This window comes from Gymnoscopelus braueri, assembly GCF_963280865.1.
Source record: "Gymnoscopelus braueri genome assembly, chromosome: 1".
NCBI classification, from domain to species: domain Eukaryota; kingdom Metazoa; phylum Chordata; class Actinopteri; order Myctophiformes; family Myctophidae; genus Gymnoscopelus; species Gymnoscopelus braueri.
In genome coordinates this window covers 26,982,531-27,126,709 of record NC_137603.1, presented here as the reverse complement: position 1 = coordinate 27,126,709, position 144,179 = coordinate 26,982,531, and the positions used below count along the sequence as shown (strand labels likewise).

Sequence of the window (144,179 nt, the reverse complement as noted above, 5' to 3'; positions counted from 1 at the left end):
CCGTGGTAATTACCTTCCGTGACACTACTGCGCCTATCCTGACCCCTTCGGACAGGAAGGTCACTTGTGACCACGGTCGGAGTGACACCACACATCGTGGTGACACTACCACCTTCCGAGAACCCATGGTGTGCGGGATCCTCAGAGCCCGCATCCACCTCTGAAAAGGTCTCATGTGGAATCTGCCCAACCGGAACAGGTGTATGGCCGAAGCCATGATACCCGCTGCTTGCATGCATGTTCTGTACGTGACTCGATGCCCAAAGCGCAGAGAACGTACACATGCCAGAAAGCCGGCTATCCTGTCCTGAGACAGGCGTGCCACCAGCATGGTCGAGTGCAGTGAGATTCCCACGAAAGTGGCTTGTTGGGATGGGATCAACACGCTCTTCTGAGCGTTGATCGTGAGCCCCAGGGATGTTAGATGCGCAATGGCCAACTCCGTGTGCCGCGCTACCTCCTCCCTCGATCCTGCTGCCAGCAGCCAGTCGTCTAAGTACGTCGCCAGACGGAGACCCTGCTGCCTCAGTGGAGCTATGGCCGCATCCGTGCATTTCACGAAGACCCGTGGGCTCAGTGACATGCCAAAAGGGAGCACCGTGTATTCGTACACTTTGCCTTCGTAGCCAAAGTGCGCAGCACCCAAGGGTTCGGTTTGCAAGCTTTCCATTGATCTAGGCACAGAGCGAGAGGATTGGGGTTGGTGGGGGCTGCTGACGTCACCTGCTCCATGGAGCGCGTGCCCTTCCCAAGGGAACCAGTGACGCCTCCGGTCTGATCGCAGTGATCATCGAGGAGGCGTCCACGAGGGGCAGCAGTGATAGCGTCGGTCCGTTCGATGGACGCGGGGAAGTCACGTGACTGGACACTGAGGCCTTCCCCAATGCCAACATCCGCCCTGCAGCTCTGCCTGTTAGCGATAGCTGGGCTTGTGGGGCGGAGGGGGTTACTGACGTCACTGTCTTGGAGCAGGCGCCCGTTTCCATGGGAACCGGAGACGCTGTCGCTCTGAGTGACGTGGCAGCGGAACCCTTCAGCGGTGTAGTTGTTAACCGGAACGAAACTCTCGCCCCACATGGGGAGTGTCGACGGTGTAACACCGGGGCCCTCAGACATGTAAACGTCCGCCATCTTGGGGAGGTTGATGGGGGCGGCCATCTTGTGCGGTGTCGTTGTTACCCGGAACGAAACTTTCGCCCCACAAGGGGAGTCTCGACGGTGTAACACCGGGGCCCTCTGATATGTAAACTTCCGCCTCGCCTCGTCCGCCATCTTGGGGAGGTTGAGGGAGGCGGACATCTTGTCTTTCCACCGTCCTACAGTGGCGCTTTGATGCCATCTGCCGGACGGAAGAAAGAACTGGCGTGATCCATGTAGGATTTTTGCGTTTACACCTTGAAAGCAATACGTTTGAGACATTTGATTCATTGCAATTGGTTTCACTACCTGCATTTGATTCATCATGTTCATTGCATGCACAGGGACTGTCCCAGCAGTGTTCGGAATGTCGTCCAAGTGACATACCAAGCACTGTGGGCTCATTAAAGAATGGTGAGGACGGGGCTCCCCATTCGATTCGGGGAGCAATCCGCCTTGTTCTTTGACAGGAGAAAAAATGAGCGTTTGTGTAATTGGCAATACTTTTATTCCACACACAGGTCGCACATTTATTACACACATTGGTGGGACCACATGACGGCAAGACAACAACTGAACCCTGTCCATTGTGTATAGCGTCTCTGTTAGTCTCTTTGCACCCGAGGAGCCGCCCTTGGCTCTGTCCATCGGGGCCAGATGAGCGCCAGTTCTTTTCCCCAAGTGGGGAGCTGACCCCGCATAATGCCGGCCTAGTGGCCGTGACGGGGCCAGCTGAAAGCCCGGTGGAACCGCGAAAGGACTGTCACATACCCCTCCCCTTTCGGTTAGCCCCGCTTTCCTTGCGTAGGGACTTAGGCGAAGGGGGGGGGGGGGGGTGGAGGAGGGCGCTTTTCGACCAAAACCGGGTCGTTCCCAGAAGCTGGCTCTGTTCGAAGAAGATCGGGACGTACCTCGCTTGCGAGTTGGGGCTCGTGCTCCACCCGTAGGTCTCTGCTGGCGCGGCCTAGCCACAGCAGGCACGGACGGGGTTAGGAGGCCCGAAGCCGCCTCCTTTCTCTGTTTCTCCTCCACCTTCGTCTTGATTATCAACTCGGCGGCGGTGTCAAACAGATTGTCTGCCTTGAGTGGAAGCCCTAGCAGCCCGGTGGCCAAGGTCGCCTTACTCTCAGCGGCGAGGTCGAGCCACTTTGCTCTCTCCAGGTCTGCACAGAGAGCCATGGCCCGGCCCGTCTACATTACCCCGTTGCAGGTGCAGAGGATGGAGATTTGCGTCAGTCTTTCGAGCTCCTTCGAATCCTCAACCCATTCGGTGTGGATCACCTCCGCAGACTTGTTCCCCAAGGGTTTGGCCACCAGCTCTTTAAGTCTTGCGGCGGCCGAACCTTGGAGGAGTGACACAGTGTTGAACGCTTTAGCTGCTGAGCCCGAGGCCTTGTAAAGCGTGTTTAGCGCCGCAGTGTTGGTCCTCTTGGTGCGGTCAGCGAACACTGGCTTATCCTCTGCTGCCAGCACGGAGCCAGTCTTCACCTCCTCGATGCCGCTGGCCAAGGTCGGGTCCATTGGGGGAGGTTAGCGACCCCCAGTGCCGCCCCGGACGAAATATCAACCACGAAGCCCAGCTTCTCCGGTTCCTTCTTTCCTTTCTGCCACGAGTACTGCAGGGCCCTTCTGATGCCGCTGGCCTCGGGGAGCAGTTTTGACTCGGTTTTCCAGGGGGGAGGGGTGCCAGTCCCTGGAACCCTTCGATGGGGACCCCGATGGACACCTTCATGGCCTCCATGGGCTGCTCCAGGCCGCACCTGGCGATGGCCCGTTTGGAGACGGCTGAGACGGGTTCGGAGGGCTCCTTGTCCGAGACAGAGGCCTCCGCCGCTGGCCTAGGAGGATCCGGGCTGGACATCGTTACCTCCTGGACCTCTTGGTAGGAGGTGATTTCCCCCTCATCCTCCTCTTCCCCACCTTCGTCCATGACGTCGTCGTCGAGCTCTTCGCCGTCGGAGTAGACGCTACCGTCCGGAGTCGGCGTGTCGCCCCAGGCGGTGAGGGAGACGGGTGGGGAGAGAGGAGCGCCGCTGTCGTGGTGCGGCCCTCTGGCCTCGACAGCAGTGGCGAGGACCGGCGACGAGGTTAATGCCCCGGTGGCAACATCGCGCCGGACCTTCCTGATAGCACCGCTGGACTTCGGTCCATGGCCCCAAGGCCTGCGCTCTCCGCCGACGCTCTGAGTCCCATGGCGAGGGGAGCATCGGGGAAAGCGCCGCTGCTCGACTCGGCTGCCAGGTCGGTGGCCCTCTTGAGCCGATGCTCCAGCTGGTGCACCGTGAAGTCCTCGCAGGGCCTGCACGCATCTTCATCCCCGGAGAAGTGGCGTGCGAGGAATGCGTGGTGGGACCCCAGGCAGGAGATGCATAGACGGTGTCGGTCCTCTGCTGCGGTGAGGAGGCTGCAGCCTTGTCGGCTGCAGGCCCGAGGCGCCTCCATTCCTGCTCCTCCGACACGTGGCGAGAGGCTAGGTAGCTACCTAGCCTAGCCGTAGCTGTTAGCTTTTACGGCCTAGCCAGCTAACAGCTTCTAAGCTAGCTCGAGCCTCGTGCTGTTTTCAGAAAACTGAGAGGACAGGAAAGAAAGTAAAATAACGTCGAAAACACGGGAGTGTTTCGAAAATGCCCGTAGAGAAGCACAAGTACCCTCGCTGTGGGATCAGCTGGATTTTCGATGTTTCTCCGTAGATTGTTGCTTGTGACTCGTGCGCATTTGCTGGGCAGAGTGAAGGAAGAGGGCGTACCCCAATGACGCAGGGGGTTTATACCCCGTCCGATAAACCGGATTTGCGTCACAGGACCCTATCCAATAAGATTGCAACGGGAGTCCATGTATTGTGCTCTGTGCATCGCCAGGGGGCGATGATATCCCATATGTAAGTACATTACGAAGGAAAGACATAAAACTTTAGTTACTAGTTACTTTGTAGATTTAGATATAGTATTGCAAAACTAATCTAACCCACTTCAGCTCTATATACATTTCGGCCATTTGAAAATAGCCGATCTACAAGCCCACTATGCATGGCGATGCGATGCATTGTGAGCTTGTAGATCTGCTATTTTCTAAAGATTTGTACACATTTTAAAATTTGTGAAGCGGGACATTCTGCATAATAAGTACTTTTTACTTTTGGTACTTTAAGTACATTTTGATACTGCTGTACTTTAACTCAAGTAAATTTTGAATTCATGACTTTTACTTGTAACAGAGTATTTCTACATTGCAGTATTGGTACTGGATAGTACTTTTTCCACCACTGCTCATAGTACAAGTACTTCGTTACTGTAGAACTCATGCATACATTCGCTGGTGCAACGTCAGTTACGCGCTCTGGTCAGAGACACACACCTACTTCCTGTAAATAGACTAAAAGATAAAACTAGTGTTCACTAATCATATACATATATTAGGCCTACAAGATGATCTTATTTTTAAATCGTTTTTCCTAGTTTTTAGAGGAAGTGTGTTGTGTTGATTCCACAGGTCTGTAAACTAACCTCACGTCACCAGCACCACGGACGGAGGAAATGTAAACAAGAACACGTGGATTATAAACGCAAGACTTTGGCCAAAGTTCATATTTACGATATATGAAACCATGCTCCTTGACTTAAACCAGTGGTTCTCTAACTTTTCCGTGTCAAGGACCCCCAAAATGAATTTTGGCTGCGGATCCACATCTCAAAACATTTTGTGTTTACAAACAATAGCAGATCTACAAGCTCATATCAGAGAACATTTAAAACAAAACTAATATATACTAATGAATTTGTATTGGGCGGTATTAGTAGATAGAAAGATGTTTTATTATCTCCTGGCATGGAGAGAGAGAGAGAGAAAAGAAATGTATCAAAGAAATGTAACTTAACGTCGTAGCATGTGCATTGTGCACGCATGTTCGCGTCATGTTCTACTTTGCTTTACCATGAAACTAATAAACCGGTTTCTGCACATACCTAGGGATGAATGCAGCACTTAAATTATCTGGAATGCATCCTTCTAACAATACAGGTCGAGTTATTTGCATATTGAAACAGATTTGAAATGTCAAACATGTCAAGCCTCTGATGTTTTTACATACAGTATAGTTCATCATGCAACGTGCGTGTTCCGCCCTCAGATTCATTTTATGGAGGCCATCACCCCTGGAGGCAATAGCTCCCTTGTGCCTCCGCGGCGGAGGTCTGTCGGTCGTAGGCAGGCCGGGAAGCAACGCACCGACTCCTGGCCAGGCAGCGTTGTATGCGGTGCAAGCCCGGGTTCCTTTGTTATCACCGTTTTAATGCGAAAGTAGCAGATCTACATGTTCAGACCAGTTTCCTTTTTGTATTGGTACAGTACCAGACACAGTAAAACTTAGGCTAGCCTATACTACTTGTAACATTTCTCATATAGGCTACCTTACTTTTATAACAAAAAACGTTTCATCTGACTGAATAGATTCTTTTGATTATAAGTTCCCGTTTCATGTCAAGGACAGGTAAAGATTGTTCCTCCATCACAGGCTCAGATCCTCGGAGCGTCCGTTCTCCTGGACAAGTCTGGGCTTAACCATTACAGGCTTATTAAATTACGCTATAGAATAGAATCATTCATTTTATCCCGCAGGAGCGAGCGCTTCTCAGCACCAACCATGGCCGAATTAGAGATTTGATAGGTCATTTTTGGCCAATTCTGACAGCACTACTAAGCACGTACTGTATCAATCACATTATCAAACATATTCACTATAAGTCTTATTCCTTATGACTAATGTTTTTTAATAATATATATATATATTTTTTAAACATTTTTAAATGGTGAAAATAGCCGATCTACAAGCTGCTGTAGATCGGCTATTTTCACTATTTTAAAATGTTTTTCAAAATAATAAAAGAATCCTAATAAGATTAGTCATAACTCATAAGGCATAAGACGCCACGCAAAATAGGGCCCATTGCATTATGTTATAAATATGGATCAATGGCAGACTGTTTCACTGTCACATTATAAACATTTAACATTTGAGAATATGCGGATGTAATATTCTCAAATGGTACATATGTATTAATTACTAATGATGAATTGGAGTCGAGTAAAATTAATTTCCCTAAAAATCATTAACATAATGCTGCCTTTTAAGATGTAGATTATTGGGGGGTCATTTTGTTTTTCTTTGAGCTAGGAGTGAGTTCCACCGAGAAGGCCCTGTCACCCCAGGTTCGCTTATTTGTCCTGAGGGTGTCCAGGAGGTTGGCATCACCCGACCTGAGGGAGCAGGAGGGGACGTGGCATTGGATGAGTTCAGAGAGGTAGCGGGTGGCCAGGTGGATTAGTATTTTGAACACCTTCCAATCTCAGGGCGCACACTCTAACCTCAAGGTCACTGAGCTGGTGGGCTTATCTTTAGGCTAATTGTATTATATCAATCAATGTCACAAATGGAGAGTGAACCACCAAACTTAACTCTTGAGGAGAACACTCTGTCGACAATACCAGTGTGCTGCAGATTGCAACAAATGAAATACAGAGCCTGGTCTTATTGATGACTCCCAGGTTAACATCTTGCACTGAAGTCTGCAAATCTCCCATCCCATCATCCTTTTACACAAAAAAAGCATTTTAAGTTACTTCAGTTAGTAAATGATAACGGTCCTTGTAAATATAAAATATTTCTCCCAATTTCTAATTATCTGGATTGACAACACAAAGACAGCTGGCTGAGGTGACTGTCCAATAATGCCTGAAGAAATCATTGAGGTACTTATATTTGAATGATTACGCTTCCTTTTTGTCTCCGCCAGGCCGAAAGGCATGGCGAGAGAGTATGTTTTGCACCCTGTCCGTCCGGCCGTGTGTCTGTCCGTCCGTGTGTCTGTCTGTGAACAGCTAATCTCCGGCACTTTTGGCCCGATCGCTACGAAACTGTGCACACACACTCCCTGGATGCCAAAGCCGAATCAGATTGGCGTGTTATAGCGCCACCAGGAGGCCGATTTTTGCAAAACATTTTTTTTATATCGCAAATCGGTACAGTATCTCTATAGTCATGTGATCAAGACTGTTATGTCCGATATTTCATATTACATCCTAATTGGCTAACATTGGCTTCCAAAGTTCGCAGGAGCGGCGTGCGATTTCCGTGCCATTTTGCACACACATTCCCACTAGGCCGAGGGCCCTTTTCACATTGGCCTGTTATAGCGCCACCGGCAGGTCTAATTTAGCAAAACACATTTTTGGAACAAAATGCCTCAAATCATGAATGCAGTGTCCGATTGCCGTGAAAGGCCTAAGAAGAAATGGCACCCTTTTCACATTGGCCTAATATAGCGCCACAATAACCTACCTGACCTGGCGGAGACCTATGCTCCGAGGAGCACTTTTTCTAGTTTGTTATGGTGTTTTTAGGGTCTGGGAAGCTCTGCTGCTGGTGCCTCTTGTATTTCAGATTTTTGTCTCCGCCAGGCCGAAAGGCAAACGTCACGCAAATAGGTACACAGTATCTCTATAGTCATTAAACAAAATGGGTCTTTCAGATTTTTCATATTCCATCCTGATTGGCTAAGAATGGCTTCCAAAGTTTGCAGGAGTGCTCCGTTTTGAACAAAATGCCTCAAATCATGAACACAGTGTGCAATTTCCGTGAAATTTTGCACTTTGCACAAGAAACGACACTTGAAAATTTCAAATCAGCCTCATAGTGGCGCTATAACAGGCCGATTTGTGTTTACCTATAATTGTCGCAAATCATGAACGCAGCGTCCGATTGCGGTGAAACTTTGCACACACATTCGCACTACATTGAGGAAGAAATGCCACCCTTTCCACATTACCCTATTATAGCCCCGCCAGCAGGTCTAATTTAGCGAAACACATTTTTGGAACAATATACTTCAAATCATGAATGCAGTGTCCGATTGCCATCAAAGGCCTAAGAAGAAATGGCACCCTTTTCACATTGGCATATTATAGCGCCACCAGGAGGCCACGACAACCTACCTGACCTGGCGGAGACCTGTGCTCCGAGGAGCACTTTTTCTAGTTTTGTCTAATTCTGACCAATAAAGAAATCTGCCTTCCTAATATGGCAATAAAAACATAATTTGGCACAAGGTCTAGTCCTATGCCAAACTTCCTCAACTGGTATTATGGGCCAATTGTCATGATGGTGGAGTTTAATGGGCCAGCACCCATATTACCTGTAATGCGATATGACAATAAGGTTTGATTTTGATTCTAATGTAACGGTCTAAAAATGAATACTTTGAAAATGCATAAACATTTATTGTGCAGTATCACTTTGCAACTTTCACCAAAATGTAGGGGCAAGTGAGTAGAAATATCCTATACTTTGAGCTGGTAGGAATTAGGAAGTCCATCACTCTGTAACACTAAATAAACTCCAAAAATCTCCAGTGGTGGACAAAGTATATACTCAAGAAAATACTCAAGTATTCAAAATTCAAAATGACCAAGTACATTTTCTTTTTAAAATCAATCCTTTGCTGTATTGAAATGTAGAAAATGTCTTAAAAAAAACAAAAAACTCAAGAGTGAAAATAGCTGATTGTGAGCTTTTTCAATATAAAAAAAGGGCTTAAGTGGTTAATTCGACATATATGTTTGTAAGTTTGGGTCCCAAGAGTCCCTTCCAAGAAAAGTACAAAAGCACAATATTTCTATTTGAAATTAATGAATGAAAGTCAATGGAATGAAAAGTCAGTTAAGTACAACTTCAAGTACTTTTGTAAATGTACTTAGTTAATGTCCACTACTGCCTATCTTCTCCCACATGTTTTGCTCAATTGACATCAAACTTGCTACACAGCATCTTCAGACTGTCCACCACAAACTATCCAGACAGATTTTTTGAAATATCAAAAAAGTGTTTGAGTGTTTCACTGCAACACTACTGTAAACATCTAAATCAAAACTGAACTCCAATGCTCATGAAAAAACATTACAAAATGTCCATGACATGGTAGATGCAATGCAGTGTGGTGAATTTCAGAACTGCATCTCCAAAATGATTGACAATATTTTGTATTATATTCTCATGTATCCAGTTGCAGTCAGTACAAATAGAACATATTTAAACATCAGTTTTCTCACTTATGGAGCAATCAATCTTTGGAAAAACAAAAAAAAGACCTCCATCTTGTGTAGATGAAATATGAAAAATAAATTGTCTAACTGAATTTGACATTAGTTTGAAATCTACCATTATATGCAAAGTACAGTACAGTACCCACAATCCCTCAACATTGTACCCAATTCTAGTTTCCAATAGTCATTTGCTTGATCACATGGACTTCTCTCACGTCAGAGACTATGGCAGCTATAATTTCCTTGAGACTGTGTTTTGACCCTTAACCTGTGCACCAACCAACCACACATGAGGTGCAGTGATTGACATAATAAGCTACCATTGTTCCTGCAGTGTAGACATGACATCTTCTTTCATCACATAATGATTCCTAATTGAAATTTATAATAATTTAATTGCTTGTGCTTTGCATGTGTGGCTCTCCAAAACAACACAAAAATGTATTGCTAAATACTATACAGTTGATAAGAATCAAGCAGTGGTCAGCACAACACTGTCTCTTAATATACATCTAGTTTGAAAATCATTCTGTTTTGACAGAGTTCTTCCAAGATGAAATTCATTTTAATAAATCCTCATTGAGAATTATCCAATTGAATCAAAACAATGAAGAGATGGAAGATAGAATACACAATAGTCAAGGAAATGTGTTTTCTACTTATATTACATGTACATGTACTAATCACATGTACTAATCACAGCCACGAAACTAGAGGGAGCGTAAACAACAATCTGGTACCACCCTCCCATAAAACAAACATGGGCAAATTCTCCTTCTATAGCACAGCCACCAAGGAATGGAATAGTCTAACCCCATCCCTCAAAAAATGCAGTTCCCTGGGCTCATTCAAAACAGCCCTAAAAACCCATCTTTCTGGAGGCCGAAAGAGGAGCTAGTACCAGTTTCCCTGTAGACAGACGACCCCCCCCCCCTCCTCTTTTTGTACATATTTTGTATTTCCTCATGCTTTTTTTGTATATAATTTTTATTTTTCCATGCTTCCCCCCCCCCCCTTTTCTTGTACATATATTTTTTAAATGCTTTTTTTGTACATAGTGGTATTTTTTCTGTATTATCTGTATTTTCATGTTGATTTTTGAACTGTTTGGTTGCTACTATATATGACTATGAAATTAACTCAAGGACCCCAACGGAAACAAGTCCGCAAGGACTTTTTTGGCCGGACCTTTTAGACAAAAGCATTATAAATGTAACTGTGTTGTTTTACATTCTTTTGCCTAATAAAAATTTCAATCAATCAAAAACATGCATCTGTTGAATGACCTTTAATTAACCTGGGTATCTCCATACCTTCACCATACAGCCATTTTGGTATTTTTCTTGGTATACTGTAATGTTATTACAGTAATAATTCACCATTGTGGGGGGTTATTATAGAGCTACAGCATACATTCATAATAAGCATGTATTGCTTATGTCTGTCGTATTTCTCAATGAACAGGAATCAGTTAGATTATTTCAGATCATTCCCCCAAAGCTATTAATTGAAACAGCAGTGGTTTAAACATTAAAGTAATTGGCAATTTGTTAGGTGCTTATTCCATCAGTTCCCCCATAAGTGCACAATTAAAAGGCTCTTTTGTCTAATTACATTGAAACAAGAGGATTATAACGAGGGCTTGGCTTTGTTGTTGAGCTCACTGATGTTAATGTCATGCCTTCACATGATAAAAGTTCCATTACTGTAGATGTAAATCAAACGCTCCCCCAGTCTGTAGCACCAAGTGATTATAACAATGCGGCTAACCCTTTTTTTAACCACCCTTGTTTACCAATGAGCAATGTGCCACTTATACAGAGTACGCCCCTATAACCCTAGCCAAGTAAAAACTGGAAATTCTTTATTTGTCTTAAATAATTTATGATCCACAGCATCCCAAGAGATTCTTCTCCAAATGAGTAAATAAATACCATTGTAATAGTGTACAGCCCTGCCCCTGAGTTGAGGCAAATTTAATCCCCTATTAGGAGTCTAAGTCTGCAAGGCTTTGTGGGTAATTAGTGAACATGTTCGGGATTGGGGAATGTTGGCGGGGCTTGGCAGGTGCGTTTGATCAGTGGCATGAGGCTAGATCAGTGTTGACAGACTGGGATGGTAGGAGGATCGAGGTAGGAAGGAAAGGGGGTGGAGGAGTGAAACTGTAAGGGCTGAGGGGCAGGTTTTGTCTAATCTACTATTTTTTTCATATTTTAACACACATAATGCACAGAGAAGAGGGGGTGCTGCATTGGGAGACTGATTATCTACAGGACATCTGAAAGCCAGCAGGCTAATTGGCTATCTACTGAGAATTACTACATAGTATGATTTATAATGCTGATTTATGATGGATTATATCAGAGATTTAAAATAGATTGTTGATGGTTGTATTATTTTTTACACTTCAAATTCATATTAAAACAAGCTATATTTAGGGTGTAATACATGGTTTTCAGCTAATATACATGTACAATTGCATAAGCCACATATTAGTGATTTATTAAAACATCCCAATTATTGTTTTTGATAGATTCACACACATCTATATATATATATATATATATATATATATATATATATATATATATATATATACTTTTATAATATATAAATAATATAATAATATATAATATGAAGGCACAATATATTATTTCAATAAACAATCTAATGAGTACTCTTAAGTATATTTTAATGCTGCTGAATTATTAATATTATTGTGTGTGGATTACCATGGGTTCACAAGAGCACAATGAGGCCTAATTAGGGGACCTATGCCAGAAGCATAGTTTATATATAAATGCTAATATTTGAAAGTCAAATTAAAGTTGAAAAAGCTTGTAATAACTGTTAATTAACTCTTGTTTTTTCCCCCTCTGACAAACTTGAATCTAGTGCAATATTCACAGGGCTACTGCTTAACATTTCGGACCACAAAGATACATTTCAAAGCTTTGAATTATTCCTTTGATGTGGGTATTCTCTGTAGATTAGATATTATTTTAAGATCCCTTTGTTCAAAAATTCATTTTTATTATCCCTGCATGAAATGCATGGCAATTCCCCACATAACTAACCATCGGTGCAATTAACATCTTCGATCGAGCTCATATTCCTGATAATTAATACAGACTCTGTGCCTCCCCTGTGACCGCTGTCAGGGATGGACTCCTCCACAGCACCCTTGCATTTACCAAATCAGTTTCATCCTGCAATGAAAATGGAATGTGAAACTTTAATGAACAAGACTTGACTGTCTTGGAAATTAAAAATAAATTAAAAACTTTGAAACAACACCAAGACCAGCTCAACAAGCAAGCCGACAGCAGCACCAGTGTAGCGACATCAAACCAATTAAGACCGACGATAAATATTAACAGCAGTGGATATTAACAGAACATCACTGGAAAGCTGAGCTGTAAACAAGTGTTGCTGGATTGGCTGATCATTAAAACTGTGTCGTACTGCACAGCAACGATAGAAATTTCAACACTAGGATTGGTCTTATCCTCCTGTAATTCTACAAAACTCTGTCCTTCTGTCTTACCACGTTTTTCTCCTCAGCGCATTGAGCAATTGATCTTAACTTATTAAGTGCTACTGGACGTCTAAGACGTCCGTTAATATAAGCCCTGAGTGCCACTGGACGTCTAAGACGTCCAAAAAAATTATAAATAAATAAATAAATAATCAAAAAAATATATAATCTTTTTTTGAAAAATCTTTTCAGAACCCAAGATATGATTTGAAAATATTCTGCTCCATTCACTAATTTTTTAACTTCTTACTGAAAAAGGCTGTATCTCGGCTCCTAAGCACTTTTTTTTAACAATGAATTTTGGCTGTGGCACTCAGAGCCAAACTGCCATAAATAAGCCGGGCACTGAATGTGTTAAGTTGCACACTGGCAATAATCATTACCAGACAATATTTTTCACTGCTCATAAGATGTGTGTGGACACGGGCCGTAAATGAAAGTCCTTTATAAGTTTGCAGCATGTGTGTGTTGTGGAGTTATCTGCGTGGCAGTGACCGGCACTCGGCAGCAGTAACTCCACGAATGCGCAGTTTAGCCCATAGCTGTAACCATGGCGACGACAGATCCCATATCCCGAATCGCCGGTGTTTACCATAGACTGTAGGTGTTACACAAAAACACTAATAAACAGCTTCCATTTTGGGAAAGTGAAAAACAGGCGTCGCGGTTGTGTGCATATGCTAATGGTCAATGCTCAAGGCACTGAGGAGAACCCTACTGAACAGACAGGTTTTGATGACAGCTGAGGTTTCCTTGATGACAGAGGTTTCCTTAATTACAGTAGGATTACACATGTCTACATCACAGTGTGCCCATCAAGATTGAAAGAGGGGTTCATAGGTTTGGTGTGTGTGTAGTGCGCCCCCCCCCCCCCTATCCAGTTATTACACTGTTCCGAAGAAAGAGAAAAACATAGGACAAGACACAGAAGACTAGACTAGGACAATAAGAACGCAGTCACACTGTCAGTCAGTCACAAGTTCACAACAGGAGGGAGTAGAGGCTAAACACTCCAGGTGCAAGACCGTTACGGGCTTTGAACATAAACAAAATCATCTTAAATTTCACTCTACGCTTCACTGGGAATCAGTGGAGAGAGACGAGGACCGGTGAGCTGTGCTCTCTTAGCTTGGTGTGTGTCTCAAACCTGGCATTTTGGATCTAACTAGTGTAGGTGCAGAGTTCTGATGTGTCATGTACTTCCAATTTAGTCCATCTACTTCCTGTAAATTGACTTAAAAATAAAACCAGTTGACTAATCATATTACAGGAGAAATCCGCCGTTTTGAGAGGAAATACTTCTTATGTTGCTGCTAAGCTACTATGGCGCTTTACATATGTAAACAATAAATCACGTGGATTAAAAACGCAAGATTCTGGCTAAAGTTCATATTTATGATATGAAAACCATGCTCCTGTGACTTAAACAACGTACACCGTTTGGAAGTGGGTTAAACTCCTTGAACCTCCGCAGCATTAGGTGAGTGGACTGGTTAATTATCTCATGCTGGCTAAAGTATCTGCGGGTGAAGAGACATCCACACAGCTGTAGCTCTGATAAAAAGTTGACATTTCGGTCTTTTCTCTTTACTGTTATTTATTGTGTCTTGCAGCAGCGACTACTGCATCTGCAACATAGCTCTTTGATACAGTAGCGCTGTGTATGTAGTCATTGATTTGTCGACGAGTCGCAGTAACCTCCCGACTCTGATTCAACTAGATAAATACTGAGTCGGGGACAGCCCTAGTTGAAGCGCAATTGATAGAAGCAGGACTGTACCACTGATATCACTTTTCTGTAGAATTTGAGCTCTGAATCGAAAATGTGTTTTTGATGTGGGGTTTGACCAAGGGGGGCATATTTCCCATGTCACTGGTGATCCGGCAAACTATGTTGGTGGACCCACAGAGGACAATCTCACTCTTGCTATCATTCAGCTGGAGGAAGTCCTGAGCCATCACCTCCTTGATGTCATGAAGGCAGTCTCTAAGAAGTCCAACCCAGTAAGGTCATTGGCCTTCAGTGGGAGATACAGTTGTGTGTCATCCGCGTAGCTGTGGAACTAGATGCCATGGCGTGAAATCACCTGACCGAGGGGGAGCATGTATAGGGAAAACAGTATGGGCCCCAGTATCAAACCCTGGGGGACCCCACAGGTGATATTGACTTGAGGGTTAGGGTTAGGGTTAGGGAGAACAACTGCAGCACTTTTTCCAGAGTCTGCAATGTGGAGTAGGTCATTAGTTACTTTCAAAAGGGCCGATTCCGTACTGTGGCCAGCCCTAAAACCAGATTGGAACTGTCCCAGGATCTCGTTTTGATGGAGATAGGGCAGCAGCTGAATGAGAACTACCCTTTCCAGTAACTTAGACAGGAGAGGGAGTTTGGAAATGGGTCGATAATTACTGAGGATGGTGGGGTCTAGATTTGGCTTCTTTAAAATGGTCTGGACTACTGCTTGTTTAAGGCAAGATGGAACAGTGCCAGTAGCCAGGGAACTGTTTATAACAGCTAGGATGCTCGGCCCTACTGTGTCAAAAACCTCCTTAAGGAGGAGATGAGACGGGCCTCAATGAAGATGCCATTTCAGAGAGAGAGGAGAGAGTGATGGGCTCAAAGGTGGATAAGGAGGATCAGGGACATGGCTAAGTCCTGGGTGGAATGTGGGATATTTTGTCTGATTGAGGAGACTGTCATAAAAATAGGATAGAAACTCTTCACACTTCCTAGGGGATGTATCCTGAACGACAGGGGGAGGGGGACGAACATCAGAGTTTATTGTCCTAAAAAGGGTTCTGGGATTGTGAGAGTTCTTAGCAATGATATTGGCGAAGTACTTCATTCTTTCGGCTTTGAGCAGTTTGTCAGGATCTGGAGTGAGATCTGGAGCCTGTCCTTTTGCTACTTTCGCTCAGCTTGCCTCCAAGCCTTTCTCTCTGCTCTGAAGGTCTAGTTGAGCCAGGGAGTAGCCTTAGGTTTAGGGTTCCTCCGGGTAAGAGGAGCCTAAAATTAAGCTGCCAGTGGAATTGAATTTGATGGTAAGTTCCTCTGGGTTTGATGCTAATGCCTCACCTGTGTTGTTATGCTGAGCTGAGGTGAACGCAGAGGATGACTTTGTGGCTGTTTGGGAATTAATGAGCCGAGAGAGGCGTACAGGGGGTTGGGTGTTAATAGGAGGGCAGGAGAGAGATGACTTGAACACTGCAGCTACTGTATGATCACAGTCAATGTGTGCAAACATGATCTCAACATCAAGATCACAGATAATCTTGCATACTACTGGATCGATCATCAAATTATTTCTTGTGCAGGCTGCCTGCGTGCCGAGGACCTTATTTCCCAAATATGTTTCTTAACAGTCAAATAGAACTATTATATTTGTCAAAATAAATAATTGCAGCGCAATTGTCCCTCCAGGCTATGGGATATGCATTCTGCGAGGCTATGGGCCTGATTTAGCCAGTCGGGCACCTGTCCACCAGTTTATGGGGTCTACACTACAAATTATAACACTCTTGTCCCTCCGATTTATGGGATGTACCAGTACTAGCCATCTATGCCTGTAAAAATATGTATTTTTTTGTGAATCTATCATTTACTGGTGAAGATTATGAACATCACTATTTCGTTAGAGATATGCCTAACGAAAAACTCATACTGTGAATGTGGGACAGTGAAAACCTGGCACTTGCATTTGTAATTGCAACCTTTGACTGGTAATACAAACATAATTGACACAAGAAATTAACAATCAGAAATGTGAATGACAGAAATCTGAGCAAAAGATAGAGTAAGGTAGACCATGAATGTGTATGAGAGAGACAGGGAGGTAGACAGTGGTGACCATGTACAACTGGTAATTATATACCAAACTACGTTGAACATGTAGATTTCATTGCATGCAATGATATTATCAATAAGGCATGCCAACTGGCAGATATGTCAATGTTCAAGGTTTCAATTATTATTACATCTTGTGTACAGGTACATGAGCACAACATTATTTTGTTCTAGGTCCTCAATATATTGTACAGCAATAATGATCTCTATAAAAGGTACAGAATGTCTGTCTGTCTGTCTGTCTGTCTGTCTGTCTGTGTGTGTGTGTCCCATATAACTCGAGAATAGACTTCAAACTTGGTGTGTGTTTCTCAGACATCTGATAAAAATGGGGTCATACTTTTTTTAAATACAATTAATGACAAGCAGGTGCATAAATGCAGCATTATATTTTGGATTGAACTATTTGAACATAAACGAGTAATGTTATAAAGCAGGTTTATCTTGCACAAATGCATGAATTACCTACATTACCATTTGCACATTGAGCGCATACAGCGTGCGTAATGGTTTCTCCATTGCGTGTGAACATATTTTCTTCAGAATAACGAACAATCAAAGGGTACTAAACAAAAATGGGTACGTCAGATGAATCCTTCATAACGTGGCTCAGCAGCTGAACTGTTAAAGGGTAAGACCACTTTGGTAGAGGTTTGGGTTGTGTAGTTACCTTGCCATGATGTAACTCCAAAGGTGGACAAGAAATCAAACATAATTGCTCCATTGATTAGAAATTGATAATTCAAAATATGCTCCTCATTGACTTACATTGTACGGTAAAACAGCTCTCAAAGTCACTCTTTTAGCACGTAAACGAACACAAACAAAGTTGATTCAGACAATATAGAACATCATCAAACCCAGTACTGTTAGTTTTTTTAATAAAAATGTGAACTTCCTGTTGATTTTACTATTTGAAGATCCGAATCCGGATCCGCGGATCCAGTCCGGGTTTTCTTCGTAATAAAAATGGTAAAATCAACAGGAAGTTGACATTTTTATTAAAAAAATAAACAGTACTGGGTTTGGCGATGTTCTATATTGTCTGAATCAACTTTGTTTGCATTCGTTTATGGGGTAAAAGAGTGACTTTGAGAGCTGTTTTACCGTACAATGTAAGTCAATGAAGAGCATATTTTGAATTATCAATTTCTAATCAATGGAGCAATTATTTTTTATTTCTTGTCCACCTTTGGAGTTCCATCATGGCAAGGTAACTACACAACCCAAACCTCTACCAAAGTGGTCTTGCCCTTTAAGGCAATACATTTGAGGCTACTCACAGGTTATAATGTAATTGATAGGCAGTGGGTGCCACTCTGGTTGGGACAGCCATGGGAAAGTTAATTAAGCATTTGTGGGAATCTAGTAATCTCCTCATAGAGCTTTTCAGTTTCAAGTGGTAACGTTTTAACGTGTCCACCTTTATGATTTACGTGGCGTTTCACCTGCATGCGACAGTCGCAGTGTGGATAGCTGTTGTGAAGAGTCTTTAGGTATCCGTGTTGTATGTTTCATCTTGAAATGCTTGTGCATTGTTAAATTGTGGTAGGACAACTAGCCAACTTTACTCACAAGTGCCCTCTCGTTTGAAAGTGTCTTGTGGCGTAGTCTAACTCGTAATGATACAACTCGTTTTGACTGTTCAATACACAACTTTATAATCAGGGTGTATGTTGTTGCGAGACCCGAAACACCAGATGACCCCAGGCTACAACACTGATGATACGTTATTTTTTTAATATTATATAATATATATATATATATATATATATATATATATATATATATATGAAATGGGTGTCAGAATTACAGAATATGCCCAAAAGTTAAGCCCAGTTTCTTCAACTATACAAAGGCTGAATAGTGTAAAGTTTCAGTGTCGTTGAATGACATGGTTGCTAATAAATAGGCAGGATTAACGCATGACTTTTAATATTCGTGCCTCTTAATGGGCTGGCAGTGTTGAATTATCTATAGGTCTCAGTGATTCAAAAAGGACCATCAAACCCAAAGTTGAGAGCAGTGTCTTGTAATTGAATAATACATTATATGTGGCAATTATTTCTGTTAGAAGCAGACTGAGAAATCAATAACCAAGGGATCAAATCAAGGACTGTGTGGCTCTTGTTCCTATTCCCCTTGTGACCAATTACATCACCACAGTTTAAACACCTGCAGTGTCATAGCTTACTGTGACTCTCTCTCTCTCTTCTCACACGTGCGCACACACGCACGCACACACACACACACACACACACACACCCAGACACACAGAGATTGTGTTAGCTGTTGGAGGCTTTGAAAGGAGAGCTGATTAAATGAAAAGATACAATTAAATATATATTGATAAGTCGAAAAACTGATGCCGAGATATTATCGTACGTTAAAACAGAAGGGTATTGTATTGTCATGTTGTGCAATAAAGAATTACACATCAAAATGCGACCGTAAAAATGGAATGATGGGGGAGTAATGCATCTTTGTTGAGATAATATGCGCTCATTGCACGGCCTGACCTGGAGTTATAAATTATGCACCACTTTTTTAGCTCTGGGCAGTGTCTTCCCATGATATATGTGGTGCTGATTAAGAGAGAGTGAAATGTTTTAATGAACATATCCCGTTACACAAAGGCAGAGCTAGAGTGCAACACTTTTCAGAGCACACAGGTGACAGACAACCTCTGGCCAGCTCACATTGGTCTGTTTGTATTGGTGAATACAATTTGCTTTTGTTTGAAATATTCACAGCTTTTAAAAAGGCTGATATCAGGTCTCATTAAATGTTGATGGTACTGGAGAGAGAAGAGAATACTGGCTACATCAAAGGAGCTGTCCAGTGAATACTAATACCAAGCTTCTCTTCCGCAGCATCTAAAAGCCTAGAAGACCAGTTGCGTTTACCCTTCTGCCTGGTCCGTACAGTTCCAGCCCAGACTGTAACGCTGTAATATAAAGTTCTGCAGTGGGCTAAAAAGATGGCAGCATTTTGTAATTATTTGATCCATGTATAGTAATTATTTTATGTAACATCTGAAGTAATGACTTGAGCATTAGAGCCTGACCGATATATTGGTCTGGCCGACTTATCGGCCATTATTAGACTTTTCAACGACATTCTGACGACATCTGTATCGCAATTATGCAGTGTTGGTGTATCCTGATTTTTAACCACTAGGGAAATAGGCAAACTTTTTCAAACACTTAGAAAAATAGCCAATCTACAAGCTCACAATGCGTCTGAATAGGGCTTGGTTTATTAATTTTTTATTTGTGTTTATTTATATTTATTTCTTTGCTTAAATGTTCTCAAACAGAAACTTTAATCAAATCTAAAGATTTTTTATAACTGATTAGAAAACGTTACACTTTCTGACAAAAACATCAGTAATCTATGACTCTAGGATCAGCATCGGACCCAAAAATCTGTCTTCGGTCAGGTTCTATTTTAATACACTGATTAGATGTGATTCCTCTAATCTCAAGATGGATCACAAGAACACTAATAGTCAATACAGCACAACAGAGACTCACCCAAGCAATAATAGCCTGGAGTCACAGGATATTTATGTTCCAGGGCCAATTGATTATCAGTCCCATTTGTATCATTTGTGTATGCATGCATGTTTGTGCAAGATTTCCTTTCATTTAATTTTGGTACCATCAGTATTTACACGTTTGGCTGAAAGATGTGAACACCTTGTCTTTTATTCTCAGTGAAAGCATTGATGCATTTCAGTCATAGCAAGTGGGGAATAGAAACATTGAGAGAACCTGTGTTATTCATAGCCGACTATGGCTGCCATTGAGTGGCAGTTCACCCCCAATCATAAAAACATTATCATGTATTTTTATTCCATTGTTTTGTGTGTGGTATGTTTTATGTTTTAGTTTCTGTCATTCTGCTCTTCACGCCTGAGCAGACAAATGTAGATCCATTTCCAGTGTGGGCCCCTGAGAGGAAGCACAGTGGCTCTGTAGGGCCCTGATGACAAAGGTGCATGAGAGAGAAATGTCATGGCAAGTTCTGTATGTGAAGAAACATGTTGAGAGAAAAATATGGCACTTCATAAAATAAAAACCATGGGCAGGACAGCATCACTATGTTGCTCTGATGTAGAGAGCGAGAGCACGGTGCTGCAGTGAGTTTTACAGAAGGTTAAAACATCCACAGGCTACTTGAATGAAAATGTGCACAACCAAAGGACTTAACATCAAAAGAACCTGTGTTTTCAGCTATTCTGTGTGGTGGGTTTGCTTTGCATATTTCATGGCAGTGGAATTCACCCCCACTTTCCTATCGAGAAAAATCATGTAACAAATTTCTTTCAATTAAAATATTTCTTGCATGTGAACTTAATATTGTGCGGCTGCCGCGTACAATTTTTAACTGTTGTTTACTGTGGCGGGGAGCCGTGCTAACAAGTGATTGCCCTCAGCCACTGTGCGGGGTCTTACACTCAAGTGGAGAACACGGCTAGAACACAAGGCCTGGTTTTCGCACATAAAAGCCACTGGATGACCTATGGTTCCAGCCAGGCCTTTAAAGAAATGGAGGACAATCAAAAGGACAAATATGACGGTCCGCCTGTGTGAGGTACAACATGAATGCGGAGCAGTGCGCTGGTTCTGTGATGTCTTTGACCTGCTAGTTCAAAGCTGCTCCTGGACTCGGGTGCCCCGCTCAGCGTGTGCACACCTCAGACAAAGGCTTTGTTCATAATAAAGTAAATCCAGCACATTGTTCCTTTGAGCTCAACGGCCCCGATTCAAGGAGAACCGACACGACACAGCACTCTCAGATGTGGTCAAAACGTGGATAGATTCATATATGGTAGAATCTAAGCTGCATCCCAGAGAGAAAATCTCCATGTGATTTTGACAACTCATTGTATATTTTCTTTCCGACGCTTGGCAATTCAGCCGGGTACACATGCACTTTTTTTTTCTTGCGGATTTTATGTGACTTTATGCTTCTATGGGGAGGATTCTCATAAAAAAAACATATACTGAGTCACCCTTGTTCAACTCTGTTAGACATTTGCCAAGATTTGTACACCTAAACACACGGCTTACCTATACTGTTCATTAACCCATTAAGACCGGGAACGCATCCGTGTCAAAGATTTCTTTGGCTATTCAAAAATAGTAAAATATTTAGTTCCAGGGACCTCCAGAAGCAAGGATTTCAGTTACAAATGTTCGCTTTATATTCAAAGTTTTCCAAAAAAAGCTCATAGCGCAGCACTCGGTGCCGCGCTATCAGCTTGTCTATCTGCTATTTTTTCAATAGCCCAAAGAAATCAAAAAATGACACTGATGCGGTTCCCGGTCTTAATGGGTTAAAAACATACAGTGTTCTCAACAAGTGTGTCCTTGTGATGGGGCGCACAACGCTCTTCTGTTTCACAGGGACAGGGTGCAGGGTGGAGGAGCACAAGGAGGTGTGTTGTGGAGCTACAGGACGCTGGCTGGCCCCCGCTCGGATATCAGGAGGAGCGGGGCGGGGAGGAGCTCACAGCCTACTAGCCAGGGTTCGATTTGCTATGGCGGGGTTGGGCGGGGCGGGGTGGGGTCCATGCTTCTGCTTTTGATACCCCCCCTCCCCCCTCTCTCTTCATTTTCAGCACCAGCAGAGATGTGTTTTATACACTGCTTCTGGTCAGACTGAATAAAATACCAGCATTTCCTCTTTTATCAAACATATTTTTTTATATGCTTAAAAGGTAGGGTAAGTGATTTACTTTGGTCAAAATAAGTGTTAAATAGCTCTATATTCTGCTAGTACCCATTGCTATAGAGTGTTTGTTCAGTAAAAGTTGTCTCCCATGTCTCTCCAGCTCTTTATTAAACAGAAAATGCATTTTCAGTGCTCTCTCCTGATTGGCTTAAATTGTGTCACCTACCTGAAAATGTACTATATTCTGTTTACTAAAGAGCTGGAGAGACCCCTGTGACCGAACAAACGCTCTGTAGCAATGATTACTATCAGTATATAGTACTTTAACCTTTTTAACAAAAAAATTAAAAAGAATATATATATATCACTTACGATACCTTTAATTATATCAAAATTTAACAATTAAATTAACCCCTCTGTTCCTATTTTGTTATTCTTTTCAAAATAATAATAATAGCAGATTTTACAAGTGCGAGCTTGTAGATCTGCTACTTTCGCTATTTGTCAGGTGAAGTATACTGTAGGGTTTAAGCGGTTAAGAAAATGTCCCCCCTCTTTTTTCTTTCACAAATGGAACCCTGCCTACGGTGATAGTTAGCCATGGCAGAGCAGAGAGCAGGAGGCATGGCTGCTTATGGTGCCTCCATTCCTCCAGAGACACAAGGGTGAGCAGGCCTTTGAAGTTAAAAGTGTGGCTGGGAGACAATATGGGCAGCATGTGATCCTCTGTACCTGAGGTGAGGCTGATACAGTATATGTGGTGTTAGAGGGGAAGGTGGGACATGGTAATGTGGTCCTTATTGTACAACGCTAGGAGAGAGAGAAGCCTCTGAACCAGTGGTGTAAAGTAACTAAGTACATGTACTCAAGTATTGTACTTAAGTACAATTTTGAGGTATTTTTTACTATACTGGAGTATTTACAATTTGCAGTACTTTTACTTCTACTCCTCTACATCTCAGAGGCAAATATTATATTTTTACTCCACAACAATTATTTGAAAACTTCTGTTACTAGTTACTTTGTAGATTTAGATTATTATTACAAAACATACATTAAAAGGTAGGGTAAGTGATATTTTTTGGTTAAAACAAAAAGTATTTTGTTAAAAGGTTAAAATACTATATTCTGATAGTAATCATTGCTATAGAGTGTTTTTTCAGTAACAGATGTCTCCATGTCTCTCCAGCTCTTTAATAAACAGAAAATACATTTTTCGGTAGGTGTCGAAATCTCAGCCAATCAGGAGAAAGTACCCATTTTAAGCTTAATTTGTATAGTGTTCCAGTTCCAATTTTGTCTGCTCATTTCTTAGTGTCATCACTTCCAATTTCACTTGTTTAATCTGTATCCTGATTGAGTTCTCTGTCCTGGTTGGATAAAATTGGAAATGAAACTGAAACTGAAACGAAAATGCATTTTCTGTTTTATAAAGAGGTGGAGAGACAAGGAGACTCCTAATACTGAACAAACACTCTATAGCAATGAGTACTATCAGAATATAGAGCTATTTAACACTTATTTTAACCATTGCAAATCACTTACCCTACCTTTAACAACTTCAGCCCTATATACACTTTGGCCATTTGAAAATAGCCAATCTACAAGCTCACAATGCGTCTCGATGCAATGCGACGCATTGTGAGCTTGTAGATCTGCTATTTTCAAAAGATTTTCATACATTTTATATATTTGAAAACTTTTACTTTTACTTGTAACAGAATATTTCTACATTGCAGTATTGATACTTTTACTTAAGTAAGAAATCTGAGTATTTTTTCCACCACTGCTCTGAACTACAGGAGGTGGCCACACTTTTACTACCACAGCTTGGCAACAACAAGAGTAACATGACATACAGTAGTCGTGCATTCCATTCAGAAGACCATCAAAAGTACATATTTGAACGTTTGTATAATAAAAGCACAAAGACTCTGGGTTCAGGTAACTCTCAGGTAACTTACTTGATTTTAACTGAGTTTAAACATTCTAGATAGGAGATTTTAGAAATGTGCGTGTGTGTGTGGGGGGGGGGGGGGCAGTTGTTTGGCAAACAATAACCTTTTTTTTTAACGACTAATCTGTTTTCCTTTCCTCACAAATTGGATAGCCAGTGGGGCTTAGGTTAGGTTAGTACTACATGTGTGTTATGCCACAGTACATGAGTATGAAATCTTGATGCTTCAATGGTATCATTACATTTTGTTGACCTTAATGCATATCTGATCAGAAGAGGCTTACACAACAAAATGAATGCGAGGGACATTACAACCATTTCTTTATTCAGCGTTTGTCCCCTGATACTCTCCCCTAATGAGAGGCCTGACTATTAGGTCTGCATGCATGCTCCGCATGTCTCCTTTAAGAGCATATCAGATGGGCATCTTTATCAAACATACTCTATAAATCCCCCTGTCAATTACAATTATACAGATCATCACTACCATGCATATGTGAATACAGGCCTGCTTTACACTTCATAGTACACACAGGGCATTCCTATGCCTACAAAGGGGGCCTTCAGAGAGAGAGGGAGAGAGAGAAAGAGAGAGAGAGCAAGGAACTACATCTTTGACGGAGCACAACGCAGGCCTTGGGAAGTCTGTTTAATGTTGTCTTAAGAAATATCCATTCCACATGGTAAATAAGCCAGTGGTGAGTGAAGTTCCTAGTAGCACTGTACATCTTAAGAGGCCAAAATGACCATAGGATGAGGTCTTCTGCACCAGAACCGCCATGCTATGCATATTGTTTGTTTCTCAGGGCTGGGGGTACATTTATCAATAGTCAGGAGGATTTTCATATTAACTCAAAAATATAGATTGGCACTTTCCTGCTGATGATGTATGATTCCGCATTCAACTACGGTATGCCACTGTCAGAGTGCTTTTGGCCTGAATAATTAAATGCTGGACTTGTTGGCTTGATTCTTTTTCAGCTGCCAAGCTTGTTAAAATAATTATGATAATAAAATTGAACTAGGTTGGGTAAACAACATATTGACACCATGACTGTAAATAAGCATGGCTGTGTTAGGCAGCAAAGCACATGGAAATACAGAGCTCCAAATGTGCACTTCAAGAGCCAGCTCTTGTATTATAGATAATACAAGTCATTTTAAATGAAATATCTCAACATCTCCTCTGGACTGTACAGAATGGACAGCATAAAATATGCTTCAACAAATATCTCACACACACGCATGCATGCACACGCACACACATATAAATAGTTTTAAAGTTAGGACTTTTTATAACCCCTTTCTGCAAGAATCTGAATATGTTGACTGATTCTTTGCAGCAAGGAAATAAAAGCCTCCCTATAAATAATGCACAGCACAAATCTGGCAAATAAACAGAAGAAACTGTGAGCAGTATTTATTTGTTATAAAACATAGTCTCTATTTAGACAATGTATACGTTACTTGGGGTGCATAGCTCTTTGCTGCCATCTTGAGGAGCTGCAAGGATATTACTCAATACTTCAAAATAAAGAATTCCTTCAGTTTCGTGCATTATCGCACGCAGCAAGAATCCTTCAAACTTCTTTTGTAAAGTTGTTGCCATTTACTTTACAATCCACTTGTTGGTTACTCTGATGCCAAACTAAAAGTTAGACCATAAGTAGGATGACTATTCCCATAAGAAGAAGAGACAGGCCAGGAACGTATTATCAGGTTATTATAAAATCATCATGAAAAGCTCAGAGCCCTCTCTTGATCCTTTGATATCAGAATGATATTATTGTACCACTGCACAATTAAGGGCCATGGGGTTATTTTCCTTTTAAGTTTAATACTATGCACAAAGTTCATCTCAAAAACTACAAAGTCTTAGGAAAACTTCAATTGAAGGATATCCAGATCAAATACAAAAGTTTCATTACCACTGACATGCAGGAAGTCAAATTAGGCCCTGAAATTATATTAAATTAAACCCAGCAGACTGGGTTGCAGTGTTCACCGTAGTGCATTATGAATATAATATGAATGTGTTGTATTATTGAATAGGCTTCTCAAGCACACAGTACTGGCTTTGAGCTTAATGTGCTTATTGGTAAGTGTTTGGCTAGCGTCAAGAAAGATCATTATTAGCCGAGAGAACCTCTGTGACTGAGTGAACAGTGAAAAGATTGACTTTTAAAACAAAGCTAAGCCAGTATAATATAATAATAGATATTGGTTTATTTTTTAAATGAATATCAATGAATATGAGAGAGCATGGTCAGTTATGCGTCTTATAATTATGTAATGTACAATTATATACAATTTAATCTGCAGGTGGACAGAATCTTTTCACAACTTCCTCATGCAAACGATACTTCATTTTTGTTCAGGGTATAAAACCAATGCTGACAATGCAGACAGTTAGGACAGTGGTTGCCATGAGGTAAGAGAAATGATATAACGATTGAAAATGTACACTTTGAACTCCAGATACTAGTAATGCGTGTGGTGAGCGCTGATAAATGCAAACAGTTTCCCCAAGGATGTCCCCTTGTGTATGACACCAGTGCACTATGACCATACCGGTGCAGAAACATATAAGAAAACCAATACTATGTGGTGGTACATGTAGATCTTGAAAATCTAGAACCAGTTTAACATTATTTCCTCCTTTATGAAAACAAATTAACAAACAAATTAAAAATATGATATTTGGCCCGGACGGTTGGTGTAACCGTCTGGGCTAGGCTGGTAATCCTCCCAATCCCGCTCTCTCCCCATTTCCTGTCAGTCTACTGTTCCTATCAATAAAAGGTGGAAAAAGCCCCCAAAAATATATTTAAAAAAAATATATATATGTTATTTGTCCTAACCAGGTTAGGACAAATTAAAAAAAAATTAAATAAAGGCATTAGGATTTTATTTGTGGTTTTGTTTTCTTGCCTATCCACAAAGTTGTAAAAGGAAACTTACATATTGTCAATATTAATGTTCTGAGTTATGTGGGGAAAAATGCCATATTTTTTTTTGTAAATACAGAATATGGTCACATGAACTGGCATTAACTAATGGTCTTAATGATGCACAACAAAGAATCAGATCAACTTGTATTAGTTACTTAGTAGTTGCCAAAGGCATTCATTATTCATCTGCCTTTGACCAGCACTGCCCTTTCTCCTCCAAACCGGAATGTCCATGTCTGCCAGCTCCTTGGTTATCTGAACATGTATCAGGGCAGCTGAAAGGACACGGTGCAGGGTGCGCCAATACCATGACCTTTGGTTCACTCCTCTCCTCCTCTCTTATTATCCCCTGCTAAGTCCTCTTTGTAAGATTCAGTCCTCTGCCCAGTGGCATAGGTATAGAAAGTGCAGCCAATGCGTTGTGCTGGCTGCTAAATAGCCTGGCCGCAATTAAGCCATGCCGCTACCTCTACCTCTACCCCCAAGAAAGCTCTTGTCCACCTTCTCATCCCTCCTTAATCCATTAACTCATTCACTGCCATTCACTAAATAGCCCAAAAAGCCCAGACTGCCAGGATTTTGCGATTTTCTTACCTTTTCAAGTAGTCACAGAATTTTTATCTCCAGTATGATCGATCCCCTGGTGGTTGCTAATCACAGAGGGTTTCACTGTGCTTCCGTGAAGAAAAATATGTTTTATCGCGATTACCGTTCGCTTGTTATACCCAGTTGAAAACAGGAGCCGAGATTCAGAATATTTCCCTAATATTTTAACCAGGTGAATGGAGCAGAATATCTTTGGATCGCATTATCTCCTGGTTCTTTGTGAAAAAAAAGAAAGTCCGGGAAAGCATCCGTGTCATTTTTTGATTTATTTGGCTATTCAAAAATGGCACATCTACAAGCTCATAGCACGAGCTTGTAGATCTGCAATTTTTTGAAAAATCATGAAAATATGTGAAAATCTTTATATATATATATATTTTTTAAGCGAACATTTGTAACTCAAATCTTTGCTTCTGGGGGTCCCTGGAACTAAATATTTTTAGATGGGGGTCCGCAGCTAAATACATATCATTTTGGGGGTCCTTGACATGAAATAAGTTTGAGAACCACTGATATTATAGCAGAATAACTTTTTTCAAAAAACTGTTAGGATTTAGAAGACATTTGTAGAATCCCCAAAAGCAAAGATTTGAGTTACAAATGTTCGCTTTAAATAAAAAAAATATATATATATATATATATATATATATATATATATATATATATATATATATATATATATATATATATATATTCAAAGATTTGCACAAATTTTCACGATTAAAAAAAAATAGTAGATCTGCAGGCTCATAGCGCGGCACCAGTGCCGCGCTATGAGCTTGTATATCTGCTATTTTTGAATAGCCAAATCATAAAATAATGCGTAAAGTGGTTAAAATCTAAAATGACACACACAGATGCTTTCCCGGTCTTAATGAGTTAAACCGCCTCTATCTGTCCCCCCTAATCACTCTCTGCTGAAGCTTTCGTCACCTACTTTGATAAGAAGGTTGATGACATCAGAGGCTCTTCATCCCATCTTCCCACTATTCAATTGTCTAACTCACCCAAAAGTACGTAACACAACATATGGTCTTGTCCTCTCTCTCCAGATGAGGTCCTAAAACTGGTGTCAAGTCGCCAGACCGACGACTTGTCCTCTATGCCTCATCTTCCAAACCATTGCCTCCAATCCATTCCCATTAATTTCACACCATCATCAGCACATCCATAACCTCAGTCTGCGTCCCATCTGCCTTCAAGTCAGCCAGAGTTGTGGACACCGCCCCTTAGAGTTAAAAGTCCTGCACTTATTCTATGGCCCTTAGAGGAAAGGCAATGGATTATGGGAGTCATTAAAATCCGTAGGGTTCATCCAACAGAAATCATCAATGTGTGCATCAAGTGTCATGGCACTCCCCCCGTGTAGATTCTTAAATGTCTTGTGTGAATGTATACATTTTGGGCTTACGGTAGCACTAGTAGAAAGGCCATGTCCAGGTCACCAGGATAAGAAGGGTTCATCCTTCAAGGAGCATGAAGGTGCACAGCAAATTCCATGGAAATCTAGCCAGTAGTTTTCAAGCTATCTTGTTGGGACCGTACAGAATGACCAACATTGCCACCGCCACTAGTGCCGCACGCTATAACAATCTGTGCAGCAGATTACAACAACTGCACTTCCTGTAGGGATGGGTATTGGCAACAATCTCACGATACGATACGTATCACGATACGATTATATTACGATACGCATCACGATACTTGGGTCACGATACGATATATTGCGATACGATACATATTGCGATATATTGGGATATTATTGCGATATATTGCGATATATTGCGATATCACGATATATTGCGATACGATACATATTGCGATACGATGCATATTGCGATATATTGCGATATATACATATATCACAACTACATATTGTATACATATACACTACATATTGAGTAGCTGCAGATCTGTGATAGGTTCTTTGAATGTTTTTTCATAAAGCCTGTATCTGAAAAAGCAACAAAAAAAAAATCTTCAAAGAAATCGCGATATGACGGCCTGGAGTATCGATACAGTATCGCGAAATAAAATTTCGCGATATATCGCAAAATCGATAATGTTGCCCATCCCTAACTTCCTGCATCGACTCAAGATATATTTAAAGAAGGTAGGGTCATCTACGTCATTTTCGCTATCATGCAATTCCAGCCGGCAGATTCGTCGCACCATGGGAGCCAGACTGCAGCCGTGAGTTCAGTGGAATGCATTGGAGTTAATGAGAGCCCAGTGGATCAGCTCATGAACAAAATATATTTCTGAATTACTGAGACCTTTGTAAAGTAATTGCTTCTGGAAAATTAAAGAAGACATATCACACATTGTTTTCTGCTGTGTTGCTTTTCGATGTGTCCACTGTATACGTTTATTGAGCTATCTAAAGAGCACAAAATACGCGATACTGCCGAGCCATAAACCAGTGTTGCCATGTCCACTTATTATAAGCGACTTTGGGCTTATTTTTCAGTGAAGTTGCTTGTAAATCTTGGTAGTTGCGGGTTGCGGTTTTTTGGGCTTTTTTCTAAAGTGTTGTTGATTATTTGGACTTGGGCTTCACAATGTATTTGTCCCTAACCCCCATCTGAAAATGTTTTGTGACAGGGAGCCCCGTACCAGATTTGTGGTGTTTGTTAGTGTTTCAAAAATCCTCAATATTTCACATTTTACTTCAAGATTAAAAAAAATAAATAGCAGATCTACAAGCTCACAACGCGCTGTGAGCTTGTAGATCGGCTATTTTCAATGTATACAGTAAAGGTTTAAAGTGCTCATAATGGCCTAGTTCAAGTCTTCAACAGGGGTCCGCGACCCCTAGGGGGTCCGCGAGGTACTGCAGGGGGTCTGCGAAATTGTTGCTTGATTAGACAATTAAAATTATTTTATTTTTTCAAAAATGTCCATTTGTCTTCATATATTTTCCACATTTATGTATTAAATAAATGATATCTATAAATGATTCTGTCCATGTTGAATAGCTTGTATACATGATTATTGTGCAATTGACAGATTTTGTTCTCAGTTAATAAGGTATGTTTATAAATGGCAGTGCGGCCACCAGTGCGGCCACCCTGTACATGTATGTTTAAAACAAAAGCAGGAATATATTAATCTGTCTATTTTTAATAGCTTAGTATTGATGCACAATAACATGTATGTTTATGAAACACAATTGTATACATAATTATACAATATATGTTGCCCCCCCCCACCCTACGAGGTAGGGGGTCGAGGTAGGGTAGGGGGTCCCTGCTCCATCTCCCCATCAGTTTGGGAAAACGTTGAAGACCCCTGTCCCCCGGTGCTTCTTTTGGGCTTGTTTTCCTAGACCTGGTTGCTTATTTCTCTCACACAATCTGGCAACACTGCCAGAGACGATTTTTATACAGTCTATGGACGAAACATGCTGCTGTTTAGATGCCTCAATAAAATCATACAGTGTGCTAAAAAAAATCCGAATTGATTGGATAAAAACCTATGATATGTCTTCTTTTATATTCCTGAACCGATTATCTGACAAAGGACACAATCGTTCAGAAATAGTGTTTGTTCACAAGCTGGTCCAGCTGCCTGCCATAGACTTCATTGTATTTCACCAAACTTCCTGTTCCCGTTTTGGCTCCCATGCAAGCAATGGCGTCGGCCCGCCCCCTAGGCTGTCCCTACCTTGTTTTCTAATTACCTTGCATCGATTTAGAGAGCTAGTCTCTCAAGCCAGACTATCTATTCCACAATCTTCGATTGCTACAGAAAGTCTGTAATTCCGCTGTGTAAAAAACTGTCAGACCGGAGGGGTATTTGATCCTGCATCACAATGCAGTGTTAAAATATATTTCAAATACTTTTTGAATTTCCATTTCTGCTAAGCAACTAATGTGGTTTTCAGTAGGACTCATCTACACAACTGTAGATGAGTGACCCATTTTCAGAAGTGTTGCCAGATTTTGCAAGAGAAACAAGCAGCCAGGTCTACAAAAGCAAGCCCAAAAGAAGCGACTATAGACCATATTCACACGGCGGCCATATTGGAATTTAACATTGAAAGTGCCACCCCGTTGCCGTGGAAACGGGGTGGCACTTCATTGACTTAATAGCAACATGGCCGCCGTGTGAATATGGTCTATTGGCTACATGATCACACACATACAGCGTCCCCAGCAGTTTTACCACTTGAACCCTATATACATTGGCAATAAAAAATATACATATTTTTATTATTATTAACACAAATCTTGTATTTCACAACATTTTCATATGGGGGGGGGGGGTCTGCAGACAAATACACATTAATGTGGGGTTCCTTGACATGAAAATGTTTGAGAACACCAAACAACATCAAGAAAGAAGCCCAAATGAGCAACTGCACAGTAGAAACAAGCCACAAAAAAAACCTGCAACTAACAACTAACAATAGTTACAAGTGACAAGCCCAAAGTCAACACTGATTTTCAGAGCTTCCAAAGTCAGACTCTTAGTTGGAAGCATTTGAAAATTGTGGGAGTCTGTCTCGAGAGACTAAATACCAGCTAATACCTTCTAGGAGGAGGTTTGTTTAACACTCACAATAGAAAATGACACTGATCATCCCCTCAATCGTCACTTTACAATACAATCATGCCATCTGGTTGAAGATACCTAGAACTTTGAAATGGCAAAACGTTCATTTTAGTGGGAGTTTTGTCCATTCAGCCATTACTGCACTAAACAAACTGCCTCGCTGATACAGTATGTTGGTTAGTGTATCCTGGGGATTTCATGTATTGTCACGGTGTTGTGTTGTTTTGTTTTGTGCTATATTGTTATGTGTTTTCTGTGGAACAGACTGTGAAGCTGAGTATCCCTGTGGGACAATAAAGACAATTATTATTGTTCAGGGTCCCCGGCCCGGAGATTTATCAGAAAACAAGAAAAAAAGAAATCCAGTGCCAGACAAGGGGAAAAAAAAAATCTGGGATGGACACTGAAGAACCTTTGTTGTGTGGATCTTCGTATCGATGTGTTAGGTTTGCTTTTGGAATCTTTTTGTATGTTTTATTTATCTGGATATTTGTATGTTTTTGTAAAGTATTGTTTAGTTTATGGTTGTAACACGGGTGACAGCCCCTGTACCCGTACCCAACTAGGAATTGCTTACGACAAAGTATACAACAAAGTTTCAGTTTAGTGAAGTGCTCATACCTATCAAATTAACAGGGCGTTGCAGAACATGTTTAAAGACACTGTTTAGCCACATGGTGGCAGTGTAGCACCAGGTTCGAGAAAAGGGTTTTAAAGTAATGTATTAACCTGTATTAAGTCAGTGGTTTTCAACCTGTGGTCCCCACATGATTTTGGGGGGTCCCCAGAAAACAGTGAAGTGACAATTTAAGGACTTTGAATGTATTTTTAATACCTAACAAATTGTCAAATAATATAAGAAAGAGGCAGAAATTGTGAAAATAGACGATCTATTCGGCTATCGGGGGGGGGGGCAGTTCAAATATGATAATTTTGTGGGGTCGCGGCCTGAAAAGGTTGAGAACCACTGTATTAAGTGACCTGAGAAGTCAGTATGTGTACAAAAGTATACCATAGAGTAAATGTATTTATTAATATTTCTTTGGAGCTTTTTGACTAGAGTAACAGCAAGATGAAAATCTCCATTATTGATATCTAGTAAATAAGTAGGTCATTTCCTATGATTCATAGCAAATGATGCAGAGCTACAGCATACACCTATTCCATTCAACTTTAAGACAGGCAGTATTGACAAAATCCTGGTCACATTTATTACAATATGTGACTCAGTTCTTCCTCTTTAACAAATGTATGTCTAGAAAGCCAAGTGTACAGAGCAAGTTGTCATATGGGTTTTGTCTATCCTCACTAATTAAATCAATACTTTCCTTACATGATATTCCATATCAACCAACTTGGTGGAGTGAAAACACTGAAATCCAAAGAAAGGTAATCTAATTGTCCCCTAGTTTTTCATCCAGATGGCAATGAGGAATTGGTGACAGATGCTTGTCCCCAGACACATCCCAGCCAGCTCCTCAGAGGCTGTGAACTAGCTAGAACACAGCCTCCTCCATTTCCTTCATTAGCTCTTGCTTGGGCTTTTGCACATGGTGCCTCGCATCCCGCAATGACCCCTGTGCCATGTTTAATCAACTGAGACTTGCATCGTCTGTCAACAGCATTGGTCGACTCGACAGTCAGCCTGGAGAATGTTACGGTAATTTTTATAGACTTGATTGTTTTGAATGAGTTTAGACGTCTTGCTTTTGACTGCATAGGCCAAATGTATAGCATGGAACGCAGTGCCGTTTTCCTACATTCACAAAAGGAGATTGTAGTACCAACTTCAGTCACCACACTACCAAAATCTCCTATTGTCAAAATGTTTATGTCTTACCACCGAGGTACCCCAGGGGTCTATACTTGGCCCTCCTTTTTTCCTTCTACAGTAATTCTCTTTGCCGAAAATAGCTATAAGCTCACAACGCGTCGCAACACCACACGTTGCGAGCTTGTAGATCAGCTATTTTTGCCAAAAGCTCGCCTGTTATGAGTTTATGACTTGCCCTGAATGGGGACTTGAGGGTTCGTGTGGCTAATGTCTTCTTCAGGTGAGTAGCAAAGCACCATGACACTTTATACCTGGGGAGGGCATTGGTGCTCTCATTCTCAAAGAGGGGCTGATTGTTCTCTGAACACACAAAACCATCACCCACGTGTAGGCATCTGTTATGATACTCAACTCTAATAAACCAGACAGCACCATAATCTTACTTCATGACTTGGTTTCACCATGATTATGTTTTTTTTGTGGGTGTTCTTATCATTTAGTGTCCATTTCTACATTCGCCTAATTAGAATTAGAAATTTTACATTTCTTTCTTTAAGCCTTATTACATATTTGCCAACTTACAACTTATTTATTAGTTAACCAACACCAAGTCCATATTTTGGGATCTGGGGGCATTATTGTTCCGATTTGTGCGTATAAAAATCATTCTGACTGAGTGGCATGCTTATGATGCTTATGATGGACAAACTGAACTTCTCCTTCAGCTAACTCTGCCCATCTCCTTACAACAGCCAGCACATCCCAATGTGCAGAATAGTCTGCAACGTTTCACGTGCCTTTTACTTGTAATTGGTATTATTGACAAATACCGTAAAGTTGAACCTTGAACAACTCGAATCCAGTGTGCCCAAACAGGAGTAAATTGTCATCCACCCTGTAGGCCCTGTATTACATTACTGGATAATATAAAATATGAATAATGATGCATGGTAAAACCGGATGATAATAAATGGTACAGATACATTAGGCACACTAAATTATCCCTCTTCCACTCAAGTGTAACTTTTGTCAGAGCAATACAAATAAAATAGTTGTGTAGATGGAATTTAACTTTAATTTATTTCATAATTCTTATATTTGCTTTTAGTATGACGTTTTTCATTTCTTGTATTTCTTATTGTCATCACACTGTTGAGGCTCTAAGAACAATGATTTCACTGACTGCCTGTTGCCACAGTTGTATTGTATTGTAAGTGCAAGCATCAATAAATACCTTGAATCTTGAGGTGACATGCTTTGGCTCCTGTATATTTGGGTCCAGTCAACGTTGCAATCACAAGCTGGAGGAGGCTCTCAATGAAGTGAGTTTTGAGGCTTATAGATGTTCTTCAAAATCACTTCTTTGATCACTTGTAGAAGACCTGCAATTCACCTGAAATGGGACACGTAATGTTTAGACAGTCTGTACAGCACTGTTTCTCAACCTCTGGTCCAGGGCGCACCATGGGTTCAAATGCAGTGGTGGAAAAAGTAAGCCTACTCACATTTCTTACTCAAGTAAAAGTATCAATACTGCAATGTAGAAATACTCTATTAGTAAAAGTCCGGAATTAAAAATTTACTTGAGTAAAACTACAAAAGTATTGGCATCAAAATGTACTTAAAGTAGGCTACCAAAGTAAAAGTACTCATTATGCATTATGTCCCATTTTACAAGTTTTCAAATGTATAAATATATTTTGAAAATAGCAGATCTACAAGCTCACAATGTGTCACATCGCTATGCATTGTGGCCTATGCTTGAAAAAGTCCGTCAGAAGCTTTTTGTCCTCCTGGACCAATTAAGGAGGAACTCCACAGAATCAAAGTATCTTCAGCCACAGGGGAGCATGAAGTAGAATGGCAGATATATAAAAGCAGTGGTGGGAAGTAACTACATTACATTACAGTCATTTAGGATGCTTTTATCCAAAGCGACTTACAATAAGTGCAAGGCAAGAAAACTACTCATCACCAGAAGGCTGCATTCTCTTCTAAAACAAGCAACAAAGACCTATACTACCTAGCGCTAAGGTAACTAAGGACATTGCTATATTATACCATGGCATACCTTGTGTAAAAGGTACTCACGTATTTTTACTTAAGTAAATGGTCTAGTGAAATGATTCTTTTTTATATCTAAGTCCATAAAAAGCCAATCTTAATTATTTCCTGTTAACGAAAACGTGCTGTGCGATGTGATACAGTTTCATGAATATAATTGAATATTGAATGATTACATCCACCTGTTTGATTCCCATAGCTGCACATTCCTCCATGCAGCTGATTTTAATTGTAGAACTATACTCAGTTTTGAATCTCATCCAAGATGACATTCAGACAGACGGTGTTATTGCTCATTGTAAACTTAATCAGCCCACTAAAATATGTACCTGAAAACATTTTAGGTTAGAAATAACCAAGCAACTAGGTAACAAACATTCTGCACAGTGGCCGTCTCTGTTTCACTCGGCCAGCGGCTGTTCTACGCAGAAACAATAACACGACGCACAAGGTTCCTTCTGATTGGTTGAGAGGCCGTTTCAGACTCTTCAAAATAAAATGACCGAAAATGTTATTGCAGTGGACTTGTAAAGTATCAATATTGCAATGTATGTAGATAATACTCTGTTACAAGTAGAAGTCCAGTATTTAAAACGTACAAAAGTAGGCTATTGACATCAAAATATACTTAAAGTACCAAAAGTAAAAGTACTCGTGCAGAATGTCCCATTTCACAAGTTCAAATTGTATAAAAAATATTTTGAAAACAGCATTGTGAGCATAGTCGATCTGCTATTTTCAAATGGCTGAACATATATAGGGCTGAAGCTAGTGTGTTTTGTAATAATAATCAAAATCTACGTAACTATTAACGTATGTAGTGGAGTAGAAATACAAGCATTGAAATTTGGAAATACTCCAGTAAAGTAAAAGTACCTCAAAATTGTACTTAAGTACAGTACTTAAGTAAATGTACTTCTGCCAACATTGGACTGTCAGAATCCAGGAGATTGGTTGGGGGCGTGGCTAGCGGGGGGTCTGGAGTTTTTGCACAAATCGGCCTCCAGGTGGCGCTATAAAAGGCCCATGTGAAAAATGTGGGGCAGAAGTTCTGAATTGGTATGCAGGGAGTGTGTGTGTACAGTTTCGCTGCGATCAAGCCAACGGTGCCGGAGATTAGCTGGTCACAGACGGACGGACAGACAGACAGACGGACAGACAGACAGACGGACGGACGGACAGGGGGTAAAACATACTCTCTCGCCATGCCTTTCAGCCTGGCGGAGACAACCAGAAGAAATGACGATCCAGAAGAGTGTCAGGAGACATGGTCAAAAACCAGGAGACTCATGCGGGATCCAGGAGTGTTGGCAGCCCTGACTTACCACCACTGCTTGACTTAGCCATTGAATGGCTTTTTGAAACTCACTGACTGTGTCTTTAAGGTGGGGTTGCCACTTCTCCCCCAGACCAGGTTGGTTTGCTTGTGGTTAGTCAGTCTGTGTTAGTGTCAAAATTCTTGATGATAATGTCCTAATGCACACTTCTGTAGAATAGTCTATGACTCTACACACTTGAGTAAAATTGACTGGCCGTCTAGGAGAAAAATAATTCATAAAATATGTTTAGATGTCATATTTTTATTTGTAAAAGTAATATAGCCTAGGCCTTAAACAAAATAAAACGACACATTTTATTAATCAAATATTTTTATCTTTAGCCCTCACTACTGCTGATATCACTACTAGGCTACTGCATGTGTCAAATGTTTTGTGCCATTTAGAGGGAAAGTGCATTCTAGCATCTATTCTACACCCACACAAGTTTCTGGGGTAGTCTGAAAAGTTGCTGAATCTACAGTAGCTACAAAATTGCAAAGTTGCCATCACTGCCCCTGATGTCTTGAAACACTTTAGTCTGTATGCAGAACATCCACAGAAGAATGACAGCCAACTCTAGCAGTATGTTTGATAGATAGGTAGGTAGGTAGGTAGGTATAGGTAGGTAGGTAGGTAGTAGGATGGTAGGGAGGTAGGCCTATAGATAGATGGATTAGGCAGACAGAGAGACAGCTAGGTATGATAGATAGATAGATGGTCCTGTGTGTGTAGGGGGGCAATGAGTCTTTCGTTTCGGTCACAAGACCATCGTCAGTGCCTTAATATGCAGCCTCCAGATTGACCAGATTACTTCCTACTACAGAGCTAGCCTTCGTCACCAGCAGGCCAGGGCAAAGAAGAGGACCCCTTACATTTACAATTTTAGGCCTACATATACAGTACATACCAGTAGAATTAATGTGGCATTTAGCCATCTAATAAGTAAGTTCATCTATAACACTGTATTGCAACTTTCTGGTAATCAGCAATACAAGAAAGTAATATAATATGTGTTTCATGGCGCAGGAATCCCTTGGTACAAATTCATATTCTGAAATAATTAATAGAAGTAATCTCCCTGAGGAGGAAGTAGAAGAGATGGTAAGGTCAGAACAAGTGTAAGAATAAGCACGTCAATTATCAAAGACTAGCATGCATGACGTGCAGGGTCTGTTTGACAGAATCGCCAGAGACTCTGCTTGTGTTGACAATACTCCATAGACCAATTGCATATGGTTCGTTATCAACCTTTGATCTGTTGAAAAAAGCTCAGAATAATTATTGCCATGTTTACAAACTACAATCCTGAATGCAGAGATGCTAATGCAGAAGGAGAAATGGGCGACATAGTTTATTTCTTGTATGGAGAATACTGCTTTTGATTTATTCCTGGCAAAGTTTCTCAATTATAAAAAATTTGATGGTGTAGGGTAACACCTCTAATAAGGTGACATGTTATAAAGTAGGGTATCCACCTCGTAACTTTGAGATGTTTAGCAGCACCCCATGTTGTAATAATTATTTCCTAATAATACAGTTTGTACTGTTCCAGGCAGCTATCTTAATTGTAGTCAAAGGAATTTCAAAGTGACGAGCAGTAAAGTTATTGTGGGTGATAGTTACAGGTGCTGGTTGGATGGAAGTGATGTGAAAGTGATGTGAGATCAAATATGTGTGTGTGTGTGTGTGTGTGTGTGTGTGTGTGTGTGTGTGTGTGTGTGTGTGTGTGTGTGTGTGTGTGTGTGTGTGTGTGTGTGTGTGTATGTGTATGTGTGTATATATATATATATATATATATATATATATATATATATATATATATATATATATATACAAATTTGGCCCTAAACCATTGTGTTTAAAGATGATCTTCAATATTTTAAAATTAACTCTATGACTCACTGGAAGCCAGAGCAGAGATCTGAGAATTTGTGTAATGTGTTCACTTTTCTTATTTTGAACTCTATCTGCTGCATTCTGAATAAGCTGTAGTTGTCTGAGCTTGTTTATGGGGAGACCTGAGAGAAGACAGTGGTCTAACCTGCTCTTAGGTTGGTTTGTTAAAAGCCCAAACAAAACTCGACAAACTCAGTTTTCAGCATCTATAAACTCTTTAAGGTTTACATAGAAAATACTATGGGGATTTGATTGAAGTGCCTCAACAATCACTGAGCCAATACTATTCATTACAAGTTATCAAATACGTAGATGAGAATTTGTTTAAAAATGATGTAGCCTTGCCGTGCGGCCCATAGGTCAGGGGTCATGTTTCTTCGTATAGCATGAGGCAGCTTGATGTACAAGAACATCTCCCAGCCATGATGTAGAAGTACACATAACGCTAGTATGTTGCAGGGACTTAACCCCAATCCAACTATTGATGCTTACCTAGCAGGGAGACTTTGGGTACTATATTATTAGTCTTTGGTATGACTCAGCCGGGGATTGAACCCTGACCTCCAAATCTCCGGGCAGACACTCTGACCACAAGGCCACTGAGCTATTTATAGTGCTCACTATATGCTCATATTTTATGTAGTATATTAATGTGGTGGACATTTATACTTTTGTTGTGTTTTAAAAAAAAACATAACTGAGGAGAATGTAACATATGTAAATTATGTGACATGATGTGATTTTCTGACAATGAATGCCAGTGAACATGACATACCTGTAAGGTCTGTAGACTACACAGCTCAGTGTGGCATGCTGTTCTTTAGTTTTTCACAATGAAATACGTAAGCCTTTTGTAGCTAAAAATACATTTTATTCTTGCTTTCAGTTCACAATTATCACAATAATAATAACCCTAAATACTTTTTCCTCACACTCACAGTGTACAATGATGAAATTTAAAGAAATGTTTTACATCAAGGCACAAGACAGCCATAGTCAGTGATGGTGGAGTTAATAGTGTTGACAGAGTTGTGTCTTGGACTCTAGTCCACTGCACTGTGCTGCTGACATAACAAAGAACATCTACACACATCAGAAACAGCACTTTGGCCTCAGGCCAAGACAGGGGACAAAATCCATTTTCATACCTGCTTGCACAAGGAAATCTTCCCCGCAGACCTGTAATTATAGTCTTTATTTTTCTAGCAGTGTTGCTAATGCTAGATATCTCTGTCGTCTTTATGTAGAGCATAGAACAACAATGAGTACTGGCAGAGCATATATCAGTCCAGCAGTGTGAGTTCTTAAATTATGTTCTTATTTCCAGGTTTTTGATGGTGGGTCAGGATGCATTGTTGTCATTTGAAGAAGGTGTACTGTGCTGCAAAGACAAAAAAAAAAAAAAGTATGTTAATCTAAACCACAAATTCTCCATGACCATGCATATCCAGATAAATGTACAAGATTGGATGAAGCACATTCATAACATTCATAAAGTGTGGGAGGTGTGGGGAGGAAATACTTGTACAATGTAATGCAATGTGCTTCATTAAAGAGCATACACAGAGGATTTGTCATTAAATATACAGAACTATGAAGTTGGCTGTGATTATATTAGTTCTTTTAAATTCTCATTGTTGTAAAGATTATTCGCAAGCTTGAATCCCCACCTTTGGTTGATAACACATGAAAAGAAAAAAGAAAGTTCATATACCCATTTTGATTTTGTGGAAGCTGTCCTTTAAGACGTTCCCCACTCTTACAACACAAACGTTCAATTGTGCTGCCTTTCTTTCATTTCAAAGCACAATCAAGTTGTTTCTTCTAACATGTAACTTGTATAACAGACAATGTTATAAAGACAATAAATAAATAAATTATATATATATATATATATATATATATATATATATATATATATATATATATATATATATATATATATATATATATATATAGTTTATAGTAACAGAGCATAAAGAGAGTGGTAGTCTTGTCATACCATACATATTGAGCCGGCTCATATGTTCACTTGGGGCTGTTTCTTCTCCGCCTCCCAAACGCTTTAGCACCCACATTGGTGGGGACAAAGTTCCTGCTTCCAATCCCCCCTGATCGACTGAGATAGTCAGCCAGGCGGTGGGTTACACATGTGGCTGTGTTGCATCCCCGCTTCTGGGCTGTCACGCTGCTTTCAACAGAGGGGAATAGACAGTTCAACAATTTACTAGCATATTCATGATCCATTAAGATGAATGATTGCTGTTCTTCTATTCTTAATAGAATGATCAACAAATGCATTTGATGCAGATAAAACACAAAGTAATAAGATATTGATGTTCAAGTATTCAGATGATGTGAATAGCTGCCATTTATTCATGCTTACCTCTAATGGCTGTTGCCAAAGTATATTTAAATCATTGAATAAATGTATGAATGGAAGAAAAAAAACGTTGTATAAAAATATGTTTATTGCAGAAGAAATCACTCAGTTTTTGAATTTGTAGCACTCTTTTTTCTATTGCTTATATTTGTATATATTTATATTCCACTACTGTATACTACTACTGCTGTGATTGTTTTTCGAAAGCATACTAAACATAAAAATTAAGTGTCAAAAAAGTAGATTTTGACAATGGAAAGTTAAGGGGGGTGGGGCATGGAGATCAAACATTCTATTGAAGTTAGTCAGGCAAGTGGGAGCCACATGCATCAACAAATGTATGTATGGATAGGGGGGGGGGGGTTGAGATATGTTAACTATGAACAGAGAGGAGATGAAACGTGAAATGTGTGCTGTTGACAGAGTGGAGCTGCAGGTGACTCATTCTAACGAGCCCTGGTCGTTTGCATAGCGCTCAGCCAGGCTTCATTTCTTGCCAGGTGTGCCTGCTCCTACATCAGTGCGGGGATAGGTTTGCAGTTTGTGGATATCCTGGGACAGTTTGCCCAGCACACAAGTGCTTAGGCTGGTGCAGCGCTTGGACATGGGTCTATCCATGCTGTTAGAGAGAACATGCAAAAAACAGGCTTACAGTAACCATTGCATGCAAAAAATATGTTGTAAAAACAAATCACATGCTATTATGGTTTAAACAACTCATGCATTACAAATTATATATGTTTTTCCCATTTGTTTTTGTTTTCTGATTATCATTTCAAAGGCATGCTGACAGGCATCTAAAGATATTATTGTTAACCAAAAGGATGGGACTGAATTGTCATGCTTTCATTTTAATCCATCTGTTGGTACGACCAATCGATAAATATCATGCATCTCATTCTCATGACATGAGCATATACTGTACATCATGCTAACTGCATAACATGCATTAAAAGATTATGGCAGAATAGATTTATATGAATCATACTCTATACCTTCTTTCTAACAATAACCATTGCACTTGCACTTGTTGACTCATTTATGTTGATCTCATAAACAAAGAAATGTGTTATATCTGGTTTAATACAAAATAAAAAAGCTAAACAAATCCACCATTAGTAAACCCTAAACCTGATAATTAAAAATGATTGATGATTGTTAAATTATTGATTGATGGAGAGTCGTACCTATTTCCTTCAGTTGCATGTTGCTCTTGCTCTTCAGATGACATCTGCATGATCTCCTCCAAGATAGCATTGAGTATCCTCCGGGCATCATAGTTTGTTAGTGTGACTTGGTCCGACACAGGCTCTGAACTGGTTCTGGAAATCCACAGTCGATTAGGTTGATCAGACTGGAACTGCACCAACACTGGGTTAAAAATAGTATGGCTCGGCCAGCTAATGTCTCATGCCTCAGTAAGGGATACAAGCCAAATTCAAAACAATCTGCTAAAAGTGTTCCTTTTAAAAGCTGTCAGGTAGCCAAGTTGCACTTTATGACCAAATCAATATTCCTGTAAGACTAGTGACCATGGTTTCTGTGCAGAATATTTTTCACCCACAATCAAATATTACACAAAAGAAATGGATTTTTTCCCCATCACATTATTGTCTGAGCAACCTAGATAGTTTACAAATAACTTACATTGATAAATAAAGTGGGTGGGTTGGAGATTCTGTATTGTATCAAATTTGATTGGCTGTGGTGTCGTGGGAAGCCAGATGGCTTTAACGCTGATTTTTGTCATCATACAATCATGATCTCAACTCAAAATATGGAAACATTTGTTTTTGTTTTGCAATTCTGCATTTAGACTCACCTGGAAGGAGCTGCGTGTGAGCTGTACATCTGACAAATGACCAGGACATAGGCAAGAAGGATAGCCGAGAGCTTCAGCATCACCATGGTCCCCTGTGAAAAGCACATCACATCCCAAACAATCCCTCTGAGTACCTGTTGTGTATTCTCTACAACAATGTATTCAAATATGAAGCAAAGAATCAACTCTCATCCAAGCAATAATAGCTTGTACATAAATACATTTAATTTGTCTACACTTGCCTTACAGCATAAGACCTGTACAAGCAAGAGTTACAGATCTGGGCACAGTGAGGATGAAAAACTATTGGTGATATACTGACACTAGAAGCTTTTGCCAGAGACTAACACAGCAGCCACTTCCATTATTGGAATGAGCTGCAGTCTGAGAGCAACACCTATCCTTGAAAAAACAACTAAACTACTCGGTGAGGTAATAACTGGTCGCCCAGAGAATATAACTAAGTTCACACAATATACTTCTAGATACTACCGTATAGTTTCTTATGTCCTGAACCGTAACAGCATGCCATGTACCTTACAGCGCATTCGTGGTAAGTGCCAGCAATTGTCTCATATACTCACCGTATAGTTATCTTCTGGTAAACAAAGATCAAATGATATGTATTTAAGTTATGGACTCTCTTGTGAATCTGTTGAACACGGCCACAATACAGTGGGTTATATATGTATCTCTTGGGATTATTTATTGATTGAGTAGGTGCTTGATCATAGCCTTTCGACCAATCAAATATCTTAACGCAGTCTGCCAACCAATCAGGACCTCTGCATTGGTTACAGCAAGCCAGTAAAAGACATAGTAAGCAAATGACGTCAATACATGGCCACGCAAGTGTTCCATTCACAAAAAACCTGCCAGTCATTCGCACCAGTTGATATCCCAGTTTGTGATGATGTCATTCATTAAACTGGGCATAAGTCAAACTGTTAGACAGTGAAGTTTTTCAAATGCTGGTACTGTATGAATGAAATTTACTCTACACAATAAATTACACTTGCAGGCAGAGCCATCTACTGTACATTCTCTCATATTACAGGATCTACAATTCTACAGTAAATATGTAATAGTCAAATAAGGCGGAGAGCCGGAGATTGGTGATTCGTGCCGTTTCTTTTTATAGTAGCCACAGAATCAGAATCATGATTGTATGAGGAATTTGTCTCTGTGAGGTTGCTGCATCACACTGACATAATTAGTCAGACATATATTTTCTATATTAGACAATATAGAAAATATTTACATAGTAATTTCTAGATCAAAATTAAAATAGAAAGCTATATAAATATAGAGGCAAAATATCAAAATATACAATGGTTTTAGTGATTTTCAGGTGGGGCATGCATGTGCTATAGTCAAATCAGTATAGTGTATTATATTTCCACACCCCAAAAGCCATTCCTATAATGAACGTAGCATCAAAGAGAGTTTGTGTAGAGCTCCTGTGGGATTCATTGGTGTGGCTTATCATAGTCTACCCTGTTTCTTGGAGCCAATTACTCGGCTTTTGGTCCTGGGCCATCCACTAATTCCCCTTACTTAACAATATTGGATGATATATCGTAAAGCATCCTGCCTCAGACTTTGCTTTTGCGTCACGGAGGAACTCCATTAATGTGGATGAGCCTTTTAGTGCTATTGAGCAAAGCCCCGGGCCCTGTGACGGAACCACTAAATCAGAGCCGCAAGACAGAGCCAAGGTCCACCCCCTTAGACCTCCATGAGCTGTCGGATACTGGTGGTGAAGGATTTTAAAGAATGGTTACTTGCCCAAGATCTGTTAATTGTCCTTTCCTGTTCTGTGGCTCAAGTTCCTTGCTTACACAGTAAAATCCTCAGTGTGAATTTTACTCTAAACATGTAAAAATTGGCTGTTGTTGGGTTCATGCTGCTTACTTCAATCTTGCACTTCAATTTGCTCTGGACAAATGCTGAAATTGTAAGACTAATCAAACTATAGAGTATTCACAAAAGTATTGAACAAAAAGCCTGCGATTCTTCCTTTTTGTGTGGTCTGTATCATCTATGGTATTTTAAAGGTGCCTCACTTACACTATTAACTTAGGGCTAGGGCTTTCTTTTTATGAAGCTGATACTGCTAAACATTTTAAGCTGGTCATTCATAATTTACAAATCACATTTTTGAAATAATCACCCCTATACCTCCAAATGTGTCTTTGAAAATGCCTTCTATAGCCACATCAAACTATGGAAATGTTAGGTGGGTGACATTTTCATGATCTATGATGGGCCTGTTGATAGGTTATTACTGTTTTATGAGTATCTCAATCACTGCCATGAACATTTAAAATTCACCATTAATCATGATGTATTGTACAACAAATCTTTTTTGGACATTATACTTGTTATACTTGAGGGCAGGACACTGGTGACAGACCTGTTTAGAAAAGAAACAGCTTCAGCCAGCGAGTTCAAGTAAAGGACCACTTCACCCATTTTCAACCTATCTTCATGTAATTGGTCCCAACTAATGCACATTATAAGATGGCACCATTTTTGTGTATTCACTCTGTGTAAGGCCCCGTTTACACTGGCAGCCAAATCCAGCCTGAATCTAGCCTGAATCAGATCTGTGCCATATCCAGATTGGAATCCGATTTGTTTTATGTAGTCTGAACAGAGACAGGTCATATGGAATCCGATTTTTACACATCCAACCCACCTGAGCCACATTAAGAGTTGGTTTCAAATCTGATTCAAATCGGATTTCTAAAGATGCGTCTCAGTCTGAACGCAGTCAGCTGATCTAACCACCCAAGTCGCATATCAAACTGTCCAAAACGTCACTTGCAGCGCGACCCGAGCGCCACTGACGTGACGTCATTACAGAGTGTGAGAATTTATTAAGATTTGCGAGAGTGCAAGGGGTGAAAACAAAACAATAGTGCAGCATAAGTTTTACCAAAGAAATGGTGAGCAGAAATGGTGAGCAGCATTCAATGCGAGAACAATTGCTTCTATTATAGCATGCTGACTTTCCAGGAATAGAAAGCCTGCAGTTTCTATTAGCTTGGATTCCCCATCGATGATGTCACTGGTAGGCAGGTTTCTGAACTGTCCACAGGCCTCGTCTGAGACACAGTCCAAGTTGACGGTAATAAGCATTAGTGAGGACCAATTATATGAAGATGGGTTGAAAGTGGGTGGAGTGGTCCTTTTAAGTAATTTATTTTAGTATTTGTCCTGTACAGTATTTGTATTTATGGACTCTCCTTCCACTAATTTCAAAGACACATATTGTACTTTTGACTCCACTACACTTTATGAATTAGTCCTATTTCAAATATAATTAAAACAGCAGATCTACAAGCTCACTATGCGTCACGATGCTACATGTTGTGAGCTTATGTGCTATTTTCACTATTATTTATATATTTTTAACATCTTTGAACATTTGGGGGAAATGTCTACATTTCAATACAACAATGCATTGAATATTAACAAGAAAAATCACTTTTTAATTTGTACTCTTTTTTTAAAAGCATATGTTTGAATACTTCAGTATGTTAAATAGCAAGTACTCCAGTACTTAAACGCAAGTTTGACAAAGCAACTTTCACTTAGCAACTTTCACTTGTAGTTGGGTCATTTTTGACCAGGAGTACAGTATATACTCTGTACTGGGGATGAGTATTTCCACCACTGATCTGAACTAAAAGGGACACAAAAAAAGCATATTAATTAGGACAGAGGGTGGAAACAAAGTGAGTAACAGCACTATGACACAGCAAGTTTTTTCCCCCATGATCCAACAACAAAATAATAAAATAAAAATGTTGGTGAAATCTGATCTAATCCCTATTAAAAACACTTCTTTACTTGTTCCTCCACCAGGGAATTATCGGTGTGGTTTTACATAAGAGTACCACATACACCCACCCGGCAACAGGAAAAACAATGGACGTAGGGCTCTATATCTTGCTCTACAAGAAATGTAATGTAGCTTATCAAATGCCCATGTGGTTTAGCATAGGAAAAACACAAAGAGCACTAACCAGGATAACGGAGAGCTGCATCTGGACCTAGGGCCAACATAACCTGGTGGCAGTACCTTTCAACCAATGGCCTCTCTCAGATTTAACCACTTTCAACCCGGTGTCTCAATTTTGGGCATGTCGTTACACGTGAAAAATTTACTAAAATGATTCTCTAAACCAGTGGCAAAAAAATCGAAATATTTCAAGAAATTGTAATAATAGTGAAAATAGCTGATCTACGAGCTCAAATTTCATTAAACATACCTTTAATTTGTATTAATAAACACAGTTACCGTATGACCTTTTCCTTGATCTAGTAAACATTTTATAGAAGGGCGTTAAGGCCCCATTTCTGCACATGATTTTAAAAATGTATTCTCTCCTTCCTCTAACTTAAAGCTGCATTATGTAACTTTCCTCCTCTACCCTGGATTTGAACCCGGTTTCCCGCGCAGGTGCTGAAGTTTTTACCATTGAGCTAATACAGCTCAGGGGATACATTGAATCTTGACCATCAGGTCAAAATTTGTGTCAGATCCGGTGTCTAGGACATGACCTTTGACACGATCTAAATGTCTCAATAGAAGAGCATGGAGACAAAATACAACCACCCCAATTGTATAAATTGTATTGTATTAACATAATCTACCATACAGATTAATTAGTTAGTTAGTTAGTTAGTTAGTTAGTTACATAGTGTTGCTTAAAAGGCTCACTCATTTTCAACCGTATCTTCATATAATAATCTTCACTAATGCTCATTATCAGATCCAATTCTGGCTACTCGCTCTGTCTCATCATGGCTGTTCTCAAATTATAATTGGACTTACAGTAGAATTCTATCCCCTACCATCTTGCCCCCACACAGTCAAACAACGCACTCCCTCAGCGAGCTCCACGGAAAGGAGCCCCGTGGGAGTGGCATCCTCTGCTCCCCGCCCCCACCCCTCTTATGGAATGATTAATCTGATATGACGTTTGTATAAGATAGTGTTTGCTCTACGTACATTTTGTACTTTATTGGATTGTTGTTTTGGGATGTTTGTCATCTTGGGTGGTTTGGATGTTTAACCACACCTGCCATTATAGAGCTTGTGAGCCTAGGACAGAAACATTATTATTTAACTTCTGTGGCATGGAGCATGTGTGCAGTGTATGTGAATTCTGTATCAATTAGTAACTGTTGAGGAAAATGGAGTCGGAGAGACTTCACATTATAAGATACAAGTTTAATACATAAGCTCATGGGAGAAGTACTTTTCTAGGGGAAAGCAGGAAGAAAACCCATACGTAGAAAGATAAGAGCTTGTGTCACGGGACCAGGCTGTACCCAAAACGATAGATACCTGCAAAAGGTGAACAACAAAATAACAATATAATAACAGTATAAGTTATAATTCTACCACAATTGGTCCCCAGCAGTCATTACCTATTCTTTCATTGACACGGTTTCTGATATTCTTGCACCGATGTGATGTGCGTATATGACTTTCCTTCAACCTGAAAAGGAACAATAAACATTGCTTACATGTACTGTACATACCCGTAAGTATAGAGTACAGTCGAAACAGTAATGAGAAGTCATTTACCTGTATGTCCTGAGTAATCGCACATCGAAGCTCACAGAATCATTAAACCTTAAGTTAAACTTCCATTAGCAAAGATACATTCACCTGCTGGGCTCCATTAGCTACAGTATGTCATACAGGAAGAAAGGAGAATTTGAACACCTGGACCCAAATGTTGTAGAGGGATTACTAGGCCTCTTGGGGCACCTGCAACTGGCATTAAAAGGTTTTGAGCAAATGAGGTTGTAATCCATGATACACTTAGTAAGATAACACCACGAGCGAAGTTTGACAATGATCATTAAATACATTAAACTGTTTTATACAACTTTTGCGACTTGTCAGTGACCCTATGTCACATCCGTATAGCAGCATCCCCTGCTGAGTTGCACTTCAGTCTATACAGTCAGTGGTCCCAAAAGTCTGAGCACAACATGCTATTAAATAGAGCTTACAGTATGTGGTTAATGCCACTAGAATGGTTTCATGTTATGGGGAGCTGGTATAGTAGGAAGCAGATAAGTTATTTGCATGAAAGTGCTCATTAAGTAACAAGTCTGAATTATTAGGAGAGGTCTGTAGAGGCCATTTGAAGCATCTGTAAAAAGCCTACCAGCTGCCTCAACAGGAAGGAACGGCTGGATAAACAACTTCACGTCTAATGAGGAGCTGGTCATGACTAACCGATGACACAGCAAAGTGGACAGCATGCATACATGTGTTGTTTGTTAACAACTTATGCCCTATTTTCTAAGGTCATAAAGTGTTCTGATGCTACTGCATGTGACCTTATAGACTATGCCTATTTCTGTTTGTAGAGAGTAGGGAGTTTGCATTCAATGTGATGGACTTCATACTGTTTTTTTTTACCAACTCAAAGCATATAAACATTTCTGATCACTTAATTGGGCCTACATTTTGGTGAAAGTTGCAAAGTGATAGCACGTATGACTATTTCATTATGAATTTTCATAGTTTAAAACTTTAGACATTTGCTGTAAAGCCACCATTAGGACTATTGTCCAATAGTGCAATGGCAGTTGAGGTTGAAGTTGAGGTTGAAGTTTGGCATATCTTGTTGTGTGCCATGTTTTATTTATTTTCATGCATGGGAAGGCAGATTTCCTGCCAGAAAATGACACAAGACGAATCAGATATACAGTACTAGAGGGACTGGCAGCATAGCTGCCCGGTCCCTAATAAACCGGATCAGGGCTATGACCCAAGGAAAGATTCAGTGCAGTGGCTGACAGTATAATCACATTCCCTTCAACAAATGCTTGTTTCCTTTTAAGTGTTCGGTAATACATTGACCCATAATTTATCTCAAGCATTCAAATATTAAGTCTGCTTGTAACTTCCACTATTAGTCAGCAACCCAATGTCTTATATAGGAATAGGAGGGTGAAGGGACAGAGAATAGATAGTGGTGCTTCATATTACTACATAGGACACTTAGCTAAATGAGGACCCAAAACTCTAAACTCATAGACCAAAAAACAAAAAAAAACAATTGTATGCAAATTTGTAAAATATTCATCCAAAACAAGGGTATTTTTGGAGCATAAGGGTTCAACAAGCCAGACACATTTTTGGCATAACTAATAAATTACAAGTTAGTGCAAGCCCCAACCTTTAGCTTCTAAACATAGTAGGCTACATGACCTAACCTCTGCCATGTTGAGGTGAAGGAAGGTCTAGCTTACAGGGTCATGTTGATTTTGCATCAGCAACATGCCTTTTCAATTATCAAGCCATTTGGAAAAACTAAATTACTGGTCTAGTCTAATGTATCATATTTTCTATTTTCCATCCACTTTTCATCATTTCTGAAGGTTCTGTCAAGGGCAAGTGGGAAAAACAGGAACAAAACAAAAGAGCTTCCCCCAAAAATGTGAAGAGAAACAGGGGTCAGGCATGCAGGAGCATGCTTTAGGGATAATATTTTGAACTTTAACTTCACCTTCACCTCAGTATATATTTGTGTAAAGCACATTGAATTGCCTTGTTGTTGCAATGTGCTGTACAAATTGCCTTGCCTTGCCTATAAGGTACAAGACACAAGAGTGGTACCATGATATTAACATGATCACATATACCGTGCTGTCTATTTTGCCAAATAAAATGTCTAATCATAAAATGTGTGAGGATGTGTGAAAATACAAAGTATGACATTTCTTATGATGTACTGTGAATATATACAGTATACAACTCAATACATGTTATATAGTGAGTAAGTAAAGCCAGTGTGGTTATGTATTGTTGCGTAGCCTATTTGATGTTTAACGAGTAGAGATAAAGCCTGAAATGTTTCATTAAAGGGATATTTCACTTTCAATCATTGAAAGTGAAATATCCTTTTAATTACTTCCTTATTTTATACACATGATAGTAACTGTAGTTGAATGTTGCATTTGCATGAAGTACATGTATATATGGATTTAACACTGAAGACAAATAATGCATCACACATAACACTATCAAATGGAATACATTATTGATGGATAAGTCCAGATTTTCAAACATAAATCTTACTGTCCAATATATTGAATCTTGACTTCATTTTGTTTGCATCGCAATGTTGGCTCCATATGCTAATGATCAGTGTGATGTTTCAGAATAATTCATAGTTCTTTACAGGAGTGCACTGATTGTTCTGCAGCACCCCCTTGAGTCTGGAAGGAGGGGTGCAATGTTAAGTGTATGTGTGTGTGTGCGTGTGTGTGTGTGTGTGTGTGTGTGTGTGTGTGTGTGTGTGTGTGTGTGTGTGTGTGTGTGTGTGTGTGTGTGTGTGTGTGTGTGTGTGTGTGTGTGTGTGTGTGTGTGTGTGTTTTGATTCTGTCAAAAGTCAAGACTAGGCAACTTTTGTACATGCTAGAGACTAATAATTGCATTGTGTGCCCTTAAAACGAGATAACCAATTTTTATTGATTTGTATTTGTTTTAATTTATTCTTAAGTTAGACTTCAATAAGCTTTTCACTGTCTACTCCAAATGCGCAACATGTAGCCTAAATTGCCTAATAGGCATATTATGTGGGGGGAAAAGAAATTAATGCTGTGCCAATTCAACAGTTTTATCTGCACCCTTTTAACATTGCCCTATTATAGTACCACCAAGAGGCCTATTTTTGCAAAACATTTGTTTTTAAAATATATTACTCCTACAAATTGTGTCCAATTCCAAACATCATGCAAATCAATACACATTATCTCTAAGTGATCAAGACTGATCCATCTGATTTTTCATTCTTCCTCGTATTCCATTCTGATTGGCAAATTCCCAACACTGCTGCTCGGCTGGCCCATCATAACCTACCTGCCCTGGCGGAGACCTGTGCTCCGATCGGAGCACTTTTTCTAGCTCTATCTGCAAACATCCGAAAACCTTTTCAGTTGAAAACACGTCATTTTTGTGGAGCGACACTTGTCAGAAGGCAGCCTATATACTTAGCCTGTATTGATCAATGGCGAAGGTGAACAAAGTTCATCCCTCACTGTGGAGCTCCTGGCCAATCTTAGTGTTAGAGGCGGGGGATAGAAAGTGTGCAAGATGATACCCTGCACTACAGCGATGCCTCGGTCCTTTTACTGTGAGAGGCAGAGGGGACAAGAAAGGATATAGATTTTTAAACATGGTGTCAATCAAGTCGCCGCCCCTGGTGTCGTGGTCGTGTGGACACGCGTTGATCGCGCTCAGCTGTCTGGTCATCTGCCTGGTGTTTCTGCTCCTGGTCCGACAGCTGGTCAAGCAGAGGAGACCCCCAGGCTTCCCTCCTGGACCATCTGCCATCCCTCTGATAGGGAACATTCTGTCTCTGGCCACCGAGCCGCACGTCTTCATGAAGAAGCAGAGTGAAGTCCATGGTCAGGTATAACTGATTGATTTATTGATTAATTGATTGATTGATTGAATACTTTATTAACTGCCAAGGCATTGCCGTTAGGCTATTCGACAGTGGTGGGAAAAGTACTCATATTTTTTATAAGTAAAAGTATCAATACTGCAATGTAAAAAATACTGTTACAAGTAAAAGTCCAAAAGTATTGGTATCAAAATGTACTTTAAGTACCAAAAGTAGAAAGTACTCATTATGCAGAATGTCCCATTTCACAGGTTCAATATGTATACAAACCTTTTGAAAATAGCAGATCTGCAAGCTCACTGATGTGAGCTTATTTTCAAATGGTGAAGTATAGGCTGAAGTGGTTAATGTAGGTTTTGTAATAATAATCAATAATCTACAAAGTAATAACTATAACTAAAGTTTTCAAATAATTGTAGTGGACTCAAAAGTTTGCGTCTGTGAGATGTAGTGGAGTAGAAATAAAAGTAGCCGACTGAAAATTGCAAATACTCCAGTAAAGTAAAAAATACCTTACTGTACTTAAGTACAGTACTTGAGTAAATGTACTTAGTTACTTTAACTTACTTAACACCATTACATTGATCCAAGGACCCGTTATTATGTGATGATAGGCTATCGTTCCATTTAAGAAGTTATATTAACTTAATTTTCCACACTACTTGACACGCGCACGCACACACACACACACACACACACACACACACACACACACACACACACACACACACACACACACACACACACACACACACACACACACACACACACGCACACGCACGCACGCACGCACCCACACAGGCATGCAAGCACACAGGCATGCAAACAAGCACATGCACCCGCAATCATAACAGAGGGGAGGGGATGAGAGAGAAAAGAGCCAAGAGGTTTTGTCCGTTGCGTTCTGAAAGTCGTTCGTCCCAAAAATGTATAATATGCACAGTGTGGAAAAAGTAGGCTACTCGCATTTTTTTACTTAAGTAAAAGTATTAATATTGCAATGCAGAAATAGCTGTTACATGCAAAAGTCCGGAATTCAAAATTGACTTGAGTAAAAGTACAAAAGTATTGGTATCAAAATGTACTTAAAGGGGTAGTTCACCGCCAAAATAACTTTTTTTCTATTGATTACTGACCATCTGGAGCCTTGAATTCATAGATATTTTTTTGTTTTTGTCACATTCCTAAGCCAATAATTTGATTATAATAAATGTGTCCCCATTGATTCCGGTAGGAGACACAAATGCATTTGTGTCTCCTACCGGAATCAATGGGGCTAAATGTATTATAATCAAATAATAAAGGAAGGAATGCGACAAAAACAAAAAAAATATCCATGAATTCAAGGCTCCATGGGGTGAGTAATCAATAGAAAAAAAGTTATTTGGGGGGTGAACTACCCCTTTAAAGCACCAAAAGTTGAAAATACTCATTATGCAGAATGTCCCATTTCACAAGTTTTCAAATGTATAAAACGTATGCAAATCTTACAATAAATCTGATGTGACCCCCCCATATGCAAGGCATTGTGAGCTTGTAGATGGCTATTTTCAAATGGCTAAAATGAATCAACACCAAATCCCCAACCCTGCAACGTTGCTCACCCTCTGCAAGTTTTCACAAACAGAAGAGAGTAACCAGAGACCCATTTTTGTCTCCGCCAGGCCGAAAGGCGTCCGTCCGTGTGTCCGTCTGTGTGTGTGTGTGTGTGTGTGTGTGTGTGTGTGTGTGTGTGTGTGTGTGTGTGTGTGTGTGTGTGTGTGTGTGTGTGTGTGTGTGTGTGTGTATGTCATTCTGTCTGTGGACAGCTAATCTCCGGCACCGTTGGCTGGCTCGCAGCGACACCGTGCACACAGTCCCTGGGTGCCAGAGCACAACCTCTGCCCCAATTTTTGGACAGTACTCCTACAGATTTTGTCCAAAAATCCCGCAAATCGGTATACAGTATCTCTATAGTCATTAAACGAAACGGGTCTTTCAGATTTTTCATATTCCATCCTGATTGGCAAAAATTGTCTTCAAAAGTTTGCAGGAGTACTCAGTTTCGAACAAAATGCCTCAAATCATGAACACATTATGCAATTTTTGTGAAATTGTGCACACACATTCCCATTAGGCCGAGGAAGAAATGCAATTAGATTTTTTTTTAATCAGCCTCATGGTGGCGCTATAACAGGCCGATTCGTGTTTTTACCTATAACTGCACCGATCTGTGTAAAACTCTGTATGCACACTCCCTATAGGTCAAGGAAAAACCTTTGCCCTGCATTTTTCACATTTGCCTTTTATAGCGCCACCAGGAGGCCGACTTGCACACACATTCACAGCATGTTGAGGAACAAATGCCACCATTTTCACATTGGCCTGTTATAGCGCCATTATAGCGCCACCCTGCTGGTGGCGCTATAATTTAGCAACAAACAACAAACAAACAAAATGCCTCAAATCATGAATACAGTGTCCGATTGCCGTGCAAGGCCTAAGAAATGGCACAATTTTCACATTGGCCTATTATAGCGCCACCAGGAGACCACAATAACCTACCTGCCCTGGCGGAGACATGTGCTCCGAGGAGCACTTTTTCTAGTTTAATAATCATTCCTCCCTAATACATTAAAAAAAGACAAAGAGCTGACTGTAACAATACATTTTAAATTGCAGCTGAAAAAGTATGCACATGTTTTTTCCATTTTATTTGATTGCTTTAAATTCTCTATAATAGAAAAGTCAGACTCATATAATGGCCTATGATCAGTGGTGGAAAAAGTACTCAAATTCTTTACTTAAGTAAAAGTACCAATACTGCAATATAGAAATAGTCTCTGTTACAAGTATAAGTCCAGAATACAAAATGTACTTGCGTAAAAGTACAAAAGTATTGGCATCAAAATGTACTTAAAGTACTAAAAGTAAAAGTGCTAAAATGTTTGAAAATAGCAGATCTACAAGCTCAATTCCTCAAAAGTGTACTTAAGTACAGTACTTGAGTAAATGTACTTAGTTACTTTACACCACTGCCTATGATGTCCTGACTGAGGCATCATCATCAATACACGTCATGTCAGCTGTGGGTATTGCATGTGGGGCTACTGAGTCTTGTGGTGAGTTACAAGACACATTTCAGTGAAAACTGACAAAGTAATATCGTATCATAATAAATGACTTTATACCTATACTGTACCTCCTGAGGCAAACAGACATCAGAATGACAGTGCAAGCACAACTATTTTCTCAGTCCAATATCAGTGCCTCTTCTTTTTTTTTTTTGCAAAATATTTTTATTTGCTTTTTCCAAGACATACAAAATACAGACATAGACAAACAAACAATAAATAATAAAACAAAAACAGCTCAGACACAACATTCATAAAATTGACAAGTATATAAAGATAAAGCAAGAAAATGATCAAAGGGAACACCTCCCGGTCATTGACAGTCTTCAATCAGTGCCTCTTCTAAGAGCAGGTGAACAATCTAAACAGTTTCTTTTCGGATGGTTCTTAAGGCCAGTCCACACCAATGCGACGCAACTCCTTGCAACATGCAACTACTTGCAGCTACTTGTCACCATTATCCACAGTTGGCAGTTGCAAGGAGTTGCATTGGTGTGGAAAGGCCCTTAAACCGGTTTTGTGGCAAGGAGTTGCGACTACCGGTAGTTGCATTGGCGTGGACTGGCCTTTAGAATACTGTACCTGGCAAAGGACTTTTCTGTGCAGTGTGTAACTGATCAAGTTTGTCTTTGTGCACAAGGTAGACAACAGTGTTGTTGAGTATTCTTAGTGCCATTGTGGCTCACAGCCAACTTTTCAGTCTTTGTGACATTAAAACTTTGCTCAGCCCCTGAAGATGAAACAAGAACCACCAATATGTATCTGACCAGAGCTTCCACCTGGAGGAAACAAAACAAAACAAAACAATTCTGCTCTGGCTAAATTATTCTTGAAAGAACAATATAAAGAAAAATCACTTTCTATGCATTTCCTACAGATCTTCAGTATCGATCTTGGAGGTATTCTGACTGTGGTGCTGAACGGATATGATTCTGTCAAGGAGTGTCTGTACCATCAGAGTGAAGCATTTGCTGATCGTCCATCGTTGCCTTTATTCAAGAAGATGACCAAAATGGGTGGTAAGGAGATGATTGTTGTTGTATTTTACACTGATGATTTGCATATTTGAAAGTAATGAAGGTGTTACGTCACTATTTCACACTCCTTTATTCTGCCTCTTAAAGGACTGCTCAACTGTAAATATGGTCGAAGCTGGATTGAACACCGTAAACTGGCCTGCAACTCCTTCCGTTACTTTGGCAGTGGCCAGAAACTGTTTGAGAGGAAGATATCTGAAGAGTGCATGTTTTTCCTCGACGCCTTTGACGAGCACAAGGGGAAACCGTTCAACCCCAAACACCTGGTGACCAACGCTGTGTCCAACATCACCAACCTAATCCTGTTTGGCCAACGCTTTACTTACGATGACCACAACTTCCAGCACATGATCGAGCTCTTCAGTGAGAATGTGGAGTTGGCTGTAAGCCCCGCGGCCTTCCTCTACAATGCCTTCCCTTGGCTTGAGTATGTGCCCTTTGGGAAACATCAGAAGCTGTTCCGCAACGCTGCTGAGGTTTATGATTTCCTGCAGAAGATTATCGAGGGTTTTTCCAAGGGCAGGCTGCCACAGGCGCCCCGACATTATGTTGATGCCTACCTGGATGAGTTGGAGCAGAGTGCTGGGGACCCTGGCACCTCGTTCTCCCGGGAGAACCTCATCTACTCTGTGGGAGAGCTCATTATTGCAGGCACAGAGACCACCACTAATACCCTGCGCTGGGCCATGCTGTATATGACCCTCTACCCCAACATACAAGGTAAACTTCAATTTAATCAAGTTAATAGCCCAGCTTACTGTAGGCAGTAGGCACTGATGCCGAACAAAAAGAGATGTGATCTAAATATCATGGGAGATCTAATGTGCCATAGATAATATGGTTACACAATACGAATGGCTAATTTTGTGTGTTTCTCCCTATAAAGAGCGGGTGCATCGGGAGATCGACAGTGTGCTGGTCAATGGAAGGACCCCAACCCTGGAGGACAAACAGAGGATGCCCTATGTGGAGGCTGTTCTGCATGAGATCCTGCGCTTTTGTAATATCGTACCTCTGGGCATCTTCCGTGCCACCTCGCAGGATGTCAGTGTGAACGGGTACAGCATTCCAAAAGGCACCATGGTCATCACCAACCTCTATTCAGTGCACTTTGATGAGAAATACTGGAAGGACCCCAGCATTTTCTCACCACAAAGGTTCCTGGACAGCAACGGCAACTTTGTCAGACGTGAAGCCTTCCTACCGTTCTCTCTGGGTAAATATCTGTCAACTTGTGTTATTCATTTGGCAATGTTTAAATGTCATGTTGTCATGCCATTAAACTCCCAAACAAAGACCCTATTTTCATTTACTGTAAGACTTTTCACTCAGTCACATGTAACCAAAAGTCAAGAGTATTATTCTTACTCACTTAGTTATTACGTTTTTAAGAATCGCGAAACTGCCAAGTCAGAAAATAAGTTAGGAAGTCCTTGGATATACCCCAGAATGAAATGCTGCCAAACCTAACTCATACAACCTGTAAATTCAACTCACACACATAAAAGTGTGAACATAAAGCTCTTCTACAGACGGGTGACAAATTAAAGGAAAAACCAACATAAAGTGTTGGGCCACCACGAGCAGCCATAACAGATTCTACACGTCTCTGAAAATCTAAAGAAAGAAAATTATTCTTCCAAAAGATATTGCCTCATTTGGTGTTTTGATGATGGTGGTGGGGTGTACTCTCTAACAGCCAATAATCTCCCATAGGTGTTCAGTTGGGTTGAGGATCTGGTAACTGCAATGGCCATAGCATTATGATTTTCATACATCAACCCATGTAGTGGATGGGAGCGAACAGACCATTCCCATCAGAATAGAAGTGTTTTATCATAGGATGAACGGATAACTTTGTACTGATTTGACCCTTCCCTCTACGGGGACAACGGACCCAAAACCATGCCAGGAAAATGTTGGCAAAATGCTCTGCTGGTTTTCATTAAATATCGCACTAATGCACAAGCATTGCGTCATTGAATGTGCGCTTTCAACCACAATTTCCAATTGATTTTTACTGATGTCATTCCCATAGATCGAAATGCTGATATCACTTTAGCGACTCTTCCTATTGAAACTCTTCCTATTGAAACTCTTGCTAGTTTAGCAGTTTTTGTGAATGAAGTTCCCTGCCATCCATGCCCTAGTAATGAACCCTCTCATATAGCTACTTAAATCTTTTCCTCATTTTTTTACATGCCATAGACTAGAGCATGATAGGATGTTAATTGCTAAATTGTATCACTTGCATCGAAGCAGATGCATTTGTTATGTATCTCCTCTCGGTTATTCAATTGTTTTGCCTTTAATTTGTCACCCTTCGGTATGTTTTGTTGGACTTGGCCACTATTCACTGGCAGTATATCTGTATGCAACACTATCAGAAATAATTTGGACTGGGCCATATGTAGTTAAGTTGTAGGTTTTCTGATCACATCTGTAATGTTTGTCCCATGTTGTGATAATGTGGCATAAATAATTTAAGTGTTTGTGTGAGAGAGAGACAATTTAAAGTTATCTCAACATGGCTCTCTTTCTCTTCAGGGAGGCGCCATTGCCTGGGCGAGCAACTGGCCAGAATGGAGATGTTTCTCTTCTTCACCTCCATGCTCCAACGGTTCCATCTTCAGTTCCCTCCAGGCGCCGTGCCCTCTCTAACTCCTAAACTGGGCATGACCCTACAGCCCATGCCATACTCCATTTGTGCTGTCCGCAGACAGCAGAGAGACTCAGGCTGTAACAACACTCCCCATCAGCAGTAGACAAGCAGATACACATTATATCGTATCCAATCTGGGAACCCATCGGCAAAAAAAAAAGGGGATTTCTCCCCCCCCCTTTGAATTTGCAGAGCTCTGATCTGTCTTGAGAGATTACATCGTTGTCTAACCTTCATTGCTTGAATGTTAGTATTTTGCACATAAAGGCAACCCTGTGGTCCTAAAAAAGGACAGGCTATTTCAGTCCTCCTGGTTGATCCCACAATGCATCCTGCACCCAGCATTCCCAATGGTCTCTCAACTTGCAAAGGTAGATTTTCACCTTTGGACATGTAAGAGAGCAGATGATGTCAAACAGGTGGTTGGCCTTGTTATGTATCTGGTTCACTTCGATGAAACCATGAAAGAGCCACTTTTGGCCGAGCAATATGCATGTTTGCACAACAGTTTTAAGCGGCAGGGACGGGTGACAAGAATCAAAGGTGAGATTTTGCGAGTCCAGGTGGTGTCCTGGAAACACGAGTTTTGATTCTGATAAAGCTGGTCTGAGCCTTCAAATGCTGTGATCCCCAACCTGTGGGCCCGGGCCCACTGGTCGGCCGTGAGGATATCGCAAGTGGGCCCCCACATAATTGGCTAAAACACTAAGATTTGCATGATAATAACGTTGATATTTTAAAGAATATTATATATTATATAAAATCTTTTCAATATCTATCAAAATGTTTTCATTTTGATAGATATTATAGGAACTATACTACGTTAGTTCCATTGTTAATTAAATAATAAACATGCTCTGAAAATGCACGCAGCATTCGGGCTGCTGTGTCAGGCGGGTGGGCCGCGAACGCCTTCGAGGTTTCCAAGTGGGCCCTGATGCAGAACAGGCTGGGAACCACTGCTCAAAATGAAATGTCTATGACCGTTGGTGCTTCAGTGATGGGTTAGAGAGACCCGTCAATGATTGATAGAGTACGTCTCTGTGATGGTTCATGGACATGTCTTCTCAGGACAGCTTCAGGACAGGGAAATGAGACCAGTGGTTCCCAGCGTGTTTCAGCTCTATGGAGAAATGAGATTGGCAGACTTTCCTAGAAATTTCTCTGCACACACACAGCGAATGTTGGCGGCTGGACTTGAGCCACGTACCACATCATACAGTATGAACTAACTCTGACCTGAGCTGGAACAAACCTCTGTACTCTCCACTGTAGCAGTAGATTTGGAGAGATCTGTATGCAACACTGGCTTCTGCTAAAACGGTGCTTTTCAGTACTTAACGAGTACTAAATGATAAAATTGCTCAGTATGAACTGAACATTTGTGAAATATTTTATATGTATCTGTTGAGAATAATAAAACCTGTGTTCTTTTGTACAATTTTGTCATACAGTGTATCTTTAAAATGCCACAACCTATGCTTTAAATGTGTAAGATCTAGTTAGTTGATACACAATGGCCCTGATTGAAGGTGGCATTCAGATAACTAGAACAGTATATTCTAAACATAAACGTATGGATTCTGGGTAGACTTGAATGCCCACATCTACCATAATCTTCATGACATGGGCTATTAGATTCCAGGCTACAAGCCCAGTTGATCTTAAAATAAATCTATAAAAATGACAATAAAATGAAGGCAGTGTCTGTTTCAAACAGTGTTCTCGAAGCTACACACACACACACACACACACCCCCCCACACACACACACAGACAGACACAATAAAAGCCAATGATAAACGGTTGATACTTTAGGGATGGTGTTTTATGACAGCTATAAATAACACACTCACACACTCACACACACAAAAAAATAATCAGTTGCCCCACAATGTTGAGGGTGAATGTTTACATTAGACAAATGTACATACCTTAATGCTACATGAGGGTAACAGCCATTCAAAGATGTGTTTATGGCACAAACATCAGAGTACACTGTGTTTTGTGAGACTGCACAGTGACAAGCCAACAAACTAAAATTTACAACAAAATGAGCCAGAAAATGTAGGGGTGAGGGTGGGTCAAGGCTTTACCATCCAGCATGGGTCAACAATGAGCCCATCGACGACAGAGCAATCAGAATGTACATGGCTCTGACCTGAGTCCAACTCTGAAGCCCGATTTAAACTTTGTTGTGCGGTTTCACTTGGAAAATATTATTTTCGACAAAAGACATTGTGGTACAACCAAGTCAAAATGAGGGTTAACTTTTGCCATCATCCTTGTCACTTGAGCCAAAGGGGATATGATGTTCTCTGAAAGGGGCCGTACTACAGCCCAGGTAGGTCTGACACGCCTAGGGATGTGTGACTGTCGACAGACTAAAGCCTGATTTATACTTCTATCTACAAGCTCACAACGCATTGCGCTGCGACGCTCAGCAAGCTTGTAGATCGGCAATTTACCGTGCATGATACCAGCGCGCAATTGAGTACAAATCAGTACAAGGAGGGAGAGTTTGGCACTGGTTGGGTAGACTTAGACAAAAAATTATAGAGAGATAAAAAAGACGAATAGAGTGGTTATGATACAGAACATGGAGATGCTGAAGTGAAAAATAAAAATAAAACACCAAACCCCACAGTTCCACACCTGTAAATAGTATTAGATAAAAACTCTGGAAACAGAACGGTAATTACAGGGTCTCAATGTACAATATATGTCAGCTGCGTGTAGAAAACAGATGCATTCAGTTGATTAATTAAAAAATATAATATATTTATATATTTATATGCACATATTCTTTTTGTGCAGAGGCTAAACACTTGTTTGGTATTAAAATGTGCACACCTAGGTATATCTATTTTGTTGTCTTTAAATATCATTATTTTGATTTACACTGCCTACTTAGGAACTTTCGTCTCCAGAGAAAATGATTTAATAAGGTGATAGAGGAACTAGGCAGGTAATGCTGCCTGCCCTTTCATAAAACATTTTATAGTGGAATGCCTAGAGTTCATACAGATAAAAATAGAGAGCTATTAGTTTTAAACCTGCCTCATGGCACATCTTAAAAATATATCAACAAAACAGAAGTGAAAGTGACACCCTGGATCCCTTCTTTACACACTGGCCTAGTTATGGGTTTGGCAAAAAAAAAGGGGAGGGGGGGGGGGGTCCATTTGTCTTTAACGTCAGTGTCTGCAGGTTGACTGAAATGAAGATGTCTGGTTGTAGTACTGTTTGTTTAAAAACAATGCAGACAGCATAGCATTCATAGCACATTTTCCTAATATACTGGTACATGAATTGCCATGGAAATTTCATTTTACAATAATGTTGTCCTGCTGCAAACGCTTCCTAGTGACAATCAAGAAAAGCATTTATCCAGTGAGGTTGTTAAAAGGTAATGCAAAACGTTTGTGAGTGGCAGAGAGACAGCACACACACTTTCCTCTGGCACAGAGGACGATTCAATTGCTTCAATTTGTTATGTAGTCAAGTTGTTCGTACAAAGATTAAAAACTACTTCAGTCACCCAGTTTTTACTTTTCTTTGATTTAAAAGCGTATTTAACAATAATTACATAAATTCTTGCAAAATAATTATTTGTCTTTGCGTGAATCCTGAGTAACCTTTAAAAAATAGTTATAATCAAAATGAAAATGAGGAATCCCTTCATTGAAACAGCACTCCTGATCTGAATGCAACATGTTAAACACCAGAGGATATTTCACTGATTAGAAACCAAACATTACTGAAAAAACAAACGCATATACATTCATACAAGTAACATACTAACAATATGCACATACAGTATACTCCCTCTCCCCTTCACTCGTGCACACACACACACACACACACACACACACACACACACACACACACACACACACAATGAAGCAAACAGAGTAAAATAATCAAACATAAAAGGCAGGTGGTACACATGAATAAAGGCATCAAAAATGATGCAGATATAATGCTATTAATCAGTCAACATTACAACAATGTCTCTGTGACTGAGTCAATGATACAGTGTTTCGTGTCACCAGCAAGTGGAGAGAACTACACTCAAAGCCCAGGCTCTGGGCCTACATGGACTCAGTAAAGGTTCAGACAGGCACATTTGATATATAGGTCTAGAATATACCTGACGTTGAGGCTGAACGAGTCGCAGCCTCTTTGTCTTTTCATGTTTTCAACTGTTCACTTTGGTTACGGGTGTTGCTCGTTTGATTTGCTTCCCCTCCACCTTTCATCATTTTTAAATAGACAGGTTTTTTTTTTTTCTGTTTGTGTTTCTGTTTTGTACCTAAGGGAGAGTCACAGCAAATTCATACTTCGCTGTAACGACTGTGACACTCACAGTCGCACGCTGAAGCGTAAATTAGCCATTAAGCGCTTTGCGTTCAGGGCAGCATCAGAGCCAGGTCACAGAGGAGGGCGAGTCCGTCCCTTCCTCTGGTCCTCTGCACCAGCCTTCCTCAGTCCTGGTGGTAGGGGGGGTGGTGGTGGTGGTAGGGGGGGTGGTGGTGGTGGGGGGGGGCTTTGTTTTGTCTGGGTGCACTGGACTCTCCATGGGATGAAAGTGCATAGGAGTGGAGCTCCCACCATTGCAGCAAGGATCCGCTCACAGTAGTAAGGCCTTTTTTTTCTTCTTTCTTTCTTTTTTTCTCAAAAATAATGTGACTGCGTAAGCATCCGAGTGTTTGCACAGTGACAATTTCAAAATGTGTGTACTGTATTTGCATGTGTGTATGTGTGTGTGTGTGTGTGTGTGTGTGTGTGTGTGTGTGTGTGTGTGTGTGTGTGTGTGTGTGTGGTAGCAAGATATGTTATGTGCGTGTTTGTTAATTGTCTGTGTTCATGTGTGTTTCTCTATTCTCATGTCTGTCTGTGTGGGTGAAAGGCAGGTGGTTGAGGGACTCTTGCCCCCCCCCTGACTGCCCCTCCCTCTACCCAGGCCTCCCGGTTCTCCTTCTGTCCTGTGTGGTCGCGTCGTCCTCCTGCTACTGGCGCTCCTCGACTTCCTCCTCCTCCTGGATGACCTGGATGTCATCGGATGGCGAGGTGGGCAGGCTGGCTGGCAGGATGTCCACTTGTTGTTGCTGCTGCTGCTGTTTGCTCAGCTGCTCCTTGCTCTTCTCCTCCTCCTCGATGGTGTGCTTCCACACCTTGTGGTTCTCAGTCAGGTGCTGCATGATGTTGCAGTACAGCCGTCGCTGGCCCTTCCTCCGTTCTGGAGCAACACAGAGAGAATACGGGTCATTCACTATTGCGGCCGATTACCAACCTAGTATATTGCAAGTGGGCCCCCCAAATAATTGGCAAAACGTTAACATTTTGTTTATAATATAACATTAATATAAAAATAAATGTGTACAAAAAAATCATGGTATTTTTTCTTTCAAAACTTGCATTTTGAGTCAAAGGTCAAGGACACTGAGGTCATCAGGCAAGGAGCCACATGCTATGCGTAGTTCAAGGTTGCCCTTGCTTTTATGATTGCTTTTGACCAGAAATTGTCTGAAGTGTGTTCCAGTAATCTAGATGATCCAGCGGATGAATCAGTCAAATTGAGAAAGCCTGACTACTGAAATCTACAATGATTAGAATACATAGGAATACAAATAATAGAATGGGCAAGGTCTATCTAGGGGTGCAACAGTTAATCAAACTAATCGACTAAATCCATTATGAAAAATTATCGATAATTGAATACATTAATCGATTAGTAATCAATTATTTTTGCTTACTTGTCCTTATAGGAAAAAAAGTCAAACATTTTCTAAATAGTGTTGTAGATCGATTGTAGATAGGCTATTTGCACTATTTTTGCACAATGTCGGCAAAGTAAAACTAAATAAAAAATAGGGCTTAAGTGGTTAGTCGATTTATAAAGAATGTAAAAAGAAATATATTTTTTAATCGCTTCTCGATTATTCAAAACAATTTGATTCCACGGAATAAACGCTGGTTTAAAAAAATGGTACAGTATCTCTCTTACTTGGTGCCAGCTCTTCCTCCAGCTCATCCTCATCAGTCTCTGTGTCCACCTGCGCCTCCTCCTCCTCCTCCGCCTCCTCCTCCTCCTCCTCTGATCCCTCCTCATTGATCCAGTATCCAGGCAGCAGACCTGCCGCGTCGTACGAGTTACACAGCGGCCCCACGATGTGGGTAATGAAGGACTCCTGGAGCTTGGCCAGCTGTGGAGACTCTCTGTCCATGAAGGGGCTGATGGGTAATCCCAGGCTTGCTTCGTCGTCTCCCTGGAGAACCACACAAAGTTCATTTGTTTCGACACCAGTGGTTCTCAAGTTTGTATTTCAAGGACCCCCCCATAACTCTGAGAGTGTACAAATGGAACCAAATGGACCCGTACGGGTCCATTTGGTTAAATTTGTACACTCTCAGAGTTACAGAACTGTAAAAATCCATTTGGAATCTTTGTCCTCAGGCTCAAAGTGTCCCAGGAATTGACTCCCAGTTATGCCGACAAAGTAAATTAAATGTACTGTATTCATATAGTATTTTATGTGTTGTGTGAAATGATAGATCATCACTGAGAGATTATTACTCGGCACAGAACGCTGGTTTCCAATAACTAACGTGAGCACTTAGCGCAGTGACTCTGGCTCTTTGGGAATACAAATCAAAACAAAGCATAATGACCAAATACCTAATGTATGGCAGTCTGTAATGAAAATCTGCTTTGTTGAATTAATCTCGCCACAGGCAGATACAAAACACAAATCATATTTATTATGGAAGAAATGCTCCTTTGACCGTCAACACACATCTTTGGAGGAAGTCTTTTGCAGCCTGAACTCGCAGCAAATATTAGCACGACTAAAGAAGAGTTATTCCAGCCCTATATATTGTTTTCAGTTGTAAAACATAAATCAAACACCTCCTCTGACATTACTCATTTTATAATTCCTTGTGATGATGATGATGATTGTCATGAACGTCGTACCAACCTGCTCATAAAATTCATTGACGATGCCCTCCGTCCACTTCAGGTGCAGATCCCGCACTTTGGCTGGTCCGTTGATGTCTGCCAGCTTAATGCAGACTTGGCACACCAGCAGCCTGTCGTTCTCATTAGTCCAGTCGATCCCTGGACTGTTTACATCATTCACCTGTTTAGAACGACAAAGATGGATGTCTGGTCACAATGGGTTACCATCACCCATGGTCTCGACCATTCGACCATCGTTATCACGCGCTAAATCTACTGCGACTAAAATGCACATTATCAGTTCTATTGGTTGCTGATGTGAAATTAACAGATTCAAGTGAAAGTAATGCTTAAATTATAATCCGTCGCAGGACGGTGTTGCTCGCCAAAATTAGCCGATGTACAAGCGCCAGCTTAAGCACGAGCTTGTAGATTGGCTATTTTCGGTGAGTGACTCCCTCGTACGACAAAGTATAAATCAGGCTCAACTCAATCAACACGGGCAGATATTAACAAAAAAATTATCAATAGTGCCATAATTATCATTTGAGATCTCATCACTCTTATTTACTTATTTTATTGTATTATGGTCACAGACCTTGGCATTGAACTCAGCCAGGAAGTCAAAGTGTTTCTTGAGGTCTGTGGCCAGTATGGCCTCAATGACCAGGAATCGAAAGCGCTTGAACTCCACATGGTCCAGGTTGAGCAGGAAGTTGAATTCGGGCCGGGACAAGAAGAGGCCCCATGCGGATGCGGCGTGGTGGTTCTCCAGCACCGAGCGGTCATTGTACAGCACCGCCTAGACAGCACAGGAGACAAAACACACAGTGAGGCTTCCTATGTTAGCCTCCCAAATACAGTGACTGGTAATAAATTGCGATATAGAACATATATACACATACAGTACATACTGTGCACATACTGTACTGTATAGACAGTATATCATAACAGTCGGGCGGAAACCTTGTATATCCAAAACCATTACTTTTCAGGAAAAGGAAAAAACTGTTCTTACTGTCTTTATAATATTTATAAAACCCAAGGACAAACTTTCAACTTGGCATTCCTATTTTTTCGGCATGTCATTCTAAGCGAAAAATCAACAATTTTTTCCAGATTTTTCACCTGTGAAAATAGCAGATTAACAGATGTTAGATCGACTATTTTCAACTTTTGCGTGACAACTGTCATGGGACGAAGTATAAAATAGGCATTCATAGATCAAAAAAAGGTTTCAGCATGACAGCAATTACATATAGACAGAGATAAAGCATAAAAATAGTGTAAGGAAGAAAGAATGAGCAGAGATAGCTAAAAGTATAGATAAACGGCAACAGAGATCCGTTTCCCAGACATAACTCTTGTCAACATCATTGACAATCGATAAGTTCAGGGTTCCCCTACCTTCATGTAACCTTTTTTCCTGGGAGTTTTACACAACCCAGACAGGGTCGGTACTATCACTGGATGTTGTGAAAATACAATATTTAAACAGGGGCATACAGTTAACCTTTCACCTTTGTTTTACTTGACTCAGCTGGCCAGTCAGAGACCATGAAAAAGATCCTCCGCATCCCAAATTACATTACTTTTCACTTTAGCACCATATATTTATGCCATATTTTACTATTTAACATAACAGTATGATAGGCCCTACTATAACTAATTGTATCATTATAATGATGATTATTACTACTAATATTATTATTATAATACAATGATGATGGTGACCACAATATTCAAATAAACGCACAGTTGAAAGCATAGCTTCAGTCTCTCCAGGATACAGACTTGTATCTTTGATTCAAAGTGCCTTGCTAATTTGCTTGGTACTATCACTGCATTTGACAACCTTTCCCTGCAGATCAGGCTTAGCGGTGCAGGGCAGGTAGCAGCAACACTTCAGCTGAAACCATGCTGGAGCAATCATTATAAAGCCTCATATTTGGCTCAGACTGATACAGACATGGCCTGCAAGGTCATGCTGAATGTGTGTAATGTTATTTGTTCTCTATCCATATCTCCCTTTCATATCGTTGCTGCCGGGCAGAAACCTCCTATCTCCATATTCTAACTTGTTCTGTTTTTTCGTAAATTAACCCTTTAAGACCCCCAGAAAAGCAAAGATTTCAGTTACAAATCTTCGCTTTAAAAAAATATATATTGAAAGAGTTGCACACATTTTCACGTTTTTTCAAAAAATCTAAAATAACATGGGTTCCCGGTCTTAAAGGGTCAATGCCCTACTTGATCATACTACAGCGTCACACAAAAGCATCAAAAGTGGCACATATCGAGCTTGCAGATCTGCTATTTTTGCTACTTTAGGATTTAAATCCTGAAAAGCCCGACAGAGATGAAATGTAGGTCATAGAATATAAATATTTTCCCCCTGGGATCCTTGGATTAGGATGCAACTCCTCATATAGGCCATGGCCATTTCCATCTAATTGCATTTTCCACCATATTGAATTTGATTCAAAATACACTTTTTTTCATCTCCTCCCAAAGATTTTGTCCAACCCTCACAAAAATTTGCACAAATGATCTCTGGACTCATGTTATGAAACGCAGCATACACATTAAATGTGTATGCTGCCAATATAAATGCAAATATAGCCAAATGGTATGGACTAAACTATGTAAGATTTTTTACATAGTTTAGTCCATACCATTTGGCTATATTGGCTTCCAAAGTTAGTGGGATGGGCCAATTTGACAAAAAATGCCAGAAATCATGAACAAAACCTTCAATTAACCCCAAATTCTACAGCAACGGGGCAAGTGCAGTGTATGTTACCTGAGGTGCATTAGTGGCTACAAGAAAGGCGTTTGTGCGACCAGGGTGGTCATAGTCGTGCATTGCTGCTGCTACATAGAGGGCCATGAGCTCCAGGGCAGGGATGTTCCAGGCCAGGCAGCCATAGCTGTCGTCCGAAATAGAGGAGCTCTTGGAGGAGGCGTAGGATATCCTGCCTGGAGAGATTCCACTATCTGAATCTGGCACAAAAACACAACACACAGGCTTTGTGTCAGTAAATGGCAATATTGAAAAAGTTATAGGCCAAACCCTTCCCTTGCAAACTTCATTTGACCCCCCCCGGTCAGGAAAATAGAAAATCTAATTAGTGATTTTCGCAATCCACTGCATAAGAAATTAAACAAAAACAGTCGGAGAGACGAGAGATTGTAGATAGAGATCTCCCCAGCTCCTCATTTGTTGACCCTGTTATTATGCTCCATCTGTCTCACACACACACACACACACACACACACACACACACACAATCTCTTTCCCAGTCTCTGTATCAAAAGACAGCTGTTCGAGACAGCCATAGAGGGACACATAAGTCATTTCCAATGAAGCTAGAATACCACTAGCGCAGTGGTTCTCAAACTTTTTCAAGCCAAGGACCCCCAAACTTATATATATTTGGCCACAGACCCCAATCTGAAAAGGCTTTGTGTGCCAGGGAAGATTTATGTTAAAAGAATTCAAAATAGCAGATGTACAAGCTCGCAGCACGGCACGAAGTGACGCACTGAGCTTGTAGATCTGCTATTTTTGAATAGCCAACATATTACGAAGCCCCTGAAGGAACATTAGTTGGTAGATTATTGTAAGGGGTAGGTTTATTTTGAAAAGCTGTTGGTTTATATTTTGCAGGAAAAAAACAAAGTTGGTGAATTCGAGTTTTATGTGGGTGAAACAATTCTACCTACTAATGTCCCTTCAGGGGCACCGTAACATATAAATGGATAAAGTGGTTAAAATGATTGTGCAACTTTTGCTGGGGACCCCCTGGAACTCCCACAAGGACCCCTGGGGGGTCCCCTGACCCAACATTGAGAACCACTGCACTAGTAGCAGACACAAGCATGTGATTGTTGGCATTTTAATCCAAACCATCTGTGCTACACATGTAACTGTAGGAATTTCGAAAAGCTAAAAGATGAATTCTACATCAAAGGATGGATTCACAATATATTCAAGATTTCTTGAGCCAAACTACTGTTTCTATCCTAGCCATCATTTCATGGTTATTCTACTATACTGTATGATTAACAATAAACGACTGACACAGGATTTCAACCTGTGATCTACAATGTCATTAGCCCAGAGAATCAGTTGACATGTACATTGTATATCTATACGTAAAAGCACAAAATCTGTGTGTGTGTGTATCCTTCCCGCACATAACTCGAGCACTTCAAAACTTGGCGTGTGTATCACTGAGGACCAGCAGCAGTTATCCAGAACAAAACCACAAATATCTGTATCTTTCTTGAACATTAGCAAACGCATGTGAGCCATGATGGCAGGAATTCTCGCCAGGTTTCCTTTTAAGAAGAAGGACCCACTTCAGCTGGCTCCTACGTGTTACTCTGCTTCTGTGCCCACAACCAAGTTGATCATTGATGGCAGGTTTGTTGAGTCCAACTCAGCCTGAATGGCTCAACATGGAAGGACGTGTTCCCAAAGCCAGCCAGGAGGAAATGCTAGCGGCCGTGGAGAGGGAGACCAATTCAGAGGACTGCAGGTGGTTGAGCATGCGTGCAGCATCACATGCCTGATGCAGGGAGAGAGAGACCCTTCCCTCCATCACCTACCGCCTGCACCTTGGAATGTGTGCCGGTTCAACTTCCCTGCCATGACCCCCTGTGGATGTTCCCCATCGGGATGGTGTGTCGAAACACGTACCTGATGAAGCCCTCAGAGCATGTGCCAGGGAGCACCATGCTCCTGGCAAAGATAATGCAGGGTGTGGTGATGCCCAATGCCAAAACTCCACAATGGACCACAATGGAAACACGTAGTGCTCAGGGCTTTATCCTTTAAGCACTATTGTATAACTGTACCTCTGTACTTTTTGCAAGTATTCCAATCAATCAGAAACTCTCTCAACCACCATCCTAGTGGGTGAGGCTCGGGAACGGCTCCCAGAGCTGGTGGCGCGTTCTAAAGCGCTGCGAGTCAATGCCGACGATCAGCACGGAGCAGACGCGGGTCTCTTGATCTCTCCTGAAGCGAAGAAAAGGGTGGATATTTATAAATTAGTATACATGTATCTGAGTTCAGATTACCTGTGTCACTTCCTGTCACATGTTCATTGTGGATCTGCTGGAACCCAGGGATCGGCCGAGTGGTCAGGTACCAGACAGCATGGAGCACATCAGTAGCATGGACCCGGTTATGATCTGCCATTTTATAAATACAACATTTTAAATTGTTAGACTTTACATTATGTACTAAATGTGATCACACACCCAGCCTATATTTGCCATGGGTAAGGAGAGTGTGATAATCTTGTGCTGATTGATCAGCTGTCATGTCTTTCCTTGTGGTTATATGGCAGCTGACCAATAAGCACAAGCTAAAGCCGTATCGTTCCCGTGCATGACTTTTCCAGAAGGTGGCATTCCCGTTTCCTGTTCCAGGTCAGTTTCTCATAGCTTCATTTGATGGGCTCAGCATCAGATTGGAACTGGAAACACATGACACCTTCATATGTGTTTCCGGTTCCACCTTCTGGAAATTTTAACTACACAGAGCCTATTACATGCACAATCAATCAATCAACTTTATTTAGCAGACACATGGTCCAATAATAACAAGACACATAAAAACAGAGATAGATAATATCTCTGTAGATAGATAATAGGCACAGAGCCTATTACATGGCAGTTTACCAGAGTGACCTCCCTGTTTAAATACAGGGCATCGAGGAAGGATAAAGATCATTTTAAATGCTGGAAATTCAAACAATGTGATAACTGAAGTACCTATGTTATAATTTTCTGATAAAAAGAAATGTTGTTAATATCATATAAATATTGGAAATCAAATCTGCTCTGCCCCCAATATTCAATAATCATACAGTTTAACGGTTTTGTGATGTCAGGAGTTGAAGAAGTTTACCCTGATAAACTCACCTCAAGATCCATAAACAAAGTCAAAGAAACTTATATCATCATTATAATATACATACATTTCTCTGTTATAAGTAGAAGAGCTTCCAGTGCATTGCAAATACAGCTGGTTCTATTTAAAAGACGATTTACAATCTTCTAATATTCAGTCATATATTATTCAGTCATATATTCAAAATATACAGTCAACGCAGTATCTAGCGATGTCTTCCACTGGTGATATCATTATTCTGCAGTTCTACCTGCCTTTTCAGAAGCTCATTTCCATATAATTAAATATAGATATTTAAAAAAACAGATACTTCAGGTATGTAAATATCTGAAGTTGTCCCTTATCTGTTCACCATCATGTCAGTAAATAACCATGTGAAACATGGACAACATTGTTACTGTGGACAGTTTGGTAGATTTCACAGCTGAGAAGACACTAGAATTCAGAGTGGAAAACCACAGAGTGTTGAACATTGATTCACGGTAGGGCTGGTCAATATACAGTATGGAGATATGAGTCTAGGGATCTTGGGGATCGTTCATCTTTATCGATTTCCATCCCCTTATCGATCCTGCTTATCAATCCCACAATTGATCCTTTCCTATTGCAGGGGTTGACACTAAGGTCTCAGAGGCACTTGCCCGTCGGGCAAGTACAGGTCATGTTCTACTTGCACAAATAAAAATTAAAAAGGTATCATTGCTCTTCATAAATAGCCTATAATATTTTAAGAAGACGGAATGCACTTGCCCGTCGGACAACCTGAAAGCAAACTCCACTTGCCCTACTTGCCACGGGCAGTCGGGCAACCGTTAGTATCAACCCCTGTATTGTATGGTAGAAAAGTAAAAGGAACGACAAGACAACAATAAATCCTTTAAAGAACTGGTATTGCTTTTATTTATGTCTTTGCCACCTGCTGGGCATTTATTTGAAAATACTGTAGAGGGCCCCTTCAACATAACGTATATACCACACTGTGTGTGTGTGTGTGTGTGTGTGTGTGTGTGTGTGTGTGTGTGTGTGTGTGTATGTGTGTGTGTGTGTGTGTATATATATATATATATATATATATATATATATATATATATATATATATATATATATATATATATATATATATATATATATATATATATATATATATATATATATATATGATCGCTTTATTTCTGAACTGAACGCCTTAAAAGAAATACTGCTGCTAACCTGCTACCGGGCATTTATTTGAAAAGAAATATACAGGTCCCTTTCAACATATCATAACGATGAACATAGCAAAAAATATAGCAGCAGCAATTAATGTCCAACAAATTACTTCCGAAAATAAATATGCTTTACAAATCAAAAACAGCTCTAGTTGTTTTTCCAGTAGAAAATGTCTGCCTTGTGACGCAAGATCCTGGATGGCTCCATGCTGATGGTGGGGGGGGGCCTGAACACCGAGGTATCTGTTAACCCATTAAAACCGGCAACGCATCTGTGTAACCACTTAAACCATTATTGTATACTTCGGCTATTCAAAAATAGCACATATACAAGCTCATAGAACTTGTACATCTGCTATTTTTGAAAAATCTTGAACATTTGTAAATTTCAAAACTCAAATCTTTGCTTCTGGGGGTCCCTGGAACAAAATATACTGAGATGAGGGTCCGCAGATAAATACATATCATGTATAAAAACTGTTAGGATTTGGACGACATTTGTAGAATCGGCCAAATTGCAAAAATGTTCATGATTAAAACAATTTTTGCAGATCTACAAGCTCATAGCGCGGCACTCTGTGCTGCGCTATGAGCTTGTATATCTGCTATTTTTGAATAGTAAAAGAAATCTAAAATGACAGAGATGCTTTCCCGGTCTTAATGGGTTAAGACCTGAGGCCGATTCTACAAATGCCTCCTAGATCAGTGGTTCTCAAACTTTTCCATGCCAAGGACCCCTAAATTGATATGTATTTGGCCGCGGAACCCCCGTCTGAAAATGTTTTGTGCCAGGGACCCCCACAGGAAGAGAAGATTTCTGTTAAAAATTAACACAAAACTAGAAAAAGTGCTCCTCGGAGCACAGGTCTCCGCCAGGTCAGGTAGGCTATTGTGGCCTCCTGGTGGCGCTATAATAGGCCAACGTGAAAAGGGTGCCATTTCTTCTTAGGCCTTGCACGACAATCGGACACTGACTGCATTCATGATTTGAGACATTTTGTTAAAAACATTTGTTTCGCTAAATTAGACCTGTTGGTGGCGCTATAACAGGCCAATGTTAAAAGGGTGGCATTTGTTCCTCAACATAGTGTGAATGTGCGTGCAAAGTTTGAGCGCAATTGGACGCTGCGTTCATGATTTGCGGAATGTTGTTCAAAACAAGCCAATAATGCAAACTTTAGATGTCAATCTTAGCCAATCGGTATGGAATATGAAAAATCAAACACATCCGTCGTGATCACATGACTATAGAGATCATGTGTACCGATTTGCGTGAAATTTGGATAAAATTGGAATGAGTAGTATAAAATAATGTGTTTTACATAAGTCGGCCTCCTGGTGGCGCTATAAAAGGCAGATGTGAAAAATGCAGGGCAAAGGTTTTTCCTTGACCTCTAGGGAGTGTGCATACAAAGTTTTACAGGGATCGGTGCAGTTATAGGTAAAAACACGAATCGGCCTATTATAGCGCCACCATGAGGCTGATTTGACAAAATTCAAATGGTAGTTCTTCCTCGGCCTAATGGGACTGTGCGTGCAACATTTCACGGAAATTGCATGCTGTGTTCATTATTTGAGGCATTTTGTTCAAAACGGAGCACTCCTGCAAACTTTAGCCTGATTGGCTAAAAGACATTTTTAGCCAATCAGGATGGAATATGAGAAATCTGAAAGACCAGTTTTGTTTAATGACTATAGAGATACTGTGTACCGATTTGCGTGACTTTTGGACAAAATCTGTAGGAGTACTGTCAAAAAATGTGTTTTGCACAAATCGGCCTCCTGGTGGCGCTATAAAAGGCCCATGAGAAGAATTTGGGGCAAAGGTTCTGAATTGGCATCCAGGGAATGTGTGTGCACAGTTTCGCTGCGATCAAGACAACGGTGCCAGAGATTAGCTGGTCACAGACGGACGGACACAAGGACACACGGACACAAGGACACACGGACGGACGGACGGGGTGTAAAACATACTCTCTCGCCATGCCTTTCGGCCTGGCGGAGACAATTCTTCTAAAATTCGTATGTTGCTATATATATGGAGCTGAAATCTAAAATGGCACGGATGCTTTCCGGGTTTTAATGGGTTAAGAGAGCTCATCTAGCAGAGGCAGTTTGTGTCTCGCTTGTCCCACCATCACAGGACACGGTCAAGCTTTTCCTGGAACAGTCACCTGTTCCAGGAAGTCCTACTAGACGCTGTCCTAGTAGCGTGTTCAGAGAGGTCAGCACAAACCTTTCTGTTGAATACCGGACACACAAACATAGTGTCTCTATATCCAGAACTGTGACACACAGTACACACAGTGTACAGGTGTACAGGACTTTCATCACCATGATGAACTCCTCTGCTCTGGTGAAGTCCTCTTCTATGATCCTCTTCTGTGATCCTATCCAGTTTGTCTCTCTCCATCGGCCTTCTTAGCCATGGGTGTAATGCTGCAGGTTGGAGAACGAGGATGCTGTTGGATGAATCTCTTAACCATCAAAGAAGAGAGAGTTCCACCTGGTTTTGACATCCAGTAGCATGGTGTGCTGAGGTAGCCTGGCATGGCCAGACTAATATCATTGTGTAGATATATTAGTCTGGAATCTCTGTGTGGAACCTGTGCTTCTGAGGGGCAAATCCAAAAAAGGGCTCTGGTGATAAACCCGCCCCATATTTGCATACTGGGCCCTGATTGGTCCCTCACAACAACAAAAAAAAACATTTTTTGCAATGGCAGATTTGTCTGGAACCAGGCTAGTGCTGAGGAAGTTTGAAGAGCTGCCGTTTCTCTCTCAGCACAGTCATGTCCATTGTAGATCGTTTCATCCACAAGGTGACCACTCTTATTTTCGCTGCCCATTGGGGCCACTGTGGCAATGCTGCTGTACACTTTCTGCACTGGCAAGTTTGAGGATGTCCAGCTTTTCCGAAGCGACAGCGAACTCCTCCAACACCTCTCCAATCTCAACTGACCACCATTTCACCCGTTTGTGGCCGGTAGACAGAGCTTTTGGTGACGTTTGCCATGGCTGCTGTAATGTGCGGTGCACTGTGATGTAGCGCTCCTGCACTAAGCCAGTCCATCCATCACTTGTAATGGCTACCATGACCACATTTGCTAGCTCTGTGATGACTTATACCCCTCCCCCCTAGGGAGGGGTGTAAGTAACATAGGTTGAGGGCCTTGGTCATCTCCCTAAATCAGGGGTCTTCGACAGGGGGTCCGGGACCCCTAGGTGGTCCTCAGAGCTACTATAGGGCGTCGGCCAAAGCTTTGTGTGATGGGATTTTTTTACATTAACCACTTGAACCCTAGCATCCCTATTCTGAGGGGAACATTAGCCGAAAATAGCAGATCTACAAGCTCACAACTTGAGCTTAGCTGATCTACAATAGCTTGTAGATCGGCTATTTTCGGCAAAGAGGTTTGGTGTATTGAAGGTTTAAGTAGTTAAATGTCTGAAATGAACTAAAAACATACATTTACACAACACTGATGAAAGTCAATGAAGCTATCTATAAAATCTATGAAAAAGTTTAATCTGCAATACAATTGTAAACGATTGTAGTGGGGGGGGGGGTCCCTGCTTCATGTCTCTTTCAGCTATGGGGTCCTTGGCCTGAAAAAACATTGAAGACCCCTGCCGTAAATCACAGTAATTCATCAGTTGAAAAGGGATGCAACCCCTTCACCACAAACTTTGTGATGGCCCTGCGACACTCGTCCGCTCCATCGCATCCAGGGTGTGTACAGGGGCTGGAGGCGGAGCTGTGGTCTTGCATGCTGGAGAGACCTTGAGCTGACCACCGTCTAAAATTAAATGCTTCATCTTTTTTGCTTGGGTTTTGAAAAGTGAAGCCAAACCTTGGACCTCGTCACCTGTTCCTCTCCACAAAAATAAACGAATGCAGCGACATGCAAGTTATTAAATTCCTCTTCTTTGTTTTACTGGTAGTTGGCAGGCAATTCAACAAAGGTCAAACGTTATTAGAACGACATATCTTTGTGCCAGTGATTTGATTTCAATGACATAACGCTCTTCTCTCGCGACGTTGGGACCCCTTAAAAAACATGTTTTTAATTCAGCAGTGGATGAACTATGTAGCTTAAACATCTCTGTGGTACTTACAAGGAATGTCCCTGTAGCCATTTTCCAAAGCGCAGAAGTAGGACATGAACTCCCTCACAGGGATTTTAAAGATTTCAAACAGACACGTATCCTGGAACAGCGTGTATGTCACCTGGGAAAATACAATCAAATAAAAATATTATTAACACACGCCAGAACACAAGACATCCATTATGTGCTATTGTTGACAAAACCCGGCAAAAATAAGATATATCCAGGTTTAACCATTAAGCCCTCTTTTCCGGTGAAAAAATGGCATCAAAAGGTGATTATGAAAGTCAACCAAAGAACAAGATTTTTGGGCAGGATCTCCTCTCATTCAATGTCATTTCGACTATGCGTGCACCTCATGGTTCACTAACACCTCAATGTCACTAAATGAAAACTACAGTCCTCTCAAAACAAACACATTTTTATATAAGACTATTTACTAGGTCTCTCCCCCAGGACTCACCTTCTCCCAGCACACTTTGCTAGTCTGGGTTGGCTCAAGGTAGAAGACAGAGTGCCAGATCAGTGCCAAGATACCTGTCAAACTACTTCTCTAGGGTGAGTGATGCACATAATGTAGGGCATAACACCAGAAGGCGCTCATCTGACCTCAACCCACGTTCACCCCAAAATGTGTCTCAAACATGGGGAAAGATGCATTCTACTGTGCTGCCACCAAAATTTGGAATGACCTACCAAAATCTCGACTCCCGACCCAAACTCATAACTAACCTAAAAGAATGGCTGACCTTAAAATACAATTGAGCATAGTTTAACTCCTTGAACACCTTGATAGTAGAATCCTCTGCCCCACCCCTCCTTTGACTGTAAATATACTGTACCGTATGATGCTACCGAGTTTTATTCTAACATTTACTGTATCGTATTTGTATTGTATGTATTATATATATATGTATTTATTATTGATGAATTTAGTACAATGGACCACAATGGAAACAAACCCCCTGAGCCTTTTTGTGTCATCCCTTTAGCATAAGCTTTGACTGTACTAACTGTACTGTTAACAACCTTGTCATTAAAGTATTAAATCGATCAATACTTCTTTGTATGATGGTGTCACACAAAAATGGCAGATCTATCTGCTTGTAGATCTGCATTTTTTAAAATTATTTTTTAAAAGGTTATGAAAATGTTGAGACAAAATAGGGACGGCAGGTTGAAAGTGGTGATATACAGCGTAAGCAATATTCTCATGAATGACGAAGATATCAACTAAACCAGTAGGTTCTCAAACCTTTTCTCGTCAAGGACCACCAAATTGATATATATTTAGCCGCGGACACCCAATTGAAAACGTTTTGTGTCAGGGACCCCCAAAAGAGAATTCTTTTGTAGAAATATTCCAAATTATTCATAATATTTCAAACACTCAAAAATATTTAAAAAAATTGCAGCTGTACAAGCTTGTGGATCTGCCGTTTTTGAATATCCAACATACAAACGGATAAAGTGGTTCAAATAATTGTAATGCTGTATTAAACACATTTTGCTGGGGACCCCCTGGAACCCCTTCAAGGACCCCTGGGGTTCAGTTTAGTTCAGTGGTTCCACTTTGAGAACCACTGAACTAAACGGAACCATTTCCGCACCTAACCAGACATGAATGAACACATAAAAGCAACACATTGATGGTTCTAGTACTGACATAGCTGAGTATCCTTCCCGTCTTCCCTCCTGTTCGGTCCATCAGGTCAAAGATTTGGAAGTTCCAGCTGTTTATCTTCTCCATCAGAGCTTCATGGTCCTCCAGCAGGGGATCCAGTCTGAACTGCAGTTCACCCTGCAAAACATACATTCATTCATATTAACTCATTCAGTGCCACTGAACGTCTAAGACGTCCGTTGTACCATAAGCCCTGTGCCACTGGACGTCTAAGACGCCCCAAAAAAAGAATCATTAATTTTTTATTATTTTTTTGGAAAAAAATGTTCAGAACCCAAGATATGATGATTTGAAAATGTTCTGCTCCATTCACTTCTTGTTTAACTTCTTACTGAAAAAGGCTGTATCTCGGCTCCTAAGCACTTTTTTTTTACAATGAATTTTGGCTCTGGCACTCAGAGCCAAACTGCCAGAAATAAGTCAGGCACTGAATGAGTTAAAGCTGTACTATGTCACTTTTTTGTGCGTGATTACAACGTTATTTTGTCCAATTTGTATGGTGGCGTATGTAAATACAATATAACTTATACAATTGGGGTGGTTGTATTTTGTCTCGCTGCCCTTCTATTTAGACATTTAGATCCAGTGTCTGTTTTCACACGATTGGTTGACAAGTACTGCCCGAAGGTCATTTCTCCCCTGAGCAATCAGGCAGGCTCAAATTTCAGCACTTGTGCAGGACCCGGGTTCGAATAAAGGGTAGAACATGATGGTTAGATCTGCAATACTTTTTCCAATTTTCCAAAACATTTGTAAAGTAAAAGTGAGAGTGGTTAAGTGTGTCTGTGGGTTTTATAAATATTGAACCAATGACAATGACACCTATTAACAAGAGCTTGTGACTAAATAATATTATTGGATCCATTGGTTCTTTTTAGATTTCCTGAAAAGTAACGGTTTTGGACATCCAAAACAGCAACAATATAATAAATATACAGTATGATACACATGCCATTAAGATGATTCTGAATGGCATATGATCACTAAGATACAGAAACGTTGACTTGCTGAAAATAACTTCTCTTACAGGCGTGTGGTAGAGTATAAATTGAGCTTAACCACTTAAACCCCATATGTTGATAAGCGGAGTTCCACAGGGTTCTGTATTAGTGTGACTTTTCAGTTTTTACTCTACATTAAATACCTTCGCTGAAAGTAGCAGATCGACAAGCTCACTGTGAGCTTTTCGATCTGCTATTTTCTGCAAAGGTTTTCCCCAGAACAGGCATGCTGGGGTTCAAGTGGTTAACATAAATCAGAACGTATATCATTTTAAATATCTAGTGTTTCACGCCCATGGTTTTTGACAGACTCAAACAGCGATGTGCATGAAGGCCTTCCTAATGAAACTTCCAGCTGGTGTACTGTACCAAACAATCCTCGGCTGAATTCACAGCAGCCGTCTTGACAGCTCAGCGGGGACATTTTGACAATAGCAGTGGGACTGGGACCACTGAGAAAAAACAAGCGCACAGCTCAAACCAGCTGTACGCCAACTATGGGACGGGGGACGGGGGGACGAGAGATCTAATAAATAATATCTGACTTGAACAACCAAAGACCAGGGAAGTGAAAGAACAGCTGGACACACTCGCTCTCTCACTCACACACAATATATTGGACAGACAATCTTTGTGCTGTCAAGAAAAATTTAGTTGTTGTAGCAAAATATACAAATGACAAATGAAGGTATCTGTTGTGTCCGTCTGCTGCATTCTGTTGACTGTATGCTAGCATAAAGATACCAAGGATAAGGCGGTGACATCACAAACTCATTTGTGTTGCCAGACAAAAAAAAAGTCCTGTTGAAAATGTGTACATTTTGTCGAGCAAAAGGGTGGCGCGCCAAAGTCTAAATTAGTTGACAGAGTTGCAATTGTGTGAGTCAAGGGGCCCCATGGTTCTTAAGGGGGGCGGCAGCGGCTCAGGATGTAGAGCGGCTGTCTTGGTATCTGAAGGTTCCAAGTTCGATCCCCGGCTGCGTGTCCTTGAGCAAGACACTAAACCCCTACAGTAACTGCCCCCAATGAGCAGGTTGGTGCCTTGCATGGTTTCCCTCGCCCTCGGTGTGTGAATGTGAAATACATTGTAAATTGCTTTGAAGGGTTGTAACGTGTAAAGACTAGAAAGGCGCTACAGTATGTAAGTGCAGTCCCTTTACCATTTAACCCATTAAGACCTGAGGCCGATTCTACAAATGCCTTCTAAATCTGAAAACGTTTTCATGTCAAGGACCCCCAAAAATTACATGTATTTGGACCCCCATCTCAAAATGTTTAGTTCCAGGGACCCCCCAGAAGCAAAGATTTGAGTTACAAATGTTCTCTTTAAAAATATATATATTCAAAGATAAAAAAAAATAACGCTCAGTTGTGACATCATTGCGAAAATCGCTGAAAATAGCCAAATCCTTGGTGTCTGGTGTGTGGATGAGGCATACAGTACCTTTGATTCCTGAGTCTTCTTCTCCATGCCGGGACTCTGCTCTTCCTCGTCTGCCTCTCTCTGGCCCCCTGCCACATCTGTCCTCTTGTCCCCTGACGACGTGTCCACCTCCACACTCTCCTCCCTGATCAGAGGCTCACCCATGAACTCTGACCCTTCACCTGCTTCAGGCGCACACACACACACGCACATGCACGCGCGCACACACACACACACACACACACACACACACACACACACACACACACACACACACACACACACACACACACACACACACACACACACACACACACACACACACACACACACACACACACACACATTAAAGCTTGCAAGCAGAGAGCTCACGTGCAAGTGCCCATGCACATATACACTCACACATCCTATCAGCTCATTCTACTAATCAATTAACCCAATCTGAAGTTGCAATAGACAGCTGCATGCATCCCTCATTAAAATACACACTTTGTTCGTGCAATTATTGATTTGACTTATTTACCCACTCCCAAGCATTTGACAAAGCTTTTCCTTGAAGCACAGGACTGAATATTAGGTGAATGAATGAGAAATGTGGAGATTTGTTGGAAGTTAGTGACAATTGTGCTATGTTATTCCACAACTGCAGATCACTATTGGCACTGTGCATGTGTGGTGTGTACGTTCTCCACCAGATGGCAGCCTTGGCCTCATGGTTAGGTGAGTGGACCAATAACGGAATGCTTTCCTGCTCAATGTCTAGAAACAACATGGCAGGAAAAGGAAGGATGCCTTCAGGAGCACAAATAGAAAGACCAAACCGTAACAGCACGAGTCTATGAACTAACTATTCACTAACTATTCACTAGATCCTGCCAGCTCCAGTATAGTGTTTCACACAGTTCAGCTACCAATACATTTTATTACAGTGCAATGTATCTATTGTTTTAAACGGTAGCACAATCCCATAACAAGCTTTGACCAAGTAAACAAAAATAAAAATAAGGAGTCCTACAGCAAAATCAACAGGAAGTTAAAATTCTTATTAAAAAAACAAACAGTGCTGGGTTTGGTGATGTTCTATATTGTCTGAATCAACTTTGTTTGCATCCGTTTACGTGCTAAAAGAGTGACTTTGAGAACTGTTTTACCGTACAATGTAAGTCAATGAGGAGCATATTTTGAATTATGAATTCAAAACATGAATAATTCTAATCAATGGAGCAATAGTTTTTGATTTCTTGTCCACCTTTGGAGTTACATCATGGCAAGGTAACGACACAACCGAAACCTCAACCAAAGTGGTCTTGCCCTTTAAACCCCAGCATCCGCATTGTGGTGAAAGCTTTTGCTGAAAATAGACGATCGACAACAAGCTGTGAGCTTGTCGATCGGCTATTTTCAGCGAAAGCTTTCCCCACAATAACAGAAAACAGAAAAGACAGTAGTTTAGAGCAGTGGTTCTCAACCTGTGGGTCGGGACCCCCCAGGGGGGTCCCCATATGATGTTGGGGGGTCCCCAGATGACTTTTTGAATGTAATTCATTCATTGAATTTAAGGACTTTTAAGACCTTTTTTAATACCTCGAAAAGAAAAAGACCATTACTGCATCAAAGGGCATCAACAAACTATACTATAAAAACTGGTCAAATATTGGTCAAATTGTCAAATAATATAAGAAAGTGGCAAACATTGTGAAAATAGCCGATCTACAAGCTCACAACGCCTCGCAACGCAAGGCGCTGTGAGCTTGTAGATCGGCTATTTTCACAATATTTATCTGTGGAACCGAGTCAAACTAAATCGAATGCCTCAACTGAACTCCTACATTCCAAGTGCTTATCAATTCAAATATGATGATTTTGGGGGGTCACGGGCTGAAAAGGTTGAGAACCACTGGTATAGAACCCTGCGGCTCAACCATATGGGGTGTTTCAGTCATAGATACTGTATATAAAAAGGTAGACGCCTCCTCCGACTCTGGGGCGTCTGTATCGCGGACGCCATATTAGAGGGGCCACGCTTCCTGACTACTGGCCAATCACAGCGCGTCTTTTCCGATCCAATGAACTACAGCGGCCAATGAGGTATCTAGGTTTCTATATCTATGGTTTCAGTGGTTTAATGTGTCACCTGAGCGTCTGCGCTGAACCGCAGTGGTGTGGAGCTGGTGAGCCTCTCCCACGTCTGCTGGGGAACCTCCTCCCTTCATCAGCGTCTGGCGACCACAGCTGCAGTGGACACACACACACACACACGGACACTTGAGTACATCTGAAGACAAACATCCACTCACTGTCAGTAACACACGCTCAGTGGTGGAAAAAGTACCGACATGTTTTACTTAAGTAAAAGTATCAATACCACAGTATCGAAATACTCAGTTACAAGTAAAAAAAAGTCCGGAATTCGTACCCAAAGTAAAAGTACTCATTATGCAGAATGTCCCATTTCACAAGTTCTTCACAAAATCTTTTGAAAAGAGCAGATCTACAAGCTCACAACGCGTCGCATCGCGACGTGTTATGAGCTTGTAGATCGGCTATTTTCAAATAGCTGAATATAAGGCTTAAAGGGGTACTTCACTCTCGGGCCGGGGACACATTTAAAAAAAATATTAAAAATAAATGAAAAAAGTTATGGAAAATTCATGGCCCCCTCACACATTAGTAGGACACTGTGTGTCGTGAGGGGGCCATGAATTTTCCATAACTTTTTTCATTTATTTTTAATATTTTTTTTAAATGTGTCCCCGGCCCGAGAGTGAAGTACCCCTTTAAGTGGTTAATGCATGTTTTGTAATAATAATCAAAATCTACATAGTAGCTAAAGTTTTCAAATAATTGTAGTGGACTAAAAATTCTATATTTTCCTCTGAGATGTAGTGGGGTAGGAGTAAAAGTATTGAACATTGGAAATACTTCGGTAAAGTAAAAATACCTCAAAATTGCACTTAAGTGCAGTACTTGAGTACATGTACTTAGTTACTTTCCACCACTGCACACACTCCAGAAGACAAACATCCACTCACCGTCAGGAACACATGCTCCAGAAGGAGGGTGACATATTATTTCAAACACCCCAAACAGGGGCCTTTAAATCACTTAAAATCAGATTTTTTTTTAAATAGCTAAAAATAACCGGTCTACAAGCTCACACCGTGTCAATGGTCTGCTATTTTTTGCTCCTTTTGACAATTTCTACTTCAATTTTTGGACATTTTATTTGTATTTTCACCTGGTGTTTTCATCAGGATGGGGGAGGATTATTTTAGCGCTTTAGCATACCTAGGGACTGCACCTTTTAACAGAACAGAGCATGATAAACATCTATGTAAGTAAGCACTCCAAACAAATCAAGTGTTAAAGGACGACTTAACCGATTTTCAACCTATCTTCATATAATTGGTCCTCACTAATACTCATGATAAAATGGTACAATTTTTTTCTACTCGGTCTGTGTCTCAGAGGAGGGCTGTGGACAGTTGAGAGTCCCGTCTACCAGTGACATCATCAATGGGGAATCCAAGCTAATAGAAACTGCAGGCTTTCTATTCCTGGAAAGTTGCAATGCAATAAAAGAAGCCATTGTTCTCGTGTTAATAAAAATCGAAATAAAAAATTTGAAATCTTGTTGGAAAAAAAAATCATGCCTAACGATGATGTCACTGGTAGACGGGTTTCTGGACTGTCCACAGCCCTCCTATGAGACACAGACCAAGTAGAAAAAAATTGTACCATTTTATCATGAGTATTAGTGAGGACCAATTATATGAAGATAGGTTGAAAATCGGTGAAGTCGTCCTTACACACCGGGGGCGAATTTTTCATGCGAATAATACGGTTTTTTTTAAAACCTTATAAAGTCAATGCAAGCTTCCACGGAGCGAAAAAGCGAAAAAGCGAAGCGAAAAAGCGTCTTTTAATTATTCGGAACGAGCCCGAATTTTGCGTATATTCGCATAATCGCCGGTGTGTAATGACCTTTATGCTGCGTTCACACGGGCAGATACAAAGATACATGCTACCATTCATTTTCAATGGGAGCCAGCAAAATGAAGACAAAAAGCAACATCCGACGTTGGTAGCTGCTACAAACGATACAAAGCTACACATTGAAGTTGAGCTGGGTTCAACTTCCAGATACAAAAATAAACTACAACTGTAGCTCCGATGACCAGTGGTGGAAAAAGTACTCAAATGTTTTACTCAAGTTAAAGTATCAATACTGCTATGTAGAAGTACTCCGTTACAAGTAAAAGTCCGGGAATTTAAAATTGACTTGGGTAAAAGTACAAAAGTACTGGTATCAAAATGTACTTAAAGTACCAAAAGTAAAAGTACTAAAATGTTTGAAAATAGCAGATCTACAAGCTCACAACACGATGCGACGCATTGTGAGATTTTAGATCGGCTATTTTCAAATAGCCTAGGTATAAAGCCTGTAGCCTGAAGTGGTTAATGTATGTTTTATAATGTAATAATTTATATCTGCAAAGTAGCTAGTAACTAAAGTTTTCAAATAATTGTAGTGGAGTAAAAGTACAATATTGGCCTCTGAGATGTAGTGGAGTAGAAGTAAGAATACCTTAAAATTGTACTTAAGTACAGTACTTGAGTAAATGTACTTAGTTTACTTTCCACCACTTGATACAAAGATCCGATGACACAGCGCGCTTGATGACGTCAACGACCGTGTTGAGCAACACAGATACAAAGCGACAGAGCGACAAATATGCGGTGTATTTTTGTATCTTTGTTATCTGCCCGTGTAAACGCAGCATTAGTGTCAAAGAACTTTGCTTTTATGTACTTATGTAACAATAAATACGTTGTTTGTGGGACTTCAAAACGATTATTACACAGTGTTTCAAGACAAAATGTCATCATCTCCACAGTGGTTATTGTAGAATATCGGTGAAGGATACATATTTGCAAATAGTTACTACCGTGCAAAACCCTGATCGTTAATTTCACTCTGAAAGTGTAAAAAATTGACCCGTCAAGGGGTCAGCATTTTGCAGTGTGTATATGCACCTGGTACAGAGATGGACGGAGGGGCTGCGGAAGGCTTGTTGGAAGTCAGGCGAGCTGAGGGTGTAGCCCAGGGGCTTGTGCAGGTTGAGGTTGAGGCTCGGCTTGGTCAGGAAGTCAGCCGTGTCCGGAAACTCCACAGGCGAGCGGGTGACCAGGGAGGACGAAGATCCTGTTCCCACCGCTGGAGGGCTATTGCTGGGCGAGCTGACCGGACTGAGGCTCGGAGAGGTGCCTGGAGAGGGAGAGAGAGGGGAGTGGGAATGTCAACGACAGAGAAATAAAGCAGGACACCATAAAGGCTGCCACAGTTAAACAAACTAATTGATCCATTCAATTTTTTTAAATAGCAAAAACAGGACACTTGTAGGACAAAGTATAAATTAGTAATTACACTACTCAAATTATTGGTAATAAATATATATATATTTTTTAAACCCATTCAATCCGGAAACATCTCTGTCAATTTAGATTTATTCAAAAATAGCAGATATACAAGCTCATGACACAGGTGCGTTCCCTGTCTAAATGGGTTAAACACGCTTCTCAATTACACGATGAATCAAAAAAGTTAATCGACAGAGTAATGGCTAGTAAGATAATCAATAGTTGCAGCCCTAGTAGACACTATGTCAGACATCAGAGGGTCTCACCTGCTCTCCTGGGCCCTGCATGGTAGGTGAGTGTGACTGAAGAAGACCTCTGCTTAGGGATGGTAAGCAGGTTAGCGTTGGGCCCATTGGACAAAGACCCTGAGCTGGAACATAAATACACATCATTATTATTCACCATAAAATCGTTGATATTTTAACTTTGTGTTTTTTTCGTAAATTAACATCCTACTTGATCATACTACAGCAAAAGTATCAAAAGTAGCAGATCCACAAGCGACGCGTTTCGAGCTTGTCGATCTGCTACTTTTGATATTTTAGAATTTGAATCCTGAAAAGTAACAGTTTTGGACATATGAGATTTCCACCTGACAGAGACGATATTATTCACCATCACTAAAGCTTTGAATTCATCACTTTATTTTTATTGCCATTCTTGATTTGTTCCTAAGAAACTCTCACTTAACATTTTTGGCACAGGTAATAAAAAGTGAGTTACTGTGCCGTTGAGTGTTATAAAAGATATAACATTGCATTCTACAAGTAAAGCCCCCCACACGCACAGCAATAACAGGCAACATGGCAGACGGAGCCTTTTTTCATTCATTCATTCATTCAACCTTTATTTATTTTCTCGGGGATACATTGAGGGCAGAGCCCTCATTTTCAATGATGCCGAGATTACAAGCATAGTACAACAGTGTAAATAATAATGATGAATAAAAACAACAGGATAAACAAGTTATAAATGTGAAAACAACAGAATAAAACAGTAATAAAGAAAGCTTAATTAAAACAGTGACAATCTAAAACAACAAGATTAGCTAGCAAGTTTTTAAATTGACCCAGTGAGACCATGGAATCCATTTTTAAAGTGCGTTGTAATTCGTTCCAAGTGAAGGGAGCGCTAAACCTGAAAGCTGATTTGCCTAGCTCGGTGTTGGCCTTGGGGACTAATAATGGGATGTATTCCTGAGAGCGTGTTTGATGGGTGGAAGTATTTGGTTTTTAACAGTGATGAAATATATGTTGGTGATTTATTTAAAAGTGCTTTATAAATATATATGTACCAATGATGGTCTCGTCTCATGGAGAGAGAGGGCCATCCAACTGTAGTATATAAAGTGCAATGATGTGTGTTGTATGGATAACCTGTGATGAACCTGAGAGCAGAGTGGTAGATGGCATCTAGGGGCTTAAGGGTGGTGGTAGCAGCGTATCTATAAATGGTCCCCATAATCTAGGACTGAGAGTAGGACAGCCTGTATGATTTTTTTCCTGCAAAATAAAGGGAAACAACATTTATTTCTGTATAGTAAACATAGTTTTGCCCGCAATGATTTCCAATATGAAATTTGAAGGGGAATTTCTCATCAATCCATATGCCCAGATACTTGTAATGTTGGACTCTTTCAAGAGGTATACCAGATAAAGTGCAAATTTGGAGGTTTGTAAAATCAATCGATTTTGTTCTGGTAAAAAACATGTACTTTGTTTTCTCTGCGTTTAAAACAAGTTTAAGTTTAAAAAGAGCTCCTTGTAAAACATTAAAAGCAAGTTGCAGGTTATTAACCTATCCTCTTTGCACGTGCCTGACTTAAATAATCTATCCAATGAAATGAGTCATCTGGCGAAGCACAAAAAGAAAAAAATCAATGCCATGAATATCATAACCAGGGAAGCCAGACACCATGGATGGAGTGCTACTGCCACCCTGTGGATAGATATAGACTCTACAGTTCAGAGTTCCAACTGTGAGTCCATTTCCTATTGTGCTGTATGAGGGGTTGGATGACACCCATCTGTCCATACATGAGGCGGATGTCTGGGTGAAGAAAATGATCATTTATGTCTGTGCATGGCTGTGGGTTGGTCATTCCAATGTCACTATGAGTTTCTGGTTCAAAAGTCAAGGTTTGCACACATCCTGTTGGTCGCGGGTGCTGGACACACAAGTAACAATTTAAAATAAGAAGGAATCCACACAACAGCATTGCCTCCTACAATATTTTAATAAAGACAATATCAGTACAACGTTTCGACCAAACATTATGGCCTTCATCATCACCCGATGAAGGCCATGTTGTGCTGTTGAGCGGATTCTTCTTATTTTAACCCATTAAGACCTGAGGCCCGATTCTGCAAATGCCTTCTAAACCAGTAGTTCTTTCAAGATTATTTAAAAAAAAATGAAAATAGCAGATGTACAAGCTTGCAGCGCGGCAAGGAAGTGACGCGCTGTGAGCTTGTAGATCTGCTATTTTTAACCTTGATAATCAGTGTTAAAGTGGATCCAATGTCACAAGTCACAAACGCTTGTAAATACTTTTCATTGGTTAAATATTAATAAAACCCACAAACACACTTAACCGCTTTTCTAGCAAAAAATAGCCTATCTAGAAGCTCAAAACGCTCAAATGTGGCGCGCTGTATGACGAACTAGGGAATTCATTTGTCCACATTTTTTTTGGTTGAAATCTGAGGATACAAGGTTTCTGCCTGACAGCAATGATATGTAAACTGCCAAATCAATTGTCAATCAAGTGTCAATTGAACTCTCAGGGCCCTATGTCTGGGTCAATATACCTGATCAGGTTGAGGTCAGGGTGGGTCGGTCTCTTGCCGTTGTTGCGTTCCCAACGCGATGAGGCGGAGTCAAGAGGAGGAAGTGGGGAGGAGGTGGAGCCCCGTCTCAGCTGAGGGGTCGGGAGGCTGTTCCTGCTGCTCAGACCCTGCTGGGACAGACAGGGGAAGTCATCAATAAAAGATATCCTGCTGTGCTGCTGAACATTGACCTCCAACCAACACATTGTTTTCACAAGGGATTTGCTCTTGATTTTTGCTAGGAATAACATTAAATACCACTAAAGTTCCTAAATCTATATATATATAAACATTTAAAGTAAACTAATATATTTAGTAAACATTGCTGCTGAAACTTATTTGAATTCAGTCTTTAAAGGGCAAGACCACTTTGGTAGAGGTTTGGGTTGTGTAGTTACCTTGCCATGATGTAACTCCAAAGGTGGGCAAGAAATCAAAAATAATTGCTCCATTGATTAGAAATTGATAATTCAAAATATGCTCCCTATTGACTTACATTGTATGGTAAAACAGCTCTCAAAGTCACTATTTTAGCACGTAAACAAACGCAAACAAAGTTGATTCAGACAATATAGAACATCACCAAACCCAGTACTGTTTTTCTTTTTTAATAAAAAATGTCAACTTCCTGTTGATTTTGCCATTTTTAATAAGTAGAAAACCTGGACTGGATCCGCGGATCCGGATCCAGATCTTCAAATAGTAAAATCAACAGGAAGTTGACATTTTTATAAATAAAAAAAAACTAAAAAACTAAAGTACTGGGTTTGGTGATGCTCTATATTGTCTGAATCAGCTTTGTTTGTGTTCATTTATGTGCTAAAAGAGTGTCTTTGAGAGCTGTTTTACCATACACTGTAAGTCAATGAGGAGCATATTTTTTAATTGAAAAAAAACAAGTGTTTTGCTTATTCAACTGAGTTTTGCTGAAACTCAGTTTAATCAGGTCTTAGGTTGAAATGTTTGTTCCTACCGTTTAATACATAATTTAATACCCGTTCGTAGCCTGTTCACTGACTTACAACTTGAACTGGACAAAATACAAGCATGATTACTTTTTACTTATGTTGGTGGAATAAGAGGGAGGGGGGGGATTAATTTTCATCTGCCATTATTAGTAACAGAGATTGTGGTTCACGTGGACAGCATGTTGGGTTAACTAGGCTGGTGGGGGTTGCACATTTATTGCACATCTGCTGGCCATTGGCTGTCCTCTCTGTACCCTGATACTGTCACGCTGGGACTGAATGGCCAGACGCCGCCCACCTTCATGGACTTCCTGTCGCTCCTTTCGACAGGGTCATCCACTTCGTCACAGGGGTAGAAGCCGGGGAATGGTGTGAAGGGGTTGACCCTGGGCCGGCAGGAGCCAGAGAAAGTCCCCATGAGACTGGAGATGTTGCGCAGAGAAGAGACGGTCTGGGGCAACAGGGAGGAGTCCAGGTCCAGCAGGTCCGACAACAGATTCCTGGCCTCGTTGATGACCGAAAGGTCCACACCATTGCCACTCACCGCACCCTGTCATGCAAAATGTGTGCATACGCACAAATGCACAAACAAGACACATTCACAAAAACATAAGCCACCAACAGACACAATGTCAATGTCTGTATCGAGTTTCAAAACACCGGTTCTCAAAGTGGGGTCCGGGGACCACCACGGATCTTGACCTTGAGAGGGTTCCAGGGGGTCTCCACAAAATGAGAACAGTTTAAACGCTTAAGCCCCGTCTTATCTACTAGCTCACAATGTAATGCGAAGCGTTGTGAGCTTGCAGATTTTTTATTATCGAAAAATGAAAAAAAGCTTTCGTTATGGGGTCCCTGGAACAAAACCTTTTCAAATGGGGGCCCGTGGGCAAATACAAATCAACTCGGGGGTCGTTGACATTAAAATCTTTGAGAACCACCGTTTTAAATATTGATATCGTGATACTCCTGTGGATAGGCAGGATGGGACCTTTTCACAGCCAGCAGTCCTTATCACTCTCATCACTGCTAGAATGTACGTATGCATGGCAGTATGGGATGACAGCAGGCCTCTGAGCTCATAGCATCGATCGTGGCTAATTGAGAGCCGGCAGTGATGTCAGTGATGAAGTGGAGTGCTGGTGGTGCGTACGCAGAAATGCAGGGCAAGCACTTTGGCACTCGGTGACGTGGGTCGGGAGGCATTACTTATGCAGAGCTGGCATAAGCGATGCCGGATGGAGATTCCTCACCCCGTATTGGCTTACCTCACCCCCCTTTTAGCTCACCCCCAGCCCCATTCCCTCAGGAGCCCCACCTTCTCATAATTCCTCTCGTCTTGCTTCTTCTCCCTGACTCTACCCATCTACCCATACCTTGTCCCCTCTCTTCCCTCTGGCTCGTCTCATCTTCGTCGTTCTCATCACTTCTTGTCGGAGGCAGCCAAGTAAGTTGTAGGTCAGAAACTAAGCTTGGTTTTGGTGCCCATGTTATGCAGTTCGGTGGATACTTAGCGGAGCTCAAAAACATCCCAAAAGGGGTATTTTTGTTTTAACAAGCAAAAATGTTGTTTATTTGTTAGCTGTTAGCTGTGTCCTAAAGCACCGCTAGTCTTCCTGGGGTCCTCTTTGCAAACCACCAGATGCAAAAATGTTGCATCTGGTGTCCTGGAAGCAGATGACGTCTTTTAGGCTGCAGTAGCCAACACTTTTGCGTACACAAATATTTCAGAACCTTATCAAGGTGGTAGAAAATATGTGGCATGACAACAATTTCTCAGCCATTGTATGCCGGTACTATATTTGTTCAGTGTGAGTTTACACCATTTGTTGCTCTCTCACCCTGCCAAAATATATCGCAGTAGGAAATGAACGTCATGAACCTAATTTACAGACCACATGAACCCTACCGACCCTGTTCGGGGCATGTGATAATAATAGATAAACAATCAGAGAAAATGGGTGAACATTAGGCGAAAATAGCAGTTCTACAAGCTCACAATGCATTGTGTTGCAATGCGTTGCAACGCAATGCATTGCAATTTAGTTCCGATCCCACCCGAACCTCTGAATGACGTCATAATGTATTTTTGGACCGAACAAATGTCGGTTGTTCTGGTGTAGTATGCAATGGGCTTTGCTATTCCTGCACAATATTTGAACAAAGAAATACAACTAACGTACAGTATTGTATACACAGACATACTGACCTGATATTGTGGTTTGTACCAATGCTTCAGGTCCCAGTCCCACAAGATCATCTGAAAACAAAAACAAACAAAAAAACAATTAAGTTAAAGGCCTTATGGGTATGCACTGTATGTGGGTGAGTTTCGGTGTGTGTTTGTGTAAGAAAAAGTGAGATGTATTATGTATTTACATACAGTATGAAGTGCACAGGCTTTGACCTAAGCCCCAGTAAAATGGCTCATGACGTCACAGGGACAGCAATAGTGATAGGGCATTATGCGAGTTGTGTCTGTCTGTTATCTAAACACATAGTGGAGCAACAGCCAGATTGAGGATTTCCTGCACATGATGCACTTTCTACTACAACTCTGTTAATGCACGCTACCTATGAGACAGCACACTGAAGTCTTTCACTGAAAGCAAAACAAGAAAATCAAACCACTAAAACCACAATGGTACGCCTACAATGGAGCTATGAGATCTTATCTGACTCCAACTACGTCAATCGCCAGCATTTCCACCTTATCTATCTGTTGGTCACCAAACAGAGCTTGCACACCCTACGCTAACGTAGAGCAGTTGGCAAACGCTGTGCAACAATGTGGCTGCTGTTGAACTTGAAATAACCTAATATTTGACCGTCAAAGAACAAATGCCATACTTATTTATCATAGATACTTAGTGAATAGCTTAATTTATATTGCTGTGAATTAGGCAGGTCATACAGAGAAACATGAGAAAGACACATAGGCTGAATCTTGTTAATGTTGAGTACATACCAATTTTTAAGTTGTGAAAATATGATTATCTAAGTTTATCTAACTACTGAATGTCTGCAAACTATGAAAGTGATAAATTACACCTTCCTCCTGCTACAAATCTTGATCCAGACCATTTTAAACAACAACTTGAGGAATTATTTTTGGTGTAAGTATAGGTATTGTCCCTCCCCAGGTATGTTTGAGGAGAAACCCATGGCAATGTTACATCTAGGCCAGTGGTTCTCAAAGTTTCTTGAGGGGGGTCCAAATGGAACATTACAGGTCTGTAACTCTGAGTGCACAAATGGAACCAAACGGACCCGTAACATTTGTACACTCTCGGAGTTACAGGGGTTCTTGAAAATAAAAGAGTATGAGACCCACTGAACCAGGCAAAACACATTTAACTCAGGGTCAGTCAGTACGCAGTCTCACTCCTCCCCACAAGGGGGTGAGACAAGATTCAGTCTCCACCTCTTCTCAGACCTCCATAAACAGCAAGCAAAGCAACCTCCACCTAACCCATCAGAATCTAATGTAAAAACAAAGATGCACGGGGTAACAGCAGTTCATCCTTCCCTGCTCACTTTCCTCTCAATAGCAGCGCACCACATTACATAAACATGACATGAAGAATCTAATCAAATATTTAAGGAGGACTTGACACTCCATTCATCAGTTGGTCGTTGTCAACCATGTACGGATCCTTAAACCGGGTTTAAGCTATTATATATACAGTATGTACACACACACACACACACACACACACACACACACACACACACTTTTTAAGTAATTATGTATTTATTTTGTACAGTAGTGGAATAGTGCATGTACAATTTTGTTATATCAAAATTTTATAAGGAAAAACAAGCGAGCCATGCCCAGTGAGACCCACTCTTAAATGTTTGAAAATACATAAGCTAAGGCTAAGCTTGCATCAATCTCCCAGTGCATAACACTAATTGTTATTGTTTTGTGAGCAACGTAAGATGGGCAGTGGGCTGTGGCCACGGTTGTTAAACGGATCAGTGGCTCTGTCGCCTCCGATTTCTCTAAATCGTCCGCTACTTCATTGATCGGAGCGGGACGTCGGGGTGGTTGTCACCGGCATCTGTACAATGCTGCCAAACATTTAATATGGCAAATAAGCCCTGCCATGGCAACCCGACAAGAGAGGGCAGCAAACAATGCTGCGGACACCATGGCAACAGGATGGCGGGAGACGGACGGAGGAGAGAGCTGTTGGCCGTCAGCTTGTTTACGGAGAGATGCAGGCGAGCAAGAACTTGGGGAAAAGGGCAGGGCGCGGGGATGAGGCTCTGAAGGACGGGATTAAACGCTAAAGGACACTGACAAAGACTGAGGGAGATAAAGAGATCGCAAACTAACCTGTGCACTCACTGTGCAATCCTGAGTGTTCATTTAACTCTGAGTGTACAATTGAAACCACATGGACCCCCATGGGTCCATTTGGCTACATTTGTAAACTTTATAAATGGATAAATCGTGGACACACAATTTATCCAGATGTACAAGCTCGCAGCGTGGCACCAAGTGGCGCGCTGTGAGCTTGTATATCTGCTATTTACATCGCGATGGGGCATGTTGGGATCTTGTTGTACATCAGTTATTGAGTTCTTTGCTTGTTCATAGTATAATTAAAGTTGAATATCCTCCTTTTCATATAAAGTTGAATATATATGCTTAACTGAATTTTGTATCTATGAAAAATTTGCATTTTGTACTATTTATTTGTTTGCTTATAAGTTTTTCAAACATTTGAAGATTTTTGTACTTTTCTTTACAAATTATTGTGCCCCTAGGACTGGCCCAAAAACCTGGCATCGGCCCGGGGCTCTAATTTTGAATACACAGCAGCATACAACTAGCACACACTGGTCCATGTAACATTCTGTGAACAGCTGAAGCTCTATGCCTCAGCATCTCGGCGGTATACACGTGCAAACACGGACCCGTCCAACCTCAAGTGGGGAGCGCTGCACACAGCGCCCGAGGCAGTGCGAGGTGGTGCTGCTGCCGCCTTGCTACCGGTACCACCGGTGCTGCCAGAGTCAGACCTTTAAGCCACAACTAACCTTGTTTACAGATTCAGACCCTTTGTCGGGGTCACCAGATCACATGGCTTTTCAACAAAGGAGAAGACATTTTGTTAGCGATGTTATGAAAACATCGCATGAGGGCGTACACAGTACACACACACACACACACACACACACACACACTGATCCTACTGCCACCACTTGCACGCACACACACACATTATAGATCATGTCGGCTCTCACAGATTTGAGTGCTACAGGGTCAGGACATTGAAAGGTAGACTAAATATAAATGGCCGTAAATCAGCCAACACAGAACAAGCGGCCTCCTCGTTCAATTTCACACAACCCTAACTGCCATTTAAAAAGCAAGAGAGCTGATAATGCGGAGACATTTTTATAACAATGTTAGACCGGTCAGACATTTACAACTCAGATAAAACCAGGCAGCATAGTCTCTCACACAGACATCTTTAGCATAGTTATGCTTGTAACAAATCAGGCATGTTGTCCAGTGTGCATTTTTCTTTCACGGTCTTGCCTTTATTGTAGGGCTGGGCAATTCACCGAAAGTATATCAAAACCGATATTTAGAACCAATAACCGACAATCTTGCTCATGTAAGCGTATTTTTTCGACACAGAAACATTCTAATCGATTTTTTTATAATCGGTTAAATCGAATAAGTCTGATTAACCACTTAAACCTGTGTTACAATTCGCTGTACAATTGGTAGCATACAACATAGTGAAAAAAGCTGACGTACAATCTGTCAATGCGTCGCATCATGATGCGTTGTGAACTTGTAGATCTGCAATTTTCACTATTACATTTTTTCTTTAATCAATTAATTAGAAGTTTGAAATAATTGATAATGATTTGAAGTCATATCGACCTGCCCAACTTCATGGTCACACCTGGGGGCAAACATGTGCAACCAATAGTGCATGAGAGGTAGGTGTTGACATGTGTTTGTCTCCTGCTTAACCCCACAGCCTCAAATTCTGGCAGATGGAGATGAATAACTACTACACACACACACACACACACACACACACACACAGAGAATCTCACAGCTAAACACAGTGCACTGCACACACATCAATTCATCAGTTCCAAATACATAGTTATTATTTAACATGAGCCCAGTACTAAATATTTCATAACAGGAGTCAATAAACCTATGCAAGCTACTAGCCAGCGAGTTGCACTTGTGTGTCATATTAGCCAGGCTTTAGCACTGAGGTGTGAGAGGTCGGGTCTGAGCTGGAACTGATAAAAACACGCTAATGTGTGTGTGTGTGTGAGAGAGAGAGATAGAGGGAGTTGGGGGGGGGGGCATTTGTATGGAGAGCAGCAGAGCAGTGCTGACGTCGGTCGGCAGCGACACATAACGGCGTCAGCAGGCCTCTGCAGACGCACGCGCTGATAATGAAGGCTGCACTCTGGCAGTCACACAGACTCGTCTTGCACACACACACACACACACACACACACACACACACACACACACACACACACACACACACACACACACACACACACACACACACACACACACAAGAATTAAATTCCACCGCGAGCGCACCTACGACATGCACAGGGCGATAAAGAAAGCGAATGATAAGAGAAAATAAAAAAGAAAGAAAGAATGCTACATTGAGAGCATACTACCCCCCCATATATATATATATATATATATATATATATATATAAATACAAATATATATATAAAACCCTCAGTGTTACTGTTAATGTATCCATTTGTAACTGTACACATGGAACCAAATGGACCTGGTTCCATTTTGTACACTCACACCATAGTTACATTTAGGGGTGCAACAGCTAATTGAACTAATCTATTTAATTGATTATAAAATAAGGAATTGATCATTTAACAAAGTTATCAATCCCTATTTTGGAGCCTTGCAACGGCTTGTGAGCTTCTAGATATGCTATTTTCACTATTTTTGCGCGACACCATTGTGCAACGAAGTATAAAATAATATAAAAAAACTAATAAATAGTATGAATATAAAATAAAAAAAACTCCTCTCGATTAATCAAAAAAGTAATCGACAGAATAACCGATAAGAAAACAAATGGATGCTCGCAGCCCGAGTTAGATTCCCACTGCGTAGTTGTACTGTGTAACGAAACAGAGGCCTCCAGTGTTTATGTCCCACTACTGGCCTGACATGCTAGCTAATATGCCCTGGATAAAGGCTGTGGGCCTTTAGCACAGCGTGCCAAACCTCAGGCAGGGCCAGCGAGGGTTAGCCAGGAGAGCCGGGGGGGTTTGAGGGGGGTTAGGGGGGGGGGGGGGGGGGTGTCACCAGTGTCGTCAGGGCAACCTGGCAGGACCATGGAAAATTCTTTGAGTAGGGAAAGGGGCTTGTGGAAAACGTCATCCTTCCCTTTTCACACTCACCTACCACTTCACTGACCAGGTGCTTCTTCTGTGTGCCTGTGTGTGCCTGTGTGTGCCTATGTGTGTGTGCCTGTGTGTGTGTGTGTGTGTGTGTGTGTGTGTGTGTGTGTGTGTGTGTGTGTGTGTGTGTGTGTGTGTGTGTGTGTGTGTGTGTGTGTGTGTGTGTGTGTGTGTGCTGCAATAACCAGTGGTGGGTAAAGTATATAATCGAGTAAATAAATACTCAAGTACATCTTACGAAGTACATTTCCTTTTTAATATCAATGCATTGCTGTATTGACATTTAGAACATTTGTCCCCCAAAAAAAATAATTAAATAAAATCAGACATTTTTCAAAAATAGTGAAAATAGAAGATCTACAAGCTCACAACACGTTGCACCGCAAAGTAAGTTGTCCCTTCCTAGAAAATGTAATGGAGTCAAAAGTACAATATTTCTATTTCAAATGCAGCAGAGAGAAAGTCATGTGCTTGCAAAGAAAATGTGTAGAGTATCCAAGTAAATGTGCCTAGTTACTGTCCACCACTGGTAATAGCCTGTAGCAACAACTGCTCTGCAACACGTACAGTACACTTAGGTCACTGCAACACTAGCTATCATCTGGGGTTCCATTTATTGTATTTTACTTTTTAAAGGCGTGTCTCTCTGTACCTACACAGTAAAATGTACACAGTAAAACAAATTTCGGCCTGGACCACTGGCGTAGCGGTCCAGGAGCCTAGGCTCAGTGTAGCCTGACAGCGGGGTCACGGGTTCGAGTCCCGATCCCGACGGCCTTTGCGGCATGTCACTCCCCATCTCTCTCTCTCCCCATTTCCTGTCAGCCTACTGTCCTATCGAAAAAAAAGGCATAAAAAGCTCAAAAATAAATCTTTAGTAAAACAAATGTCAATGTTAATTGTATCCATTTTGTAGTGAACAAATTGTACACTTTAAAAAATATATATATATTTTTACAGGTGATGGTTTTCTATGCCACACACAGTTACTGTCTACATGGCTAAATGGTGACACACCCACAGATGGTCCCAGTCTCTCTTTAATGGTTAGACATACAGACAGAATAACTAATATTTATTGCATTTCAAAAACATCCTGCATATCTGTAGTCGCCAATATGGATGTAATATCAGCCATGCAAAGCATGGAGAAGTGAAGAGCAAGACCAAGCTTTTTGAGCAGCTGTGGTCCTCAACATTTTCATTTCAAGGACCCCCAAATTGATATGCGTTGGGCCACGGACCCCCATCTGAAAGAAATTGGTTCCAGAGGCCCCCATAAGAGAAGATTTGTGTTGCAAGTTTCCAAAGTTATTCCACATTTCACAATTTTCCAAGATTTATCAAAACATTTGAAAATAGCAGCTTGAGCTTGTACAAGCTCACAGGTAACGCCATTTTTGAATAGCCGAAGTATAAAAATAGGGTTAAAGTGGGTACACTATTCATCATTTTACTGGGGACCCTCTGGAGAACCCCCTCAAGGACCCCTGGGGGCCCTCAAACACCACTTTGAGAACCACTGTTTTAGAGGATATCCTGATAAAAGTGATTATGAAAGTCTAGCATGATGCAGTGCTTCATGTGATTATGAAAGTCTAGCATGCCTGTATGGCCTTGAAGATGAAAAAGCCACTAGTACCATGCATATTGACAAATATGGGCTGTGAATACCAGGCCCTCATTAAAGGAAGTACTACCTTGTACACAACAGGAATGTTTACCAAACTATTGGCAGTGTGCACAAGAAATTTGGCGCTGATCGGTTCAGCGGTTTGCGAGATTAGCTCTGAATGCGCGCGCACACACACACACACACACACACACACACACACACACACACACACACACACACACACACACACACACACACACACACACACACACACACACACACACACACACACACACACACACACACACACACACACACACACACACACACACACACACACACACACAGCGTCTTTCAGAGCCTTAAACATTTTTTGTTGGAACATGTATTATACTTTATAAAACTCTACTACAGTATATACTAGATACACAATATCACTGGGCCTTCCCAATAATTACAGTATAATGGAAGGTGTGCACAGGCATTAAGAGGATTTGAAGGCTATTGCACTTTTTTGGTTTAAAAGCTAATGGCTTGTTATGGGTATAACACACAACATGCCATTTGCTAAGAGGTGGTTATTAGTGGATGGGAGGTTGATGTCTTGGGTTGATTAGTTTGCCTTAATGAGACAATGTAACATAAAGCAAAGACATGATGCAGCATTACAGAAAGGGAGAATTCTAAATATTATTGCTATGCAAGTTCAGTCCAACTTAATAACATTGTGCATGTGTTGCTTCTAGAATGCATGTGGTTAGTAACTTTCTAATGACAGTGTGAAAGCACAGAGTAGGTACATGTCCTTCAGATGCATAGTGGATCTTATCTATCCGCCAGGCTAGTGCAAAATAACCTTTAAAGATTGGACGTGCCAACATTGTCTTCAATTAAACAAAGACAAAACTGAAGTAACTAGTTTTTGAGCAAAGGAAGAACGATTAAAAGTCAGTAAAACACACAAGCCATAAATCTTAGTCATGGATTCTGACCTGATCTTTAACCATTTAAACCCTCTGCACTTAGTAAAACGGACCTGAGCTGGCTCCGTTTTACCTCTACACCAAATCTCTTTGTCGAAAATAGCAGAGGAGATACAAGCTTACAAGAGAGCTTGCAGATCTGCTATTTTTTGGCAAATGTTCTCCCCAGAATAGGGATGCTGGGGCTCAAGTAGTTAACAGCCACATTGACAATTATAAGCCTGCTATCACTTTAAGAATATATCACGGATTAAAGGTATTATGTCGTGTCTGTGGTCTCCCTAAAAAAAAACAGCTCCAGTTGTTTCAATCAGAACGCTGCTGCTGGAGTCCTTACTAATACCAAGAAAGTGGATCATATCACTTCAGTTCTCAGATCTTTACACAGTGGTTCCCTGCCTGTAAAAGAATTGATTTCGAAATACTACCGTTGGTCTATAAAGCATTGAATGGTTTTTAGGGCCATAATACTTTTCTGATCTTGTGCTACACCATGAACCGTCAAGACCTCTCCGGCCGTTTGGGACAGACAGCAGCATTGTGTTTTCTTATGCACCACATAACTGCTACAATTCTCAAATGAAAGCTGAACTATTTTCTGTTTGCTGCTGCCTTTTTACTTTTATTTATGCATATTTATGTTTCATTTTAGCTTATTCTTATTCTCTTCACTCTTTAATAACTATTTTAAATTTTATTCAAATGTCCTTTAATGACCTTTTTCTTTAGCAATGTCTTGTCTTTAGCACTGGCAAAGTTTTGTGGAAAGCACTTTGCCTTCCAGCCTTATTGTTGAAAAGTGCTGTACAAAAAAACTTGCCTTTAGATGGTTTTCAAGCTGTTTGTCATGATTTCAGAAATGTATTGCAGTAACCTAGCATAATGCACATCTCAAAATTTGTGTAGGTAAAACTTTGCAGAGTACAATCGCTAAGTCACTATGATAAAGTGTTATACACAGGTGCGCAGGTCTTACAACAACAGTACAATATATTGTGATTGGGTACATAAGACCCCGACATAAAATAAGTCCAGATGCATGACACCAAATATTTAATGGCTATTACAAACCATGATGCTTAGTGTCCAGTGCTGAAGTGCAGAAAGCGAGTGATAAAGACAGATGTTTCCAATAACCAAAATGTACAGTAAGTGTTTTAATACAGGGTTTGTCTGTATGTCAACACAAAAGTAGACCAATCACAGCTCATGCCACTACGTGCGTGATGTAGTGCCTGGTGTAACTTACTGTAGCAGAAAACAGACTAGACCTGATACAGGAATGTTACGCATCTTTGTTTTTGCTACAACCGAAATTTGGGTATGTTTAAAAGTTTTTTTAAAATATGTGTGTACTCAGACAAGTGGTTAAATCAGACAAGTGATGTACATCTGTTTTGGTAAGTCAGGATCAACAGAGCTTTTATCCCGGCTAGCGGCTATTGGTCAGTCTGACTGGATTGCCATGGAATTTGCTGTTCTTCTTCATGCTCCCCAAACTCAGACTGTTGAGCCAAACTGATTTTGGAAACCAAATGGCCTTATTTCAAGCGCCACCATTCTGACAATGTTTCCAATAGCACACAATCAACACAAAATCTATTGGGTGGCTTTCCATGAAACTCGTGGCGGGGTGCATGAATGCATGTTACCCGAAGGATGCGCGCGCGCACGCACGCACGCACGCACGCACGCACGCACGCACGCACGCACGGCCTGGTTTCTATGACTTTTGGAGGGAGAATTGGATAGGCTACAAAATAATGATTTATTCACCAATTGAACACCACATTACATTGTGCAGCTTCATTCTCAAACAGCACAACAGGTTAATAAAAGGTGTGGAACTTAGGTTTGAAAGGATGCTTCTCTGTCGAAGAGCTGTCCATAACTTCTACCACACTAAATCACAGCATGTGCCCCTACCATTGCCGAGGAGGTTTCTGCCTGCTTCCTTATACTGTCTGTGGATGTGACAGCCAGCCAGCTGTGGTTCTATTGCAGCGTCAGACAGAATGACAGACACACACACACACACACACACACACACACACACACACACACACACACAGACGGGCCAGAATAAAGCAGACTAAAGGGCAGAAAAAGTAGCAGCTAAAGGGGAAAACTGAGCTCAGGAATTATGATCATGTTCCACGGGCCTCTGGAATTGCTGAGGCAGGTTAGTTGCCCCCCCCCCCTCCTTCCGATTACGGGGGAAGGACAAGGGACGGATGAGTGAGAACAAGGGACAACTCTGTATAATGGGGCAGTATGTTGTTGACATAAAATCATATTGTGATATACTGCAATAACCGTATGAGTGTCCTGTCTGTGCTTAGCCCATTAAGACTGGGAACGCATCTGTGTCATTTTAAGATTTCTTTGGCTATTCAAAAAATAGCAGATATACAAGCTCATAGCGTGGCATGAGCTTGTAGATCAGGTTTTTTTTTTAGAAAAATCGTGAAAATTGTGTGCAAATCTTTGAATATACATGTTTTTAAAGCGAAAATTTTTAACTCAAATCTTTGCTTCTGGGGATTCTACAAATGTCTTCTAAATCCTAACATTTAAATATATATATCAGTGGTTCTCAAAAATGATATGCATTTGGCCGTGGACCCCCATCTCAAAATATTTTGTTCCAGAACTTCCAGGGACCCCCAGAAGTTGTAACAGAAGAGTTAAAAATGTTCGCTTACAAAAATATATATATATTCAAAGATTTGCACCCATTTTCAAGATAAAAAATAAATAAAAATAGATCTACAAGCTCATAGCGTGGCAGTTTGTATATCTGCTATTTTTGAATAGCCAAAAAATCTTAAAATGACACAGATGCGTTTCCGGTCTGAATGGGTTAAGTCCATACATAACATTTGCAGGGTGCGCGCGGGCGTGTGCGTGGATTCAAGCATGTGTGTGAGTGTGAGTGCACTGGCTGAAGCTCATCCAGGAGTGTGAGCAGCTGCTAGGGCTGGTTGATTTACGACCGTCACACCCGCAGCCAACAGGCCCGGCGGACAATAATGCATAACATACATTGTCGTACTACGGCTAAAGACAGCCGATCTACAAGCTCACAGCGCGTTGCAAACTGCAAAGCGCTTTGGGCTTGTAGATCGTCTATTTTTGGTGCGCGACACCGTTTGCGTGACAAAATATAGATTAGGCTTAACTGAGAAAACAAAGGCTGAACTTTAAGGCGGTGACCCCAAAAATATCCAACACAGAAACAACAGCAATGGACATGTGCCCCCCCCCCCCCGCCCCCCCCCTTATTGACATTACGATACTTTTGTTTTTGCAATATATTGCAATATGTGCACTTATATAACCTATATATAAAAAAAAGCTGGAGCAACATAATTTCACCATAGACAGATCTGCATACATCTAAACTTCAAAAGCTCCATTTGGAAATAATTTAGCACTCCAGCAATGATTAGGGTGATTTTAGAAGACAAAAAAGGCAGTTCAAGATTCTGGTTGACTCAACATGACATCTCTGTGAGACCAGTTGCCAAGAAGTAATTAAATCATTATGTTATTCATAAGATGAACTGTACCGTTTTTCTCCCAGATTAGTCATGAAAAATGTGAACCTTGATAGTTTTCATTTCCTATCAAGTAAAAAGTGACTGACTGGCCCAATTTGCCATAGCTGTCCTTTGCAATGTTACTATTGCACATGTGTACATGTCATTGCTGAAACGATATATGATGCAAACACAAACACACACACACACACACACACACACACACACACACACACACACACACACACACACACACACACACACACACACACACACACACACACACACACACACACACACACACACACACACACACACACACACACACACACACACACACAATATATTGTATTTTGATTGATTGAATCTCAGATTATTTAACTGTTGACACCTGACCCCACAGCTGATGTCAATGAAGCTACTGTACACAGTAGATACTGGTGCACCGCTAGTCTCTCATGCCAGACAACTCTTCCACAATCTTCAAACGCTACAAAGTTGCGAGAGGAAAGCAGTCATCTGTTAGTCATTTCCGTTCATGAAAACGTATATCGTTGCGATGTCGGGCAGAAACCTCTCATCTCCATGTTTGAACTTTGTGTTTTTTGGTAAATTAATGCCCTTCTTGATCATACTACAGCGTCACACAAAAGCATCCAAAGTAGCAGATCTACAAGCTCGAAACACGGCGCGAAGCGATGCGTTTCGAGCTTGTAGATCTGCAAATTTTGCCATTTTCAGCGCTTCTGATGTACAGAATATTAGAAAATTGTGTGAGCCAACATGTCTGTCTCTAGAGAGACTAGTGCACCCCACCCCCCCCCCCAGGGGTGCAGCCTGTGGCTGGATCATTGAACTAAAGCCCTCGTCCACAAAATGCTGCTAACGTTTAAACATTGCAGTTAACCACTTAAGCCCTACACTCAAGACGAATAGTGACGAATAGCCGATCTACAATCTCACAATGTGCCACAACGTGACGCGTTCCTGTGAGCTGATTTCTTGGCTTTTTTTTTATCGATATGCCAAAAAATTGTGACACCAGGGCTAGAGTGGTTGAATACATCTAATAAAAGCCGATAGGAATTTGCTGTACTTCACCTCTGTTGTTTCTGATCATCTATTCCAGTGGTTCTTAAAGTGGCGTCCAGTGACCCTTGGGATTCCTTGAGGGGGGGGGTCCAAATGCACCATTATAGGTCTGTAGCTCTGAGAGTGTACAAATTTTCAATTTTGGGGTTTTTCCCTTAATCAAAAAGTTTGAGATCCGCTGATCTATCCGATGCTGCTGAGGAGGCCGTGACAGAGCCTAGCCTACAGTAACATGCTGAATGGGTTTTGTAAGACATTAAGAGTGCTACAATACTGTACAGCAGCCTGTGCACATTCTTCTAAAAAGACACAATACAGGCTTTTCTTAAGTCTCCCGATAACATTTGTAAATCCATGGAGAAGAAATGAAACCACTGATAGAAAAAAATAAGTCTGCTCAGATTGCTGTTGTACTCTTGAGGTTTAAGACCTAAAAGGAGTTGGAATTGTGACTGACGGGGTCTATTAGAAAGAGAGAGGAATGCACAGCTTACTTAGGGGAGAAAATCTCTGCACAACTGTCAGCATTCACTCTCATACTTGAAGTTTCTGCTGCTGGCGGCTCGCCAGGCAGAGTGAAGCTTGCATAATGACAAACACGTGTTTGCAGGAACAACAAAAATGCCACAATCTGAGTAAGGTCAACCCTAGTACGTCAATGATGAACTTTTTCCCACAATGGCATGTTTCACTCTCAAATGGCCCATAACTGTACTCACAACTATTTGGCTGTGATCACCGCCATAACGCTACAGACAACTACAGACGCTGACAGCTACCACTGCATTTGCAGTTTCTTCAGCCCATAAAATGAAAACCTTAGAGCCAGGCTGATACATTGGTTTAGGCTGATACATCGACCATGATTTGACTATTTTTTTTCAGCGACATTCAGTATTGGCAATATAATACAGCCGATGATAAACCACTTTTAACCTGCTGTTGTCAAAAGTATTCAAAACATTCTCATAAATAACCGATCTACAAACTCACAATGTGTCACAGTACAAAGCAATGCAACAGTACATCGGAATTTTTTTTTATTTCCGAATGTTCTAGTTTTTCAAATAGAAAATAACCCATTTTGGACTTTTTGACTAAAAACATCAGTCAAAACATCTATAATAAGGACTCTCCCAAATCAGGATTGGTATGAAACCCAAACAATCTTGTATCAGTCGGGCTCTAGTTGCGATTCAACTTGAGTAACAACTGTTACAGATTTGTTTGAAGGCTGTGTGTCGAGTGCAGTCCCTGTCAGTCACTGCTGTCCTGTGCTCTCAAGCATAGTATTGTGCCCTGTTCACGTAGGTCAAATCTGTACTGGCAACGGGCCCACTCAAACACCACCACCCTACACATGCCCACATCAACTTGAAAAACTACCCAAAAGGATGTGAATCTATAGACCAAGAAAATAAATATGAATTAACCAATTAAGACAGCTTGACAACCTAACAACACATATACTGAACAAATGTACCAAGGTAAAACACTGGACTCCACACTTAATCAAATGGAGACATCATCTATCGCTGCTAAAAAAATCATGTAATCTTTGCATGAGTTTATTCACTTATACTCATTTTATATTTAGCCGTACAACGGTTGCATGGCATAAATATCTGATATACAAGCGCAGCTGTTTTTGCAAAAAAAAATTTGGGGGGGGGGGAATTGATGAATGTTTTCGTCTATGACTTTCCTAAAATAGGGATGCCCGGTTGAAAGTGGTTAATCCAGTAGAGGCCATTCAGTAAAACCATGTCCCTATAAATAGTTGTAAGCAGTCTACCGTGTGCTGCAGGCAGGTTAGGTGTTATCAGCGCTTGATATCCTCTGTTGACCTGGGCCCTAGCAATGTATTACCATCACAGTAGTTTGGCAAGCATACAGGCATCCATGACCTTTGGAGAGTAGTGGCAGAGATCCCAAAACATAAATACCCTGAATAGCACTTCTCAAAGTCCTTTCTGCTTATTTTTATTTGCTCATCTGCATGTTCATAAAACGAGCCCCGGTCTATCTACTCTGAACACAAGCAATTATGAAAAGGACCATTGAACCTGTGACGCATGGAGTATACAGTCAGTACAACAGCTCAGCAAACTTTATGTGTCACCTGAAATTTATGAAGGCCTAGTTTATGGAGGCAAAATAACTAAGCAGCAGTTCGGAACAGGGTTTCGTGTAGCAGTAGTTAGTGTTATTATAGTTCCTTCCATTACAGATCAGTGGACAAGGCACTGGTTTGTGCATTTAATAAAAAAGGGCCATACCAGTCTAATTTAGCCATTAGCAGAGATTGCCTCTGTCTTCACACATGTTTGTGTACAGTCCATAAGTGTATGCAGTGTACACCATTAGTAGATCTCAGCAGCCTAATTTTTTTATGTCATTCACTGCCGTTCAGTGTGGAAAAACGGGAGTTCCTAGGTATACTGTAGGTAATTCACTCTTTTGAAAATTACCTATGCCATTGATTCGATGTAAAATTAATGATTTACCAGCCATTAAAATCTGCACATTGATATCAATATGCCAGGAAATATAGTTCCTTACTATCAATATGCCAGGAAATATAGTTCCTTACTATCAATATGCCAGGATATATAGTTCCTTACTATCAATATGCCAGGAAATATAGTTCCTTACAAGTGCTGCATTTCTTTACTTGAATTTGAACTTAAAAGAGGGCTTTTAACAGTACATTGTCATTTATTCAACATTGACAAAATGTAAACAAACACAATATATTTGAGGGTTATGAAAACTATGTGGCCTTAAACATTGTTGAAAAAATGTTTGAATTTACTACCAAATCGTTTGGACATGGGACCTGCCTACAGACCTCTCTTTGAAATACAGTTCTACTTGACCAATAATTTGATGACCGGCAGCAGTTCCGGTAGGAGACACAAAGAGCTGGTCATCAAATTATTGGCTTAGGAATGCGACAAAAACTAAAAATATCCATGAATTCAAGTCTCCATAGGGTTAGTAATTTTGGGGTGAATTATCCTTTTAAGACCATAACGAAATCTACTACTGTTAAGTAGGGGTGTTGGAAAAAATCGATTCGAATACGAATCGCGATTCTACTGTTGGACGATTCAGAATCGATTCTCTTTTTTTTTTAAATCGATTTAAAAAAAAAAAAAATGTTTTTTTTTTTAGGATCTTGGATTGACCTTTTACATTATTATCAGTTGATAAAACCTTTACAATTATAAAAGCTACATAAATGTTCTCATGCCAGTAGATTGGAGTAGATCCTGAAATCCTATGTTTTGAATCAAGAATCGTTTTGAATCGAGAATCGTTTTGAATCGAGAATCGCTTGAATCGGAAAAAATAGATTTTGAATCGAGAATCGTTTGTTTTGAAAAAATCGATAAAAATCGGAATCGTGACCCCAAGAATCGGAATCGAATCGTGAGATAGCAGACGATTCACAGCCCTACTGTTAAGATCCAGAAGTACAATGGACACCCAATGACCCTTTCAAAGACCCTTTCACCTCTGCTCAAGTGGGGTTTGAAGAGGCTGGATAGCAAATGTACGGTATATAGTCTGTTGGTCACTGTGGCATGATTAGAGGCTTTAGTCTCTCACAGCTCATTGGAGAACGTTGACCGAGCCAGGCCTCACACTATCCAATACAAAATGGCAGTACTAATTGGCCGCTACTTGTCAAGTTGAACTGTATTTCAAAGAGAGCCGAGTTCCAGAGACACATTCTGTGGGCCATAGTGACATTATAATAGTAAAAAACAAATGTCATCTGTGAAATCCTATTCTCTCAGGATCATAGTATTTGTTCAGCTGGAGTCCCCCAGAGCCTACACCTCTATTGCACAGAAAACTAGAAAAAGTGCTCCTCGGAGCACAGGTCTCCGCCAGGTCAGGTAGGCTATTGTGGCCTCCTGGTGGCGCTATAATAGGCCAACGTGAAAAGGGTGCCATTTCTTCTTAGGCCTTGCACGACAATCGGACACTGACTGCATTCATGATTTGAGGCATTTTGTTAAAAACTTTTGTTTTGCTAAATTAGACCTGCTGGTGGCGCTATAACAGGCCACTGTTAAAAGGGTGGCATTTGTTCCTCAACATAGCGTGAATGTGCGTGCAAAGTTTGACCGCAATCGGACGGTGCGTTCATGATTTGCGGAATTTTGTTCAAAACAAGCCAATAATGCAAACTTTAGATGTCAATCTTAGCCAATCAGGATGGAATATGAAACATCTGAAAGACACGTTTCGTTTAATGACTATAGAGATACTTTGTACCGATTTGCGTGATTTTTGGACAAAATCTGTAGGAGTACTGTCAAAAAATATGTTTTGCACAAATCGGCCTCCTGGTGACGCTATAACAGGCAGAGGTTCTGAATTGGCATCCAGGGAGTGTGTGTGAACAGTTTCGCTGCGATCAAGACAACGGTGCCGGAGATTAGCTGGTCACAGACGGACGGACACACGGACGGACGGACGGACGGACAGGGGGAAAAACATACTCTCTCAGACAATAAAACCTGACAATGGTGAATAAATCTGACTAATTTCTTACTACAGTGTGTCAGTAGCACAGTTCAAACACCACTGAACAGGCCAGCAGCTCGCCGTGGGGCTCCGGGCGGCAGAGGCCTCAGTACAACAGGAAGACTATACCTGATATGGACATGAGTGTTAGATCAAGGAGGCTTGAAGCCTTGTAAGGGAACATCTGGTTTTATCATGGAATCAGTGCAGGCTCCTCTCATAAACACAGCCTAACGCCTGAGCCCTGGAGCCCTGGCCAATAACAAGCATGTGAACATAGACTCCATCTATCAGAGCCAAGCAAGCGCAGGGCGGGGGAGAGGGAGGTGGGGGTTGGCGGGGGAGGGGGGGGGGGGAGAGGGAGAGCACGACTGAAAAATCGTCTGTTGTTAAGTAAATCATTTACAAAAAAGTGTCCGTCACAGGCCCCCGGCACACTGTTTTCTTATATCATTATCTTGACTGTCGCTACCCTGCAGCTTTCTCTTTTTCTGCATTGCTTTCAAGCAGCTGTCATTAAATTTGAGGTGACTGGGGGTTGGGAGGGGGGGGGGGCTGTTAAAAAAAGCTAAGAGGCTTACTGCTGTACAGCTATCAAGTTTAATGTCAAAATCAATCTGGATTTCTTTGGCCAAAAATGCTCTGGAGGACATTGCCGTCTGTAGGTCGAGCGCAGCTTGCAGAGTGTCAGTTGCAAAGAGACAATAACAATAATATCAACATGGCTACTACTGCTACACAACTCTGATAAGACAATTGTCATTGTTGTCGTTGCCTGGCCCCACCAGCCCCTGAATCGCTGTGTCACTCCCATTAAAAAAAAAAGATGCGATTGAATGGGTTAAACTGGGCGAGAGAGTTGAAAAACAACAATGACAGTAGAACGGTTAGCACATAGTAAACTGTCTTTACACAGCTTATAGCAACCGACGTTGATATTGTGACATTAGCAAAGTTTTTCACCTTGGGTATTAGATATCGTCTCTGTGAGGTGGAAACTGGAAACCTCTTATGTCCAAAACCTTTCAGGATTCAAATTCTAAAATAACAAAAGTAGCAAATCAACAAGCTAGAAATGCATCACTTGTCGATCTGCTACTTTTGATGCTTTTGTGTGACGCTGTAAAAAAACACCAAATATTATGGAGATAAGAGGTTTCTGCCCGACAGCAACGATATTCTTTAGTATAGTATCTGGCTAGAGTTAACTTCATTAGCAAGTTACCACAACGTCAAACACTATAGTCCGGGGACCCCCAGGGGTGTTTGGGGGGGTTCCAGGGGGTCCCCAGCTAAAGTAGTAAACACAGTATCACAATCATCTTAAACACTTTATCCATTTATATGTTGGCTATTCAAAACATAGCAGATCTACCAGCTCACAGCGTGTCACTTCGTGCCGTGCCGCGAGCTTGTACATCTGCTATTTTTGAAAATATTTGAAAAATGTTTAGAACATTTTTGAATAATTTTGAATTCTTTTAACACAAATCTGGTCCCTGGCACAAAACCTTTTCAGATGGGGGGGGGGTCCGCGGCCAAATATATATCAATTTGGGGGTCCTTGACACAAAAAAAGTTTGAGAACCACTGCTATAGTGATGTCCTACTAGTCACTAAGGGCTCCCTCTCCGGGAACGCCCAAGCAGGAAAACGGCTGCAATGGGAGCACTTTGAGACTGAATAATGAAGTGAAATGAAACGGTGTCAGGCTACACTGTGGGGTGCATGTGAGCGTGCATGTGTGAGTGTATTCCATAGTAACAAAAGGGCATGTTGCAGCTTGCACTTTCCTCCACGGTTGATCATTTTGTAGAGGTCTGGGTAGGGTCAGGGGAGATTAACCCATTCAGACCGGGGGAGGCATCTGTGTCATTTTACATTTTAAAACACATGTAGATCTGCTATTTTTGAAAAATCTTGAATATCTTTGAATATATATATTTTTTAAAGCAAACATTTTTCTACTAAAATCTTTGCTTCTGGGGGTCCCTGGAACAAAATATTTGAGATGGGGGTCCGCTGCCAAATACATTTTGGGGCTCCTTGACATGAAAAGGTTTGAGCACCACTGATATAATTATAGCAACATAAGTGTTTCAGAAAACTGCTAGGACATTTGTAGAATACCCAGAAGGTTTTTTTTTTTTTTGCAGATCTACAAGCTCGTAGAACGGCACGCTGTGTCGCGCTATGAGCTTGAATTTATATCTGCTATTTTTTAATAGCCAGAAATATAAAAATTACACAGATTCTTTTCCGGTCTAAATGTGTTAATGGCTACTTTGTCACACAACCGGTTCATGACATACTATGGAATAAAATAGTTTTCTAGTGGTCATTTCAATGTCCCTCATGCAATGGGTTTGTGATTGTTTTTTTCTCCTTTTTTTCTCTCTCTCTCTCTCTCTCTCTCTCTTTTTCATTTTCTCCCAAATCTAGTCACTGCCAATTCCTGCCATGTGTTCACCCTGTAGCCGCCAACTCTAGACTGGGATCAACTGGTTTTCTCAGTGTTCTGATCCGTTCTAGGAGCAGATAGAACTTCGCGCCACCAGGCAGGCAGAAAGAGGAGCACCTGCACTACTCCAAAAGGATTATAGACTGGGATCAACTGTTTTTTTCAGTGTTCTGATCTGTTCTAGGGCAGATATTTTTGTGGAAACAGGTGCTCCTCCAAAATGATTCCCCTCGGCCAGAAGCGTCATCATTTTAGGGCCTACGTCATGAACCCGCACTGCGGTGCAGGACAGGTTAGCTCATTTTTAAAATAAAAAAATAATTATAAATGTGAGTGTATTGTTTTATTCTAAACTGTGGTGACTGGTGAGACCAGGCTACTCAATTCCGTGGGGGGACAATAACTTTGCAATGCCCGACTGGATACTAGTTAGGGAGTAGGCGTTCCCTAGACCAGATCCCACTAGTCTTTTCGGCTTTCCGCCATCATGTGGAAAGCCTGGTGTGGTGACGTGAGGTTAGCCCATTGGTTCTCAAAGTGGGGTGCGGGGACCCCCAGGGGTCCTTGGGGAGGTACCAGGGGGTCCCCAGCAAAATGTGTTAATATAGCGTCACCATTTATTTTATTTATACTTTGGCTATTTAAAAATAGCAGATATACAAGCATAGCGCAGCACCAAGTGCCGCGCTATGGTGCCGTGCCATGAACTTGTAGATCTGCTATTTTTGAAAAATATTTTTTTAGATGGTGGGGGGTCCCGCAGCCAAATACATATCATTTTGGGGGTCCTTGACATGAAAAGGTTTGAGAACCACTGGGTTAGCCAACCCCGACTGTTGGGACAGTGGGGATAAGCGATCACGTGCCCCCACTGATACCCATGGAGCTATTAGCTGCTTCTTATTTTCCAAATCTCAATTCATACTTCTTTGCGCGAGTGCCGCATGCCGGAAATATGGGACCCGCAAGCTCACAACAAGTCGCATGATGTGCTGCATTGTGAGCTTGTAGGTCTGCTATTTTCGGCAAGCGACACACCGTCGGAGCATAAGGCTCGACAGTAAAAAAAGTTATACCTGGAGAGCGTAATGCATGGAGGTTCACAACCATCTTTCCCAGTTCCCCTTCCCGCTGAACAGGCAACCAGCATCTACTGAGCCTGGAGATGTACTCTAATAACAACCCCACTGAGAGTGGACTGTGTTTCACATAACAGTGCAGCACACAGAGGATGTTTATTTATTTCAGCATCAGAGCTTTAAGCTGATAGTGTTTGGCTCCGTACAGTTGGGTGTTTTGGCATTTGACTTTGTTTGAGTCCCTGTAATGTTAAAGTGAGTGTCTCTGCATCCTGCCATGAGGCCAGTATGTTCTACCAGAGGAGAACACCGAGAGACTGCTGTTGGAACAACAAACAGCATGAGGCGGAAGCAAAAATGACAAAGAGAGACTGATCACTAAACAGAGCAAGAGGCCTTAAAGCTAAGACACATGTTTTGTATGACAACAATAAAAAAGGAGTAGTTGGTGTAAGTAGAGAAAGCGGTCAACTTTGAGGCAAAAATGTTTTAAACAATATTCACTCCTCAAACTCAGCCTATCGTCCATATTGATAGTTTCCACACGTGGAGAGTTCACAATAACAATTATCCACTTCCACTCAAAATAGGTGTTCCATGATTCCTTTTTATGTTAACCCATTAAGACCTGATGTTCCGATTCTACAATTTTTTTCAAAATCCAAACAGTTTTCTGAAAAACTATTGTTTGACCCCCAAAATTATATGTATTTGGCCGCCAACCCCCATCTCAAAATGTTTTGTTCCAGGGACCCCCAGAAGTAAAGATTTTAGTTAAAAATTTTGTTTAAAAAATATTTGTATTCAAAGATTCTGTGCCACGCTATAAGCTTGTATATCTGCTATTTTGAATAGCCATAGTATAAAACAGGGGTCTTCAACCTTTTCAGGCCAGGGACCCCAAACTGATGGGGAGATGGAGCAGGGACCCCCTACCTCGTAGGGTAGGGGGGGCTACCACATATATTGTATATTTATGTATACAATTGTGTTTTATATTGCCTGCTCCTACGCACCTGCCCCAGTAGGTGTGCAAAATAATTCTCTACAAAATATGTATAAACATACCATGTTATTGTGCATTGTGCCTCCATTTATCTGTTTGCTATGGATTCATGTTATGTTTAAAGACAATTTGACATTTTGGGGAAAAAAAAGGAAAAAAAAGTTATTTTTCTTTTCAAACAAAAATATTATTTAATCAAACAACACTTTCGCGGACCCCCTGCAGTACCTCCGCGGACCCCCTGTTAAAGACCTCTGGTATAAAATATGGATTTAGTGGTTAGATGTGTTCCCGGTTTGAATGGGTTAAGGATGAAGTACCCTAATGTAATGCCACCATCTCCAATGGTCCATGGCAGAACACTCCCCCTCCCCATCTTCAGCCAGAATTAGGTTCATAATACGTCATAAATGTATTAGTTATCCCTCTCATTTCAAACACCAGCACTCTAAGTAGGCTACATCTGAGTGACCTTCATCACAGGATGCTTCAGTCACATGACTTTTGTGCTATTTCCACAGCTGAATATAAAACCTGCTAAGCAGGATATCTAACTTGTTTGTAGATATTGTGGGCCACATTTCCACCTTTTAATCCCGTTAACCATCACTATATGAGCCAGTGTTGTCTATGAGGCAACAATACAGTCTCTAATGACTATTTAAGAATGATGCGACAAACTTAACTTTACTTGTGAATGTGATCATACTTAAGTTTACTAACATATCATTTGTATTTCAAAATTATTTGCCTATACATTCTTAAAGGAGTAGTTCACCCCAAAAAAATCTTATTTTCTATCAATTACACACCCCATGAAGCCTTGAATTCATGGAGATTTATTTTTTGTCGCATTCCTGAGCCAATAATTTGATGACCGGCAGAGACTCAAAGAGTCTCCATTGAGTCTCCTACCGGAGAGTCCGCCGGTCATCAAATTATTGACTTAAGAATGGGACAAAAACAAAAAAATCTCCATAGAATAATAGAGAATGTAAGTCTAAGTACAGTGCCCCCCGTCAGGGAGGGTGTCTTATAAAACCATTGATACATTATCTAGACCTCCGAGTCCCCTCTAGGAATGTGAGGGCAAGGGGAGAGCCAGTGACTAATGATAGAGAACCAGGAAGCCTCAGCAGGCAGGCAGCACTGACTGCGTCAGAGCAGAGGTCTAGACCAGTGCTTCTCAAACAGTGGTCCGGGGACCATCAGTGGTCCTTGAGGGGGTTCCAGATCGGTCCCCAGCTAAATGATGGAGAGTTGGTAACCAAATGGACCCTTATTACAGATCTTGAGAGTGCAAGTATTACGGATCCATTTGGTTTCATTTTACGCTCTCAAAACATCTGCATTACTGAATTAAAGAATTGTTATTTTGATCAACGTTTGCCTGTTATCTCTCCTATAGTACCGACATCAATAGAGCATGGAATTGTGGACAAAATCGAATCCAACGATAACTAAATATTCTAAGCTCACATTCTGCTCATCAAACGGTGGTCCGTGGCTCAAATGCCGAATACATAATGGCCCTGGATATGAAAAGGGTTGAAAACCACTGGTCTAGACCAGTGCTTCTCAAACTTTTTAATTTCAAGGACATTTTCAACTCTAGTGATTGTTGCCAATGTGAACAGAGCAACAGCCAGTGTGTGTGTGTGTGTGTGTGTGTGTGTGTGTGTGTGTGTGTGTGTGTGTGTGTGTGTGTGGCACATATCTATTCAAGTGAAAATGTCACATCCACTGTAAATGCAACAGACACGTTTCCTGCAATTCAATTGACGCAATAATGTTTTGCACGTCCGATATCAATGTGCTTTTACAAAATGTCCAAAATGTCTGAGTTAAATTCAGGATTTTGCTGTGTACATCACCTCAGAATACGGCTGGGCATTATATTATAGAGTCTGTTGAATGAGGGCAAAAATAACATTGCAACTTAATTATTATATCAATTAAATAAAATGGGCCCAGCCCCAGCTATTGCTGAGACAGATGCCACAATGAATACTGTAACACACTGGTTGTCAGATGAGTCAGAGTAGCACAAACTAAACATTAGCAGGTTTACTAAACATGGAAAGCAAGGAGAGCAAAGGTTAGACCAGAATATTGTTGCAGAAGCAAGAACATTCAAACTTCAATACCAGACTTGTTCAAGTCGACAAAATTATCTCTCTAATAAAAACAGTATAGTGACCGTGATTTTCAACTGCCTAGAAGACTTTTCAAATCCAATCCACAGTGAAACATCTTATATGATACAGAATTATGTTACAGAATGATCTATATCAAATATAACATCCACACAAAAAAAAGGTGAGTCAGGTTTTCTTCTAGTCAGTGCTTGCTCAGCAACATCCTAACATTTGGCTTTGGGGCATTATCCACAATGACAAGAATCTCTGGCTACATTTTCTCAAAAAAGCAAAGAAAAAGAAAAGGGGGAAAAGTATCATTATTTTGTATCACCTGTGGAATATTCCACAAGAAAGGTTTTTATTTCCATACCTCACATTTCTACAATTCAATTAATAGACACGATTAGTGCTAAAATACTTATAATTTTGCTAGCTATTATGACAATTACTTGTGTTTCTGACTGCTTCGTTTATTTCACTTAAGGGATTTTATAACAACATGATGCCTGTTTTCAGCTGGCAAATCAAATTAAGCTAATCTTGTAAACTGGACCAATCAGCGCCAGCCAGTTCTTTTTGTGTGCATGCTACCAGTAGGCCAAGGAAGTAAATCACAGAATATTCTTCACATATTGTGAATATTTTCTTTTCGTGTGAATACTTTTCACTTTTTGTGAATTCATAATCTCAGATTCACTGTCCTGCCGTCACTCCATTTTTGGGAAAAATCAACATGACGTGAGAAAGAAGCCATGCTGTTTATGTATTTATATTTTACCAATCGTTAATTGGGGTTAAGCATAACGGACATTCTTGTTGATCAAAACGGTTAGAAATAACAGTAAATGCATAGGTTTCTGTCAAATAAGGTAACATAAGACACATTGCCAATGTCCGTTTATTCTAAGAGACTTCTGAGGTTGCTTATAAATATTGGTAATTGCGGGCTGCGATTTTTTAAGTATAGTTGCTTATTTTGGCGTACTTTGAGAACCAGTGGTTCTCAAACCAGTGGTTCTCAAACATTTTCATGTCAAGGACCTCCTAAATAAATTTGTATTTGTCCACGGACACCCCATCTGAAAATGTTTTGTGATATTTGTGACATTCACATATCGAATATTTTTGTCAAATCTTTTTTGAAAATAGCAGATCTACAAGCTCACAACATGTCGTGTTGTGAGCTTGTAGAATAGATAGTCTATTTTCAAATAGCCGATGTATATGATAATACTATGTAAATAGCCAATGGCCTACTAGTCGCTTCTTTTGGGCTTGTTTTCATAGACCTAGTTGCTTGTTTCTTTAGCAAAATCTGGCAACACTGCTCTTTGCATAATGGTCATGCTTACTGTCATAACACCCCCCAAAGGCCCATTCTGAGCCAGGAAAAGCAGTGTGATACCCATTGTCAACTACTTTGTGGCTGTCAATCAGTGTGGCATCAGATCCAGTGTTAACTATATCAACATTTAGATATTGTAATGTCGGCATTTTTATTTTTTTTAAATAAGAATTCTAAAATCTTATATCAAAATTGGCTTAAGGGATATGGACTGGCCGGTGTAACGACGGACCATGTCGTCACGCTTATGTCACTATGACTCATCCATAACCATATAAAGAGCTCCCAATGCAGCTACGCCCAAATATGGAGTGTGTTGTCTAACCTCAATGTGTCGTCATGGCATCATCAGGTGCAAACAAATCAGTCAGCTCCATTTAGGGGCACAAAAGGGGGCATGCATGGGCATATACTAATCTCATCAGCAATCTCCATAATATGGGCATAAAAGGGACAAGGACTGACAAATACAGAGATCTCCATATATGGGCATATCGGTCGGATTGGCGGTGCGACGTAGGTTTTAGGCCGCTAGTAGAAGGAAACAGCCGATCTACAAGCTCACAACATGTCGCATCGCGACACATCATAGATCTGCTATTTTTAACATAAACAAATTAATAATAATACAATATTATCGTCTCAATAATCTCATCACAAATATTGTGATGAATGATTTTGTCCAGCTATCGCCCACGCCTACTGTTAACCCAGTTAATACTGTTGATAGAGGATCAGGACTAACATGGCCAAATGAGAGAGAGTCATTCCAATGAAGTGCAACCCAATTATAAAACTGAATTATAATTAGGCCTCGTTTGATAATAAAAAAAATTCAAGAACAACATAAGAAATAGCCCAGTAGACATTAGGACAAACCTCATATACATAAATTATTTACAAAGTGACATTTACGTATTAGGCTATTTGCACAATGTAAATTAGGATCAAACCACTACATTTCAAACTTCAAACTTCAGGCACCTCCTGTAAAAAATATTCTTCTTACAGAAAACTCAACATGTTTCAGATCTCAGTGAGTTAATCCTTCATGCTTCAGCAAAAAGTGTAGTGCAACACGTTGCTCATCAAAAAAGCGAGTTAGTGACACACATCGTTTGGCCAAAGATGTTGGGATTCCAGGTAGGCAGCAGCTCTGTATGATTCAACATTCTGCCCTCCTCTCCTGCTCTATAGTGAAGTCCATGTGACTTCTGTGAATACACATCTACTGTTCTTCAAAAATCCAGTTCTGCCGTCACTAGTTCAGCAGCCCACATCAGCCATAACTCACATCACAAAGACACCCAACACACGCATGCAGACACACACACACACACACACACACACACACACACACACACACACACACTTGTGACCTTTCTGTTCGTTTCTGATGTCTTCAAAAGTGTTTCCATGTCTTTGAACCCAACTAGGACAGACAGACCCAGGCCCATTTCCAGACAGGTTTTCTGTAGGGAGACTGTGTGTGCGTGTGCGTGTGCGTGTGCGTGTGTGTCTCACACACACACACACACACACACACACACACACACACATGTGAGTGATTCAACAGTGCAGACTGATGACAGACTAGGGCTATCCTCCACTAAATAAATGTGAGTGTTATAATGCCTCATAAGCTCATTTAATGCAATTTGCTGAGTTTGTCACATACAGTCATGCGGAGACCAGCCTTTTCAGGTTGATGAGGAGGGTGAGAACTGATGTTCATTTCACAATGGCAATTGGCATATAGACCTGCCGGAATTAAATTAATGTAGTTAATTAATGTAGTTGATAGATAGAAAAGCCAATGCGCCACATCACGAGTCTTCGTGACACGTTTTGAGCTTGTCAATATGTTTGCTATTTGAAAATGTTATTTATAATGACATGCCCAAAAATAGGTGGAAAGTGGTAACGTTTCTTTTCTCGTTTTAAAAATAGTTAACCACTTGAACCCCAGCATCCCTATTCTGGGGGGGAACATTCGTTAAAAATAGCAGATCTACAAGCAACCAATGCGTATTTTTGGTGTAGAGTGGAAAAAGAGAGTACCAAAACAATTGCAATTCAGGTGTGTTTTAGTTAGAATAGAGGGTTTAAGTGGTTAAGTCCACCTGTAGGGCCATGTTTGGTCCCCTACAAAGGGTCACGTTTCTCATGATGACAGGTGAGGGAAGAGGGAAGAGAGAGGGAGAGGGATCAATTTGACAAAAACACATACGTATATAGGGCTTAACCACTATACTGTATACTTCTTAGTATGACAAATAGCTAAAATAGCTGACCTACAAGCTTGTAGATTACGATTCATTTACGATATTTGTTCATTTACAAAAAAATAGGGACCCCAGGGTTAATGTGGTTAACTTTTTTTATTATTATTATCATTAGTAAATTATGATATTATCAAACATGAATATCAAACATATCAGACAATCTACATTTCCCCAAAAGGAAATGCATGTATTTAATTCAGTCTGACCAGAAGCACACCATCAGAAGACAGGAGAGAGAGATGGAGAGAGACAGAGAAACAGATAGATAGAGAGAGACACGAGACCGAGAGAGAGAGACAGACAGACAGAGAGAGAGACAGAGAGAGAGAGATATGGGTTCCCGGGAATTGATTACACTGAACAATGGGCTAGCAGGCTCCAGAACAACCTTGGCCGGATGGGGGAGATACCACACTGCAGCGCTCACAGTTACAGACCTTCCTCAGACACAAGTGATTGATTTTTTCCCTCTACAAAATCTCACTGATGTTATGGGGGGGGGGGGGGGGGGGGTGAGAGGAGAAGGGTCTGGTATTTGAGCCTGTGTGTGTATGTGTGTTGGGGGAGGGGCAGGAGAGGTTAAAGTGAGAGAAAAGGAGACAGCAATGGGAGTAGAGAAAAAGGGAAGAAAAGGGGGTGGGGATTGGTTGGATTACAGCCAAAGAGCAGTTTCTCCCCCCCCAAAAATTGTAGCCTAAAGCCCAATTTATACTTTGTCATACAATGGTGTGCGCTTGCAGACAATAACAGATTTTCAAGAAAAAAAGAAAAAAAAAGTCAATTATTTTCATCGAGTGACACCATTATACTCTTCAAAGGAGGAATGAATTTGGCTTTAACCTCACCCATTTACTTCACTACATACACAAGACCCCACGTCTCTCCGCATAAAAATGCTCACAGTCCTCCAAAGTGGTTACCCCTGCTAGCTGAAGTTTGGATTTTCATTGCAGTGACTAATAGTGCTTCATAGTTTTGCCCTTTTCAGCGGGATCTGCCCTCAGCTGCTAAACACACACAAGCCCTCCTCTGTAACTGCGGCTGACGTCAACCGTCACTTAGCAACAGCCTTTTGGTGTAAAAGCAGCAGTGCTGACACCGTTTTCAAAAGAGAAACGCACAGAGAGAGGGAGAGAGAGAGAGACAGAGAGAGAGGGAGGGGAGACAGAGAGAGGGTGGGGGGGGGACAGACAGACAGAGGGGGAGAGAGAGACAGAAAGCGGGAGAGAGAGACAGACAGACAGACAGACAGACAGACAGAGGGGGAGAGAGACAGAGGGGGAGAGAGACAGAAAGACAGACAAATACACACAATGAGAAAGAAGAATGAGAAAAGGGTTAGAAAGTAAGACAAACTTTAATTAGAACAGTCAGACGTGTGTGTGTGTGTGTGTGTGTGTGTGTGTGTGTGTGTGTGTGTGTGTGTGTGTGTGTGTGTGTGTGTGTGTGTGTGTGTGTGTGTGTGTGTGTTGACAGGTCATGTAAAAAAGTTAATACATATGTTGTCAAGAGTAATCACTTTCATTGTTTCACGATTTTAGTGGTCATGATCTGAATAATTGGTGCAAATTGTAACCAAGAACATGTTATCTGAGGCAACTGTTGCATAATAACAGCCCGAGCTGGACACTGGGCAGATGATGCCGAAATACCATACTAGGTCTACCCGTAAAACAAATCCACCTTTCCTCTCAGACTGAAATTTATCCTACAACACGTACAACGTTTCTCTTACGAGAATCCTGTAATTCAAGCACAAGACGCAACCACCTACATCACAGCAGTCTGATCCAACATCCACTCTTCACTGGAACCTAGACTCCCTCCCTCCACCTTTACCCAGACACTGGGCTGAACAAACAGTTGACACGTAATGCTGAACAACCCCCCTCCTTCACTTAAAAGCTAGGCCACCTGAAATGTTTGAACTGTCGGGAAACTTGTGGTAGTAATCTAAATCTTTCAAGATGAGCCATGCAGAAAATCCCTGCTCCTCCTACCACCAATGAGCACTGTTGATTAAGTCGCAAAACACAGCCTATAGTTTGGTAGAAAGGCAATTATCTTGTTGTATCAATTTGATCTGATTATTATTTAAATTAGTATTTCTTTCAGTATGTATGTACTGTATATGTAAAGCTAACTGAACCCAATCTACAGGCCTTTAAGGAAAGAATCCTCCAAAGAAAGAGACTTAGCTGGATAATGACCACTTGATATGCTCTGCCAATGCAGCATTTTGTGATTCACGGAATACATAGGTCTGCCCAGCTTATTCTGTAAACACAGTTCACAATCATGATCACACACAAGAAATGTGTGATCATAGTAGCATATGATAGAAGCATAGAAACCAAGAAACCAATGGCAAAAAAAAAATATGTAAGCTATATTTTATAAATACAGCCTATTTCTAAAACAATAAATTGGGATGAAAAAACAAACAAAAAAAACCCCATCTAGGCATATGTTTCAGAGCAATGTGTGAATGGAGAGATTCTCTCTGTCTTCAGACAGAGAGAAGCCATTGGGCTAAGCCCTGTTAAACCTATCATGAAAACTAAAGAGCTGCAAGCTAATTGCAAGTGATCATGACGCAAACCGTTTCCAGGGCAACGCGAGTTTTGGAGTACCCGCTCCAGCATTTCCTCATCTGTTTGCACTCACACCAGCAGGCTGACAATGCAGTCGCTGCATCCTGTTTCACTCTGCAGTCAGCCAAACACACACACACACACACACACACACACACACACAGACAGCACCTCGCTCGCTCAACTTAACCCTTTCTCTCTACAAGTCCTGCTGCCAATCGTAAATTAGTAGCAACTCCAACAACTCATTTCAGGGCTGGGCGATCTGACTTCAAATCACTATCACGATTATTTCAAAATTTGTCCTCGATTACGATTATTTCAAAAAAGAAAATGGTGGAAAATAGCAGATCTACAAGCTCACAATGCGTCACATGGCGACATGTTGCGACATTGTAGGTCGGCTATCTTTGTACACCACCATAGTACAACAAAGTATAATACAGGGTTAAGTTCGACTAATCGATTTGGACGATTATAAAAAAATCTATAAAATCATCTGCTAAACACAGCACCTCGCTCAAGGTAATCCTTTCACTGAACAAGTCCTGCTGCCAATCGTAAATTTGCAGCAACTCCAAACTATGGCTGTCAGCCTGTCACGATCATGACATTTTACTTGACGACTAATTGTCACACAAATAATTGCGATTTAATTTGTGTTTTTGGCATTGAAGATTGGAACAAAAATTACATTTGTTTGCCTTTTACAATTGAACAATTGAAACTATTCTCTTGCTGATGACAAGACTTAGCAAGAGTTATGACTTTTATTATAAAAACAATCAATAGATTCCCATGAGATAGAAAAGGAAATAGACAGCATGTTAAATGTGAACTCATGAACTGCTTCTATGCAATGGTTCAACTAATGGCCTACACGCCTACTAATTTGAATTGACATGATAGACTATGAGGATGTTATTCTTGAGTACAGACCTTGGTGTTGTTGATCGAGATTTTGGTAGGCCAGGTCACAAATAATGCAAGGATGCTTGAATGTATGCTTATTATTGTGATAACACAACTGCAAACTCCTACATACTGTCCACTGAACACCAGGCTTGCTAGCTAATATTAGTAAAAGGTGCTTGAGTACATTATTGGGTTTACTATCACTGTGGTCCTATATGCCTTGTTGTTAACATCTGCATTCGTCATAGATTAACCACTTGAACCCCACATAATTTATCGTAGTAACTACTAAGTCTGTCTGTTTAGCAATGGGACTGCAATTCAAATTAAACACTTTTTTTGTAGATTAGATTTAATGGCAGTTACAGTATTCGTTTTCCCCCCATGTAGCCCCATGAGCATGTTAAATTATTCAGCAAGATAAATGGTTGCATCCATGGTTCTGCGTGACCTACAATACCTGTAAATAGTATTAACTAATAGTATTGATGTAATACTATTAGATGTAATGAAGCATTCTTAGTGATACAATGTACAATTTATATTCTATTATCTATTCTATATCTATATTACGCAATAAAGATAATCTTCCTGTTAATATTATTATTTAATTATTTATATGATCTTTTCATCCAATTGCAGTTAGTCATAAAGAAAAACATAAATACAGTATGGTGGATGAAGTAGTATATGCAAGACAAGATTATGGTCCAAATCTAATAATCATTGGTTCAGGACAGATATGGGGTGCAATTTGAGAGGATCTGAGAGCCACAGTGCACCCAAAAAAGGTTAAATTTTCAGCATTTACTAGGGGTGACTCGCCTTAATCCAAATCTTAACAGCAGCTTGAAAAAGAGCATAAAATCTTACAGAATTACTAAAGTCAAAAATAACATACCAACCAACAACATTTTATTTTTTGTTGAGTCTAGCACACGTTAATGTAAATATCCCTAAAAGTTGGTATAATTTTCTTTTTATACACAATATGACTCAGGTGAGTGCTATACTGTATGAAAGATGTTCTAATATTTTAACGAAAGCGTTCAAAAATAGAGAAAATATAAGATCTACCAGCTCACAACGCATAGTGATGCGACACTTTGTGGGCTTGTAGATCGGCTATTTCTGCTATTTATTGTGCGACAGCCGACAACATACCGATACTGTAGATAGGGGCTTAAGTGGTTGTGTGGGCTCTAGGCTCCATTTCCACTAAAGCTATATGATCAGCTATGAGGCAGAGAATTCATATATACCACTGTACATTCATTGTGTGGTAGCTACAAGATGGCCCACAGCGAACGTTTATTTCCTTTTTTCCACAACAACATTGGCTCATCACCAGGAAAATTGACATAAGACAAAATGTATGCGACGTTGTATTCTTATTAAAACAATTTTAAAGGACCACTTCACCCATTTTCAACCTATCTTCATATAAGTGGTCCTCACTGTTTATGTAATGTTTTTACATAATGTTTTAAATGGTATAACTGTATTTGTAAACCTGAATTTGTTTGAATTTGGTTGTTGAGGTATCAACATAAGATGTTACATTTATAATTTAAGCTATTACACCATTATAATCAAGATTGATTAATATTTTCCATCTTGGTTGTATTAACATTTCTTTGATACGGTCATGTAAAATGTTTTCATGTTATGTAATTTATTTATGTGTGGACCCCAGGAAGAGTAGCTGCTGCTAAGGTGGTAGCTAATGGGGATCCAAATAAACCAACAAACTAATGCGCATCATAAGATGGCACCATTTCTGTCTATTCAGTCTGTGTCTCAGAGGAGGGCTGTTGACAGTTCAAAAACCTGCCTAGTGACATCATCGATAGGCAGGTTTGGTCATTTCAATTAAGATTTATTTTAATATTTCATATTTTTTATTAATGCAAGAACAATGGCTTCTATTTCAGCATGCTAACTTTCCAGGAAGAGAAAGGCTATTGTTTCTTCTATTAACTTGGAATGTCATTGGTAGGCACATTTCGGGACTGTCCATAGCCCACCAATGAGACACAAGAGTGTGAAATTGAAATTGTGCCATCTTATTATGAGCCTTAGTGAGGACCAAATATATGAAGATAAAGTTGAAAATGGGTGAAATGCTACTTTAACATTATAAGCTACTACCTTTTTTTTCCTTTACAGTGGCTGAAATTCATTAGAAGAGAAACAAACAAGCAAAGTAGCAAACCACAAAAGGAAAAACCTGCAGTGCAAAAATATTCCAAACTTATGATATAATTTACTATAGCATTAAAGTGACATGTCCAGTAAAAGCAAATAAAGGTTAATTAAGGTAAAATTAAGTTATTATTTAATCACGGCCTAAAACATCATAGCTGACCATCAGTTGATGTCATAAAATAACTCTGTTAGGTTGGGGGGCACAGGGCGACTTTAGTACTGGAAGATTGTAACAGGGAATACAATAACATAATTAATAATACTAGTTCCAAAATGCAAAAGGTTACATCATACACCATAGGAGGTCTATAATTCAGCATTCTGTGGCATCCTTTTCCAGCCAAGCAATCTTTCTCCTGGCACTCTCTTTGAAGAAAAGACAGTTGCTCTTAGGGCTGGGCCATATGACGTCACATCAATAACACAATTATTTCAAACATTTTGCCTCGATTACGATTAACTGAACGATCAATTGTTTTTATCACGAAAATAGCAGATCTACAAGCTCACAACGTGTTGCATCGCAACACGTTGACCAGTGAAAGAAAACAGCTATTTTCACATGCCACTATTGTACAATGAAGTATAATACAGGGCTTAAGTGGTAAAACAAAATTGATTCATTGAGAGAACAAATTTAAAAAAAAAAAAAAAACTGCTACCTACATGAGCAAGATTAAATTGTTTATTTGTTCTAAATAACAGGTTTTGACATATTTTCGGTTTAATTGCCCAGCCCTACTTACAATACACTTTTCCATCCAAGCACTCTTTCTCTCCGCACTCCCTTTGAAAAAAGACAGTTGCTCCCCTTCTCATCACAGCTGGGGGCAGTCACTATATTCTACCGGCGATTAGTAAAACCTGGCTTTGTTTCTTCCTCACAGTCACCCCGTGGTACGTCACTGGGTTGTGACGTCAATGTTATATCATTCCACATGGCTTTACAGTAAGAGAACGTGACAGCTGAGAGCTGCTCTACTTCACTGCTCTACTCTCTCCTCCCCTCCCTTCCAAACGTCTCTCTCTCTCTCTCTGCAGCCCACTGCTATGCTATGCTCTACTGTGGTGTAGGGGTTAGTTAAGAACAGGGTTTCCCAAACATAGGGCCGCGACCCATTTTGGGTCACGAACAAAATATCACTTTTATTTTATCACCTTTCCTAAATAAAATTAACAAGAAAAATGTAAAACCCTTCCAGAAATGTGTCAAATAAAATAAAAATATATCTATAAGCTCAAAATGCACTGCAATACGACATGTTGTGAACGTGTCCACTGTAGAGGCTATTTTCACTCATTTTGAAATAAGGCTTAAAGCGGCACTATGAATAATATGTAACTTTTTTTTAAATTAATAAAATGTAATTTTGTCCAATTTGTATGGTATAGTATGTTAATGCAATATAACTTATACAATTGGGGCAGTTGTATTTTGTCTCCCTGCTCTTCCATTGAGACATTTAGATCGTGTCAAAGGTCATGTCTCACCTAGACACAGGATCTGACACAAATTTTAACATGATGGTCAAGATTGAATTTATCCCCTGAGCAAGCAGCCTGCTTGCTTGCTCAGTGGATATTAGCCATTAGCTCAATGGTAAACATTTCAGCACTTGCACAGGAAACCGGGTTCAAATTTGGGGTAGAAGTGGAAAGTTACATAGTGCAGCTTTTTAAGTGATTCATTCATAATATATTTTTCTCTAGGTTTGGGTCCCAGGAACATACCACATTTTAATTTCTCTTTTGGGACTCCTGGTTAAGAACATTATTTAACCCTGCTTGCATCCTACCACCTCCTCCACAGGAGGGGTAGCCAAACAAACACAAGCCCAGGATCTGCTCCAATGTCATACTTGTAGGGGTGCAACAGTTAATCAAAATAATCAATTTAATGGATAGTAAAAAAAAAAGGAAATGAATCAATTTATAATAATAATCGAAATTTCCAAAAATGTTCTAAAATAGCCGATCTACAAGCTCATAACGTGTCGCGATGAGATGTTTTGCGAGTCTGTAGATCAGCTATTTGCTACTTTTGGGTGACACTATTGCAAAGTCAAGTGTAATTGATAGAATAATCGCTAAAGAAATAATCGATAGTTGCAGCCCTACTAATGTAGGACTTTGCAGAAACATGCCTTAACAGCCCATATGGAATTGTGTCTTAAAAACAATGCAACGCAAGTTGTATTTTTGAGTTGTGGGGGAATGAAGAATAGGTACACTTAGTGGAGTGTTCTGTTGGCAGGATAATTATACCTTTATCCATGTCAGTTAAGTAGCATAAGTGCATAATTTATGCAACTATCCACAATAGAACATACTATTTTCTATCAAAAATAACCAAATATTTCAGTTGCATATAATAAATCAAACGAAATGGGAAAATAATCTGCCTTGTTTGAACTTTAGATCTAGGCTGTTTTCAACGTTGACACTTCATTAGCCTGCATGAAGATGTCCCACAAACATCTATAAACAGTACAACTACAGAAACATTATAATAACAATAATCTCTGATTCTTTCATAGTACCTGAAGTTCACACACTGTTTCAGAGGGTCCCAATATAGCTACACACGTGTTGTCGTACTGCAGAACGATACAAAAATAACACCATTGACAGAAGCAGTGACATTGATTTGGGATTCACTGTCTGTACAATAACACAGAGTGCTTCAGTCACACTTATGAAAATGATTTTTAAGGCTGTTTTTAACCACTTTAACCACCCTATATACTTAGCTGACCGGGGTCTCCCAGCACTCTACACTGTACTTGGTCCAGTCTTTTAACCCTTCCCCATCAAATCTCTTTGCCAATCTACAAGCTCACAGCGTGCTGCATTGTGACACGTAGTGAGCTTGCAGATCTGCTATGTTTGCCCCAGAATAGGGACGCTAGGGTTCAAGTGATTATTCTTTGCTGTAGTAAACAACGAGAACTACACTTGCTCACAACAATAGAGTACCAAAGTCCTGACGTAAAAACCATGCCCCCAGGATCACGGAAGTGCCATTAAAAAATCCCATGTTTTAGAAATCACGTGATAAGAACTGTGTTCCAATTGTTGTTGTTTTTTAAGAGTTTTGGCATCAAAAGAGTAAGTAAATAAAAGGTCGCCGACTCGCCTACAATCGACAACAATCATCTTAGGAATGAACTTCGACTACATCTCTCATTACACATGCGTCACGTCGTTTTGTATTGGATTTAGGATAATAGTGTCGTCAGCTCTCAGTTACTAAACTAGAACTAAATAATAACACACACCGATAACAAATCTGAGTCTCGGGTGTTTTTGGCGGAGCGTGACGTGCTTCAGTGGGGACAGTCAGTCACGTGATTTCCTACTGTAATTTTCCAACGCACCTTCCAAGTTCACTGCTGAATAAATTCAATTTTCTTCAAACACAGGCTGCATCGAATACAAATAAATATCATAAATGATACAGAGCCACCTCCCTGACAGAATGCCAAAACTCATTTGTTTATTTTATTTTTGGAACAGTTCTTATTATATTACGTGATAAAGAATAAAAACTAGAGGGATTTCTTCTTATGGAAAAACCCATCCGTGATCCAGGGCGCGTAGTTTTGATGTCAGGACTTCGGTACTCTTACTCTATAATAGGCAAAACAAAGCATAGATGTTAGGAGAGAAAGCAGATACATTCTATGCTGTTTTAACCCATTCAATCCGGGAACGCATCTCTGTCATTTTAGATGTCTTTACTTTGGCTATTCAAAAATAGCAGATATACAAGCTCATAGCGCGGCACCGAGTGCCACACTATGAGCTTATAGATCTGCTATTTTAGAAAAATCGTGAAAATGTGTGCAAATCTTTGAATATATATTTTTGCGAACATTTGTAAAATATTTTCTTCCAGGGACCTCCAGAAGCAAAGATTTGAGTTAAAAATGTTGTTTCAAAAAAGGTATTTATTCAAAGATTTGCACAAATGTTCAAGATTTTTCAAAATAGCAGATCTACAAGCTTATAGAGCGGCACTCGGTGCCGCTCTATAAGCTTGTATATCTGCTACAAAAGTTTAAATCATGACAACCCACTGCCATTTACAGCTATACTATACAATTTTTGCAATAATCATGATGCCACCTTAACTTAACAGCAATCTCTACCATCCAGCACTACGAATTATGAATCAGCAGTCTTGACGCTGCGTTTCATTCATATAATATGTATCCAGTGAGGGCTCTAAGATGGCAGCATCTATGGAGGGTATTCCCTCCCAGTCAGTATGACACATTGAGGGATCACATCAATCATAAACAGATGTGCTCTCAGCCACACAGAGCTTGGCAGCATGCGGCAAACTACAGTGTATACCAATAGAGCACAAAATTGGGCAACTGACCTATTGCGCAAACTTTTGTGACCATTTTTCTAGTAAACATAAGCCATTCTTTTTGACTCAACTATGAGACCATGAATTCATTTATTTCAAAGTTTAAGCAGAGGTATTCATAGTGGTATACTTGGTTTTTAACCTCAATTTTCATTTGGTTTGGGAATGGGATAGTTCTAACCACAAAGTATTAGAATTAAATAAGCTCTACTTTGCTTGGAAAGTGTGGGGCTACTTATACTGAGTTTAAAAGGTTTTGGTAAACAACTCAAATCAGCTTTTTTTATTTGATTTCATGGTTACAAGAAAGTTCTCACCCATATTACCAGACAAGCATCTCAGATTTTACCTTATCAGAATTAAAGCTATAGGGACAATGTCACTTTTTGTCCCACTGTGTGTTCCAACCTAATACATCTCAAACATTTCCCAAAAGCACCAGAGCAATAACAATTTAAACAAATTGAAAGCATGAGCTTAAAATAAATATTTACACTGTAATGAATGGGACACTGGTTTGTTTTGCCTCCACTGGAGTAATCCAGAAATGTGGCAATTCTCGTACAGAAATTGATAGTCTATTTAACATGTTTAATCAGTTTTGCAGGTTGCAGTTTTGACAGGGAAATGTATCACAAACATTAACTTTGATACAGACGGACAAACTGTTTATATAGTGGAAAAAATGTGCTTAGTGTAAGAGTTTTGAGTATTCAAATTAATCACTGCCTCCAGACTGCTTTCTCCCATTCCATTCTGGTTCATAAAGTGAGCTCCACAACAACCTAGAGAAGTCAAACCTTTCCCATCAGATTTAGCATCTGAAGTACAGTAGAGCTGATTTCCTTTAGCTGGGGACACTGATTTAGATCACACTTAAAGGAAATTCCTCTTGCTCTTTAGTATGAGAGAGTACAAGGCATTACTGAGGGCGGGTACAGTTTCTAGATCTTAAGATGCTGTTTTAAGTCAGTAGATGCACACATGGCATGCTCTAAAACAGTGGTTCTCAAAGGGGTCCTTGGGGGGGTACCATGGGGTCCCAAGCTAAATTAGTTAATATAGCGTCACAATTATTTTAACCACTTTAACCATATTTTATACTTAAGCTCAAATGAGCTTGTAGATCTGCTATCTTTGAAAAACCGTGACTTTGAATTTTGTAAAGTGAAAGTTTAACTCAAATCTTTGCTTCTGAAGGTTCCTGGCACAAAATGTTTTTGAGATGGGGGTCTGCGGCCAAATACATATCATTTTCGGGGTCCTTGACATGAAAAGGTTTGAGAACTAACTGCTCTAAAACGCCAAACGCCTGTGATAAGAGACTGTTGGAGTCAGTGACATGCACAAACTCACCTCCCTCAGGGTTATTGTTTCATGACATGGTGTCCATGACATTTTATTTATTTAATTTATAATTTGTGTGGTCAGCTCACTTTTATTTATTAAAAAATATTTAAAAAATATATATACTGTATATATATAAACATAATGTAAACTTTGTTTTTGTATTTAGTATTAACATTGACTCCACGTTGACAGTTAATGGCCATCTGTTTTGTTATCGTTTATACCAATTATTTCAATTCTTCTGAATGTGATTAAAAGAAATATTTCAAGTTTGTGTCCTTCCACGGAAAACAGCATTTTCACTTATGTCGAGAATACAATGGACACAACTTTGTTTCAGTAAACCTACCCAACTATGATAATAATGCCTTCATCCACACAATACTGAAGACCTGCAGTCTCACATGTTCTCAATCTACCTTGAACAAGAAACCAAATAATCCAATCTCCATACTAGTTGAAACATACAGTAGTCAGTGTCCCTCACACATAAAGGATTGACATGTTGTGTGCAAAAATGTGTTCAAATGAAGAACAGCATGTGTTACATAACTAATCAACATGAATTATTGTTTTCATATCAAATTGTTTATTCTCCATCTAGTTGTCGACCACAGAATCTGGCAAGATAACGTGCGAGTTACATAAGCATAGATTATTTTCAATGCAGGCATAAATCATAGATAATCAGAAAGTGACTAGTCAACTTTCTCTTGTACACTTTGTTTTTGACTATATTCTCTCAAGTAATCATCAGTTCAAAACAAAAAGTAAACAATACCTGCATAAGTATGAAAATGTTAACAAGAGCAGAACAAGTAAATAACTTTGATGTAGTTATTTAGTTACATAATATTTAGGACAACTGTTTAGCACTAAGACCAACATTTTCCTATGTATTGTAGCCTTCATATAATTATTAAACATAAACAGTGTAATTTAGGTGTGTTTTGTATTCGCTCCCAATAATAACCATAATCTTTCTTCATGTCCAGGTTAAAGTGTTGTTTATCACCGATAAACTAAAGGATATAAGAGTTTGGTTGAATAAAGGCATTTTGTATGGCATGTAGGCTACTTTGTAAGGTTCTGCCTCATTAATTTACTACTGTATGACGCATTTCCTGCTGAGGCTTCCCTTCCGGCATTCAATTCATGATTTATGGCATATATTCAATTTGACAGGGAATCTGTCTTTGCCATAACCTTTTTGTTATGAAGGGTGGCATGATAAAATGTTATCACCCAATGATCAAAAAGCAAGCCCAAACGTGAGGGAGGTCCTACCTAACCCGGTACAACATAAAAATAAAAGATATAAATATATATGAAAACGTCAACTTCATGTTGATTTTACTATTTTAATTAAGAAGAAAATCCAGATACGAGGATCTAGACCCGGATCTGCAATAGTAAAATAAACAGGAAGTTGACATGACATGACCAAAAATGCATAATAATAATAAATGCTGTACAGTGCAATGCAAGTCAATGAGGAGGTTATATATTTTTTAATATCAAATTCTAATCAATGGACCAACTATTTAAGATATCTCGCCAATATTTGGAGTTGCATCATGGCAAGGTTAACTACACAACCCAAATTTCTACCACAGTGGTTCTCAAACATTTTCATATCAAGGGCCCAAAAAATGTGTGCGTATTATAGGCCACAGACCTTCATTTGAAAAGATGTCTTGCTAGGGATCCCCATAAGAGGTCTTAGTTGTTAAATTAGATGTAGTACAGAATGCTACAATTGTCTATGCTGTAGGTTTGGAGAGAGAAACCCATGATCTGAATAGTCATACTAATAAAGTACATTCTCTCATTGGACAACCTTCTAGCTAAATTATAGTGAAAGTAACCATATTCAACCTGGCATCCCTATATTTTGGGCATGGCATAGGCAAAAAGAATTGAAAGGGTCACAAACACACTTGCTGTTGTCGTACTTAGGGACACCACACAAATTACCCCATTAAGAGAAGCAGTGACATGCAGACTGCCTTTAAATAGATAAAATAGCCTACCTACAAGCTCACGTTGCATCATTTGTGACAAGTTTTGAGCTTACAGATCTGCTATTTTCGCTCTTTATGAAATAGGCCAATTTTCCTGGGGACCCCCTGGAACACCCTCAAGAACTCCTAGGGGTCCCTGCACCCCACTTTTAGAACCACTGCTCTGCTCTACCAAAGTGCTTTAAGTTGTTAACAGTGGCCAATAAAACAAAGATCCAAACCAAAAACATAGATCAAGATGATCTGTGTGAGGGATTCAAAATAAACATAAAATTCAGCTATCATTTTTAAGAACCCTAACTTTCACTCCGTCTGAAATAAATAGCTTATTGCATAAATATATTTGAATGTTCTATCAGTATTCTGGGGCTGAATTTTGTCTGGGGAATGTGGGAATGTACTGTATGTATGTCATGTCTCTGTGTGCACACTGTTTTCTTTCACTACAGATGCAAAATGAGTAAAACAAACTGTGACAGCTCAGGTGGGAACAAGTCACACTAATTTGAGTCACAAGTAATTTTTTTAACTCATGGGTATCAAGCACCCCAATCAAAGGGGTCATATCATGGCCAAAGTTGAGTCCTAAGTTCCTATGATGTGAGAAGTAAAGTCAACTCACAACAAGCAGAGAGTGTAAGACGTGTCAAATCAGATGGCTGCATAAAATAAATAATAACATGTCCAACTTACTTGGGTCCAAAACATGTCATTTGTATCCAACACCCATCCCTACAGAAATGTATTGAGTCTAATCCTACTCTTTAACTAATACTTTTCTTGTAGTTATTTTTGTTTTATCCAATAAGTATACACCCTATATGTGTGACAGATTAGTGTAAAGCAAATCATTAAATGGCCAATCTGGTCCTACAGTCTGTGGTGATATTTATATGGGTTCTTAAAAGAATTTCAGAAATCTAAGCAGTGCATTAAGCCACATTTTCTTCCAAGTCAATCGAACCATGGGTCACAAAAGGCATCTGACATTTAATCGTTTTAAATATTTATATTATCTATAATCAAAACACAAATTGCCAAAGAAACAAAAAACTAAAAGAAAAAAAAAGAGCTGCAAGATAAAATAGCTCAAATGATGAAAACACATTTTACACTATTTCTTGTATGACTTATGACTCAAACAAAACATTTATGCTGGGTCAGTAAATAAATATTCGTTTTTTATTATTATATTGCAATCAATGTTGCATGCTTGGGTATTAGGAGAATAATACAGGCACAAATGCCACCTTCACAAAAAACGTATCAGGCCAATCATTTGCACTATAGTTTAACATAACATTATCAGGTGAGGTTAGTATACATGAATCATGATACTGTATGCAAGTAACAAGACAGTTTCATTTTCATATAAATATATCACTACAATATTGCTACAGGCTATTTTAGAAGCCAACGCAAAGGGTCACATTTCAATGACAACTAAAACAATTATGTTAGATGCCAACACTAGCTCAGGCACACAAGCAAACCAGAAAACAAGAATATTACTCAATGTACACTGAATAATCCCGCTCATAATGACCATCATTTCCTCTCAGTCCTTGACTGCTAGATATTTCACCCAGGCCACACAGAGGCTTACAATGGCAACAGGCCCTGTTAGTGGAACAATAATATTTAATCAACTATATAATGGCATCTGCAGTATGTTGCTGTGGTTAATACTAAACATGCTCAGTGCCTATTCTCTAACACAGTGGTTCAACCTTTTTCATGTCAAGGTCCATTATTTATTCGGCATTTGAGCCACGGACCACCATTTGATGAGATTTAGCCTCTCAGACCCCAAAAATAAATATTTCTTCTATATTATCTAATAGTGTAGACTTCTTCTAAATTAAGTAATGCAGATGTTTAACAATAATTTAACTCTTGAGAGCATAAAATGGTTTCATTTTACGATAGAGTTAAAGATCTATACGTTTAAGGGTCCATTTGGTTACCAACTCTCCATCATTTAGCTGGGGACCACCTGGAACCCCCTCAAGGACCACTGGTGGTCCCTGGACCACTGGTTGAGAGCCCCTGCTCTAACAAAATGACAAAGAGGAGAGCTAGCAAGTGTCTCTCTAAACTGCTTCATTGAAACAAATATTAATGATAACAAAACAATGGCAAACAAAAATGTCATACACTGTTCATTAGGAAAAGACTTCAGATACTGGTACAAATTAATTTGCACAGTGGCCTACTGGCCATTCATGTGATCATGCATGAAAGTCCATTTGGTTACATTTGTACACTCTCTGAGCTAAACTAACATTGAGTATTTTACTGTGTACACTATATACAGTAACTAATCATTTAAAGTTGTCTTTCGCCAGTCTACACCATATCCACATTTGTATAAAGGCTGTTATCTAGAATGTTAACTTATTCTAAATAGTTGATCACTGTAGTAGTCAATGCACTCATTTAGAGGGACCCTGTGTGCAGGTGGTGACCTGGTAGCCTGATCAAAGTATTTGGAGGTTAATTGCTCATTAGTTGGGGATGTGTTGTTGTTGTTGTTGTGTGTGCTGAAACGTAATATCTAATGGGTGTTTGTGTGGTGGGGGTGTTGTATTCTCTTGTGCATGTGTCTGGACAAGAGAATAACAGTGCATGTGTCTGGACAGCACTATTAGGCCTACTTTGGAAACTCATAGGGCAGTGGTTCTCAATCTGTGGGTCGGGAACCCCAGGGGGGGTCCCCACATGATTTTAGGGGGGTCCTCAGATGACAGTGAAGTGACAATTTAAGGACTTTTAAGACCTTAATACTTCAACAACAAAAAAAGAAGAAAAAACAAACAAACTATACTATAGAAACTGGTCAAACAGGCCAAATTGTCAAATAATATAAGAAAGGCAAAAGATTTAAGAGTTGTGAGCTTGTAGATCTGCTATTTTCACAATATTTATCTGTGGAACCGAGTCAAACTAAATGTAATGCCTCAACTCCTACAATTTCCAAGTGCTTATCAGGGAGGGGGGATCCCCCAGTTCAAATATGATTATTTTTTGGGGGGGTCACGGCCTGAAAAGGGTTGAGAAACACTGTCACAGGGCACCTGCAATGAAGACCTACCTGCTCTCGGGATATGCATGGCAACGAGGGTCTGCGGGGCATCTTAGCACTGCCATAATAGCTGGTGGACGTTTCTCCCAACGAAACGCAACTGGACCTCCTCCTGGGTCTGATCACTGGGACCTTCTCCTCGGCGCTGGCAATCCGATTGGGTGCTTCCCTCGACGGGTAGTAATGGTCGAAACAGAGCCCCAGCAGAGAGCCAGAGACCCCCGCGAAGCAGGCGAAGAAGGGTCTGAGCAGCGCGGGCAGCCCACTCAGACTGGTGAACGACACCAGCCACACCACGCTGGCGAACACCAGGATCAAAACACTGTGTTTGAGTTTCAAAGTGGGGATGAGCGTGAGCAGACCCACGCATCCCAGCACGAATAACAACCTGCCCACCATTTGCATCTGATGCTGGTCCTGGTCTCCCCATTGCAGGAACCGCAACACCAGAAAATCCCCGAGGTAACACGACGCCGGCAGCGACATAAGCCAGCATTTATTACTCTCCTTCTTTTTCCTCCTCAGATAAAACGTTAAAAAGAAGAAAGCGCAGCCTATGCTGAACAGGGGACTAATGGACTGCGAGAAGCCCGACAGAAAAGTCTGCAAATCCCACAGCGAGTCCCCACTTTGCAAGCTCCTGGAAATGAGAAAAGAGACGGCTAAAAACGCGAATGCCCCCGCGTAGAGGGCGGAGATCCTGAACAATTTGGAATTCAGCACGTCTTCGTTGCAGAACCTGCACACGTTGAGCAAAAAGCCCCTGTGATGGTCCTGTGCGAGAGGGGTGACGCAGCTCTTCACATAGCCGTTCCTCAGGCTCTCCGAGCCGCCGCCGCCGCCGCTGTTGACACTTCCATGAAGCCCATCGTGGTGCCTGGTCTTACTGTTTGACACAACCTCTCCCTCCTCGCGTACAGCCATGTTTCTAAAGCCTTCCTAGAATCCAGCCCCAAAGTTGTTTTCTTCCCTCCGGGTTATTATTCACACCGTGGTTAAACGCTCGACAACTACATGTCGGCAGACGCACTCCATGGTCACTCAAACGTGCTCCAGCAGCACTTTGACTAAAGAAAGAGCAGAGATGTTGTTTTTTACCGAGAGAGGGGGCTCTGTGTCGCCGCCTAGATGTCACAATGAGACTCGTTGGGAGTTCTGCAGCATTTTTACACAGTAAAAAAAAGAAGAAGAAAGAAATTAAAAGAAAGAAAGAAAGTAAAAGATTTTTTGAAGATATTTTGGTTAAAATTCTAGGAGGTATTTTGAGCATAGTCTCTGTTAAGAGTTAATTAGTGTGTGTGTGTGTGTGTGTGTGTGTGTGTGTGTGTGTGTGTGTGTGTGTGTGTGTGTGTGGGGGGTGAGGGGGGGGGCACTTGCTATGTATCCCATGTTGACACTTCCAAGCCCGTCGTGGTGGCTTGTTTTACTGTGCACAACCTCTCCCTCCTCGCGTACAGCCATGTTTATAGTGGAGCTGAACCTCCTAAATCCACCTAAAGTTGTTCTTCTTCCAGTTATTATTCACACCGTGGTTAAACGCTCGACAACTACATGTCTGCAGACGCGCACTCCATGCTCACTCAAACGTGCTCCAGCAACACTTTGACTAAAGAAAGAGCAGAGATGTTGTTTTTAGAGGAGAGGGGGCTCTGTGTCGCCGCCTAGATGTCACAATGAGACTTGTTGGGAGTTCTGCAGCATTTTTACCAGTGGTGGAAGAATTCTTCCATCATGATACTTTTACTTAAGTAAAAGTATCAATACTGCAATGAGAGAGACAGAGCGTATCTACTCTGTTACAAGTCCCGTATTCAAAATGTACTTGAGTAAAAGTACCAAAAGTAAAAGTACTCATTGTGCAAAATAAGGTCCCACAATGCATTGTGAGATTGTAGATCTTAAGTTTTTCATTGTGGAAGGAGGTGTAGTCTGCATGGAACAACTGTGTGTGTGTGTGTGTGTGTGTGTGTGTGTGTGTGTGTGTGTGTGTGTGTGTGTGTGTGTGTGTGTGTGTGTGTGTGTGTGTGTTGGTTGGAGGGCATGTATCCCATGTCTATATCTTTTTTTTATGTCCAATGTATATATATTTAAGTTCATAAAGTTAACATGAGTGTATATAAAAATGTTACTTTTCCAATTCGAAAATAGCAAAAAATAGCCGATCTACAAGTTCAAACCTATTTTTGAGTGACATAGTAGAATGACAAAGTACTAAGTAGGACATTCATTTACGAAATAAATCAAGTTAAAACATTGGAGATATTAAGAGGTTTCTGCCCGACAGCAGAACAACTAATATAATCATAATGCTTTATAACAATAATCATAACACATAAAGCATTTGGAAATGACTTATTAGGCCAAATATTGTAATATTTCATAATTGCTAGGACACTCATACTCACTTTGTTTTGCAAGGATCCTTATTGTAAATGCCATAGTTGTAATACATTATAATGTTACAACTTACAATGTATTATAATCACTGTTATAATGCATTATAGTGTGATTATAAGTCACCATAAGTGATTTGTTGTGCCTAAATTGAATGCTATTTTTATTAATTTATCTAAAGCACCCAATGACCACTTATAGTCACTTATAATCACATTATAATGCATTATACCATTATTATAATCTATCACAACTATGAGAATTACAATAAAACTATATGATCATGACCAAAAGAAAAGTCTGTGAGTGACCAGTGATTATGAAGTATTTTGATACTTGAGCTTGAGTCATTATAAAAGGCTTTATATGTGTTATGATGGCATTATGGATGCTTATAACTGAAATTATACAGTGTTGACCTTATAAGTAATTATAAAATGCTTTATGATGTGTTATGAGTATTGTTATAATGCATTATGAGTATTTATGAGTTCTTATAACAATAATTTGTGTTATAAGTAGGGCAGGAATTTCACGGAGGCCATGAAGGCCATGGCCACCGTTGGCCACAGTCACAGCCACAGTTTGGCATTTTGCCCCTCAAAAATATTATACCGAGGCCACAGTGGCCTTGATGACCCGCCAATGCAGCCCCAGTTGATTGTACTCTTTTCTCCTCTACCCCCTTTTTGTGAATATATTTTTTTAGACGGCAGTGTCTTTTTGAGATTCTGAATTCTTAACTCCCCCCTCTCCATCCTCAAAACAGTCCAGTGACTCTGATTAGACTAGGGCTGAGCATGTGTGAAGTTTTGACACAGTAGTTTTTGCATACCAATACATTTTGTGAAATTAACAACTTTATTGTTTACATATTTCACAGAGAGTAATACTATGTGTTGAAAAAATGATCAATGTAATCATTTCTGTGGACTTAAAATCATTGTTTTTATTTGATGGCCTTCCTGCCCTGGCATTTGGCCTTTGTGCCCTAAAAAAATATACACCACCAAAGGCCAAGTGGCCGTGCCCATAAAATGACAACATTCCAGGCCTGGTAGGCCTATACTATAATGCTTTAGGTATGCTTATAAAGCATTATAGATATGGAATTCATAGCAAGTGTTACCACATTATCTAATACGCTTATTGTGCATGGGTAGGTAGGCTTTTTCTTGTTAGGCTACTAAGATTATATATGTTTTTTCCCCAGTATTGACCATTAATATTAAAATGTTATTTAGATAGCATGTTGTTTAGATATTGATTGATTGAATACTTCATTAACAGTTTGCCCCAAAAAAGCACAGATACAGTTCCATACAAAAGGATGTTAAAATGATAACCCAAGAAAGCACTATGACTTGTTTTCATTGGGGTCCTGTGTAATCAATTCATCAAAAAGATGATAGATGCTAGGTTCATGTTTAACTGGTATCCAAGACCCAGTTTCATTTACCTTCTTCTTCTTCTCTAGCCTTCTTTTTTTTAACCTTCCCGTGATGCTGTGGTGTTTTTTGAATATTCTGTGATTGGTAATTTTACCTTACATGTGTTTGACTGGTCACAGGTGTGTGCCACATGTGTGTTTATCTCTTCTTCTAGTATTGTTTATTGACAGTGGTGTAAAGTAACTAAGTACATGTTCTAAGTACTGTAGGCTACTTTAAGTAACATTTTGAGGTATATTTTTACTTTCTTCAGATTTACAATTTTCAATACTTTTACTTCTACTCCAGTAACTCCACTACATCTCAGAGACAAATATTATAGGCCTACTTTTACGCCACTGTAATTATTTGAAAACTTTAGTTACTAGTTACTTTGTAGATTTTGATTATACATTAATTAACCACTACATTAACCACCTATTTATACTTCGGCTATTATAAAATAGAGAATAGATCTACAAGCTTGTAGATCTGCTATTTTCAAAAGATTTGCATACTGAACTTGTGAAATTGGACATTCTGCACAATGAGTACTTTTGGTACTTTAAATTAAGTATATTTTGATGCAAATACTTTTGTACTTTTACTCAGGTACATTTTGAATTCCGAATTTGTACTTGTAAAAGAGTATTTCTACATTGCAGTATTGATACTTTTACTTATTGTAAAAAAAAATTGGAAAAAAAATGTCTCCCCCTTTTATGATCAATGTTGCTCTGTGATAGACTCACTTCCCCCCCAATCGTGCAGAATGATGTGTAGGAAAAGCAGAAGAGCGCAGATAGATGTCAGTGGAGTAGTACTACATCTACCCAGCTGACTGCTGCAAATTATGGTAAGATATAGAATATGATTTAATGATTTATTTAAAAACCTACTGGTGAGATGCATAGAGCACATTCAAAACTGACACTGTATCGACAGTACGTGTCTGGCCAGCTAACATTAGCCACGTTTAACGTGCCAAGAGGCTAACAACAACAACAGATGAGTAAGCACTGCTGACAAGCTAGACCACTGTGGGACACTGTGTGAGCGATCAGCCTTTTTAAAGGTAGGGTATTAAAGTGATTTTTTTTTAATATGTTTTGTTAAAAGGTCATAGTACTATATTCTGATAGTAATCACTGCTATAGAGTGTTTGTTCTGTCTCTCCAGCTCTTTAATAAACAGAAAATACATTTTCAGGTAGGTGACAAAATCTCAGCCAATCAGGAGAGAGTACCCATTTATCAGCTTCATTAGTGTGGTTGCCCGAATGGGCAACCAGACTATTGTTTTACAGAAACTTTATTCTTTCCATGTTTCTAGATAAACAATATTTCTATTCGCTACTCCTCCCACAGTTTATTTTTCCCAATTTTTTACCATATGTCAAAATGACCGGCTTCACCGGGAATCGTGTGCTTGTATTTTGCTAGGAGATTGGTTGCATAGTTTTATTGATATTGATTTATTAGTGCATTAAATTTCCCCATCCACTTTAATGAAAAAGTGAAAAAACTCAAATTCAAGTATTTTTTTCTCTGAAACCGTAAGAGCTAGAGTTACCAGATTTGGTGGTGAGGTTCATGATTTAGTCCGAAATTATTTAAAAAACACATTACACCAGTCGGCCTCATGGTGGCGCTATAACAGCCCACTTTACGTTTTTGGCCTATAACTTTTGAACCGTAGGTCCTACAATAAAAATCTTTTCCCCCCTAGATTCCTTGGGTCATGACGCAACTCCCCATATAGGCCACGCCCATTTGCGTCAGGATAGATTTTCCGCCATTTTGAATTTTCTTCAAAACACACTTTTAGCTCCTCCTCCCACATATTTTCTCCAAATTTCACAAAAATCAGTACACATGATCTCTGGACCCATGCGATAATCTGGAGCGAAACAGAATTTTGATAGTCCGTACCGTTCGTCCGTAAATGGCTTCCTAAGTTAGTAGGAGGGGCCCGTTTTACCAAAAAGGCCAGAAATCACGAACGAAACGTCCGGTCAATCCCAAATTTGAATCAAATGTCGAGGGTGGTTTATTCAACGAATCTCCAAAAGCATTTCCACTTTGATCCACAGGGGGCGCCACAAATGCACAAAACGTAACCGTTTGATGCAAAAACATGATTTTTGCGGGGATCACTCCTCTCAAAATGAAAAGCAGGTGATCTCAGGAGTTACAGGACGATGTCATTGGCCCGCTACATTTGTGGGAGGGGCCTATTTATTTAGTGGGAGGGGCCTATTTCTTAAAATCAAAACGCAATGTATCATGAACGCAGGATCCAATCATCACCAAATTCGAATGGCACGTCGCGCGGCCTCCGACGGTATTCCTCCAAGCGTATTCCTCAAGTCCCGGCGGCCGCGACCGGCGTCGGCGCAACCACACTTTGCAATTTCCCATAATTGCGACGCGTCTAGTTTGTAATAGTGTTCCAGTTCCAATTTTGTCTGCTCATTTCTTTGTGTCATCACTTCCAATTTCACTTATAAGTTTAATCTGTATCCTGACTGAGTTCTCTATCCTGATTGGATAAAATTGATATCCCGACCTGAAAACTAATTTTCTGTTTAATAAAGAGCTGGAGAGACATGGAGACTCCTGTTACTGAACAAACACTCTACAGCAATGAGTACTACTACTATCAGAATATAGTGGTATTTAACACTTATTTTAACCAAAGAAAATCACTTACCCTACCTTTTAAGTGATGGAAGAAGCACACTCATATTTCTTACAGTGTCAGTACGACAATGTAGAAATACTCTGTTACAAGTAAAAGTCTGGTATACAGAATTTACTTGAGTAAAAGTACAGAAGTATTGGCATCAACAT

The 144,179-nt window shown here is 40.4% G+C and overlaps 3 protein-coding genes across 4 annotated transcripts; 1 reads left to right on the top strand and 2 right to left on the bottom strand.

Moving 5' to 3' along the window:
• Window positions 1-41,444: 41,444 nt before the first annotated feature.
• On the bottom strand, window positions 41,445-43,707 carry calca (calcitonin/calcitonin-related polypeptide, alpha; the record flags this gene model as incomplete). The annotated part of the gene is made up of 3 exons (XM_080432614.1): window positions 41,445-41,604; window positions 42,987-43,121; window positions 43,622-43,707. The coding sequence occupies 3 exons, from the start codon at window positions 43,705-43,707 to the stop codon at window positions 41,445-41,447; spliced, it is 381 nt and encodes a 126-aa protein (XP_080288740.1).
• Window positions 43,708-52,839: 9,132 nt separating this feature from the next.
• cyp2r1 (cytochrome P450, family 2, subfamily R, polypeptide 1) lies at window positions 52,840-59,985 on the top strand (the record flags this gene model as incomplete). Its single annotated transcript, XM_080432603.1, has 5 exons — window positions 52,840-53,076; window positions 57,061-57,202; window positions 57,308-57,940; window positions 58,107-58,436; window positions 59,768-59,985. 5 exons carry the CDS (start codon window positions 52,840-52,842, stop codon window positions 59,983-59,985), a joined length of 1,560 nt encoding a protein of 519 aa, XP_080288729.1.
• A 1,702-nt stretch (window positions 59,986-61,687) lies between these two features.
• Window positions 61,688-138,697, bottom strand: pde3b (phosphodiesterase 3B). 2 transcript variants are annotated; one of them, XM_080427154.1, is made up of 16 exons: window positions 137,513-138,697; window positions 93,624-93,674; window positions 91,713-91,964; window positions 90,429-90,574; window positions 87,885-87,988; window positions 87,235-87,466; window positions 84,332-84,429; window positions 82,219-82,382; window positions 79,756-79,890; window positions 78,099-78,210; window positions 71,934-72,047; window positions 69,649-69,848; window positions 67,444-67,647; window positions 66,865-67,026; window positions 65,892-66,153; window positions 61,688-65,123 (listed from the first exon to the last, which is right to left on the bottom strand). In XM_080427154.1, exons 1-16 carry the CDS (start codon window positions 138,425-138,427, stop codon window positions 64,894-64,896), a joined length of 3,381 nt encoding a protein of 1,126 aa, XP_080283280.1. In that variant the 5' UTR covers window positions 138,428-138,697; the 3' UTR covers window positions 61,688-64,893. The 2 variants fall into 2 exon arrangements, with proteins under 2 accessions (XP_080283280.1, XP_080283281.1); XM_080427155.1 differs by having other exon boundaries at window positions 82,219-82,379.
• Window positions 138,698-144,179: the final 5,482 nt, after the last annotated feature.

Coding starts and splice junctions, on each gene's coding strand:
- pde3b (XM_080427154.1), bottom strand. CDS start 138,427: ATGGCTGTACGCGAGGAGGGAGAGGTTGTGTCAAACAGTAAGACCAGG. Junction 91,965..93,623: donor GGTACAAACCACAATATCAG/GTCAGTATGTCT, acceptor TTTGCATGACAG/GGTGCGGTGAGTGGCAATGG. Junction 87,467..87,884: donor TGCAGGGCCCAGGAGAGCAG/GTGAGACCCTCT, acceptor CTCCCTCTCCAG/GCACCTCTCCGAGCCTCAGT.